The following is a 144,179-nucleotide window of genomic DNA, read 5'->3' as shown; positions in this document are numbered from 1 at the left end:
TGGCAGAAATTCCTTCAAGGAGGCATAATTTAATCACACAACCTCTGCCATTAGAGTTGACCTGTTAACTGATCTTTCCAAAGCTTGTATACACTGTGCTCTGTATGCCCTTCATGTAATTTATGTGCCCCGTCATGTGAAAGGTCCCACAAGAGAGCCTATACAAAGGCAAATCATATGAAGTCAGCCTTCAGCAGTACTCAGAGTCAACTGGTGAGGAGAGGTTTAACTGGATTAAATTCTACATGTGCTAAGTTTAACCCAGGGAAACTCACATCTTTTACTGAAATTCTCTTCTCCCCTGGCCCTCCTCCAGCCTCCAGCAGCACCCTTCTCTGTCTCCTTCCTTGTTTCTTATACCTCTGCCTGCTTTTATAGTAGACTTTGGTCTATTCCAGAACGCCACCCTTGCACCTTCTCTTTTTTTTACCACCATACTAGCTCTGAGTGGGGGAAAATATCTTAGGATATTATGCCACCCAGCTTGTATTAAGACAGGTGCAGCATCCAAATTCACTTTAGAGACATGGTTCAAGAATATCAACCTGAAAAATTAATATCAAAACTTATCATTGAAACATGAAACTTCTGGGTCCCATAGGAAAAAAATCTAAACCTGTTCTATAAGAGGTATTCCCACAGCTCAAATACATAAGACTACCACAGGAGAAAAAACCCCACCAAAGACAAGCTCACAATTGAAACTTGAAAATCACAGGAGAAAAACAAAATCATGGACATATACCATCCTAAGGAGAATCAGTGGCTGCAGCAAATAGTAGAACTAGCATTCCAAGAACCAGAAATGCCTGCAATATCTAAATGCTAAAGTCTGGTATTCTTAAAATCATTAAAGAGAACAAAAGAATAGAAACATTAATGATAGAATAAGACACCAGTTTAAAAAATGGATTTTTAAAAAATCAAGTAAGACTGAGAAAAATGAATGCACAGAGACTGACATACAAGATGCAATGGGCAAATTAAACAACAGATCAATGAATGAGAAAGAATAGCTAAGGAAACCATCCAGAATACACACAGTCATATAAAGAGATAAACAATGTCAACAAGAGGTTCAGATATGTAGTGAATAGAATGAAACCATCTATGTCTATCTAATAGGATAGACAGTATAAGAAAATAAAGACAAGAGAAAGACAACATTTGAATTTCCTGGGATTGAAGAAAAATTTAAGTTCCCAGATTGAAAAATCAAAGTGAAGTCTAATCTTGATCAATAGAAACAATTAGAGAAAATTATTCTTTTTAAGCCAACATCGATCTAATAATAAAAAATGTCATTCTGTACAAGCCCACAAAAAGGGATCTTGACAAATTCCAAAGACCAAGTATCATACAGACCAAATTCTTCGTATGTTCTTTGATGATGGTGTTTAAAAAGAAAGCAATAATTGGCACTTCATCAAGATAAAAAGCTTCTGCACGGTAAGGAAACAATCAACAAAACTAAAAGGCAACCCACGGAGTGGGAGAAGATATTTGCAAATGACATATTTGATAAAGGGCTAGTATCCAAAATCTATAAAGAACTTATCAAACTCAACACCCCAAAAATAAAAAATCCAGTTAAGAAATGGACAGAAGACATGAACAGACATCTCTCCAAAGAAGACATTTAAATGGCTAATAGACACATGAAAAAATGCCCCACATCACTTGTCATCGGGGAAATACAAATCAAAACCACAATGAATACCACCTTGCACTGGTCAGAATGGCTAAAATTAACAACACAGGAAACAACAGCTGTTGGGGATCATGTGGAGAAGGCAACCCTCTTACACTGTTGGTGGGAATGCAAACTGGTGCAACCACTCTGGAAAGCAGTATGGAGTTTTCTCAAAAAGTTGAAAATAGAAATGCCCTATGACCCAACAATTGCACTACTAGGTATTTATTCAAAGGATACAAAAAACTGTGATTCACAGGGGTACACACATCCCAATATTTATAGCAGCAATGTCCACGATAGCCAAAATATGGAAAGAGCCCAGATGTCCTTCAACAGATGACTGTATAAAGCAAATGTGGTATATATATACAATGAAATATTACTCAGCCATCAAAAAGAATGAAATCTTGCCATTTGCAATGACGTGGATGGAGCTAGAGTGCATTATACTAAGTGAAAGAAGTCAGACAGAGAAAGACAAACACCACATGATTTCACTCATATGTGGAATATAAGAAACAGTGCAGAGAATCATAGGGGAAGGGAGGGATAGTTGGGTGATGGGAATTTGGAATTCATACCAAAAGTTTTGGATGGCCATTGGAGGTATGAACAGGAAGAGTGACATAACCAGGTATTTTGATTTAGGAAATTCTCTCCAGGTGTAGCATGGAAGATGCTCTTAGAACAGGGCCTGATTGGAAGTAGAGAGGGATCCAGATAACAATAAATAACAGGACCAAGACAGGCACTCTCTCCAGGAACAGAGAGAATGGGATGCATTTGAGAGGCATTTAAAGTAATGATATGTTGATTGGATATAGGATGGGCAAACAAAAGGGTCTACAACTGAGACTTCTGGTTGGGTGAATGGATTTGGGGGCCTTTCACGGAGTGGCAACCAAAGAAACCAGTGAGAACCACATGTCCCCCCAGTTTAGGACACCACAAGATCCCATGCTTCATGTAAGTGGTAACTAAAGCCCTGAGAACAGATGAAGTTACCCAGGAAAGCATATGGAGTAAGAGGAGCAGAGGACCCAAGAGCACTCTGAGAAATACCAGCATTTAGGGTCTCAGCACTCTTGAAAGAGATCCAGAAGGAATAGCCACAGATACATGAGGAAAACCAAGATTTCCAAGAGAAGAGAAAGCCCAAGTGTAAAGCATCAGGGCCTATTCTCAAGAGAAGTCACACAAATCAAGGAAAGAGAGTGTCATTGGATTTCCAGCTGTGGGAGTCTTGCTGAACTTAGAGAGAAGAGTTTCAGCAAAATGTCAGGAATGGACATGGAAAGGGTATAAAGAGAAGTGAATGTGAGGTGAGGAAATGTAAATGATCATTGAGGTTCCTCTTCCCTGAGGCTTGGCTGGGCAGGCAAGGAGACAAGATGGTAGCCTGAGAGTTACCTGACTCAAAGGAACACTAAACCTCTCAAATAAGTAAAACTGAATATAGCAATTTGTAGGAAGGAAGGAAGGAAGGAAGGAAGGAAGGAAGGAAGGAAGGAAGGAAGGAAGGAAGGAAGGATGGGAGGGAGGGAGGGAGGGAGGGAGGGAGGGAGGGAGGGAGGGAGGAAGGAATTTTACCAAGATTTAATTCCTGATAGAATTTTGTTTCTGCAGATACATTTGAATCTTTTAAGCTAACAGAAAACTTAAAGTAGACAGCTTCTCTCATTCTTCTTCTTATCTTGGTTTTCAAAGTATGTAAAAGTCATCCTATTCCAATGTAGTCAAACATTTTCAACATGGATGCCTACAAGCGTTTACTACTTAAGCTTCATTCAGATCTTCTAACCCTTGCTTTGGTCTTTGTGTTTCCAACAGAGCATCTGTAAAGCACTTACGAAGTACGAAGCAGAATTCAAGCCAGAGAAAGGACGGTGGCACTTCTCTGTCTCTCATCACTCCAATCAAGAAATAACTTCTCAGTAAATGAAATGAATTCCTCTAAAGCCCACCTCTCCTGATCCCTGAGTTGTCAGGCTATGGTATAAATTGGCCTGCCTGACAACTCAGTCACAGATTCCTTTGACAGGTAAATGTAGAGGCTCCATTCTTTACCTAAAGTTCTGTCCATCAAGAGCAATTTAAATTCAATAAATGGCCACTCCTTAAAGTTCAGAGAATAGTTTCTGTTGTGTTATGGTTTTGCTGGTTTGTGTGGTATTGGAGTGCTAGAACAAAGAGTTCACCCACAGGATTATGGCTGAGTGATATTTTTTCATGAATATGATAGGGGTTTGGGGTAGAGATTTTAATGGGAAAAGCAGAAAAATACAGTATTAACAACCCCATTTAGAGTCATGATTTATTTCACTGATTTGGATTTTCTGCCCTTTTCTGGAAAAAAATTATAAATATAGCTGAAAACGTTTATCACCTGAGATGCACCATTTGGAAAAGAAAACAGGAGAACATATTTTTAAACCATAAATTTTTACCGTGTTCACCCCTCACATAAATAAGCAGCCCCAGCCTTTGCAAGAAATATTAAAGTTCATTTAAATTGCAAATCTGACCTTATTAAAATGGCTTTCTCAAAGAGCCATAAACAAATAGAGTGCGTTAGTAATACTGCCAAACAACAGAATACATTCTCATCCAGTTCTGTAATTAAAGTGGAAAAATAGAATTTTCACAGTTCTGAATGACTCAGAGATGGAAGAAGAAACATGTGATGACAATCTTGAGGTAGGGAGAAGCATCCGTCTGGAGGGTCCTTTCAAAAACATCTCTGCACAATGATTCTGAAAGTCAATATAAGCTCTTATGAGCAGCTTGGAAACATTATTATATTGTTGCTAATCTAATGCTCTTTTGAATACTTTTCTCCACAGCTACCACATTCCGCCTTAACGTTGGAAGCATAGCTATTAAGATTTACTGTGTTTGGGGTAAGAATAAAAATGAACAATTAAGAATGAGCTTGTATCTACAAAAGGCAAGGAAGAGCCAATAAATTTCAGAATTAAAAGCCAAAAAGGCTGGGCTGGTTACCAGGTTTATGGAAAATCCATACCTGAAAGTATATTTAAATTAGTGGATTGTCAGCAAGCAAATGGTTTCCTTTTACTTAGAAAAATAATCCAAGGTGCCATAGGCCACACAAATCAGATGGGGTTGAAGAAGAGCTTGACTTGGTTCTAGCTGAGTTTAGCAACTGTGAATTTATGGTTAAGAAAGTGCTTCTATACAGTCCAGAGCAAAGTAATGAGAGTAATGAGTTTTTAAAAAAAAAAAAATGAAAATGCGGGACAGACCACAAACAGAGGTTTTCATTGACTTAAAATGAGATCATCACCCAAAATATGCTAGCTTCTTTAAATTTCGTTATGCTCTATCTAGATGTGTTTTTTTTTTAATTTATTCATTGATTCATTCAACACCTGTTTCTAGAATACCTACTCTGTGCTAGACACAGAACTCGGTGCTGAGGATGTAACATGAACAAAATACACACAAGTCCTGCCATCGTGAAGTTTAGGACTTAATTTCATATAATCTGTTTAAGAATGCAGGATAAATTTCACCTCATTTTATAAACATTTCTATCAAAAATGATTAAAATAAGCTTTGATGCTTAAGTTGTTTGCTTTCTGTTGTGCCTTTAAGAGGTGATGTGTGTGTGTGTGTGTGTGTGTGTGTGTGTGTGTGTGTTTCAAAGGCAATTTCATTTGTGGATATTCTCTGAAATTTTATTAATATAAAGCCCCTTTCACAGAGAGCAGTTTGTAACTCAGACAAGCTGACATATATCTCTTCATCACGTTTATGCAGGAGCCCTTGGTAAATAGACCTGCCCTCTAAAACTTGCCATTCACCAACTTCCTATATTATCCCAGAATAAAGAGTAAACTAACTAGTATGTGAGGCCAAAATAGCACCATCAGGTTCAAATTTACAGCATGGTGTCCTGGGTGGTCTCAGATATGTCCTTTAGCCTCTCTGAGCCTCAATTTCCTTTTGTGAAGTTAGGAAATAATGTCTACTTCCTCTTCCTCTTCAGGAGATACATGAGATCACACAGAATAAAGCCCATGTAAGCGCTGGTGTCCAGATGCAATAGCTGTGTTTACCACTTCTACAAACTGCTACAGTTACAGTTGGGGCTCTGTGATAACAGAGAGCTTCTCAGGAGAAAAATAGACAAGTGTTTTGACATATGCATTGCACATGTAACACATGAGAAGACTCAGAGATGAATAACTCAAAGAAGTGGCTTAGAATTCAGGCTTATATAGCAGTTCCAAAAAAGAACAATACATTTATAGAAAAATGATAGGACAGAGGGAAATGATTTTAGGCTTCCAAGGGTGGTAAACCATGCGAAGGTAAATAGAATGGAAACTGATGATAGGTAAAAGCTAGTCAGCACAGTTCTGTGATGTAGATTCCTCTGGTGCTATCTCTAGGCTGATATGGAACTAAAATTGTCTCTTATGATTAACTTTTGTCCTCCTTGGTAGAGAAAGGAGGGACACCCTTGAAAAGTTATGTCCTGCTTTCAGGCAAATAGGGGGAAGGTGGGGAACTTCCTTGTATCTGCTTCTTCTCAAATGCCTTCACCTCAAAATGACCCTTATGCCAAAGTGACATATTTTGGGGTGACATATTCTGGTTTCCTTCAAGGACAATGGCTATCTGCAGACCACCCAACTGTTAGTACTTGGCTGCTAGGAGTAGCCTCAAATTGAGCTGAGGTTGCAACCAGGTCACCTGGCAGAATGAATTCTAAGCATGTGTCTGACGCTGATACACCCAAAGATAAATCAACACTGAAATTCTCCAGGATTTTCAGAATATCTGCCTCCACTCATGTGGAGTTGAGGTTTTATTCTTTGAGACCACTCAGTTTAATAATCAAATGTTAATTGAGCACCTTCCTTGAATCATGGTAGGGAGTTAGATTTCATAGGTGCCACGGGGATCCACTGAAGAGTTAATATATACTCATACATACCCAGCACAGTATGCATTCAATTATTTTTGTTCCCACATAATAAAAGATCTGGATACAACAGGCAGCTAAAACAGAAATAGAAAAAAAAGAAAGAGGCAAACCACCAGACTAATGGAGTTACTGAACTTAAGCATTTCATTTTGTTCTATATAAGCAATTCAGAGCAAGGAACGTGTTTTAGTTCTTGTCATTTTTTTTCTCTCTGTAACACCAGGAGAGAAAGTTTCAAATGACTAATGACTAAAATGGCCCCAGATTTCTCATTCAGAAAGGACCATTTTCTATGTTTGAAATGTAATGAGAAAAATATCCATCAATGCTAAGCGCTTGAGTGTGGCTATTCCCAAGTAATAAATCACAAACCTTGGTCAATCTGTTGATCCCAAAGCCTGACCTGAGAGATTGCCATGTTCCTCCCTTTTTCTGCTCTGAATCCACTTCTCCACAGAGTCCCATGCCTCACATGGGACTGCCACTGTCAGGGAGGTGTGGGTGTGAGCGGCCTCCATGCCCCATGCTCTCTACTCTCTCTCCCTATGTGACTCATGCTGCCGCTACTACATCAAATAGCTACAAATTATAACCACCATCCCGATTCCACTGTCTTTTATTATTGCTCACAACACCACCCTCTCAACCCAACCCGGTGATGTCAAGACTCAAAGGCATGGAAAGGTAACTCACTATTAGAGAAGGTCAGGGAAGCTACTGGAACAGAATCCCGAGTAATCTGGGTGTTAGCATTAAAGTTAAAGGCAGTTGCCTCCGCCTCCACTGCTGTAGCCTGCCCAATGGCTGTGGAAGAGTACAATGGGGTGGGAAAGAGCGTGGGGAGGAGGGCAAGCCCTCCTTGGTTATCAGTAACCCCAGGGTAAACAGCACATTGTCTCCACTCAGCCAATGCATGCATCCTTCCTCCTACGCATTCCAGCTCTGGAAATAAAATCGAGACTGGAACTGAGAGACAACAAGAGGCAAAGTGGATTTAAGCTTTGATTTTCCATGTAACACGGCTTGAAGATAGCAAACCGTATGACTCTTTGAGGGAATAATAAAGAACGTGATGTATTTCTCTGAAGGCTTAGGAGAAGAATCCCCCAGCACCGTATGTGGTTTTATTTTCTGGAAATCGGAAGAAAGCACACCTTCCTTCCACACTGCTATTTTTCTATAGAATTGGCAACACCCTAGAAATGCCCAGTAGGCAATAGCTAGAGGTCTGGCCTGAAAGTTGGCTGAGCCAGCAGGTATTTATCACCTGCTGTATACATCATCAGGCACCCTGCAAAGTTGAATTTACAGAAGAAACTCAAACATTCTTCTCTTTAGAGAAGTCAAGTCAGGGTGGAGAAGCAGCATCTCCGTATACAAAATCAGAGACCAAAAGAGATGAGCACAGAATTGGGTACAAGGTGTACGTATCGTAGAAATAAAGGTGGTCAGAACAAAAGGAAAGCAACAGGAAAGACATGAGATGGGAAATTCTGGACAAGTTTAGAAGAATGCATAGTTCTGTTGGTGGGGTTCCAGGCAGTCTTTGGGGGCTTCCAAACTCCACACTGTAGAGTCCTGTCCTACCCACCATCACGTGGTGCTAGATTCAGACTTCTAGATTCCAGACGTCTGCTAGCTGTCTTTCTGAAAGCCTGTCCAGGACCACAAAATTTCTACCTACTCAAACATCTCAGGGTGAGCAGAAGTGGGCACACCCTGACTCATGGAGAATGTATACACTGGCACAACTTATCCGGGGGATGGGGGAATCATTTGGCAGGAAGTTTTCAAGGCCTCACAACTATGCCTTCTTTGGCTCCAATAATTCTACTTGGAAGAATTTATGCTAAGGAAAAAATAAGACTGTGCATAAAGATTTGAGCCATGTCCATTTATACATATATCATAAAAAGTTCGAAGCGACCTAAACAACCAAGAACAGCAAATCAGTTAAGGAAACTATGCTACATTGGTACGATGAGGTACTGTTCAGCTATTAAAACTGAACCAGATAAATATGCATTGGCCCAAAAAGATGTTCATGACATGCGAAGCATACTATAAAATGTTATGTATGATATGATTCTAATTTTGTCCAAAAAAAAAAAAGTGTGCATTACACATACACATAGACACACACACCAGCCTATTATGCATCCTTGTGTGTATGTCTATAATTACAGATATGATAAAATACCGAGGTGATTATCTCTGGATGGTGGGATTCAGGGGTGCATTTTATTCACTTTTTAATTATCTGCATTTTATAGCTTTTATGTGACACACACGTAGGGCTTTGGATATTGGAAAAAAGTTTAAATTTTTTATTTTTAAAAAATGTTAAAAAGCAAACTCTCAGGGGCGCCTGGGTGGCACAGCGGTTAAGCGTCTGCCTTTGGCTCAGGGCGTGATCCCGGCGTTGTCGGATCGAGCCCCATGTCAGGCTCTTCCGCCATGAGCCTGCTTCTTCCTCTCCCGCTCCCCCTGCTTGTGTTTCCTCTCTCGCTGGCTGTCTCTATCTCTGTTGAATAAATAAATAAAATCTTTAAAAAAAAAAAAAAAAGCAAACTCTCAGGGGAAATTAATCCATGAAACAAGATGAAGAGCCACAACGGTGGGCCCGCCAGAGGGTCTATGGGGGCCACAGGCTGATGTATGGCTGTAATTCAACTCCAGGCAAAAGTGTGGCAGGAAAAAAAAAAATGCATGCTGATTCTCAATTGGTTGGCTTGGCCATTTTATCCCCGGCACCCCCAAGGTGGCCAGAAAAATAAAGTGCATAGCCACTCGAGCCCAGCAGACTGGATGGGCTTCAGGCGATTCCTTGTGACTCAGATAGAGAAGAGAACGGCACACGCAGCGGGCTTCTGTCAGGCATGAAGGCAGCAAGGGAAGACGTGTGTTCCTTGGTCTTTGCGAGCTCGAACTACACCACTTACTCTCTGTGTGAACAAATAGGGAGATGATAACGGGGGGGCCCCTGGAACCCAGCCGGAGCCTTCTCAGTGGGATGAAGCACATGACACAGTTACCACACAACTTAATAACAGTTTTTAGGCAAATGACAGAAAGCTCATTGAAGCCACATTACCCACTGAATGGGTAAAAAAATAAATAACAGTTTATTAACTGGTAGAGAAAATGATTGTAGGGTAAATAAAGTGACTCCAGAAAATGGAGATGAGGACGTATTAAGGAAGAAAGAAAGAAATTCAGCCAAAGAGGGTCTGCGGAATGAGGTGGGGAAGGGGCAGGCCGCCACCGTGAAGCAGGGAAGCAAGGCTGGCCGGAAACACCAAGTGAGAACTCATTCGTGCCTTTCTTAACACAATGGGGGGCAAGATGGGAAATAAAATGGGGCTCCCTTGTGCACACATTGTCCTGAAATGCAGAAATCACAGTCCTGGAGTGGCCCAGACGGGGCACACGAAGGGATGGATGCCTTTAGGAGGAAGAATGTACCCGACTGCTGGAAGAGAGCATGAAGCGGACTGCTCAGAGAAACCCAACCGCTTCTTCGAGCAATTTCTTACGTCCCTCCTGCTGTGCAACCAGGGAAGGTCACCCACAACTGGTGGAGAAATAAACGCCATAGAGCCCATCTGTCCGTCCGTGGCTGTGAGAGCCAGATGGTAGCTTCTTATGTCGACACTCATCCATCCTGACTCCAGTCTGGAGGAGATCCTCTGGAGACAGACTGTGTCTAAGTCAGTCAGAGACACGGGCTCCACTCTGCCAAGCGCTTACTGCTATGGGCTATGGGTGTCCCAACTCATACTCCACACGACACATCCCCACGCAAAGCACTTCACCTAAGATTTTGTTGGTGAAAGAAGTAATAATCGTGTCCGAGCTGCTGTTCCCGCGACACCTATCTCCTTCACATGGGAGACAGGTTACTTTCTGTACTTTTGCTGTTGTTCAACTTATGAAAAATTCCCCGATGCCCTCACAACCAGGTCTTTCACAATGTTGAGCCTTCAGGGTGACGCTCCCTACTTAGACAGCGGGTTTTCACCTCGCTAACTCACAGACTAAACTCCAGGGCATCGCCTCTCAGGAGGCTTCCACGCCAGCCCTTCCGTACTTCCGGTAAGTTTCCATGGCAACCTGCCATAGCATCCTTCCAGGAGTGGACTGATAGCTCTCTGAAGACGTGGCTTGAGTCTTTTTCCACTTTCACTTCCGGTCACCAAGCCCAGAGGCTGGCACTTTGATGAGCCTCAAAACGGCTTGCTAAGTGGGTGAGAAATTGAGCATGCAAATGGCTTCCTGTCAAAGCCATACCTCCCTCCTTTTGTTCATGTTTTGGGAAGAAGAACACGGATTCGAGGAGAGAATGGCTAAGATAGAGTCTTGCACTGTGGTCTTCGACCCTTCCTGAGTTTCCAGGTAGATTTCATCTCAATCTCCTTGCTGTCTATGCATCCGTTCAGTACACGGATGAAGTGCTTATCAGCGACAAGGCCTATCCTTGGCACAGTGGAGCCCAATTGCCTTGTCCTTTGGAAGTCTGTACTTCTAAATTTATGGCTCATAGTACTCGTGCAAGTTTAAATATTAGCTCCTATTTATTTAACACCTGCTACTAACTCCCTGCAGGTCAAGCCCCCTTGGCTGCTGCTGGGGCCTTGCCAGTAGCCATCATGATGATTTTGGCCTCCTGGTTTCCAGGGGTTAAGCCCTGCTCCCTCACCTTTATTATTTGGGTGTTCCTTCGTAAATGGAGCTTCTATATAAATTATTTTCCCCAACGCTTGTGGCATTATCATTCCTTTTTCCAGATGTGAATATGAAGGTACATAGGCGTTTCAAAACTAACCAAGATCAAGCAGAGAAAGACAATTATCATATGGTTTCACTCATTCGTGGAACATAAGGAATAGCAAGGAGATAGGTAGAAGGAAGGGAAAAGTGAAGGGGGTTAAACAGAGGGGGTAATGAACCATGAGAGACTACGGACTCCGGGAAACAATCTGAGGTTTTAGAGGGGAGGGCAGTGAGGGATGGGCTAGCCGGTGATGGGTAGTAAGGAGGGCACGTATTGCATGGAGCACTGGGTGTTATATGCAAATAATGAATCATGGAACATTGCATCAAAAACTAAGGATGTACTGCATGGTCACTAACATATCACAATAAATTTAAAAAATAAAAAAATAAAAAACTCACCACAGGGCACATGGTCAGTGGATGTCTGAGCTGGGATCAGAACCTGTGTCTTCCCAAAATACCAGAATGCCACTCCAACTCTATAGACCCTCCCTCTCTTAACCCTTGGCTCTCTTAACTCTTTTTGTGTGTACGTGTGTGTTTCCTTTTAAGCATTTTCTTTAAACTAGGGAAACAGTACAATAGCTGTCGCAAAACACAGCAGTCGGTAAAAGGCAAGCTCGCGGCCTAGGTAATAACCGCTCTGTACCTTGAAGTTGGAGAAATCACTTTGAGCAGGGGATGGAGCAGGTCTCTTTATAAACTAGTTTATGAACTTAGCACTTGGAGCTATGTTGTCAGGAGGAGAGAGAAGGATCACAAATTGCTTCAGAAGGAAACCGATCAATGTGGAGTCCCTGGGAAAGGTGTTTGATTGTTGCGTCTTGACAAAAAGAAATGTCCCAATGAGAAGTTGTTCCCAGATACTGAGAGACGTTCTTTGGCAAAACCCACATTACTAAAGAGCAGGCATAACCCCTTTGAGCAAGCTGTTGTGGCGCAAATATGTCAGAGGACAATGTGGCACGTTATCACCTGCGGGGGTAACCACAGCCCTGCCAGCTTCTGCATACATTTCCCTCGGCTGCTTTGTATTAATTAAGGAGCAAGTGATGTGACCCACCTGTTACTAAGGCAAGACTCCAGCCGCACGGCATGTTCAGCCACGTGCATAAACAAGGCCTTGCCTACAAATCCTATCGTGTTTGGATCCTCCCAGAAGCAGATGCTACGCTGAGATTAGATGTGTAAGATATTTATTGGGGAAAGGGCCGGTAAGGGAAAATGGAAAGGCAGCAAGTAGAGCTGGAAGAGCCATCAGAGCTCAGTGCAGATCTGACCTGTCTGAAGGGGACAGGGAAGAAGGCAGGTGTGAGTGAGCGGTCCTCATCTGTCATGCGGTCTGACCAAAGTTCCAACAGGCTGTCTGGGAATCCTGAAGCCGAGGTTGCCTATTAGAGGAGCCTTAACGTCTTGCAGAAGTGGGACTGCTTCCGTGTGGCCCCTGTGCTTAGCCATTGGCTGGAACGGCCCAGGGAAAGCCTATGGACATGACCACTGAGGGAGCCCATGGAGCCCGCGGGCCACTGTGAGCCAGACTTTATCCAGGACATTACTCAGTACTTGCCGCCTTAGGTCTTCACTGTAACAGAGAGCCATGATGATGCTTTTGGTCTCTCAGTAGCTATGTCAACTCAGACCCCATGTCTAACTGTCCTCAAAATGTCCCCTTTCCCCAGTGTACAGTCTGTTCTCAGTGAAGAAAGCTCTTTTCACAGGAAATATTGGAGAGCCTCAGGCTGAATGTAAGTCAGTTACTGGGAAAAAAGAATCTGTCTCTCATTTTCTTTTTATAAAGCCACCATTCCTTTCTGATTAGGATCCCACCCTTTTCATCATTTAGCTGTGATTACCTCCTAAGGGCCCCATCTTCAAATACAGTCACCCTGGGGGCTAGGGATTCAACAGATGAGTTTAGAGGGAATACAGTTCAGTCTGTAGCAGTGCACCTTGTGCCAGGGACTATCTGTGCCCCACAGCCCAGTCAGAGCAATATCCCGTTTGCTATCAGGCCACAAGGGAGCCTGTCCCAGAACCCCATCTTACTACCTGTTTCCTGGGACATCTCCAGCATCACCTGCATTGATTCAGGGTTTCCAACAAGTGGATGCCAAGACAGGATTAGATATGCAAGAGATGTATTGGGGGAAAATGCCTGTGAGGAAAACAGCATGGTCCAGAGGAGGTGGGGAAAGCCATCAGACCACAGTGTGGGTCTGGGCCCTGTGAGGGACAGAGGGAAGAAGAGGGTTTCAAATGAAAATCCCAGACTGCAGTGTAGTTCTAGAAAGTTTCAACCAGGCTGAAGGGGAGTCCTCAAAGGATGAGCCAAAACAGATTTCTGCTGAGCAGTCATTGGCTGGAGCAGTCCATGGAAAACGAAGCTTTGTAGGAGGCCGGGGAAGGATTCCAAGCTAAAGCCATCAGTCAGGGACCTTCTCTGCAGCCACGACTCTAAGCCATATATGGGCATGGTCACCGAACCTATCTACTCCAGAGATTTTATTAGAAAACATACAAAGTTTTCAGGGTCCACCAGGAAACCAGGAGACAATTAGAACTGAAAACCAAGCAAAAATGTACTTGCCGTTGTTAGCAGAACTGCTGAAAATATCTATCCCCTTATGGCAGACAGAATCCTATGACCCCCAGGGTCCTTGTCTGTGATATGGTGAGATCCTTCCTGTGACTCTGTGACATTAGATGGCAAAAAGAATTCTTTTTTTTATTAAAGATTTTATTTTTATTTATTCGACAGAGATAGAGACAGCCAGCGAGAGAAGGAACACAAGCAGGGGGAATGGGAGAGGAAGAAGCAGGGTCATAGCGGAGGAGCCTGATGTGGGGCTCGATCCCATAACACCGGGATCATGTCCTGAGCCGAAGGCAGACGCTTAACCGCTGTGCCACCCACGCGCCCCAGCAAAAAGAATTCTTGTAGATGTAATTAAGATTACCAACCAGTTGATAATCTTTGGTTGCCTTTGGTTAATTAAAAAGTACATTATCCGAGCAGGCCTAACCTAAGCATTAACTGGCGGGCCAGAGAGTTTTCTCCAGCTGGTAGCAGAGGGAGTCATTCACAGAGTGAAGAGGATTCAGCTTGAGGCGTCTCACTGCCAGCTGAGATGAGGTGGGAGGGTATGTGAGGTTCCCAACAAGGAACCACAAATGGACCTCATGACAGAGCAACCCTGCTGACAGCCAGGCAGAGGGGCCCTCAGTGCTACAGCTCAAGGAACAGAATTCTACCACTGACCTCAATGTGCTTGGAAGCGTATTCTTCCTCAGAGCCTCAGATGAGATTGCCGCCACCTGAGACACCTTTAGAATGGGACCCCAAGCAGACAACCAGTAGAGCCATGCTGGGCTTCTGACCTAAGAAACTGTGGGATAATGATTGGGTATTGCTTTAAGCCACTGTGCATTTGGTGAATTGTTACATAGTGAAAGGAAACCAATATGCCCTTCCCCAAAATATACAAATTAACTATGTATGTATGATGGATGGATGGATGGATGGATGGATGGATGGACAGCTGGATGGATGGATGGACTGTTGGATGGATGGACTGCTGGATGGATGGATGCATAGATAGATAATACTCATCACATGCTCTCAAAACTTGTGTCTTAAAAAAAGTTGCTTAAGTTCTACCATAACCCAGTTTCCTTATGTGCAAAAAGGAAGGATGAACAAAAACAAAAGATGGTTCATCTTGCTAATTAATCTCTATGCTCCTTCCTGATTCTAAGACTACAAAAACTCTGTTATAATAACTTGCATAGCTCTGCAGATCTCATTTTATTATTTTATTATTTACTAATTTCTCTTTACTGATGTTTCTTCATAATCATTTTAATAAAAAAGACTAACCTTTCCTAAGCCGTTACTTTGTAGCAAGTGCATGTGTCATTTCATTTACTGCTCACCAAAATCCTATAAAGTAGAAGTCCTGTGATGTAGAATGAAGAAATCATCTCACGGATTTGTTTGTTCACAGTATTCATTGAGCATCTACTAGGTGTTGAACACCAGTCTAGGCACTCAGGATACAGTGGCAAATAAAGTTAAAAAAAAAATCTTGCTGCATTCATAAAACTTCTAATAGGAGGGAACTAGACCATAATGAGTAAGCAAGTAAATGTATACAATGGTTTCAGATTTGATAAACGCTATGAGGGAAATAAAGCAAGGTAACAGGATAGGGGGTGACTGAGGTGGAAGGTGGCCACTTCTGGCTAAGGTCTGATTAATGAAAGGAGGTCCCATAACCCAAAAGTCTGAAGGAAGAGCAGGCCCCACAGAAAACACCACACGGGCGAAGCACAGAGGCCTGAAGTAGGGAAGAGTTTGGCATAGTCACAAAAATAAAGGCCAATATAGAAACTGAGGGTCAAAGAAGCTGAGTTAAGTGGCCAGCTAGTAACTTATGGAAGTGGGAGTTGAATGCAGGTCTAGCTTCTGAGTCTGGGATATTATCCACAATGCTTTTCAGCGGGTGTTGGCAAACTGCAGCCCAGGACAAAGACAGTAAGGTCCATAAAACCTAAGATATTTACTCTCTGGCCCTTTACAAAAAAAGTTTGCAGAGCCTTTCTCTATGGCCTATTATTGTGCATGCTAACGCCACTTAATTGCACGGGAAAGACTTGCCACAGGGAAGCGCTATGGCTGCTACCATAAAGCCTGAAGGAAGAAGACCCAGGAGCCATGCTTTCTCACTGAGAGAGCTTCCTGGAAGGCAAGAGTAGCTGAAGACCTGTGAACACTGGTCACATTCGCTTTCTTTTATTGTTCGGGTTATTTATGCTGCTTCATTTGTAATTACCATGCTTCCAGCCCTCGAGAGGAGGTTAGAAGGGAGAGAAGGAGGAGCAGAGAGCTACGGAGGAAAACACACAGGACAAGAAGAGACATGGTCACACTTCAGCAATGGGGGCTGTCGAGGCAAACTACTTAACAAGCTTCAGGAAGAGAGTTAGGAAACACAGCATTTTAAATGGATTCCTTAGAGACCCCCTGAAAGATGATGTACTCAAGGGAAGCCTTGAAGGGGTCACAGAGGCATAGGGAACCCAGCCTCATTACTTGCCTGCACAGCTATTCTAAAAACCCTCAGCTCCAGTGCCCTTAGTTGCAAACCCCATCAGGGGAGGGACACCTGCTGTTTCTTCTCACACCGCCCTCTAGCTCAGCAGCACCGCAGAAACCCCCGTGGCTATCCTGCTCACTAGTTCACCTCGTAAACCCAGCACCCTACCTAGGATCTGCTCCTTTGGTAGGCACTCAATAAATATTAGCTGAATTACTAAATGAACGCTGTGACAATTAAATTGGATGTGTGAAAGTCGATGTAAATTTAGATGTATGTTACAACCCCTAGCTGGACCCACTACATTCAAAAGACTCAATAGATGTTAGTTTTGTTTTGCCCTTCTCTTTCATCTAGGAAAGAAGCCAGATCAAATTGCCCCCCTCCTTGCTAGTGGTTGCAATTTCACAAGCTTGTCATGCTAAACACCAAAATGCCACCTGCTGTGGTTTCATAAACCCCAGGGAAAAGAATAGAGTCAAAAGCAGTTTCCTTGATAAATTACCCTGGGTGTTTCTTTCACAAGCTGTTTGCACATGACATAATCATGCATAGGAACAGACTCGAATTCTCTGCTACCATTCTCAGATACAATGACTTATTTTCTAGAGAAAATTGAAGAAGGAAAATGTGCCTCCCTTTTCTGTAATTCCTCCTGGAAAACAGACATTCTCTTTTTTGGTTGTTTCATATTTTTAATGATAAACATTTTGAACACAGTGATCAAAAATCTGTAACTCACATGGTCTAGAGTCTGAGTAGTGGGGCTGAAAGAATGAGTGTAGCCCCTGAAAGAGATTCCAGAATCACTCCCGTTCTTTATGTGAATTCTCCGAACTTGTGACAAACTTCTTTAAAATCCCCTCTTTCTTTTCCCTTTCACTTACTTCTCCAATTGCAGCTGCCCCCCCGCCAACTGCACAGGTGAGACTAGGGCTACCTGGGCTTTCCTTGTTTTAAAGGCCACAGGGAAGTTGAAACAATTAGTGGCCTGTCTTCCCACTGACCAGCTGTTAGATTTTGGCAAAGCTAAGTAACTTGCGAAGCCTCAGATGCCTCATCTGCAGAATGGGAATGGCCATGCCTATCTCCTGAACCGTTGTAATGAATGGTTGTATTAATGACATATGTATGTAATGCATTTGTTACCTTGCACTCGCTAACTTATGTCTTTGCAAATTATATTAATGATGTAATTAGAAGCAGTCTCCTGTCATCTAATAACAAGCGATCATCGTTTGGGAGCTTTCTATGTTCTAAGCACTATTTAAAGTGTTTTCCCCATATTCTCATGTTCTCCTTGCAATTGTTATGAGAGAAGTTTTCTAACCCCCACTTTACCCATGAGGAAACTGTTCTAGAACTGGGACACTTGACCACTAGCCTGGACTGCTCCCCTTTGGTCTTATAGTCCCAAGAAATGAGCAGAGATGCTAACGACCAACCAGGAAAGAACGTTCTCACAGTAAAAACAGATTCTCTTTTTAAATTCTTACAGTCTTTTGACCTGATTTCCAAGGAGGTTAACTCTTCTCCTTGGATAATGTAGCCACACTTCCATAAATTTTCAATAAATATTTATTTTACATAAACAGAAAAACAGAAGAACACAAATTATTTTATGTATTACAACATAACACAACTATGTAAAATCAAAACACTAAGAAAAGTCCTAGAAAAGAAAGAAAATGCCCCAAAATATTGACAATAATCATCTTTTAAAAGTGATTACCACCCTACTTTCTATCTTTCTGTATTTGCCAAACTGTCTTTACTTTCTAATGCATCGCCTTTATGAAGGAAAGAATACCATTTCATGAAATGAACATTACACATTCCACCAGTTGATGGCACAGAAACCAGCATCTCTCTGATTATCTGAACTCTCCATTGGAGGCCAGTTGTGCTTATATAAATACTCCGAAGTTCCCTTAAACATGTAAAAAATTAACATCTTCTATTTAAATTCAACAACCTCTACTCTTCCATTTCTCACATGTGCTAGTTTAAGCCTGACATTGAGAAACTGCCCAAAACCATTTCTGTGAGTGGAATCCTGCCACAAAATAAAAGTTTATTTTCTCTCTGGTTTTGTGCCCTTGGATTGCTTTGCCCTCTCCCATCCAGGTGTTCTCCAAAATTCTTGCATATGTTTACTAAGCATGACCATTGTGCTAAATACTATACAATCATCAAACAGAAAATAGAGACAAATAAACTTTATTAAAAGTCATTCTTCATCACACTGAAAGCTGGCCAACTCACCACACATAGAAAGCTTTAAACAATCATTTTCTAAAATGTGCCAAGCATGGTGCTAGGTGCTTTCTCAGACAGTTAATATTCTGAGAAGCCTCTTGTATCAGGGTTCTCTAGAGAACAAACAAGATCTAAATCTAAATCTGTAGACATATGTATATTTGGGGGGGATGAGATCTATGTTAGAGAATTAGCCCATATAATTGTGGAGGTGCATGTCCAAAATCTACAGGGTAGGCCAGCAAGCTAGAAACTCAGGAAGAATTGCAGCTCAGTTCAAAGTCCAATTGCTGGCAGAATTCTTTCTTGCTCGGGGGAGACCAGGCTTTTTTCTCCTAGGGTCTGCAAGTGATTGGACGAGACCCATTACATCATGAAGGATAACCTGCTTTACTCAAAGTCTACCAGTTTAAATATTAATCTCATCCAAAAAATACCTTCCTAGAAGCATCTAGAGTAATGTTTTACCAGCTCTCTAGGCACCATGGCCCAGCCAAGTTGACTCATAAAATCAACCATCATGAACCTATGATACTAACCAAGATTAAGAAACGAGCTTCAAAGCATCTACGACTTTCCTTACTAAACACTACATAGTTGGCGTTTGTTAATATTTTCAAAACCCCCATGTAATCTGTTTCTATGTCTAGGAATAAAAATTCTTGAATATAATTTAAATACATGAAAAGGAAACTGTCAACAGTGAAATATAGAAGAATCTCCGTAATTAGATGGACTCTGCCCAAGACTGGTCAGAGACAAAGTCCTGAATTACTGGATAGTCAAAGAAATGCAAGCTTATTAAGTACAACTATATATTTTAGCCAAAAATGGGATCACTACAAATTAGCAAGTCAAGAAGGAATTCTGGATTTGTTTTAATAATCAGATTTAAATGATGAGTAAACAGCACATCAATTATTGATATGGAAAGAGGTGTCAGATGGACTTTCAAAACTGTGTTCTCAGGGGAAGTCAAGCATGTGCATGTAGCCTGGTTTTTAATATTAATGAACATAACGTTTCAAACATATGTCTGATTGGAAAACACCTTACATAGGCGAGGCCCAAATTACTAAGATTCTTCTAAGTCTAACAATTTCACCAGGCACCTGGACTTTCTTTTCTAAGACACAAAAATTTCCATTAGCGCAACGCCAGAGAAAAAGCCAGAAAATGTTCCTTGTCTTCCACAGTGAGGAATGCTCCTTTTAGTGTGGTCAATAGAATTCTTGAGGGGAGGAATATTTCAGAAGGACGTATAAGCAAATGTCTAGCGCAGGAATAAATGCCTGCTGGGAAAGAGACCAAGTCCTCTTCGAGGAGGCCACACTGAGGAACAATGCGCAGGCTGATTCAAGTGCAAAACCGTTTCGTGATAGACAAGAGAGAAACAGACGAAAGAGGCAGTTTATCAAAGCGGAAGGGAAGGGTGATTAACAATAAAACGCGATTGATGGAGTCTCCTTTCAAAAGTTTTCTTTTCAAAATTCCAGAGTTCTTCTAGAAACATGACTTTGTCCATACATAGTTTCAGCCCCCCCCCCCTTTATTATCAGAGACACAGTCAAAAAAAAAAAAAAATGCTTTGAAATCTTTAAGTGCGTCTTACACGAAGGACACGCCCAGCCTTAACTTCTCGGTAGCACCGTGCTTAATGCTTTGCCTGGATAACCGATCATCTTTCCGTTCAAGACTCTGTTTTTTAAAAAGTCTTCAAATAGGTAACATATAACAGAATCACTACAGTTAGCCACACTCTTCTCAATTTCATTTATTCCATTCTGCATCCTTTTTGCTTTCAACTGCACTGAGTGACGATTGACCTTGCATCTTCTCCATAATGTGTTGGCAAGGAGACTGGGATTCCATTTTCTATTTTAAAAAACAAAAAACAAAAAAAACTGCTGGGCAAACAGGGGGTGTGGTTTGAAGCCCTCTGCAAAGATTCTGCATCTGGATGGACCTCAGAACTGAACAGCTTTGAATATATTGCCCAGATGTTTATTTTTGCTCAGAAAGGCCCCCAAAATTCAGGAGCAGGCATTTTCTGGGCATTCCCCTGAGGTGATGGGCCCAAAATGGAGTGGGGGGGGGAGTTCAAACCTGGGTTCAAACTCTTGCTTTGGCACTGAGCTGGTTAGGTTACGTAGTCTCACTAGTCAAGTGGGGATAACTCCTCATGCTTTTCAGGCCCAGCTAGAGACAAGGTCAAGTGTGAATGTGAACACGGTGCCAGATATCCCAGCTGGCTGCCTGCGAATTCAGCTCAGTCCTTGAAAGCCATGCTGCCTCAGAAAGTTGCAGAGACAAGGAGCACATGTCCTTCTAGGTAGGGGCCAGAGTGGTCTTAGAAAGCCCTGTTGATACCGGCCGCTGATGCCAGTGATCTTCCCATTTTTCTTCCATGGTGCCCACCTCCCTGCTCACCTTCCTTCACCTACCAGACAGTTGCTAAAAATCCTGGCCACTTACTTCCAAAGGAGCATTACAAGGTTTCTACCAAAAGGGGAAGGAACATCAAAGACATCCAGACTTGAGCCTTTACTGATTGTGGGGACACGACTGCCCACCTCCTTTTGATTTCAGAGCTCAAAGACTCATGTGGCCCAGCAAACCCCCAAGAGAGGTGTTGGGCACGCCCCAGCATGGGCCGCCCCCCGAGCGGAAGTGGATGCTGAAATCCGAGTGATGTATGTATGGAACCTGCTCCGTGTGGTACCTTCAAAGCATGTGATGACCAAATGCCACAAAGCTTCCTCAGAAATGCACTGTGGGCCCAATAGCTATACACATAATTTGACATTTCTTTGACATTTATTGGGTTCCCAGAGGCTCACGGTATATGGAAGACAGGCCACTTGAATGTTAAACAGTATCCTACCGACGTGGCTTGCGTTACTGTTTAAAGCAGTTTGACCGAGGCACCCCCACTCCGATATAAGTTACATAAAAGAAATGGGGATTGAAGGACTGCGACCGTGGATATTGGCAGCTGCTTGATGGTAGATGGAGACAACACCCACCTCTTCCCGGAGAGACGGAGAGCAGGGCTGCAGAATGTGCTCCCCCCCCTTCCCGCAGGAGTCTGACCTCCCGTCCGGTAGGAAAGAGGCCGTTACTGGAAAGGTTTGATGGCCTCCAGTTCGTTTGGGGTGAACTTCACATGCCGCATCAGCCAGAACATAAAGGCTCTCCTCTGATACAGGTGATGATTGTGCTGTGAATGACTAACATCACTCCGGGGCTCAGAATTGAGTCGCGGGTTTCCATTGAAACCACCTGCCCCAAGAGTGAACATAAAATCCCCAAGGAGAAGCACCAGGCAGAGGCACTGACGTGCTCCCTTCTGACATCTTGCTCCAATATGCTCCGACCCATCGAGGAAGCCGTATCTCATCCTCAAATGGCTGAGCTTTCCACTGCAGCTCTTAAAAAATGCTATTTGTAATTGTAACCAGATTGTTCCCCCCCAACACACCATAGAATTTGGTAATAAAGGTAATGCTCTTCTATAAAACAACGGTTTCATAAAATGATCAGAGCCTGGCCCAGTGTCCTAAACACTTACCTACTCCCTTAAAGTTTGGGATTAGATTAAAGTGCCATGGGGACATGACTGATGTAATGTTTCAAAAATCATAAATGCAGGGGGAGGGATTTTAAAGCTGGATAATGGAGAGAACGGAATAATGCAATAAAAGCTGGCGCAAATGCTGAGTCTGTGATACTTGATTTATTGTTTTAATATAATGCCGTAAAGGCCAGGCTTGAATATACAGCAGTATTTTATTTATCTGATGGTCGTGATCCTAACAATGGGTGTTTAACAACTCCAGGCTTTCCTGGAGTCGGTGGCACACACAGACGAGGCTGGTTTCGGGACACTCCCCGAGAAAGGTAATAGAACAGCAGGGCGAGGTTGATAGGCCGTGTTTCAGGGGTACCTGAGAGCCCCGCCGAAAAACAATTCCTCATCTCTCCCGCACGGCTCTGCAGTTTTAGGAACTGCCCCCAGCCCTGCAAAGCTCGGCCAATTGGACACAAGGTGAAGAGCGTTGGTGAAGAGTCAGGGCCCACAGGACTGGCCCTGAACTTTCAGGTTCTGAAGGTGGCAGCGGTGAGCACACACCAGCCTCGGGAAGAGGGTCCTGGGGAGGTGGGAAGAAAGTAACACCTCCATGTTCCTCGTCTCCGTGAAGACCCAGCTCTGCCCTCTTGGAATGTGCCAGAGAAAATACCATAAGCGGTGGGGCCCAGGTCCCACTTTAAGTTCTCAACTGAGAGATGGAAAATTCAGCTTGATGTATTGGCCAAAATCCTTCTTTCTTTAAAAAAAAAAAAATGAAATCAAACCCCACCACCTGTGAGCGATTTCCAGCAGTTCATTGTCAGACTGCCCATGGCAGGGCCCTGCACTGCTTCCCCAGCAGCATGGCGCAGTGACTCAGAGAAGCTCTGGGTTCAAGCCCTGTTTTGTGGCCTTGTGCTGATCAGTGGAAACTCTCCAAGCCTTAACTTCTTCACCTTTTCAATGGGAATAAAAAGATTACCCACCTCAGAGAAAGTTCAATAAAATACCATCTATAACCAGTAATGATGGAACAAGAGTGGTTCAGAGGTTAGAAGCAGAACTCAACACTTCCCTTTATGATGTCTTCAGTGGGGGATGTTGTTTCTCTGCCCGTGGTGGAAGACTGTCTGAAGCATGGCCCACAACACATACACCTTAGGTCATACAATGTCCTCAAATTCATCTCAAATACGGTCTCATTTCAGAAATTGGAAGGTCCAGTTCTAGACAATAATTACATTTGACTTGCCTTCGAAACTTCTGCTCTCCCAAGTCAGTGTCCACCCCAGGAAGAACTCAATCCCTCCACATGGTTCTCTTGGGCAGTCTCCTTCCAAATTATCCTAGACCCAACATTTTAAATGACCTAGACCCTGACCAGTCTGCACCTCTGGCCCACCATTCATATACCTTTGACCTACTTCCCTACTTCCTTCTCTCTCACCTCTCCTCTCCTCCATCCTGCCCACTCTCCCATATCAGACCCAGGCTCAGCATGCCCCCAAATGCCAACCAGACAACGCCTTCTCCAAGTAGTCTCACTGAAGGCCCTCATCGTGGCGGGGGGGGGGGGGGGGGGAGAGGGTGGAGGAGGGAGGGACCTGGCACCAGCTATCTCCAAAGAAATCCTCCTAGGGGTGCCTGGGTGGCTCAGTCGGTTAAGCGGCCAACTCTTGATTTTGTCTCAGGTCATGATCTCAGGGTCCTGGGAACAAGCCCCACGTCAGGCTCTGCTCTCAGCAGGGAGCCTGCTCGAGCATTCTCTCTCTCTCCCTCTCCCTCCACCCTTCCCACCACTCTCACTCTCTCTTTCAAACAAATAAATAAATAAATCTGAAAGAAAGAAAGAAAGAAAGAAAGAAAGAAAGAAAGAAAGAGAGAAAGAGAGAGAGAGAGAAAGAAAAGAATCCTCCCCACAAACCCACTCTCTCTACCCTTTTATATCCTGCAGGGGGTTTTCACACCATTTAATGCCTACACCTTTGAACGTCTGCATACAGTCTGGCATCCCACCTTGGTATTTCATATCTATAGTGTCCTGGTGCTTCTGTTGACATTTCCAGTTTCCCTCCTATCACATGTGTGCAGAGTGGTCAGCACCTGCCTGGCATACAGTAAGTACTTAAGTGTGTCTATCCAAAGTAATAACGTGAGTCATAAACTACAGCTTTTGGCACAATAACATCAAGTTTGAAACACAGATCAGGGCATGTCTCCACTTGGCTAAAATCCTCCAGTGCTTCCCACTGCACTGAGAATAAACCCCCTCCCTGCACTCACCTGCCAGCTCTTGCCCATTGCCCAGACATCACCTCCAACCACACACTGCTCTGTGCTTTTCCTCCAGCCACACTGGCTGTCTTCTGCTGCTGTTTCCCCAACACCCAAGCTCTTTCCTGTCTCAGGGCCTTTGCCCTCCTACTGCTGTGGCCTGAATACTCCTGCCAGACCTCTGCCCTCAGATCCCAGCCAAAAAAGCCCACCTGACCAGCCAACTGGAGTAGGCTTCTCCATCCTACCCCCATCCCAGGCACAAATGAGCCCATTCTTAGGAAACTTTACTTCATGGCAATTTCCACAATCTGAAACCATCTTCTTAGTTTTTCCATGTGCTAATATCATGGACTGCATGTTAGTGTGGTCCTAAAATGTGTAAAGCCCTAACCCCCAGTGTTATGGTATTTGGGTGAGACATTTGGGAGGGAAGCGGGTTTAGATGAGGTCATGAGGTTGGGGCTCTATGATGGGATCACTGCCCTTATCAGAAGAGGAAGAGAGACCAAGTCCTCCTTCTCTCCGCCATGTGAGAAGATGGTCATCTGCAGGCCAGAAGGAAGGCTCTCACCAGGAAGCAGCCATGGTGGCCCCCTTCTCTCAGACCTCTAGCCTCCAGACTATGAGAAATACATGTCTGTTGGGTAAGCCACCTATTACGGTAAGCTAAGCTAAGCGGCCCAAGCTAAGACAGTTTATTATCTCTTCTCTCCCTCAGACAATGAGTAATTCCCTCCCTTATGATTTCCATCTAAAGAAAAACATTTCCAGGGCGCCCGGGTGGCTCAGCTGTTAAGAGTCTGCCTTCGGCTCAGGTCATGATCCCAGGGTCCTGGGATCAAGCCCCGCATCAGGCTGCCTGCTCAGCGGGAAGCCTGCTTCTCCCTCTCCCACTCTCCTTGCTTGTGTTCCCTCTCTTGCTGTCTCTCTCCATCAAATAAATAAATAAAATCTTTAAAAAAAAGAAAAAGAGAAAAAGAAAAACATTGCCCTCTTCCCAAATGTATGGCATTCTCCTAAGACTACAACCTATGATGAGGGAACAATAATAACTATTACACATATAGACAATTTACATGGGAGGCAAATGGTCTTGAGTATTAGCATACTTAACAAACTCTAGAAGGTAGGTACTTACTATGCTCATTTTCTACTGAGGAAATGAAGGCACAGAAAAGTTCAATAACCACTGTAAGGGTTACAGAGCTAATAAGGGGTGGGGTCAGAATTTGAACACAGACTGTCTGGTCCAGAACCTGGATTGTCGCCCGTCATGCGGTCTGCCATCTTGTTCTTCCATCACCTCCATGCGCGGAGTGGAGGTCTGCCAAAGGGGGTTGGGCACCCTCTCCCCTCCCCACTCCACCCACTCTCTGTCTTTCCAAATCCTCAGCATGGCTATAGATTTAAGACTGAATTTTTACACAAATGCACAGAGTAGTCATAAATTTATAGATTTAAGACTCTAAGTTTTTACCATTCAAATTCTTTTTAGCTTAATCATTATTTTATGATGTTTCTCTGAAATCTTTCTATCAACATCTGCTTGGCACTAGCTTCACTGCTAGATGACGAAACATGTTAACTGCTTGCACGTGGTGTCACCCACATGCCTGTTGCACACCCATGGGATGGGGTGACTTCGAGATCAAATCAGTGAGAATGTCTCTCTCACTCTCTCTCTATTTTGTTTTGTTTTGTTTTGTTTTTTATATTTTGGGGGGTTTGTTTCTGAGACAAAGCAGAGCAGAACTACGGGAGCAAACTCCAAAATATTTTTTTGTGGGCTCGATGAAAACATTAGTAGTGACCATTTGGTGAGGACTTCTCACAGAGAGACAGTGGAATACAGTGGTTTAAAGTGTGGGTTTTGTAGGCAGACATGCTCTGAACACTCACTTGAGATTCTGAGCAAGTTCCATCTCTCAGTGCCTCAGTTTCCTAATCTGAAAGATGAGGATATATTTATCATAGAATATTCTGACTATTAAATGAGTTAATATATATAAAGTGTTTAGAACAGTGCTGATATAAACGTGATGAGCCTGTCCATTTGGAGCAAGCAAGGGCAAAAAAAGGATGTGTCAGAAGAGGGGGGAACCCCCCCCAAAAAAAGTAGGAGAAGAGCTCAACCAGCCTGTGAATTAGTATAAATTCAATGAAACATAACCCCAAGACAATGCATTTACAAAGAAAAGGTTTGCTGAGGTGAGCGGAAACATGACAGCACAGGGCAGAGAGGAAAAGAGAAATGTTTTCATGTTAGCCCAGTACAGTTTTCCCTCTTGTCGCCCATTTACAATCACAGATTCTAAGTCCCCACATGTCCCTCCTAAAGAAACTTCCAGCCAGCACAGGAATCACCCTCTGCCCTGTCCCCCACGGTATCCACATCCTAATCCTCAGAACCTACGAGCATTACTTCAAATGGCTAAAAGGACTTTGCAGGGATGACTAAGTTAGGGATTTTGAGAGGGGGAGATTATCTTGGGTTATGCATAAATAATGAATAAATCCACCACAGAAAAAAAAATATTAATAACAGTTACCAGTTTTTAAAAACATACCATTGTCTTAGTCCATTTGGGCAGCTATAACAAAATACCATAGACTGGGTCACTTAAAAAAAAACACCCAGAAATTTATTTCTCATAGATCTGGAGGCACGAAGATTGAGTGCCAACATGGCCGCCTATGGCTGAGGACCCTTTCTGGTTCATAACTGGCTCCTTTTCACTGCGTCCTCACAGGGTGGAAGGGGACCATATTCTCTCTGGAGCCTCATTTAGAAGGCACTAATCCCATTCATAAGGGCTTCCCCCTCACGACTTAAGCACCCCCCAAAAGCTTCCCTGACTAATAACCATCACCTTTGGGGATGAGGATTTCAACATACGGATTTTGAGAATACCCGTTCAGACCATCGCAACCATTAAGCTTTTCTCTGTATATTTTCATTATATTTAACCCTTACCTAATTCCCTTTCTACAGGTGAGCAAACAAGTTTAAAGTGCTTAAGTCATCTGTCCAAAGTCATGAAGCTAATGAAATAGCCAGATGGGAATTCAAACCCAGTTTGAGTCCCTAAATAATAACATTGAATTGAACAAATATATAAAAAATATAAAAATGTATAAAATTTAAGTTTTCTCTCACTTTTCTTATACTTATGAGGTCTACTATCACTTATCGGTCGGCATATGCTAGCAGAGGTCCACACAAAAGAACTAGAAAAAAATAATAATATTAACAGCAAAACTCAGAATCATCCATGCCTGATAGCAAATCACTGCTTTAAAAACACTAGGTACTTGACTTGTAATGTTACTTTCTTTAATACAATGTACCATTTAGTTATATTCAGTGTTTCTAAGCATCATAAACTGGAAACAAGTACTTAGCGCCCTTTGAGACCTGCCATTTTTCTGTAAGTGCCTGCTTTTGTCAGGTGCCAGGCCGTGATAAGCATTGAATTCACACCACTACACTAGGATGCCAGTGATTGTTTATTCTTCCCATTTTACACATGGGGAAACTGAGGCCCGGGAGGTTAAGTAACTGGACTGAAGTCACCCACGTTATGAACAGCAGAGCCACTGTCGAAAACAACAGCCATCTGATTCCAAAATCCGTGCTCTTTTCTGTAACCCCTCTGAGAGGGGAGAAAACTAGCAAACTCTACCCACTGCCCCTCCCACACACACACAAAAGATGTCACTGAGAAGGACATTCCCACCCTCAGGCCCTTAGAGGGACTGGCAGATAGCAGATCAAGGAGCTCTGAGGAGAGACTTAGAGAAGCAGCCAGAGGCAAGACAGAACAGCTTAGTCTGTTGTCTTGTGGGGTTCCACAAAAACACAGTGACTTCTAGGTCTGAGGCGCCCCAAGCTAGCAATCATCCGTTTTGTCGAGCCTGCGTCTGCTTGCCTGTGACCTCAACCCCCATCCCTGGATCCTACCTCTGAGGTCACGGGCAACAAACCTACTTCCTCTCCCACCAACGGACCTGCTGTGCCTCCCTGAGTTTTTGTTTCTGAGCTAACCATACTCCTCTTCTTCAGATGCCCTCGACAGAATCATAGAAGGTTGATAGTAGAAGGTTTCTGTGTCAGAAGCTGTCACCATTGGAGGTGAGACCCTACCTGGCTGCTTTCTAGACTTGAGTCCTGCCAATTCACAGCATCTCAGCAAGATGGGTGCCGCAGGACATGGAGGGAGAGACCGGTCAGAGGTTTTGTGTTTGTTTTTGTTTGCCTTTAGTTACTATTCGAGAGAGTGTGATATGCGGTTCTTCCGGTTGCTGCTTCCAGCTCCTGGCCAAGGGAGTGGTGAGTTGAATGAAGGGCAGCCGGGCCCCCGAGCTGGCACTGCTCACCTGCGCACAGGGGTGACACATAGTAGTGGCCTGCACCTGACGGCCTACCCCGTGGGCGTGAGCAGGCCTCCCTGGGTAGGGGGAGGGTCCTTTATATCTCCTCCTCTGGGCAAGAACGTTCCTACCTCCTCTAAAGCGTTAAGGAGTGGTCCCTCTCCATCTCCAGAGACGGGAGCAAGCATAATTTCTGGGCAAGGAGCTTCCTGTCACAATGCCATAACATCCCCAGGGAAAGGGCCCCGAGCACAGGTAAAATGCCCACACTCAGTTAAGCCAATTTGTTCTCGCAATAAAAGGGAAAAGTTATTCCTTTCAGGGTGAACCTCACTGGGTTCTTCAGGTTCCTGAAAAGAATTTGACCTGTGATCTCCTATAGCCGTTTCCATTTGTAACCTTTTGGTTCTCCTCTAGCTAATTCCATTTCAGATGGCCTCATTCACACAGTGGTAAAGTAGAGGTATTGCAGAAAATAAATGACTTATGGCACATTCTTCTCTAAGAAAGATGACAAGGCATTAAGACCTTGCCACAAATGCCAACCAAAATACCCTGAAAGATATGGTCCTAAAAGAAAAGAGCATAGACTTGATCTGGATTTCATTTAAACACATATTGACCCAGGATGAAGGATACCATGTTGCAAACCAGATGCAAAGCTTCTGACAAGAAATCTCTGACTCTATGCCAGTATGCTTTGGGTTCCAGGGTCCCCAAGGACTTTGGTTCTGCTGCCATTTCTGACCAGGATGTGGGAGCTCTGTGGTGAGGTGGGACACGAAGAACCATGAACTCAGGGTCCAAGGCCTGCCTCCGCTTACTTTCCATCTGGGATTTTGCACCCACCCCTGACCCTTCTGAGCGTTGATCACTTCATCCTCGGAAACATTGTCTCTTCTCACAGTAAGACTTACCCCCCTGGGGTTCTTGTGAGAAATAATGACAGAATCGCTACATTGCACAAGAGTAACTGGTGGGACCCAATCAAGAAGCAGCTCTTGGTTCTTTCAGTTCATTCCATGGGACTGGCTTTTTCTGGCCCCTGTATCAGATTTAGGGTAAGTGTCAGAATCCCTCAGACACTTTAAAGTACAGTTGGCCCTTCAACAAAGCAGGGGTTAGGGGCACTGACCCCGCCCAGTGGAAAAACCACATATAACTTTTGACACCCCAAAACTTAACCACTAATAGCCTACCGTCCGCTGGAAGCCTTATTGATAACATAAACACTCGATTAACAGATATTTTGTATGTTATATATATTACATATCCTGTATTTTTACAATAATGAAAGCTAAAGAAAAGAAAATGTGATTAAGAAAATCATGAGGAAAATATACTTACTATACTATACTATACTATAAAAACATCCTTGTATAAGTAGACTCAGTTCAAACCTGTGCTGTTGATGGGTCAACTGTAATGAAAGCAGTTGTGGTTGGGTAATTCATATTTTTGGGTCCAAAGGAATAAATAAAACTTTCCACTTTTATGTTCTCACTCACGACCTCTCCGTGTTCACAGCTGGCTGGGCAGGCTGGCCGCCTGCCTGGGAAGAGATGATGTTTGACTTCTTCCCCATCTTGCACATTCATCCCTTCTCCTCAAATGTGTTAATTATGGTTTCTGACGCTTTCTGGATCGGAGAGAAGAAAAGGTGTCTCATCTTGGGATGACCTAGCGTAAGGCCCTCAGCTTCTCTCCAGGGAATTTTCCCCTGAGTCTCACCGCACAGGTGAGCATTTCTCTCCTGTAGCTCTGTTGACTTGGGCAGATGCTTCCCTTCCAGCAAAACTTAGAGATTCAGACCTCTGCTTCCTCCTGGGGTGGGACCGGCCTCACCCCTGCTGGTGGCCATCTTGGTCAGGATCTGAGATAGCCCCACCACTCACAAGCACGGTCCCCATCTGCTCCACAACACATACTGCCTTTGTCTAGAAAAATGCAGGAAGTGCAACTAGCCCCAAGGCAGTGCAATTGCTCCTTCACTCCTTTCTGTCAGCAACTAGCCAGCCAGTCTCATGCACTGAGTTCTAGAGACGAGTCACGCACCAGTCCATCTTGTCCACCAAACTGCCAGAGACACATATTACATTTTCTGGGTGAATTCCTTGCAGCCCCTCTCTCTGGACCTGATGAGAATCACCCCACCCTTCTTCCTATGGGAGCGACTCACCCCACCAACAACTCTGTGCACCATCCCCCTTCTCATACATTCATCTTTCCAGCCTCTTCTAGGCTGGTGGTCAGGAGTGAGTCAGAACCGATGTCTTGCTCATCTCCATTTTTAAGTCTTTCTTGTGGTTTTGCATCTCCCTTTGGACAGTAGCCTTTATTAACTTGAATGCACAACTGCAATTGGAAATGGTAGAGCTTGGTGTTAATACCTTATTACAAGAAGAGTTATAATGGCAGCCAATGATCATCTCTGCAACGCACCGAGCCCTCTACCAAGTGCTTTATGGGTATTCTCTTATTGACTCCTCCCTGTCCCCTATGAGGGAACTGCGATGTTTGTTTCACCCGACACAGATGACGAAAGCTGAGGTCCAGAGAGGGTCTGTGACTTGGCTGGGATCACAGAGTTTGTAAGGGGTGATGGCGGGAGTGGAAAGCAGGTCAGTCTGATTCTGAGGCCAGGGCTCCAACCTCTGTCCTCACACTGGAATGCAGGTGGGGCCATCAAATCAGTCATTTATTTGATAGTCTATGAGAAAGCCTTTTGTAAAACCATAAAGTATTCCTCAATTATTTATACTGTTATTGTAGTTATAAAAAAACAATAATTTTTATTACTCCATTCTATCGGTATGGCTTTAGGCTGCTTGTATAAGATACATTAAACACTCCAGAATGATTTAAATGGGGGCTGGGGACTGGGAGGTGATAGAGTAAGTGTTACACTGGCCATTAAAATGTCTTAGACACTAAGGTGCCTAAAAAAGGAATATTTAACTGTATTAAGATCACCAAATTAAATTGGCTGTCTTCCCAAGCACGATCTGTAGCAATTGCCACTTGACTGAAAAGTGAACCAACAGAATGAAATGTGGGCAACACAAATGAGGTTCAAGGCCCCTGCTGTGCAGCCCACGAAGCTTTACTGATTGCTCAGAAAACAGAACACCTATGCTTTGCTTTGCATTCACACAAACATCAGAAACATTTGCACAAGTTTCCCTAACCCCTCAAAAGGACTTAAAAAGATAGCTTTCCATTAAAACACGACATGGATACCGTACCCACAGCTCGCGGGTCACAAGTTGCTGCTGTGTGCAGAGCACTGGCCTGAGCTCTTCCCGAGAATGACTCCTTTAACCTTCTCAACAGCATACATGAAACCGTGAGGATTCCTGAGTTACAGAGGGAGCTTAGGATAGGCACGTGGGAGGCAGAGTAATTCCCGGAGAGTGATTCTTGATGTGGGGAGAGGCTACTAGATTATCCAGGTGGTAATCACAAGGCTTCTTAGAATCACAATAGGATCACAAGGATCCTTGAAAGAAGGGAGAGAGAGGCAGAAGGTCAAGGTCAAATTCAAAGAGAGATTTGAAGATAGTACATTCCTGTCTTTGAAGGAGAGCCCTGAGCTAAGGAATACAAGCAGCTCCTAGAGGCTGAAAAAAGCAGGCAACCAGTTCTCCCCTGGGAACTCCGCTAGGCACACAGGCCTGCTGACACCTCGATTTTAGCTCAGGAGCACTCATTTGGACGGACCTCTAGAACTCGAAGAGTGTGAGTATGTATCGTTCTAAGCCATTAAATGTACTTTGTCTCAGCCACATAGAACACGAATACATCACCTGCATTAATCAGCCATGCAGGCTGGATTTGGACTCCGGTGTGCCTGACTCCAAAGTTCATCCCTGGGCTTTCTCACCGCTGTGGGTTAAAAGGTGTCCCCACCAACCCCCTCAGAAAAATAATAGTACTAACATTACAGTCCTAATCCCCAGTATCTGTAAATGTAACCTTAACTGGAAACAAGATCTTTACAGATGGTGAAGTTAAGATGAGGTCGTTAGGCGGGCCCTCAGCCAATATGACCGGTGTCCTTATAAAGGGCGAAATTTGCACCCAGACATGCACAGAGAGAAGACAAGGATGTGGAGGCCCAGGGAGAAGATGGTCACCTACAAGCCAAGGAATGTCTGAGGCTTCCAGAAGCTGGGGGAGAGCCTTGGAACATCCTCACGCCTTGAGAGGGAGCACGGCCCTGCCGAAACCTTGATTTTGAACCTCTGGCCTCCGAACTGTGGGACAATAAAAGTGGATTGCTCTAAGCCACCTGGTTTCTGGTACTTGGTATTGGAAACCCTAGCAAATGCGTGCTCCCACAGTGCAAAGCAGCCTCATCGCCCTGGAGTCTGGCCTTAGACACGCTCACCACATCTAACACTAGGGAGCCTATCGATAATACATTGAAAACAATGCCACCTGACACTGGTGTGAGTTTTTACTCTATAGAACACTTTGCACGGGTGTTAACTTACTGGAACACATCACGATATGTATGTGAGGCCAGGATTTCTCCGGGGCGTCTCTATGGGAGCAGCACGTACCCAGTGCTTTCCGACACTGGCCTTAAACAGTCTGTGTCCAAATCCTATCACAGACTCAGGAAATTTTCAACCACCGATGTGCCCCAGTTTTCTTATCTGTATACAGAACAATCGCTCCTGGCTCATAAGTTTCTCACGAGAGTTAAATTAGATAGCACATGTGATGTTCTTTGCCCAGTCCATAATAAGCCCCCCCAAAACCCCACCTCACAGACAGGAAACCAAAGCTCAGAGAATTTAAGTGATTTACTCAAGGACATATGGCTTCTGAGTCACGAAACCAGGATGAAAATCCCAGTCTCCTAAATACTAGGGCAGAACTATTTGCACTATAAAATGCTGTCTCTTATTTTTCATTTTCATTATTCTTTGGGTTTAAATTAATCTGAAACTTTCTGTCCTTTAAGCAATTCTAATTTTAATTCTGCTTTCCATGCCCACCCCAGTCCGTCAATATAGATTATAGTTTCCCCAAACCACTAATTCTTCTTGTCCAAATTCTTTTATGAGACCCTTTATCCCAAGGAGTAAGTCACCTTATTGCCCATCAGCAAAGCGTTTTCTCAAGATAATGCTTTCGCTAGATAAAACACCAAAGACACAAAGAGGAGAAAGTCACAGCAGCTCCCACCATGCCCACCAAGCCACTCGAGCCCCCCAAGCCTGCCATGTTCTCTTCCTGGGTCCGCTTTGCTGAGTGAGGCCGCCCCTGATAATTTACGAGCTCTTTCAGTGTTTGTAAATATATTCAGTGTCCCACAGATCCTAAAGCTGCCTTGAGACCTCCCTTCCACCCGTTATATTTTCTGCATTTATCCAACCATTTTAGAAACTGGTTCTCCTTAAAATTACGGGAAGCAGAATGAAAAACCCATCAGGATTTAATGACCATATTTCAGCATCTTACCGCTTAAAGAACTTGGCTTTTTTGGCGCTTTTGCAATCCTGCAAACTGGAAGCAGATCAAAAAGGTAGAGTGAGAGTTTGATTTTTTTAAAAAAACTGTCACAAACCATCCATCAAAGTGAAACTACTGATAGGGAGCAGGGAGAAGGAATGAAGAGTCACGAGTGAGGAGATTGGACAATATTAAAAAAGACACCTCTCAGTCTAATAAAATACAATTAACTGAATTTCATCAAGGCTTCTATAAAAAATACACAAAGAATCAATATTAGGCATAAAACCCAAAAGTGGGTTGTTATCTCTAAACCAGAGAAAACATTTCATTAGGCTGAAGGATTTTATACTCCCATTGGGAAAATTGCTTTTCCCTGGTACCCCTCCTTCGCTTACTTACAGAAACCCAATTGAAAAGTCAATCATCAAAATCACTTAGCAAATGTCAAAAGGTGCTGCCACTTTCTAAATATATTTGTTCCTTTATGGGAAATGCAGGCCCTGGAAACCCTGGCGCCTCGCCCCATACCAACCCACACGTTTCCAGCATTTTGCTGTTCCGACGTTTTCACAGTTTTCTTTTTCTGTTTGTCTGCTTGTTTTTGTTGTTGTTGGAAACAGAAAGCCTGTTTTATAAGGTTATGGGCAACAGCCTTTCCTTTTAACATGTCAGTGTTCTTTAATGGCCATGCACCGTGAGACCTCCTGTTGCCCAGGTTATAAATGAGCGCCACTCCCAGGCGCAGCTCACCCAAGCCTTTTCCAGGCTAATCGGACAAAGTACGGTCATCTCACATCTCATCTTAGGAAGAGGCTGCTGCTTAATTTACACTCTGCCCAGGAACAAAGCAGGTTCGGTGTATGGTCCTGCGACCACAGATCAACGAGGCACACCTTCTCCTTCCCCCATTTACTAAAACACAGGTGCAGAAGATGCACAAAGACCCCAGGAGCAGAATTTGAAGATCAGGTGCACAGTCGTTCACGTGTGTGTGTGGGCACACACGAGTCAAAACTGGAACTTCGAGGATCATCTGAAGATCTTGAGTCATAAACTGCCGAACCAGAAACAGCATGATCTAAGATTGCCATGCCTGGGTACCAAGGGCCAGGCTTCTCGGAAATAGTAGCCATAGTATATTAGTAACCTACTGGGTACCCCTGACGTGCACCTGACACGTTTTACCATTCTACTTCTGAATTCTGTCTTCACTGGCTTGCTAAGGCAGCTGGGGCAGATGGCTGCCTTTTCCGGGCCTAGGGTTGTTAAACTCACATGTGCTATGTCTGAACACTCTTTGTCAACCATCAAGTGCTTTAAATAGCCTCCCACAATGACTCGTTCTATTTGTGGACCAGTCTGTGTGTGTATTCACTTATTTAGCTAACTAAATTAACCAGACTGTCTGCATATTTCTAACCTACTTTGTCTCGGCCGTGTGGATGTGTCCTAAAGATGACAGATGGTGACAATTGGGGAGAGCTACAGCTGGCCCTGGTCCCCAACGAACATGTCTGCCATCGGTCTCCTAATAATCCCTAAATTTGTAAAGCTGCCTCTGATAGTCTCAGGTCCAAACCCTTTTCCTGATCACCCAGCTATTTCCGAAGGAACTTGCCATGATCCACAGAATAAGGGTCTAAATCTTAAAGGGACTTGTAAAAAAAAGAAAAGAAGAGAAAGTTTACTTTGTACTAAAGTATGTACCTTACATATGTGTCATGATATCTTCCACCAACACGTCACCTCCATAAAAGTCTCATACTGTATCGCCAACAGCTCACATGTGGCCTGGTGCTCAGCAAAAACATAATGCTTTAACATATTGCATCCATGAAATATCAAAAATCAAGTTGTAGTTGATATGAAATCACGGGAGAAAAAGAAGAAACGGACTCTATCGTACCACTCAGTGGAAGTCACAACAGAGCCGTAAGGAGCAGTACCACAGCTGTGTGGCTAATGCTATAGACTAAAGCCATTTGGTAAATAAACATTCACTGCCCTTTAAAGAGTGTAGTTTTAGCCAAGCAAAAGTTGGGATTAGCCAAGCAACGGTGGTGGTAGCCAAAGGACGTTTAGCCATAACATTCAACCTGCTTAAATTACACATGGTACAATTAGTGACAGTAGGAATTACAGTGAGAACGCCAATATACCTTGCACAATAATAGTAAGAATTACATATTAGATATATATACTATAACTTAGAATATTTTAACAGCATATTCATATCCATAAAACCACCGAGTTCCCACCTCTGTGCAGTATAAAAAGATCCCTTTTTTACGCCACAGCAAGACAGCGTGTTCTTTACCATGGTCATGCTGCCATCTAGTGGACAGACCTCAGAACAGAGGTTTTTCTGTTGCCTGGAAATGTCAGGAAAGGATACCCAGGTCCTAAGGTTCATGTCAGACATGCATTTTTCTTTGGGGGACCAATTTTTGGAATTCCTCCATAGATTTCCCTGTGTATTTGTTGGTGTATTCTTACATTATCCCTTTCCTCTATCTTAGTAGAAAGATATTTTCAAATGTGTCCGTCATACTCAATGGGCCGGAATAGAACTTGTTTATCTGCTTTGGTTTAAAAATGAGAAGATTCCCACAAGAGGAAATGTGTCCCCCTGGAAAGAAGCACCATCAGTCTGGCAACAGCCTCTCTTTAGTTCAGCAACATGGTGCATCCTTGAGAAACTTAGACCTCAAACTAGTGACAACTTCCCTGAGTTTTTTTTTCCTTTTTGTTATCGTCCCCAGACATTGATGAACGCTGTTGTGTGACAGACGTGCTACTATTCGGAAAGGGATGTTTCACTTTAGTCCCTTCCCATGCATCACAGCACTACTGAGGTCGTACCAAGGAGGAAAGAGCCTCAGTTTCTCCCCCTGGCAAATGAGCAGTGGCATTAGAGGATGATTAAAGTACCTCTTCCCTCGGGGCACGTGGGTAGCTCAGTCCACTAGGCCTCTGCTTTTGGCTCCGGTCGTGGTCCCCGGGGTCCTGGGATCGAGACCCACATCACGCTCTCCGCTCAGCCGGGAGTCTGCTTCTCCCTCTCCCCCAGCTCCTCCACCCTCCTTATGCTCTCTCTCTCTCACTCTGTCTCAAAAATCTTAAAAAAATAAATAAAGTGCTTCTTCCCTCAAAAGCTCATTCAGATCTATCTACATGTGTAGTTTAACCACCCTAGGAGCAGGGCCAAGACTTTGCCTGGAGGGCAAAATATAAGACAATGGCAGGATTTCTCCAGATTCACCCTCCTGAGTTGCTGTCAGGCCCTCGCTGTTATCTGGAAAGTCTGGGAGAGAAGCGTTGCTTTTTTCCACTCAGTGGATAGAATTGACACGCGGGATTCACACTTGCTTCTGGTCCTCCATTCACGTGCGTCTTCACTTTGGGTGCCCATTGGAACCATCTGGGGAGCTTTGACACTACTGACACCTGGGCTCTACCCAGATTTCACTGGTGCGAGGTGCTTCTGGGGCCGTGGGATGGCCCGAAAGCTCTCCACGTGATGGGCATTTGCAATAAAGCTTGAGAACCGCTGCTCCAGAGAAAACGAAACACAGAGCCCTTGGACATGCATCTTTGTGAGGACGGGCAGGAGACCAAGGCAGCTGCACCCGGCCGCCCCGTTCCTCGTCATCCATCACGTTAAGAACTCCAGCCCACTCCGGCTTCCTTTATGCCCCTCTGCTCGCGCCGCTGAATTCCACACCCTGCTAGTTGGCTCCTGATGTATGAGCACGCACGGCCGTAACTCTCTCTTTGCCAAAGGAGGATGAATAAAAGTTAAGGGAATATTAAATTCTCCTTGCCTAAGGCTTTTTAAGCACCATAGATGTTTTAAAGAGAAAGGGTAATTTAGAGATGATCTATTCTAATTCCTTGATTTGAGAGGCAAACATGCAGACCAGGGAGGATCGCGAGCTGAACGTCGGTTTTACGCCCTTGGTACAGGCGGGACTCCTCGCTCCTGCTTCTACGTACAGTATGTCATTAACGCTTCACGACAGACCAATAAGCTGCTCAGTTTGCAGTTATGTTGAGATTTCATGAGATTAAGTCACGTAGGCACCTTTGGACATGGACTCGAACCTAGACCCGTCCAGCTCCTCTACCAGGCAAAGTCCTGGGCCCAGAGCTCGGGGTAGCCAGGTCGGACCTGAAGCCTCAGGGCCCTCCCTCCACCACACCCCGACTGCCCTCCACCGCCCCCTGGCCTGACCTGAGCTCTTACTTTACACAGCGGCTCATCTGCCAGCTCTCGTTAGGAACCCACATCGGAAAAACCTTGACTTCCCTCGTCCCCAAATCCCTACAGCATCTTATTTCCCAGCCGGAATGAAATTTCCTATCTGACAACAGGGCAAAATTTGGAAACTGGGATAAACTGGGAAAATCTACATGGTGTGGTTTTTCTCTAGTGGCTTCATACACACAAATGTTTTGTGTGCGTGCTTGTCATGTTGGTTGAAGAAACTGTAAACTTTGTAGTAAAGTATAAAAAAGACAATAAGTGCCCCCCTGTGTTGACCCCTGAGAAATAATCACCATTTTCACTTCGATATTTGATGCATTTATTTCTTGTTGTTTTTTATAAATACTTTTTTATTGTCTTCGCAAAACTGGAAACATAATGTGTAAATTCTACTTTATATACCGCCTTTAAAAACTTTATATCATAAGCAGTGTCCCCTGTCATTAAACATTTTTTGCAAGCGTGTTTTTTTAAGACTTTGATTCCTTAGCACAGGTATACACAACTTCTTTACCAAAGCTTCTATCACTGGACATTTAAGTAATTTCTCATTTTTCTCTCTTACAAGAACACTGTAACAAATGTCCTTACACACACATATTTGTACCTAGAATTGTATTTTAAACATATATAAACCTACATAATCTTTATAAATACAGAAAATACACAATAGGTTGTTTTACACATTACCTATTATATATAAAATGGTATTTATAAGAAATATTTATGTACGTATTTGCCAATGTAATAGGTGAAAAAAAGGCCGTCTTGTTATTTAATTAAGCTCCCCGTTTTCATCACATCTCGCATGAACTACAGCAAGGCAAGTCCCACACAGTCATCATCAGAACAACTGACTCGGGGGTTGAGAACGGCAGCTAGGATGGGTTCCTTACCACAAACTGTCCCGAAGCCCAGTGTCCAGGAGCCTCAAGGTAGAGCCGTTTTGCAGGCAGACATGAGGGGTTGCTATGTTCTTAGAGGCGCCACACTCAAGGGAAACACTCCTGAGAAAACGATCAGCTCCCGCTGAGCCACTGGCAGCCACTTTCTCTGAGTTTGCTCTGCAGTGCCCCAATTTACCCAGCAGGAAAGGCAAGCTTTGGGTTTTAGATTGTAGGGCAGAACTGACCCTTCCCTGGTCTAAGGCTCTTAACACGACTCCCAGAGGACACTCCCTGGGTTCTGCCGCTCTCAGCTCAGGGAAGCCCTGCCGTGTGGGGCATGCCAAGGAGGTGCCAGCTGTTGACCTGGGTGACTTACACCCCCTCTCTATGCCTCAGTTTCCCCATCTATGTAACTGGGATATTAACTGACTTATAGGGTCCATAACATTTTCTAAGATTAAATGAGCTCACAGGAAGTAGCAGAAGCAGAGTATAATTCTGGTACCAATTGCAACGTGCATGTGGTGGTGGTGGGGGGGGGGTGTTCCCTCCACCCCCAAGCAATTCTCAGACACCAGCCGGGTGTCCTACAAGTCAATTCCGACACTAGCTACCTGGACAGGGCCTCAGATCCCACAGGTGAAGGGCTCAGTCCCACAAGACTGTTCTCCACTTTAGATGCCAGTTGTAAGGTTGTCACCTGTTAGGACCAACTGGCTGGAGATGAGCGTTCCCACAACCCTTTCCTTGGGTTTGATTAACTTGCTAGAGCAGCGCACAGAACTCGGGAAGCCAGTTCACTCACGAGATTATCGGCTTATTGCAAAAGCTTTACAGGATGTGAATCAGCAGCCAGATGTAAAGATGCACAGGAACGGCGTGAAAGGACGCAGAGCTTCCACACTCGCTCGGGGCACATCTTCCCCGTATTTCCACGTGTCCGCCAACCCAGAACTCCCCCAACCCTGTCCTTTTGGGATTCTATGGAGGCTTTGTTACATAGGCATGATCAATTAGATCGTTGGCCATTGGCAATCTATTCAACCTCCAGCCCCTCTCCGGATCCTGGAGGCCAGGGGTGTGGGACTGAAAGTTCCAATCTTTGGTTCTTCTGGTAATCAGCCCCCTTCCTTGGGTGACCGAGGGACTTTCCGAAAGTCACCTCATTAACATAGCAAAGAGACCTTCATCACTCTCATGCCTTCAAAAATTCCAAGGGTTTTAGGAGTTCTATGCCAGAAAGGGAACAAAGACCAAATATGTATTTCTTATTATAAATCACAACATCACACAGAGGTTGCCTTCATACTGACTCCCCTCTGCCTGCTAGAAGGAACTTGTGACCTTGCCTCGTCCTTCCCTTGGCTGTTGAGCTGAGCTGACCAGTCCAGGAGGCAACCTCAAGGTCCCCCTGCCTCTCTCCATACAGACTGGGTCAGCCTGGCGCGTCGCCAGCCCACTTCACCCCCACTGCGGCTGGTTCTCCGGATGCATGAGCGCCGACCATCTGTCCCACACACCTTAGCTATGAAGCCCCTCCCCAAGCAAAAGGACTCACCTCTTCCCAGTCTCCACATCTAGAATTCCTGGGCTCCTTTTACAAAAGATACTCATCTATCAAAGTGACTTAAAAAGGGGCTGTGAAATTAGGGTCCACAAACTCAACTGAATGCTATCTGGCTACCAAAAATCACAATTATGGAGACCATACGAAAAATAGATACAGAACTTTTTATGAAAATGCAGACTGTAGAACAGGGCTGTGAACACTGATTATAATAAGGTCAAAATGTGCCTATACACAGGCAAGGGGATCCAAAAATAGGAAAAGCAATGTTTTGTTAGGATATGAGGACAATGAGTAAATTATTTTATTTTTTAAATTTCCATTGCTATAATGTATTCTTTTCCACTATTATAATGTGTTCTGACAACAATAAAATTCGGTCTAACAGGCAGGAAGCACATTTATTTAACATCTCCATTTTAATAGCTAAAATAAATAGAACTTGGGATTCTAAAGATAATAGCATTGAGTCAAATCCTACAAGCTTATAATAAAAATAGCGATCGTTTCTGGAGTACCAGGTATATGCATTCTTGAGCTAAGTTCTTTGTATGTATTATCTCATTTAACCTGAATAACGATACCCCGAGGGTTAATTAACCTAGTCTGTTTACACCTAAGGGACCTGCAGCCCAGAGAAGGGGAGTGGTTGTCCAGGAACAGAGAACTAACAAGAGACAGGGGTGAGGGAGGTCTGTTTGGCCTCCAAACTCTGTGGAAGGATTTTCACTTACATTGCATGGTTCATTCCTAACAGAGCCAAACACATAAGAGGTCTTAGTAACAGCAAGTTTGGTAAAGTCCTCGGCCTCATTTAGCAGGGCAAGCATGCCCAAATACTTCATTTGGGTAATTTCTATGAGTGGAAAATGCTTACAAGCAAATTACACTTTTCACTTCGCCTATCTCTGAAATGCACTTAATAGGTAAACTGCGATACTTCTTAAAATGGACTTTTACTGAATCCTAAACAGCTGTGGCAGTTCACAGTGAATTTAAAATTTGCACTTTTTTTTTCCACTCTGAAAATACAATTTCTATGATTCCTCACTAATACATTTCTTATCTGATTAGTGTTTGATGACTCAAACATGGCAGCTGACACACAGGAATGATGCTGTCCACTACGGAGGACCAGGGAAGGGCTTAGTGCCGACCCACGCCAAAGACAGCACCCTGTGACAGTACAGATCGATTCACGTCTGCAAAGCCATTTAAGGCTTCAGGAAAACACTTGGCCATTCAGAACTTGCATGAAAATAATCATCCGTCTAATGCAGTCAGTGTCCTAGAAATTCTCTGCAAACCAAGAAGCCTTCACTGAATTATTCCTTTAAGCCGCTAAATAAAAATCCTATTGGAAGGGCCCTCCATCCCAAGCCACTGCAAAAAATTATACCCCCCTTTGCAGTTTTGTCTGCTAAAATGCAACTGAAATGCCTTTGATAAAGGATATAGAAAGCTATCAATGGGCTGTCACCAGCTAGACCCCAGGACCTGACCTTTACTGCCCACCTGCTTGTACCCACTGACCTTGGTCCCGCATTTTTTCTTAAGCTCTTCTTTCCCACTTTTTCTCTTAACTCAGGCAAAAGACCCATGGGGCATAGCATCCCATGCTGGAAGCACACCACCTGTGCCCCAAGCCCCCTATCCTCCAGACTGGGGTGGCCCTGCTCCCATTTCATTTCCATCATCCAAGAGTTTCCTGGCTCTTCACGCCTTTCTACTGCCTCTAATCTAGGGTCTTGCTTCTGCTGAATTCAGTAATCTCTGGATTCTCTCCTCACCCAACCCTGCTCTGCAGGGCAGCAACCACCCCTGAAACCTTGGGTCCTTCCACTACACAAATGACTCTGTCTCTGTCTCACATATGCACACACAGCTTACATACATACTACACACACATACACAAGCACACCACTTAGAAAAGACATGCACTTTGCACGGCATACGGACTATGGATTTCAGCAAACTGGGAGGTCGGCATTGCTAGAATGCAGCCCCTTCAATGTGAGCGTTCATCATCTCTGTGCAGAAAATTCTGTGAGCTCCTTACCAACAGGGGCACTGGAATGATTAATCTTGTCTGTCCACCTAATTGGGCCAGGAGATGTTCAGATTTCTAGTTACACCTTACTCTTGGCTGTGTCTGTGAAGGGGTTTTGAATCAGTGGACTGAGTACGGAAATTGGGAGGGCCATTGGGAGGGCCTCAATGCCACAGAGAGTGGAAGAAAGTTGAATTAATTCAGCTTGACTGTTTGAGCTGAGACATTGGTCTTCCCCTGCGTTTGGTGCTCCTGGTTTTTAACTTTCAGACTTGGAATCTCTACCATTAGCTCTCTGGCTCTCAGGCCTTTGAACTATATCAATATCTGCTTTCCTGGGTCTCCAGCCTGCAGAGAGCAGATCGTGGGGCCGCTCAGCCTCCATAATTGCATGAACCAGCTCTTTATAATAAATCTCTTCGTAGATAGGTAAGGAAGTCAGTAGGCAGATAGATGATAGATAGATAGATAGATAGATAGATGATAGATAGATAGATACATAGATAGATAGATAGATAGATAGATGATAGATAGATAGATACATAGATAGATAGATAGATACATAGATAGATAGATAGATAGATAGATACATAGATAGATAGATAGATAGATAGATAGATAGATAGATAGATAGACAGACTGACAGACACATACATTTATGTATATGTCCATCTCCTCTTGGTTCGGCATCTCTGGAGAACCCTGACTGATACAAGAAAGGCATTCACACTCCACAGGCCTCTGGCCCCCTCTCCCACTATTTCCTCTCTTCTCCTTCTCCCCACGTCTTAATATCATGTGCAAAGCACTTTGAAAATTTCTTTGGTTGTCTTGACTCCTCAAAGCCCTCAGGGCTCCCCTTCCTTCCCCAAATGACTTGTCAAGATCCTTTCCTAACATAACTCCCTTCCTCAGAGTACTTCTGGAAGCAGATGTCAGAATGCCTTCTTCTACCACCTACATGTGTACTTCTGTCTCCTCTGCCTGCTTTTTTCATGACTTGCTCCCTGGTAGCCAGGACAATACACAAAGTCGGTATTCTGGATTTGATAAAGTCTGGTAACAAAAAGAAGCATTAAATAACTTTAAAATACCCCATTGTTATGGATATCCCGCTAATTGAAAGGACTTTCCTGGCCAGAGATGCATTAAACACGGGGCACACCTGTATATTTCTCGGCTTGGGATCCAAACCATGCCATGGCCCCATCGGTTCCGTGGCTCTCAGCTCTATTCAGGGACCGCTGGTTGTCCATCAACCATGAGAGTTGAAGCCTTAGAAGACAGATGTTCAGTAATCCGGCAAGACAGTTGGGGGGAGGGCCAAGTGCATGATTCCATGTCAAAACAGAGGCTTGCCCAAGACTCTGCTTAGTGGGGACTAAAGAAAGCCATGCCAAGCAGGAGGGATTTCAAGATAATTCAGTAGGAGTGGGCATGGAGGGGACACCTGGAGTGTTGCTTTCAAACCTCCAGTAATCATGCCAAACACCCAAACTGAACAGAGTAGGAAAAAATAGAACAAAGGCATGAGCAGATGCAAGCCCAGAGTGCCAGGTGTCATCTTTGCCATGACAAAAAAGGAGAGAAGAAGGAGGGACCAATCTCCTGGATCCATGACCTTACACATGGGCCAGTTCTAGGTCAAAGACACTCAAGATGATGAGGCACAAAAGCCTGCCCCCTCCATTCCCACAGGTTCTGCACTGGGCTTTCTCCTTCCAGGACATTCTCTCACCTCTATGCTCATCCTCTTTCTCCCCTGTATTTGCCCTGAAACCCACACCCTGGCACACGCATGAAAGACCATTCCTGGGGCTTTTGCCTTCGTGGAAAAAAGCAGAACGCTGCCCACATCCCTCCAGGGCTGTTGTGTTTTCACCCTGTAGAGAGGATAACGCTACCTTGGCACAGAGGTTCCATCCTGCCCCAGGGCACGAGGCCAGGGGGCAGGGGCCCGATATGATGTGCCTGTATTTTGCTCAAAATTTTTTTCCTCTTCATTCCAGAAATGATTCTCTGCCTCTGCTGGCTTCTTTTTTCAGTACAAAGAGAGCAGCTTAGCCAAGGATTATGGGCAATTTGGGAGGTGCAATTTGCCTGCCAAGTTGCCAAGTCACTAAGAAAATGCAACTTGCCTGGCAATAAAGGGACCAGGAAAGAGGGATGGCCTGGGAGTGCTCCCCCAGCAGCGGCAGGGATCCGCCGAGGGAGAGGCAAGCACGGTAGGGTAGAGCTCTCCTTCTGAGCCCCGGCATCCAATCAAGGGCAGCTCTCAGCCCGCACCCCTGTCGCCCCACCAGTAGTATCCTGCTGGCCCATGACACTCTCCACCTGAGCCCACTCTCCCTGCCTCTCTCTGGCCACGCTGCCCACTGCTGCCGTCTCCTGGGCTGCTCTCTCCTCCTCCTGACCTCCAAGCACCAGAACATGCTAGGGCTCAACCCGCTGACCTGTCTCCCATATCATTTCTCATTCCCTCACTGATCCCGCAAGGACCCCCCATATGCTGGTGACTCTCAAATTTGTAACCAGTTCCCTCCCCTCATCCCAGACACGGATATCCAACTGCCTACCCCACAATTTCACTTGGGGGTCAGACAGATACCTCAAATACAACATGTCCCAAACAGGACTCTTCGTCTTCTGACCTAAATCTGTCCCTCCTACTCTCTTATTCAGTCAATGGAAAGGCCATTCTTCCAACTACTCAGCCTAAAGTCTTAGCCTTGCCCTTGACCTTCTTTTTTCCCAGACCTTCTAAATCTATCTAGAATGATAGATTCTATCATTCTGACCCCCTCATCACTCTTGTCCTGGTACCAACTGCTATCCCTTTGCATCTGGACCATTGCAATATCCTCCCAGCCAGTCCCCACGTGCCCATCCTTTCTTCAACGCACTCCACTTGAGGCTGGGAGTCAGATAGGACCATTTCTCTGCTCAAACCTTCCAAGGATTTCTATTCTCACTCAGCATAAATTCCTGTACGATCTGTCCCCTGCTGTTCACCAAATGTCTTATTTTTATTTTTAGCACTTAGTCATACCTACCACAGTATATATCTGTTTTATTGCTTAGAATAAGAGTCAGCAAACTATAGCACCCAGGCCAGCCACCTGCTTTGTAAATAAAGTTCTATCAGAGAGAGCCATGTCTACTCACTTATTATCTTGTCTATGGCTGCTTTAGTGCTGAAATGGCTCACAAAGCCTAAAATATTTATTATCTGACCATTTACAGAAAAAATATGCTGATCCCTGCTCTAAGAACATAAAATCCACGGAAGCAGGGATTTTGTCAATATTTGTTAGGTAAATAATACACGAATAGAAAGAAGTGCAAGGTAGAAGTGCTCGGGGTTCCCACAAAGGATCAGAATGTGACGTCCAAATGCGTGCCGTCCTGCAGAAACAATAATTGTAATAATAAGGTAATGGGGGTAGACCTCACTGAACATAAATCCAGGGGCGCCTGGGCGGCACAACGGTTAAGCGTCTGCCTTCGGCTCAGGGCGTGATCCCGGCGTTATGGGATCGAGCCCCACATCAGGCTCCTCTGCTATGATCTGCTCCACCTGCTTCTTCCTCTCCCACTCCCCCTGCTTGTGTTCCCTCTCTCGCTGGCTGTCTCTATCTCTGTCAAATAAATAAATAAAATCTTTAAAAAAAAAAAAAGAAAGAAAATAAATCCAAAATTTTTGGATGCTACAAAAGTTTTCTGCCCCCTAAAAGAGGAGTCTTGAATTTACTTTCAAGAAAGACTATATTTTGGTTTAGAAAAATATGTATTAGCGGGTTCCCACCTGTTCCCCCTGAGAAAGATGTGTGTACAGCGGGGTAAAGTAAATGATGTTTAAGACCGCTGCGTTTAGTAACGCAGATAGGGTGTGTCTTTCGACAGAGATATTATATGAGAGGAGGCAAACAACCATACGATTCCTTTTCTGCTTAGATGCCAAGAAAGTTTGTCCTGGACCCTGAGGAAGGGAGATGCCTGGGGCTTTCCCGGTGTTGCCCGAGGAGCCGCCCCTGCTGCTTGGAGGCTGGGCAGGAGGTAAGGAGGGAAGGCTCCCGGGGGAGGCATCTGAGGCCAGGTCTGGGCCAGGCAGTTTGTGCATACAGATACCAGTGGTGGTTTTAAGTTATTCTCTGAGGTTGCTGGGCCTCTCGTGAGCTCCTGGGAATTAGAGGAAGAGCTTGGCCCAGGCAAACATGGAAAAGCAGAGGAGAGAGGGCAGTCCATGCTCCCCTGAGCCAGAATGGGGGTGCTAGAGAGGGACACCAACCCAGGGAGCTGTGCCCACTGGAGAAGCTCACCAAGGACAGGAGAACGCGGGGGCCAGCTGTCCTGAGCACGAGTGACGGAGAGCCCCTCAGACAGCTCCCAGAATTCCGCTGGGGAGGGGACTCCCATGGTCAAGGCAGTGCAGAACATGACAATGTGGATACTTCAAAAGGAATTGTGATCTCATGTTGGCTCACAGCCTAGGAAGACCAGGACATTTAGCTTACAATACAATCAGCGATTTAAAGAACATTACTTTAATGACCACCAATGAATGTTCACGTACTCATTCAGTTAGTAAATATTGATCGAGTGCCTGCCATGTGCCCCTCATTGGGCTGGTACTGGAGACGGAATGCTGAGCATAAGAGACATGGCTGCATTCTCTGATTCCCGGGGACCAGTGGGAGAGGCAGACAATAAACAGAAATGAAACATTTGTGCACTTGTTATCAATTCTACAAGGAGAAGCACAGGGAGGGAAATAGAGAGAGAGAGGAAGAGAGGAAGAGATGAAGAAAAAAGGGAGGGAGGAAGGAAGAATGGGCGTTCCACTTCCCATACTCCTAAATTCATCCAATCCGTTCCGATCTTCTGGTCTAAGAGACACGCGTCACTCAGAGCTGGCTGGGTAATTGGATCTTACGGAAGAATATCCTTCCTTGGGTCGGGAAATGGACCCCGCTCGTGCAAGCCCTCACGCACAGTCGCTGTGTCACGCACCTCCAGTGAGGAGACCGCTGTCTCTTCACAACCTCGTGCACCAGGCCAGGTGACTTCTTGGTGACTTCCTAAAAATGGGAAGGTGACCCAAGCCCCCAGCAGCCTCGTGGTGGCGCAGTAAACACCAGCTGTCTACACCACACCCGAAAGCCCGTTGAGTCACTGGCGGTCTCACTCGCTGGTGGTTTCAACGTGGAATATACTCCTTTTGGCCAGCACCCGCCCTGCCGGCAGGGTCTGCTCTGCGAGCTCCTCCTGCTGGAGACCAGAGGATTTGAGTAAGAGCTCAGCCCAGTTCCCGCCCTTTTTGATCACTTGCAGTTATTAGAACAACGTTAATTCCAGGTCTTGAAGACAGGCTCTTCATTTTGACCCTTCAAACTCCGACCTGCGGCCGGCAGCCAGCACGCCCTCCCCTCGCCTCTCGTTCCGCGTCCTTCGCCGTGGGGTCAGGGCAGGAAGACCTCGGCGAGGCCCCGGGGACCACCGGCCGCCTGTGAGCAAGTGGCAGCTCCCTCCTCTCGGTAGCCTCTGCTCCTCTGTGTAACCCTGTTGGGCATCAGGCCCCTTCACGGGCTAAGGCTCCGGAACGGACTCTCAGGAGTGCGCTCGTGCAGGCTCGTGAGGGAGAGCGGTCCTTGGGGTCCCATCCCCTGGGGAGTCCCGCCGGGTGTATCCTGTACCCCCCTCCCTCAGCACCCCCAGAGGAGACCGCACGGGCCCCTCTCCCAGGAGGCAACTCTCTTGCAGGGAGACCCAGAAGGCAGCCAGCCACCCCTCCTGGGCATGTTCTAGAACCACGGAGGTGTGTTTGTCCTTCCCACGCCCACGGGGAAGTGCAGGCGGCTTCACTGGGCTGCATCTGGGCCCTGTCTCCTCCCTCCGGGCCCTGTCTCCACACTCCGACAGCCCTGGGGCTTGGGGGGAGCAGACACAGGGACCGCCAGCTCCCACGCCAGAGGGAAGAGGGATGGTTCAGACTCTCCCAGGCGGTGGGAGTCTCCCATCCCTTATTTTGAAAAGGAGAGGAAAAGGAAGTCTCTCTCAGCACACACACACACACACACACACACACACACACACACACACACACACGAGGCTACTTCTGTCCCTGGCCGCAGCCCTCCTCCAGGAGGATGGGCCCGTTCTCTGACTGGGGTCTCTCAGGAAGCCCTGCAGGGAGGGGCTGGGGCCCACCTGCTAGCAGTCCTCCGAGCTCGGGACATGGGGTCTTAGCATCTCTGGGTCTCAGCTGTGGGGCTTTGCAGGCAATTCTAGGGAAAGATGATCCACTCCACACCTGACCCCAACCTGTTACACCATTTTAACCAGTCAAGACCAAACTGGGTGAGAGCATGAAAATTCAAAACTGTCTCACTGAAAGGATGGGCGAGGCCCAATGGAGGGCCCTGGTCTCCCCCGGCTGGAGCTCTCAAATCTCCAGGACACCTCCGCTGATGGAAGAGGCAACTTGTCTGCCAGCAGCTGAACCACACGCTCACTAAGAACTAACAGAGCAGGAGGGGAATGCCATCGTAGGCTGCACCAGAAGGGGTGCCCAATGCAGGGGGCTTGGTCTCCCTGTCCTCTGCGCCAGCCACACCATAATTTCATCCCAGAGTAGGACGAGCACTTGGGAGCCAGAGATGGTCTCAAGCGGCTGTCGGTCTAACATAGGAGACAGATCTGAAAGCAAACCCGCTGCCCATGGGGCAAGGAGCAGCGGCAGAGGCTGGCAACTCCCCCAGAGAACCGGGAAACCTTCTCAAACGTATACCATCTGTCCTGAGTTTTGCAGCAAAGCTAGATCAAAAGGAGCCTGTTAGGGGCCATGAGGAGTAACTACATCAGCTTTTCAAACAAGACGGTAAAGAGATGTGTGTCTGCTTTACCATCACACCCCTAGAACCGACGAGCTTCTGAAGTACCCTACAGAGACAATAATACGGCTTTCCAAAGCACTCCGCGACGGTGACGTCTATGTACTCGAAGAGCTTTGGAGGGGGACAAGAATTAGACTTTCGGGGAGTTAATTCTGACCTAGAATTAGAATCAGTTGGTGGAAGTTTGAGAAAGGCAGGTTTGGGGCTCAAAACAACTCATTTCTGGTGATTATAACTCTCCCACAATAAAGACATGTCTCTGGACACGTAGGGACACCTGCCAGCAGAGGGCCAGGCTGACGCTCAGTCACCAGGGTCAGAGCTGCAGAAGCGGCGTTCCCCTCCCATCCAGGCTCCAAAGCACCTTCCGAATAACTCAAAGATTTGCTAATTCTGTCTTAAAGAGAGTACCATTCATTTAGAGGCCTCCCTTCCAGCATGTTTATTAAACAATAATCTCCAGAGTCCACAGGTCATCATAAGAGGCAACATCTTCCAAAGAGGACCGCTAGTGAGAAGAGCCCAGCTGCCAGATCGTTCCCTCGTTGTCGGAGCCTATGTCAAAGGACTGGAATTCTTGCTCTGGGCCTTTGGTGATGGAGGAAAGAAGGCTGCTGTCAAAAATATAAAAATTAAAAGCTTCTTATTTTTATGCCCTTAATGATAAAGAAAGGTGCTTTCTTCCCTCCAAAGTACTGTTTCAACTTTCCATTGTGGTTGCCATGGTGATGTGAGCAGGGTGCCAGACTCCTGCTAGGAGACCCCAGCTCCCTGCTGTGGTCCAGTGTGTCTCCAAGCATGGCGGACACGCCCCGCTTCTCTTCGGGGACCTCGGCACCCTGTCTGCCAGGAGTGGGCTGTGTCTTATTTTCGGCAAAATAATACAAGGAGGGAATTTAAACCCTGGCCCTCAGGGTTTTTTAAATAACTTTTTGAAAACTGCTGTGTGGTACATTATAAACACGCACACATATACACACTCAAAGAAGACCATGCACATAAAATAAAATCACCGAAATCCCATTCAAAGAGGACTTCTGTTAATATCTCGAACGTGCTGGAAAATGCTGTGGTTGCTTCTATCCTTTATGCGTGTGTGCTCACACGTAGGCTGCTTTTTATGTAAAATAGATCGTCATGTACTTGATCTTTCCCAGCCTTAATTTGTCACTTAAAATGTCACGCCATGGTCATTGATCTCGAGCAACAAACCTAACATCTAATATTCACTGAGAGCTAAAAAGGAGGCATCATATTAACTCATTTAATTCTCATAAAACCCCAGTCATGAAGGTTATTATGTGTTATGCCTGCTTGGCTATTATTAGCTGTTTCACAAATGGTAAACTGACTAGGCTCCGAGATCACACAGCTAGTTCGGACCCACGTACTCTAGCTTTGGAGCCTGTGGACTTACTCAGCACATGCTACTGACTCTGAGCAGGGCCCCTTTGCTCAAAGGTCATATGGTATTTCATGGTGCAAATGTGCCATCATCTGTCCTTAGTCCCTGTCTGATGGGCATTCACATTGTTTGCAACATTTTGCAATTAAGAGCCATACCTTGATAGCAGTACTCTGATGCTTGGCTATGCCTCTTGCTAACTTCATGAGATCATCTCCTTCCTTGACTGATACTTCTTGAAGTAAGTTTGCTAACTCAGGGAACTGACTCTGACCTTTATAAAGGTTGTCTGACTTTTTTTGGTGGCATAAGAGTACCCTTCCCACATCAAGAAAAGAAAAACGATCTTTTCTTTTCATTCAGTACAATTATTACTTACTATGTGGGGGGCAGGGCACAAGAAATAAGACAATGGCCATAATCAAAGAGTCCCACTGATTTTTAAATGCCTTCCATGGACACTTGAATGTGGGCTTTCTTCCATGTCAAGGGGTGGTAAACTTTTTCTGGAAAGGAACAGACAGTAACTATTTTGGGCTCTTTTGGCCCTCAGGTCTCTGTGGCAACTAATCAGCTCTGCCACTGAACCATGAAAGCAACTGTAGATAAGATGTAAGGGGACAGGCATGGCTGTATTCGGCCTGCTAGCCTCAGCTTGCCAGCCTCCGGTTCCACATCCCCCATTCATCTGTTCCCGGGCCATTACCATGCTCACTGTCTTTGTACAACTTTAACTCTGTTCTCATTATACTTCTTTACGGACTGATTTTTTTCTTGCTATCCTTGAATACCTATTCCTCCAGAGGACTTTGGAATTGTTTTCTCAGTTAAGAAAAGCGCATTGGAATTATAATTGGAATACAGTTTCATTAACTAACAAATTTAAAGGGAATGCCATCCTCACAAAATTATCTTCTAATCTCCATGTAGGCAAGTCTCCTGTGATCAAGAACTTCCTTCCTGGAAGGGCACAGATTTGAATCCTGGTTCTGTTACTTCTGGGCAGGGTGACTTTGGGCAAGTTCCTTCTCTGTACTTCTATCTTCTCATCTGGAAAATGGGAAGAATAGCATCTTTCCTGCAGGGTTTTGGGAGGATGAGATGACTTGCCTGGAACACAGCCAACGCTGCTCCCTCGGTGTTCTAAGCCTCCTGTTTCTCTGCTCTATCAGGGTGGCTGTGGCTGCGGGCGTCCCAACCATTGCTAACTTTAGAAACTGGCTGTGAACGTATTTTACCACTAAACATAATGAAAATAACTCATGGAAATTTCCCTAATCTGATCTACTACTATTTTACTGTCTTGTGTATCCAGAACTTTACGAACTTCTATCAAATGCCCTTGCCACTTCTACTGAAATCAACATCCTTTTCCCCTCCTTTACCCATCGAAAGAGAGAGTTATACTAGCAGATTTTCATGACTGATCCATCTTTGATTTGTTAAAATGAACCTCACTTGGCCATAGTCTTATCCTTTCCTGCCTTGCTGGATTCTATGTGCCTAAGCTTTAGTTGGAATTTTCTCATCAATGTTCTTCAGGAAGATTAGATTCTTAGCTGTTTTCAAGTACCTTCCCAACCCATTATTTTATACCAATGTTGTGCTTGCTTCCTAAGATAATTCAGAAGCTTTACTGCTTTTTTCTCTGCTCTAGAATACTTTAAACAAGCCTAAGTACCATCAGATCCTCAATAATTTAAAATTATCAACTGGAAACTGTTTGCACCTGATGTTTCATGGCAAATGGCTCAATTTCCTTCATGATAATTGGTCATTCTCTGCTTTTCAGTTCCTCTTGAGTCAGTTTTATGAAAGTCTTTTCTTAGAAAAGCATTCATTGGGCTTAATTTTTCCATGTGTTAGGAGATAACTTTCACTCAGATTTACTGGTTACAGAAAAACTATTTTAAAAAAACACAACAACAACTACAAAACTCCTAGTTCACACTTTTTATTTTTTCCTCCCTGAGGTTCATTCATTAATTTCTAATTAAAAAGAAAAACCGTCCCTTGTTACATACACCTCACTCTGGGCTTTTTGTAGAAGGCATCCTTCCCCACCGTCCCCTATCCCCATCAAACACAGTCTTTGACAGTCTTGGAAATGCCATCCAACATAATCGGCAGTCCTCATGTTAGGGGAGTCAGAACACAGGAAGGGGGAAAGGAAAGGAAGAACAATGGTTGCTAGGGCCAGGGCCTTGGGAAGCCACAAGAATGACCCAGCCCCCACCACACATTCAGCATCACCTGCACGCTTCTAGAATAAGTACCAGCGCTGGACCACTCCCCCAAACCAATTAAATCCAGTCCTTTTGGTGGAACCTGGGCATCAGTAGCTCCGGCCTCTTCAGATGATTCCCCTGTGCACCCATGGACGGAACAACTAGGCTCCAGAAGTATGGAGGGAGAGAAAAACCAAATCTTTGAAGGCATGCAGCCACATGGCCTCCAACCCACCTCGACCACGCCAAGACCTGACCCTGAGACCAAGTCAGTCCCACGGGTCTGCCTGAGCCATTCCACTCCAGACACAATGGCTTAAGCCTCTCCGTGCGGGTCTGAGACACAGGATCATGTATTTACTACCTAACACAGGTTTCTGGCACTGGAAATGCCTCGAGCCAAACAAAAAGGAAAATAAAAGACCTCATACACAAAAATACAAAAATTCGGTCCCAATGAGGTGGAGAAGCAGTGCCTGAGATATAGACACCCCGAGACACAGTGCCTGCAGCTCACGGCTCTCCTCCCGCAAAAATGCCTCATTCCCTTTGCAAAAGAGCCTCATGGAAATGAATCCTGGGAGTAAGATCTCTGTGCCTCTCCTCTGTGTTCTAGACGTGCTTACACCACAGGATGGCATTTTCAGATTGAACGTACGGCTCAGAAGAAAGTCTCGTGACATCTCCAACAAGACATAACTATTCCCCACCCCCGCACCCCCAGAAATATACCCGATTATCTTCGGCTGTCCCATAGGTCGGCCTTTTCCTGTTTTATTCTTCCATTTTTTGTAAGGTTACAATAACCTATCTTTAGTGCTGGATACCATGTCAGCTACGCAGCCTTTTAAAATTCTTTAACCTAACAGTTTTATACATCTCTGCGATAATCAGCAGCGACCCCAAAACCTCCAACTTCCCCAGTGATTCAGGATGGAGTCAGACCGACCCGTGTGGGCCCTGACGCTTACTGTGTTTGTATCCTTTCCAAATTGTAGTTTCAAGTATCGCCTACCTCGCGGGATTGCGACGGCGATGCGGTGAGATACCCGGTGCAAAGCGCTTCACGCGGTGTCTGCCGCCTCGTAAACACGACCTCCACCTACGCAGCCGCTGTTGATGTTTGTAGTAAATTCTGGAGCAAGGACTATGCCAGGCACTCCGGACACAGCGGTGCGTGAAGTCAAACCTGATCCCTGCTTCCATGGAGCTTACAAACTAATTCTCAGTAGATGCCAGCTGTTATTATTTCAAGATGCTGAGAATGGGGATGATCCTTGCACTGCTAAAAAAATAAATAAATAAATAGTGTGAGTGGTACAGCACGAGTCTGCAGCCTTTTACTGGGGCTTGTGATTCCCAAATGGCAGGTATTTGTGTTGGGTTCCATGGAAAGAAACAATGCAGCATCCAAGGGCCGGACAACTTCCTGACTTCGATTAAACTTGCAATGACAGGGATCATGGACATGTAGACACAGCCTGAGATGGCCCACTGCCTCCTCCAGGACACTCATGTTCCCTTTTATTCTTAGTAACTGAACCCCAATTTTATTTGAAGGTTCAAGTTTCCCAGCGAAAAGACCTGCTTCCTAGCCTCTCTTGTGACTCCAGCTAGAATTTTACCAAATTCTGGTCAATGGCATGTAAATAGCTCTTTCTAGCACATCTTCTGAAAAAAAGGAAGGGTTGGGCGCTTTTTTCCTCTCCTGAGCAGCAATAAAGCAAAAGGAATATGTGGGAGTAAAATGCTACTGAAACATGCAAAAGAGGAATTTTCAAAAGTCAATCTTTTAACAAATGTTTTACTTAAGTATCACCATAACCCAGCAAGCAATCTATATGCATTCTTTTTAGAGGATCAAGTTAATGGCTCTTACATCCTTTACACCTGCCAGAGGGGAAAATGTCATCACAGTTACACTAATTGTCAGCTTTCAATTCAACATTCATTTACAAATGTTTGTGGTTATTGAAGGTTTCTCATGTTCTCCTCGATCCCTTATGAAGAACAGACCAAAATCCTCATGTTCTAAGTGACATTTTTATTAGCGAATGTAATGCAGTACCCCAAATAGAAAATTTTATCTACTTTCATTTAAGAATTCCAAGACGCACTTCCAGTATAAGACCATCTGCATTAATCTGGCCTCTCCAGAGATGCGGAACCAGTAGGATATATGCAGATAAAGAGATTTATTTTAAGGAATTGGCTCACACCATGATAGAGGCTTGGCAAGTCCAAAATCTGCCAAGTAGGCTGGCAGGATAGAGACCCAGGAAAGAGTTTCAGTTTGAGTCCAAAGGCAGTCTGCTAGCAGAATTCCCTCTTCTTCCCGGGAGGTCAGTCTTTTTTTTAAAAGTTGAGGCCTTCAACTGATTGGATATGGCCCACCCACATTACAGAGGGTAATCCTCTTTACTCAGTTTACGGACTTAGATGTTAATCTCATCTATGAAAATACCTTCACAGAAACATCTAGAATAATGTTTGACCAAATAGCTGAGTACATGGCCCATCCAAGTTGACACATAAAATTAATTTTCATAGCATCTTAGGTAGTTTTATTTGCAAAAATAATCATAGTCTATATAAATCTGTCACAGTGGGTGTGTGGAACCTCTGGAGGTTCTGTGACCCAGACAGATGGGAGGAGTCTATACCTGAGAAACTTAAACTCGCCTAGTCCTGCAGTGAATTCTCAAATTGTTCTGGGAGTGTTACCAGTTACACCTAGGGAATAACCACACACATAACTGGCAGAACAATTGGGAAGAGGCAGGTGGGTAGAGACATCCTGAATCCTCCCATTTGCAAACAACCTAATTCCCATCCCATCAGGTGAAAAATCTTGTGAGCATTCAAGGTCAGAAATTATACGCCCTCACCTGGCAGGATGCCCCTGTGTGCCCCACGCTGAGCCACCCATACACGGTTAAGACTTAGTGCCATTTGCCTACATTCAAGGAACTTGTATCCTCTGCCTGTGTCTAGTAGGGTCTTCCAACTGAGTGGTCGACAGCCTGTTTGTTATCAAACAGAGCAGTAAATTCACCACAGCGATCTCACAGTTTCCAAAGTCCATGCTGATTCCCAAAGCACGTGGTACCACCTTGCACATAAAATCCTTAATATGGGCTTAAACACACTTCCCACGTTGTGTTAAATACATACCACACAATTCAAAAACATTAATCAGTGCAATCTGTTAAACAGATGCAGAGAGTAATAAACTGCCTTTTCAGTATAATCTTCAAATCACTTACTTCTGTAATGTTTTCCGCCCCCAGGAATGTGAAAACTATAAATATCTTGTTGGAACAAAATCATTTCAAATTTCTTGTCCAACAACCCCCTACAATCTCTCAAAATGTTTGCATTTTTTCCTAGTTCAGTAACAATGATCGATTCTCTGGAGAAACCAGTTCTACTTTATTGGTGAAGGAGGGGGCAATGGAGAAAAGAAGGTGGTGAAGAAGAAGGGCGGGGGAGGAGGGAAGAAAGATGGGGAAAAGAACGAGGGAGTGAAGAAGGAGAACACATTTTAGAACTGTTTCAAATCAGCCATGGGCTTGAATTAAGCAAAAAAAAAAAAAAGGCTATTTTTAGAATAATATGATCAAATTATAATACTTCTGACATACAAAGAAAAGCAAGCTTTCTTTCAAGTGAAAGTAAAATATTAACAAGATGAAAGAAAAATCAAGTGTTAGGAAGAATCCACCTATAAGCAAAAACCAGAACACTGTGGTTTCTAAATTATCCCTCTTGATTACCTCTTGTTTGGACACCATGATAGCTTAAGAATATTATGAACAGTTCTGCAAGAGTCATAAAGACAGTCCTTATTATGCAGACCACATACCTTTAAGGATGGAATCTGCAAGACGGCGTATCCATATTACTTTAAAATGAAGTAAAACACTATATGCACAATGATTTCACTTGATGAAGCCATTTGGACAGAATGGATACGTACAGAGCATTGTATGATCATCTTCCAGGCCAGGAAGCAATGAGCGGCAAACATTATTGACTTGGGAAAGAAAAAAAAAAAGAAGTTACTCTTCAGGTAAGCAAGATTTGAATGCAACAAAGAAATGCAGCTTTACAAGTTACAGAATTAGAGAGTAAGGGGGCAGGTGTCTTAGTGACCAGCCTAGATCTTTTCCTTACACACAGCAGCTTGCATCCAGCCCACGTTAAATTAGTAGCAGAGCTGGCATTGAACGCCAACCTTAGGACTCAAATTCCATACTCGTACCAAGGCGTTCCCCAGGTGGTCCTTTGAGGTGTGTGCTGTGCTCTGAATGTTATGTCCAAACTCTAGGTTGAAATGCTAATGCTCGTTGTGATGGAATGGGGAGGTATGTGGGGCCTTTGGAGGTGCTTTGGTTATGAGGGTAGAGCCCTCAGGACTAGGGTGAGTGCTCTTGGGGGATTCAGAGAGCTCCCCAGCCCCCTCCACCGCGTGAGGACAGGGGACACAGTGAGAAGTTTCTGTTGCTCATAAGCTACACTGTGGTATTTTGTTACAACAGCCTGAAAGGACTAAGACAGTCCGCGAAGTCAGTCTGGCAACTTACAAAGCGCTTTCATCTCGAGGCGCTGCTGCGTCTGCTCAAGTAAATACAATTCATGGTTAGCTGTCACCACATATCAATCCAAGGTCTCACATCAACCTGATCAGAAGTCAGGTCCTCACGGAGCCCCAAAACAGGGAATGTAGAGACATGAGCTGCATTCTTTATACCCAAAGAGCTACAAGCTACTTGCGAAGAACAAGATACCACATGAAACATCATCAAAGTCACAACGGGATAGGGCTCAAAGTACTAGCGTTAAAGCATTTGGGAAAAGGTCCGTGAAGACTAAATATTAAATGGACTGGGTTGAGTTCCATCTCCTGCCACAACGGTCTTTCCTCTCTAAGAAACTATTTCAGGGAGTTAGACAACAGGCACCCCAGGGCTGTGAGCCTTGAAAGAAGGGAAACAAAAGAGGTGAACCCCATGACCCCCGATTTCTGTCTGGAGGCATTTACTAGATTCCAGGACACAGGGGTGAATACAGAATACTATAGATGTGGCTAAAGGTATGAAAAGCCTAGAAATGTGGAAGTAAAACATGTTTATGGATTGAAGGGTCGATTCTAGTAAGATATTCTCTCCAAATTGAACTGTAATTTTAATGGAACCCCAACAAAAATTCTAGCAGCTCTTTGCAGAAATATATAAGGTGGGTTTAACATTTATATGGAAACTTGACGTTTACCTATATTAGCCAAAACAATTTTGAAGAACAAGTTGAGAGAATTTAGACTGAGTTCAACATTAACTATAAACCTACAGAAATAAAGACAGTGTGGTATTTGCCTAAGGACAGACACACAGCGTTCACTTCTGGATGTACATATAGTCAGTCAGTTGATTTTTGACAAAGGATGGTCTTTTCAACAAGCAATACTCAAAAAACTGAATATCCATTTAAGACAAAAAAATGAACCTCAAACCTCACCTCTCTGCATATACAGAAAGTAACGCAAAATGGTTCACAGACCTGAATATAAAAGCTAAAAATATAACACTTCTAGAAGAAAACAAAGAATAAGATCCTTGTGAATTTAGGATAGACAAAGATTTCTTAGAACACCAAAAAAACACCTACCATAAAAGGAAAATAAATTATAAACTGCACTTCCAAATTAAAATTTTGCATTCTTGAAAGGATACAGACTTGGAGAAAACTATTTATAAAACATCTATCTGATTTTAAAAATTTCATCTGGGGGCACCCAGATAAGTCAGGTAAGCCTCCAAATCTTGGTTTTGGCTCGGGTCATGGTTTCAGGGTCATGACATTGAGCCCACATGGGACTCCACGCTCAGCACGGAGTATGCCTGGGATTCTTTACCTCTTCCTCTCCCTCCGCTTTACTCATGCGCTCTCTCTTTCAAATAAATAAATAAAATCTTTTTAAAAAATGCATCTGAAATATATAAAGAGCTCTTACAACTCAATAAGACAGAAAAGCCATTTTTTTAAATGAGCAAAAGAGCCAGACATTTCACAAAAGAAAATATGTGAGTAATAAATAAGTCCATGAAAAAATGTTCCACCTCTCACGTGCCTACTACACACCCACACCCCTAAAATTAGGGGTGAACAACATGAAGCATTGACAAGAATGTGGAGCAATGGGAACTCTCCAACACTGTAAACAGGAGTGTAAAATCATATAATCATTTTGGAAAACAGTTTGGCAGTTTCTTGTAAGGTTATACATACACTTCCCTAAAGAGCCAGCAGTATCGCTCTTTGATACTTATTAAGAAATGAAAACAGGGACACATGGGTGGGGTGGTTGATTAAGTGTCCAGCTCTTGATTTCAGCTCAGGTCATTATCTCAGGGTCGTGATATCAAGCCAAGTGAGGCTCTGTGCTCAGCAGGGAGTCTGCTTTAGATTCTCTCTCTCCCTCCCTCTGCTCCTCCCCCTGCTCTCTCTCCCTCTAAAATAAGTCTTTAAAAAAAAAAGAAATGAGGGGCACCTGGGTGGCACAGCGGTTGAGCGTCTGCCTTCGGCTCGGGGCGTGATCCCGGCAATCTGGGATCGAGTCCCACATCAGGCTCTTCCGCTGTGAGCCTGCTTCTTCCTCTCCCACTCCCCCTGCTTGTGTTCCCTCTCGCTGGCTGTCTCTATCTCTGTCGAATAAATAAATAAAATCTTAAATAAATAAATAAATAAATAAATAAATAAATAAAATGATAACAAATGTCCACACAAAGACTATGTTCATAATAGATTTATTCGTAATCCAAAAAGTGAGGGAGGAGGACAACAAATTGTGGTATAACCATACAATAAGAAGCAAACCATTAATTTACATAGCGACATAGATAAATCTCAAAAGCATTATGCTGAATGAAAGAAACCATTCCCAAGAGTACACAGTGTATGATACCACTTCTATAATGTTCCATCAGTAGCAACAGAAATCCTATCAATGGTTGCCTGAGCTGGGGACAGGTGAGAGGATATTATTACACAGGTGCACCGAGAACTTTCTGGGGTAATGGAAATGTTCCATATCTTCGTTGGGTTGTTGGTTTTGTGGGCGTATCCAGTTATCAAGACTCACTGAACTCTATACTCAAAATGGGAACATTTTATTGTATGTAAATTATACCACAATAAAGTTAACTTAAAAAAATCTGGAGAGACCTTAAGTGGAAATCACTTAGACTTGGTTTAATTTAAAATTTTTCTCTATGATCTGATGTATTCTAATATTTAGCTTCTTGTCTTTAATAGAAATACAAGACTTCGGGTCAGTTTAGCCGATGTTAAACCATTACAAATTCCAAAATTCTAGAATTAGTCCAGTGAAGTTTTCAACTTTCATGTTAGAGAATTCCAGAATTTACTTTATCGACATGACAACTGAGTCGTTTCTAGGAGAACCACTAATGCTTAGATATAAATTATATGGCATGAGAACTGTGCTCCCCACACTTAAATATAAACACATTTGCACTTTCAGGAAACAAACGCATCTAATCACACAGAATATTAGAGGATGATCCAATTCTAGGAACTAGCAGAAGCTTCGTGTTCCCCTTCCTCCACGCACACAGATAAAAGAATGCATTCGCTGCGTTAGTCCGTCACCAGCGGCACACGAGGACAGGTCGCGAAAGGCACCAGGAAATGAGACACAAGAAAACCGCCACAGCTTCATCTTGAGACCCACGTACAGCACTGGCTACGTGGGATTCTCTTCCTCCTTCCAGCCACCTGGGAAAATGTTCACAGAGAGTTTTAAGGGTTACGAGGCTGAAGGTTGGATTTAAAAGAATTAAAAATTGCAGATAGCCCAGTTAATCTGCTCATAGGGATCACTGCAGGACTCGCTTTAGAGGTAGTTTATTAGGGAGGCATTTTTCAAATCATCCACTCATCGTATCTAGAATTCAAAAGCATCGTCGTGAAAAGGAAAAGAAAAAATACGCTTGAGAGTGTAAAGATTAACGCGGGGAAGCGGCTGCCACGAAGCCGCCCTTGCAGTGTTCCTCAGCTCCCCGTGGCGGGCCGTCGCCCCGACACACGGTCCGTCTCTGCGACGCCCGAGGTGCGTGTCCGCCACGACGCCTGCGCGCGCCACGGAGAGCGGCTGCGAGGCGAGACCCAAACCGCGCCTCCCAGCGGGGCCGCCGCACAGCTGCAATTGCAGGGGACGTATCGGGTCACGCGCAGGAGTCATCGGTTTCCCCTGGGCACTGGTTCTAGAAATACCTTCCGGCAGATCAAGCAAACATGGATTTCTCTCCCCATTTTCCCTTCACTACGGTTAGCCTCCAAGAGGCTCATGTATTGATCCATCGGAAGAACTGGCTCTCAACCAAAACCAAAACAAAAGAAAGAAAATCCAAACAGTGGCTCTGTGCTGCTCCGTGAGCGTCAGCTGGCGGCTTCCACACGAAAGTTGTCGAACTGCGCAAACTCAAAGGCGTGCGTCCCAATGGCGGCCCAGCCGTTCTTCGGGAAACTCACGGGGACGTTCGTCCAGACGTAGGTGCCGTTGAGCATGCCCGAGCAGAGCCGGCCCTGCAGGAAAGACAAAGGCACCGTGAAGACGCGCGAGAAGGTTCTCTGAGGTTCGTTTCGTACTGCGTACGGCCAATCTGTGCAGTGGGGCCAACACGCTTCTCCCGTCAGACCGCGGCAGAACACGGTTCCACGGTCTGAGCAGAAGTTTGACACACGGGAAAAATTCTCGCAGAGGAAATTCTCGTCTACGTATGTCAAGAGTTTCCAAGGCACAAGGAAGACCTCAGGATTTCCTTGTTCCCCACCAAGACGCTGTAAAACCATCAGAAATGTAAAACTTTCCATAGCATCAAAAAGTCTTAGACAAAAGCCCACTAAAATAAACAAACGTTCGTAATTCCCAAGTACTTGCATGCACACACGTTGGCTAACAGCCACCAGCTCTTCAGACGAGGCTACTGGAGCCAAAGCATCCATTTATTTAAGTCCTTTTTGTCCCCGTGTACAGAATATCACTTCAAAGTCACATGAAGAGCCCACCCTCAGGTTAGAAAAATAGTAACCACCAGTTAAACTGATGACTGGGGGGAAAGGGATCGGGGAAGAAGGGAAATATCCACAGAAATGATTTACTGGCCACTGGCAGAGAAAGATAAAAATAATTTCCTCAGACAGCTGCCAATCCTCCAGAGCCAAGCGCCTGGCACCCAGCGGGTACAAACGCTAGCTAGCCCTTATTATCATTGTTACAGCACGTTTCTGAGCACATATTCACAGCATATCAATTGCAGCTAAACATTTAAATAAGCTAATTTCAAAGGGTGAAGAGCTAAAGATCCAAAGCGCCAGGCTAAGGACCAAAATAAAATCTGTTTTTAAGTCACAGAATGACAATGCGATGGGCATTAATCTCGTTCTTTCATCTTACGGACAGAGATACGGAGACGTGAGACCGTAAGTCAAAATCACACACGCACCAGCAGAGCGAGAGCTGAATCTTAGCTGTCCAACTCCACGCTCAGGGGACCCACACTCGCCCTGCCACACACGCCCCGCTCTCTGCAGCCCTCCCAGGGGCCGACAGGGACTATGACGCTGAGCCAGGGCACGGTCGTACCGCCCAGCTGCCCTTCCTCCCCGCCCCACGCCGCCCGCTGGCCTCCGGGCGCTCCTCGCCCCAGGCGAGGCACCAGCGGGCCCTCTGCGCAGCGTGCTCTCCCCACCAGGCACGTCCGGCTCAAAGAGCACCAACTCCAGGAGCCCTTCCCCTCTCCCTACCTACAGCATCCAGACGGGGGAGCTACTTTATCTCCTCGCCCATTTTTTTCTTCACAATTTAACTGACTGATTCTTTTTTTTTTTTTTTTTTTACTGTCTTAGAACAGAAGGCAGCCATCTATGGCCCACAGGCCAGCCACCTATTTTTATAAATAAAATGTTACTGGAATCACAGCCACGTGCATTCATTTATCTACTGTCCGTGGCTGCTTTCTCACGACACAAGCAGAGTTGAGCAAGGTTGCACAGACCAGATGGCTCACAAAGCCTACAATATCTACTGTCTGGCCCTTCGCAGACAGACTTTGCCAGCCCGTGTCCTCTAGCAGAGCAGGAGCCGTGTGTGCCTCGTTCGCTGCTGCATCCCTAGCACCTAGGGAAGTACACATAAAAGGTGCTTAATAGACACGTATTAATGAAAACATAAAAAACCTTTAACCCTAAAACAACTTTACAGACATTATCCCCCTTTTATAGATAAGGAAACAGAAGCCCAAAGAGGTAAATAACTTGCAGGGAGTCAGCAGGTGTCAGCAAGGAAGTAGACACGCAGGTCGGCCTGGCTCCAACATGCCTACTGCTAACAACGCTCACTCGAGGGGCGCCTGCGTGGCTCAGTCGGTTAACTGGTTAACCATCTGCCTTCAGCTCGAGTCATGATCTCAGGGTCCTGGGATCGAGCCCCGCTTCGGGCTTCCTGCTCAGTGGGGAGTCTGCTTCTCCCTCTCCCTCTGCCTCTCCCCTCTACTCATTCTCTCTCGTAAATAAATAATAAAAAAATTTAAAAAAATAAAGAACGCTCATTTCATTCACTAAGGGAGGAGGGACAGAAAGGAAAACGGGTGCTGTTTTATAGAACGTGGTCAGGAAAGAACCTGAAGGAAGTAAGGGAGTAAACTATGTAATCAAAGATTCTGGAAAGTCAACACACTTTAAAGAGTGATACCAGATAATGAAACACAAAGCAATATAAAGAACAAAGTTCAGAAATAACCTATGCACACGTGATGATTTGTTACACCAAAAAGGTGGCCTTTAAATCATAGGCAAAAGGACAGTCTATGTAATAAATGGTGATGGCTATCCATTTGTTTTAAAAAAAATTATACTGGGCCAGTCCTCCCTATGATTGATAAGTAAATTCCAGATGTATTAAAGACTTCAACATGGGGGCGCCTAGATGGCTCAATCAGTTAAGCATCCAACTTTTGATTTCAGCTCAGGTCATGATCTCAGGGTCCTGGGATCGAGCCCCATGTGGGGCTCCGTGCCCAGTGGGGAGTCTTCTTGGGATTCTCTCTCTCCCTCTGCCTCTGCCCCTCCCTCCCCCTCTCTGAAATAAATAAAATCTTAAAAAAAAAAAAAAAGACTTCAACATAAAAAAATCCTAAACTTTGTTTAGAGAAAAAAAAAATGTTCCTCACCTTGAGAAAGGTGAAGGTCTTCTTAAAAAAAAACATAAAAGCAATGAAAAAAAAGAGAAATATTTGACAGAACCAAAATGTAAAACTTCTATTCATGAAACATACCATAAACAAAATTAAAATACATATGACAGGGCAGAAGAAAATATCTGTGACATATGTAACAGATAATGCGTCACCACTCAGAATATATAATAAATTCATATGAATCCATCAGAAAAAGAAAACACAATAAGAAAATGAGGAAAGAATGTGAACAGGTAACTTCAGAAAAGAGAGAAAAATACAAATAGCCAATAAACATAAGAAGGGGTGCAAGCTCCCTCATTATCAAGAAAATATAAAATCATGTGAATTAGTCTGAAAAGCAATCCTTAGAAATAGGTAATATCAAATATTATTATAACTGCTATAAAAATGGATACGGCTAGGCTGGCAATAGGGCAGTATCTGCCAAAATTCAAAATGCAATTCCATTTCTAAATATCTGCCTAATCAAATACCCGCACATGTGCCCCAAGAGCCACGCAACAGACCCTCCCTCCACCTGCAGGTAAAGCCCACCCGGACCGCCTTGGTTCGTCGCCGAAGGGAAGAACTGGGAACAAAGCCGCGCCCACTGAGTGTGGCAGAGTTAAACAATGCCACACCCAACCCAGATGCTCAAAACGTATTGTTACCACCCGAAAAATGAGTACTGTCATTTTGGGTGGTTGGGTAAGAGACGAGAACAATTTGAAAAAGTTATGTGATTTCCATATTTACCTGCTGTTCTAACCTAAGCCAACTTATGACAGAACCATGCTGTCACAGAACAGCAGTGTATTCCACAGAAGTTTCTACACAGCATCCCTTGGACTCACATCCATCAATAACTCATGATCACCCAGTGATTTGGACAAATATTTTTAGATGCCACGATCCTACAATTAATCTGGTATCTTCTTTACGAAAGTACTCATGGAAACCAACTTCCAAAAATTTGTACTCATCGCGAAAATTACTCTCAGCCACCAAAAATAAATGTATAGGCTCCAATTTATAATCTTGGTTCAGCCAACTGGGAAAAAATAATTCAATTACTGACTATCTACCAATTACCCCTGAGTTTAAAAAACAGAACCAAAATTTGAAAAAACTGAGGAGTGATAAAGTCAACAGCTGGTCGTTCTCATGCGGCTTTACCCTGACACACACTACCCCCTCGGATCTGCTGGTTTGCCGGTGTCCTGGCAGATTCGCTGCCTATTTCCATTACTGTATTTATCACACGTTTCCCCTCTCATCTGATGACAGAAAGTGCCAGAAAGGCACAAGAAAAGAATATTTTACCTCCAGGCATTCCGATCAGCAATACTTACCTTAATAATTAATGTGAGCGTATACCATTTCTTTGCTGTAACATCAACATGTCCTAAAGCATATATGATCCAACCAGCTGCAACACAAAAAGATTATCCTGACTGACATATTTTTAAAATCGAAATCACAGACTCACATAGCTCAGTTGGGGTTCTCAGGCAGCATTTGTACATAACAAAGAAGCCTTACTAAAGATCTACATTTCCAGATCTACCACTGATTTAGAACAGAACATTCTTCATTCAGGCATGCATTCCACACGCGTGTACTGGGATCCTTCTGTGAGCCACGCATTATCGGTGAGCTCACAGGAGGACCAGTGAAATAAACTCACAAACCAACCACAGTTTAACGTGGGAGCTTCTACAGTTCAGGCACAGATTTATACTCGGCTGGACTGGATATAAAGAATAAGGAGTAGTGGTCAAAGGTCACCATAAGATTTCCAGCTGGGGTAACTGGTTACATGGAATAGCATGAACTGAGAATGAGAGAACACAATGAGTTAGTTTGGGGGTAGATTATATTTGGATGCCTGACAGAAACCAGACGAAGATGCTGAGTGAGCAGTTTAAAACACAAGAACAGTGGGGACTAAGGCCTGGATGTAAATAGCTAGTTCCAGCTCTGCTACTAACTCATTCTGAGACTTTGGGCAAATCAATTAACCTCTCTGGTTTGGACTGGACAATCAGCGAGGAACGTTCTAGATGGGTCATGCCATGATTTTGCAATCCTACCCTAGTGTCCTTATAACCACTCTTTTTTACTTGTGCAGCCCTTTCCACCTTAGGAAAAGAGTAGCAAACTATAGGAGAGAAGATTTTTTACAAATGCAGGGGGAAGTTGAGACAAGGAAATCAGGAAAACGCAGCATAATACGGTCTGTTTCAACAGAGCGGGGTGCACCAACACCAAAGTGAGTTAGACAGAATTCAACCCGGACATACCCTAAGCACCTACCCTGGATAAAATACTGTTCTACGTAAGACAAGGGCTGTTTAACATGAATGAAAAAAAAAGTCAAGCTCTTTTCGAATTATTAACTAAATTTGGAAACAGAATTTCTCTATTTTAAGCAGACCAAGCCCTCTCCTTGTATCTCCATAAGCACCCTAGCACGTTCTTGTAGTCCTGCTTTTTATTTACGGGGTTTCCTGGGCATTCTCTCCCTACTACGTCCACCTCACCCCAGTCTATGCAAATCCTACCCTGACGGCCTAGCTCAGCTCCACCTGAAAAAGCTCTGCACCATTTCCTTTCACACAGCTGCCTCTCTAACTCTCAAATTTTGAATTATTTGGTATCTGCTTACATGTGTTGAATCTCTTCCCAGTTAGACGTCCAAGCCCCTTGAGGTAAAGCTCGCTCATTACACAGTAAGTGACAAGCTCGCCGTGGCGTATTTCGTAACAAGCCATGTGCTACGGAGGAAGTCACTTACCTAGATCACCTGTAACTCTGTAGGTTCCATTTGCGAAAATCCAGAAGAAAACTCCTCTGGCGCTTCTAATCAAGATGCCACCTTTGTTTACTCTTCCAGCAATGAACACACCTCCCTTCTCAGGAGTCTCTATGTAAACATCGCACGTTACAGTCAGATTGGACCTGCAGAAAGAAACTGTCGGTTAGCGCTCTTAATTATGCCTCTACGGGTGCAGCACGTGTCACTTCCCAGCCACGCGCTCCCAGACTTCTAACTGAGGTATGTGATTTGTGAAGTCTGCGCTTGTAGCAGGGATGGGCTTTAAGAATCTTTATTGATGAAAAAAAAGTATCTTCATCGATGACAGTTTTAAGTTTTACGCGCCTAAAGTTAAGTCATTTCATTGCCTCTTTTAATGTTACAGGAAAATAATATTTATTGTTTTTAAATTTTTAAGTCTCTTAACACATTTCTTGTCTCTCTATAATAAAACTACTTCTCATCCTAAGAATATGTTAAAAGGAGGCTTTTTTTTCCCCTTAGGAATATATAAAAGATCCATACAATTCTGAACAAAAAGGTTTATTAAATTTCCATCAGTGAAGGCAAAGCTGGGGGCCCCTAGGAGAACATAAGCTACTTTGGGGCTGGGGCGCCTGGGCGGCTCAGTCAGTTAAACATCTACTTCAACTCAGGTCATGATCCTGGAATCCCAGGACCAAGCCCCACACCGGGTTCCCTGCTCAGTGGAGGAATCGGCTTCTCCCTCTGCCCTTCACCCCGTCTGCTTGCTCTCTCTTGCTCACCCTCTCTCAAATAAATAAATAAAATATTTTTAAAAAATAAAAGAAGCTACTTTGGGGCTAATTTTTACCTTTAACCCTACCAAGACGTAATAACTCCAGAAGAAAGATCTCAAATTATTTCTCTGCAGAGTCAACTCCGTGTTGACTCTACAGCAGGGATTTTCGAATTTGAACAGCACTGAAATCACCTGGAGGGCTTGTTAAATTCAGTCTGTTGGCCCCGCCCCACAGTGTCCAATTCAGTAGGTTTGGGATGGGGCTCTTGAATCTGCCTAACAAATTCCCGGGTGCCACTGGTCCAGGAATCCTACTCTGAGAGCCGTTTTCCCCTACAGAGCGTCTCTGTCCATACAGGGACAGTAAATCCCTGCCTGCCATTACTCATCGACAGGGGTATCAAAGGAGGGGGAAACTCCAGTCAGGAACTACGAGACCTTTAATAGTGAGCTCCGCTCCAGGAGTCTTTTATAAATGCTACTAGATGCCTTCTGCAATGATACAACCACCCCAAACCTACATGATCTCTGAAAATAACTTACCTCCTACTCAAATTCTAACTGCAAACAGGAAAGAAAGCCTGAACAAAGCCAAGTAATAAGGCAAGCAATTTGCCTAAAATAAAACTAAGAACACCAAGAAATATATTTTGGAAATGGGGGGAAATTAGATCTAGAATTATGTGGCTTTTATATTTCTCAGTTTCTTATCAGTGAACTTTGCACAATGAAATTTTACTTTGTAAAGAAAAATAGAAAAAAAGAAGTAGCTACAACGGGCACGCAACAATCCAGAAAATCCACAGTGAATCATCTAATCAAAGCTGGGCTACTTTACAGGAAAATCAGATGCAAACTTAACTAAAGCCCAATTTGTCTTGTACATCCTCCCAAGTAGAGGGAGGTTTTCCCTCCGCAGATTGTCCCCAGTAGGAAACCACGAAGGATCAGCATTGCTCCACAAATCCCCTCCCTCTGTTCTGGTTCATCAGAAGTATAAAAAGTGTCAGCACCAGAAACTTACTCTATTTAATAGAGTCAGAGTGGGAGAAGATCTAACCTCCTTTTTAGACACCACATTCCAGAAAAAAGATTCCCACATCAGAACTTGCAGGCAATTTTACAGACAATGAATGAAACAGAATAAAAGTGTGGTCTCGCCTTCCAGAGCCGTAATCTCTTGGTACTGTGAACGGCACAAAAACTGGCCAATACAGTAAGCAAATTTAACCAAAGGGAGGCAGAGTTTGGATGTGTGCAGTGAAGGTAATTTTGTGATTGCTCTCAGGTCTCAACCAAAGCTTACTAACAAGACGGAAGTCTGGAGTAGCTCTGGGAACGCCTACGCTCTGTAGTCCAATTACTGTGCTGGTACTTAACTAAATCTAAGGATGACAGAGGAAGCCCCCTTGCAAACACACCCTAAGAACTGACGACAGTATGTGCACACCGAGAGCTGACTCTAAAATAGCACTATAGGGAAACCATACTCATCCTCCCTCTCCTACTCTTAGGAAGAAGACGATGATAAAACAAGGGTGTGAGGTGGTCGTCCAAAGAACATGGGCTACGGCAACAGATAGTCCTGGCCTCTCGCCCTAGTTCTAGAACTTATAAGTATGGGAACTTGGGTAAATCTTACCCAGAAGCCTTGGTTTCCCAATCCATAAGGTGGAGAGGATGACACCTCTCCAATGGGTAGTTGTGGGCCCCTCATACCCGTGTGTAGTATGACCGGGTTTTCACTCCCTCCTTTCCCTATAGGAAGGGGGCACTGCAGCCAACAAACAGAAATGAGCCTGGCACGCGTGGGGCTCCCTGAACAGATCTGGCTACCTCAAATCCAGGAGGAAATACTGGGAAATAGCACATAATAAATAGGATGAGCCCAAATTTGAAAGGGTCTTGGAAGTGAGGCGCAGACATGTAGAGCTGAGCGGGCTGCTGGAGAGAGTGACTCATAATCCTGAGCATACTCCTGTTGTACAATGGAAGCAGGGCTAAGAAGGATGAAAATAGTTTTTTTGAAGGGTGTCACTGCCCTTTCCTCATCCTTTCCCATTCAAACTACGTGACTCTTTCCCTCTCCCAGCTTTCCCCCCTCAACTCCCTTACCCACTGCAGCAGTAAGGATGAGTATTGCTATTTCAATACTGCAAACTCTTCAAGGTTATGAAGACATTTGGTTACTCTCTGGATGGTGCTCTAACCCATCTCTCTACTACAATTAAAGAGTTTCTCAATTTTTCTAGAGTCCCAACCAGAAATAAGAGTTTGGGTTCAGGGAGAGCCACTCTTCCGTAGAGGAGGGTAACAGCTGTCGCAAAAAATTAAAGGTTTTCTACACTGGCTGCCTTCCAAACTGGTAACCAAAATAATGGGGCCCCTCCCTTAGAAAAGTAACCCAGCCACCTGTCTCATAAGACCATAGGTAGCAAATGAAAAAATTACACACCTCACTAGCACGATCAGAAAATCCAGGTAAACTGTCTACTACAGAGATGTGGGATAAATGGCATTCTTGTTGTATAGAAAGACAAGCCACCGAAGTTATCCAAAATTAGGCAAGCATTCTTCATTGTACCCCAATAACTCCCCATGGCACTGTATGGGTTCTGGAAACCAGGTAACCAGAAGTTTCTCAAGACTTACAGCAGAGCTTGGAACTAGAATTTGGGATTTCTAATAGGGAGTAGGCAATAGAGAAGGGATAAAGACTTTCTGCAGCATTCCACAGATAAACAAGTCAAGGCTCTTTTCAGGTTTATCTTCCCTGCCGGGTCCAATTTCCAAGGAATAGATATGGCTGCCTGGTGACTTGGCATTAACAGTTACTATCACTAAACCTGGAACGCCTGAGTTTTGTTTCACAGAATTATACTAGTTAAAAGAAAAAGTACAAAAGAAACACCTAAAACAGGTATACATAAGTCAGTACTTTACAATCCCACAACTGATTTAACAGAGAAGGTGAAGTTTTGGTTTGGTCGTTACGTTTTACGTGTAGGATAAATACAAATCCTAAAGGAAAGGGATGAATTCACTCACCAAGTAAAAGCTGATTTGCTTTTCACTATTGCCACCTACCGTCACCCTGTAAACAGGTTTTCTACGAAGGCTAAAACAGTGTAGTCTAGACTGGATCCAGCAGGTGGCAACACCAGATCAACAAATCAACGCTCCAGCAAAGCCAAAAACCACACACAGATCACAAAGTCTGTTTGTAAACAAATATGAAATTATAACTGGATCCGAAAGTCCTCAGTTTTTATATTAAAAGCAATCTGTTCCTGCAACAATCACTATTAAACCGGACAAATCGGACGGGAGGACACTGAGGCTGCATTGCACGTGCTGACTTGTGGCCCTGATATTCAACAATGACCACACACCCATTAGGCTCCTGTACAAGGAAGACCGTTGGAAAGTCTTCACTTCAGAATGTACCTGACACTATTACGAGGTTATTTCAGCTAGATACACATTAAGGACACCAATGTTATATACCATTTGTAATCTCCTATAATACTGATGGTGTTGGATGCATCAGCAGCCCAAGTAATGGGCCGCTGATTGAGAACTTGGCGAAGTGTGAAGCGATGCTCTCCAGGGTCTTCAATATTCGTAAAGTATTCAAAGACGCCAGTCTGATCAGCGAAATTTGGAGCTTCACTAAAAAACGGGTAATCTGTTCAGAACACAATTAAATTCTCTGGTTAGTATAAAATCCTTACAGAATTTCTCCTCTCTGGTATTTTATGGCACATTTTGAAACACTTTTGTAAAGTCCTAAATAAGTAAATGATACTTATAACAAGCGGAAGTTTAGGGGCGCCTGGGTGGCTCAGTCTTTAAGCGTCTGCCTTCGGCTCAGGGCATGATCCCGGCGTTATGGGATCGAGCCCTGCATCAGGCTCCTCCGCTATGAGCCTGCTTCTTCCTCTCCCACTCCCCCTGCTTGTGTTCCCTCTCTCACTGGCTGTCTCTATCTCTGTCGAATAAATAAATAAAATCTTAAAAAAAAAAAAACAAGCGGAAGTTTAGGGGTTAGGTTAATAAAGAGACTAATTTTATATCATCATTATTACTCAATACCAATATAATCAGTTTAATACACAGACTTTACATATTTAATCCATGCAACGGCATAAGAGGAGAGATCACGAGTTTTACAGAAAGGCAGACCCAAGGTTTAAATTCCAGCTCAGTCCGTCCCCCTGGCCAAGTTGTTTAACTGCCCTGTGTCTCAAGCATGCTCCTTTCTTAGTGGACATGAGGGCAAGAGAATTAAATGAAAGAATTCATGTAAAGTGCGTACATAAACCAGCACCCAGCAAGGGCTCAGTAAGAGATAATTTTGTTATTTCTAGTATTTGCCAAATGAGGTTCTAAGTTCCTGGTCACAGTCATCAGCTGACAGATTAGAAAAGGCTCACTGTATCAACTACAGCATTTACAAATTACAAATTCTCTTCTATTTCTAATATGGAGCAAAAGCAGTTGGGCTATTTATCAATTTTTTTTCAGTTTTATTTAATTAAATTACAGTCTTACAATGACAAAGGCTACAGAAGAGCAATTTTAGTCATAATCTTACAGCTAATTTCATACTTCATGCTTTTCTAAGTGTTTTCATATTCATCATTTGAGAAATTAAGAACCACATAAAGGAGTGCTACAGCCTGACTTACAATTTTTAGTTTATTTTGTAGTCAATAAAGCATTACACTTTAGATTTGTAGGTTTAGAATTGCCTTTCGGTTTTCAGGTCATAGAATAAAAAATTCTGGTGTCGGGGGAACTTCCCTCGTGTTAACTGGGCCGTACCCCACACAGACTCCTTTACTGAAGACAAGACGAGTTACCTCTGCCAACGCAGGAGAGAGCAACACAGTGCAAAGACGTTCCGGGTGGCGTGTTCATGGATTCATCTAAGAGGCCACTTCAGAGAATTGGAAGAAAACAAAGCACAGAGCCCCCCCGAGGGTCCCTGTTGTCTGTGTTATGCGAATAACCGAGAGGACTCCAGTACACAGTCCAAAGGGCCTTGTGCTGCAATTAACCAGGGTATCCCTTCCGGGGAAAGGCAGCTGAGACCCTGCGGCCCTGACTGTGACGGGAGGGGGTAGCAGGAGTCTCCAAGCAGCCAGGCTGGAAAGAGCAGCCCTGCAGACAGGAGGTTCAAGATGCACTCTCAATGGCAGTCCCCCTCCCTGCTTCTCTCCTACAGCTCCAGATTTTAGGAGCAAAGAAGAGCGCCACCTGACCCTGTCTGTGAGATCCAGAAGCTGTACATCTCCTGGTCGACAAGTTCTGTCACTTACTGAGTGATCTGGGGCTATACTCACAATGACTCTGCCTTCTAACTTTTCAAGCAGTTTTCCTGAATTACCTAAAATCAAAAGCTTTTCTAACAGCTTTAGAACAGATCTTCCTAGAAAACCAGGAGAGTGCAAGTATAAAATTCCCAGGTAGATAATGAGGTGAAGCCCCCAAGGGGAGCATAACGGCCCTTAGCACACAGTCCACTAGCCCCGCGGAAAGTGAAGGACCTTGACCACACACTCAGGGAGGAAACCAGGAATGGCTTTCATGAGATGTGGATGCCAGGGCAGTGGCAGGGTCACAAACCGTAAGCTTCATTGAAACCAACTTACGATTATAGCTTTCATTCTGTTTTTTCTGGCACCGAAAAATACAGGGCTCTCAAGCTGAGAGTCACCTTGAGGTAACACAGAAATGAGGTCTCAGTTACCACGTGGACATTCAGAGCCACTCTGCACAGGCCTTCTCGCACACCCGTCTGACAGGTAGAAATCTACCCACTACTGCTGGAAATGGAAACCACGGTAAGGTTTAGTAAAAACAAACAAAACTTACCAACATCGAAATCGTCTTTATAAATCCGTGGGAAGGGCTGGGACTTCGGAGGCAGCGGGTAGCTGCCCTTGCCCCCGGTGGTGAGAGTGGTGAGCGTGAAGAGCTCGTCCTCCCGCAGCTCCAGGGTGAAAGTGCCCCCGCTGTCGAGGAGCTGGAAACCGAAAACGCGGGGGTCAAGGCCGGGTGCTTTGGCTCATCTCATCTGGGCAAAATCAACTTTTTGGAAAATCAACTTAATGAAAAGCCAGACTCACTTCTGCTGAAACCTCAGAACCACTCGTGAAGGCCACACCCAGGATCAAGGCCTTGGGGATCTTTTTCCTTAAGTTATTTAGAAGGCTTTCTAAAATTATACTTTGTAGATAGGATTTTAAAAGAATTTCCCTCCATGGAGGGAAGGAGGACTAGATGACACCAAAATTTCTATTTGTCTATTCTTTGCCATTACACTGTAAGCTCCTCAAAGCCCATGTACATTCAATACACATAAGCAAGAGATCTGCTTATTTACTTTTTAGGACTTTACTAAGGGAGAAAAATCCACAAAATCTCACTGATGACTCAGCTGTTAATCACAGAAAACCTTTTACTATTAAGAAAAAAAGGTCCTACTTCTGACATGTTCAATATATATTTCAATTAGCAAGTTAGGTTTGTGTCACTTTTACGCTTCTGGCAGCTTACTCTTTTTAAGCCACTTCACCACAAAATGAGGGGAAAAAATACAGACCTCCTAGGGCTGCTGCAAGAATCAAATAACATACTGTTTTAGAAAGTACTTCGCTCAGTGCACGACCTTCCCTATAGAAACACTCCCTATATCGCAGCTATTCTATGCTACATGTAGACCTCTGAAGACACTAGAAACCTTTACATAATTAACGTAGGCATTAGATGTATGCCCATTTTAGGAAATTTCAGCAGTTGTTTTTTTTTTCTACTTTCAATTCTGGGGGCTTATACCATATCTTTGCTTTAATAATAAATTATTGGTCAGATCTATGAAATATGTAACACCATATTCTGGCTCAGGTAATACCCCAAATGATATTATTTTTCTTATGGGGAAAATTGATTTTAATATGCATTTCTTGCAATTTGTTGTGCAAAAAGCAGACTGCTCTTTTTTTTTTTTAGAATTTTATACAGAAATGGTGTTCAATCACTGATAGCGACTAGTTGATTCACAGAACATTTATAATTTTCAGGAAAAGTAGATTTGTGTCAATTAGGTGAAGTAATGTGTTCACTTGGACCAAATCACATTCTTTGAAACATTTCCTGAGGAACAACCATGTGCTAAGTAAGCATGATAGCAGGGGCCTGGGGTAAAAAGCTAAATAATGCAGGGCCCCAATCCTCAAGGTGCCCAGTGTAGTGGGGAAAGTGCTTAACCAGGTAAGCACCTGCTCCTAGGTGGCTCTGAGCTAGGACTGGTGGGGAAAGCTTCAGAGGAAGCCGCACCTGAGCTGAGTCTTGAAGGACAACAAAGACATGAGGAGAAGGCCTTCAGGAGGGGGAAGAAGCAAGTGCAAAGTCACAGACGTGAGTAAAGTGGCAGAGAAGTCTGGTCTGTAAGTACAGGCCACGTTAGCAGAACAAGCATCGAGAAATGAAAGCAGTCTTTTACCTCGTGAGGTGGTAACAAGGGTCGTGTGCTATGCTAAGGGATGTGAACTCACAGGAAAAATCACTGAAGGACTTTGAGCAATGGACTGACAAAACTCAGATCTGCATTTTAGACACATTATTCTGGTAGCAGTGTGATGGGTGGCTGGACAGAGTCAGATTGGAGGCTGGGAAAAGAGGAAGTCGTTTCCAAAACCCAGGAGAGAGATAATAAGGTACTGAAATAAGCAGTAGCAGTGGGAAAGGAGAATAAGGAATGTGTAAGAAAAACACGTCAGAGATAGAATGCTCTGAACTAGACCAATGGTGGTATACAAAGATAGGGTCGGTGGGAAAGACAGTCTCAGGTGAGACTCAATTTTCTTACTTGGGCAGCCAGGGGATGGTGGCACCATTCATCACAGCAAACAAACACACCTATAAACACACACACTTCTATTATGTCTTGAGGAGGATTTCTATTAAAAAAAAAAAAAAAAAAAAAAAACAGCTGGGGACTTTAGCTCTATTATACTTCAGTCATAAAATCAATTATAAAATTAAAAATTCTTCATTAATCAAATGTCTGTCCTCCTTTACTATTCGCAATGCTCAAAATACAGGAATTTATTTTAAAACTACCCATAGAGAATCCAGTTGTTTAAAAAGAAATCTCGTAGATGGTTTTCCAAGCTTCGTATACCACACCTGTAGCTCTGGTATTTCACTCTGAGGAGAAAACACACATAAAAAGGCATAGTTAAGTGGCTCATCATATCCTCTGAGGATTTCCAAAATTAGTACCAGCAAGAATGAACCATTGATAATGTGCACTCTATTCCTATTTGCCAAAAGACCCACTTCAAATCTTAAGTAGTAACATTCTGAAAGTAGGAAGGTATTGTTCAAGCAAATACTTTATTTCCTGTAAATACCACAGACTCTGGCAAATGTTCAAGAAGATTTTAGTGCCTTTGCTTCAAAAATATTCACTACTGTACCTGTGTAAAACACTTTATAGGAATTTTCTAGTATTAAAAAACAATTTTTATGCAATTAGTAGTCAGAAAAGGCACTGTAGTCAAAACTTAGTAGAAATTAGTAGTCAGAAAAGGCACTGTATTTTCTGTGTTCAAAACTAACAATAGGTAGAAATAGCAAGAATCTGGTCTTTTTTATGTTGTTGGGTTTTTTGTAGAGTACTGAAAGGTGAACACTTGAAAATTCCCTAGACTACATAACTGATGCTTCTACCAACAGGAACAACTTTGTTACAACTGACTTTTGTTAAGTGTTCTTCAAAGCCACAGAGAGTTTTAGCCACACAGAGTTTTGCCTCCTCGTGGCTTCTGTACTGTTTGACTAAGACCAGTCAGTAGAGAGAAGACACCAGTGCCTGTATCCATTTATATGGATATATAAGTACTTAACAGCTCCTAATAGAAGACTGCACTTATAAACTGACAGCCTGTGATACAATATATAAATTCTCAAATCAAACCAAAATAAAAGTCCCACATATTTACTTACAAAAGAACCTTTAAGAACAAAGGTAGCAAACTGATGTGACACATTGTAGTAAGGCAGAAACGGCCGTATACATGTAGAATATTTATGGCTCTAAGAGAAAAAAAAAAAATCACGGAAGTTATCCAAATGATACACAAGCCACCTTAGGAAAAGAAAATTAAATATTTAATGTCCCAAGATTAACAGAAATGGCACATATTAGGTAACCAAAAATTTATTCCAAATTTTTAAAGACTTTTTTTCTAATATAACCTGTATTGAAAGTCTACTGAGGATGCCTAGTCAAGCATGTCCAAGTAAAGCTCTATGGCATTTTGACTGAATTAAACTGAATCCATGCCTACACTACAGGGTCATTTTGTGGCACACAGATTAATTTTTATATTATAACCCTTTTACATGTAAAACACATCAAATAAAATGCAAATGCTTATATGTTTTCACTGAAAAGGCAGCTCATCTAAATATAACCTTCATATACAACTAAAGTCAGTAAGTACATATAACAAATAGTTCTCACGCTGACAACATCATTTTTTACTAAGTAGTCACTCCTAAGGACTGGGATCAAAAGAATTATGAGACATAATCCCTACTTCAGGGGATTCAAAGATCCCAGAGCACTTAAGCATAAGGTTGTGCGCCAGGCTTTGTGGACACTAAAAAAATTACAATTGTAGTTAGATATTCCAATACCTCATCCTCAGTAAATGATGCATAACTAGACGGTAAATCGACAAGGACAGAGACAATTTGCACAATGCTACCACAAAGCTTGCCTGGATTGACATCTATAGATCACCTCACCCAGCAACAGCAGATGCACATTCTTTCCAAGTACACAAGCAACATTCACCAAGGAACACTATATTCTTAGCCATAAAAGAACTTTCAATGCATTCAAAAAGATTCGAATCACACAATGTATGTCCCCTGACCACAAGATAATTGAGAGAGATAAATAATAGAAAAACCTCTAGAAAATTCCAAAATATTTAGAAACTAAATAACAAATTTCTAAATAATCCATGGCTCAAAGAAAAAATGGAAATAAAAAGGAAAATGAGAAAGAATTCTGAGTTGTATCAAAATAAAAATGACAATACGATTTGTAGGATGCCATGAAAGCAGTACTTAGGAGCAAATTTATAGCAATGAACACCGATTAGAGGAGAAGGATGTGAGACCTCAGCTTCCACCTAGAGCTACTAGGACAAGAAGAGCAAATTTAAAACCAAAGTAAGCAGAAGGAAAACACTAAAGATCAAAGGAGAAATCAATTAAACAAAACCCAGAAAAATGAGAATAATAAAGAATAAATAAACCACAAGCTGATTGAATGGATCAATAAAATTGATAAACTTCTAGCTAGACTAATCAGGAAATCAGGATAAAAAGAAAGAAAATACAACTTGCCATTGTCACAGTAAGAATGGTGACATCAGTACAAATTATATAGATATTAGAGGAATAATAGGGAATAACACCAGTAACTTTATGTCCAGAAATTGAACAACTTGAATGAAACAGAAAAAACTCTTGAAAGACACAAAAACTAGGGGCACCTGGGTGGCTCAGTCAGTTATGCTTCTGACTCTTGATTTCAGCTCAGGTCATGATCTCACGGTTGTGAGATTGAGCCCTGCATCAGGCTCTACACTGAGTATGGCACCTGCTTGGGATTATCCCTCTCCCTCTGTCCCACTCACCCCACCCTCACCCTTCCACTCTAAAAAGAAAAAAAAAAGAAAAGATACAAAAACCCAAAGCTCAATGAAGAAGATAATGGATAACCCAAATAGTCCTGATGGCTGTACTGGGAAATTCAGGTTGACCTTGAAGCTTTGCTCAAAAATGAAGTAAAACTACTATAAAAATTGTACACTGCCTGCTTGAGCACTGACACATACTCCAACATGCACACATAGCCCATCAGCTAAGGCCAGGAGACTTGGCAGTTCCAAATATAAGGAAACCATTGTACAGTCATGAGCTGACCACTAAGGTAACTAAGCAGAGGCTTCAGTAGGTCAGATATAATAAAGCTGACAAAGTACGGAATTTGTTCAAGAAAGTCACTAAGCAAATAAACAACAACAATAAAGAGTAAATTGTTACTAGAGGTAAAGAGAGACATTTTATAATTATATAAGGATCAATCCATCAGAAAAATTCTTAAGAATTATAAACACATATGCACCTAATAAGAAAGACTCAAAATACATAAAACAACAGAATAAGAGAAAGGAGGACAGATGATTCAACAAAAGTAGTTGAAGACTTCAATTAGCCACTATCAACAACAGAGAGAACAACAAGGAAATAGAAGACCTGAACACTATAAACCAACAAGATCTAACAAACATCTACAAAATAGCACTCTACCCAACAATAACAGAACATACATTCTTCTCAAGTACATATGCAATATTCAAGAGAGATCATGTGCAAGGTAAATAAAATAAAACTCCATAAATTTAAAAGGATTAAAATCAAAGTATATTCTCCAATCTTAATAGAATGAGATTAAAAATCAGTAACAAAAAATTGGAAAACTCACAAAAATATACAAATTAAATAATGCACTCCTAAATAAGCAATGGGTCAAAGAAGAAATCACAAAAGAAATTAGAAAATAAGATGAATAAAAATGAAAATATAACATAACAAAACCTAAAGAGATACAGATACAGTACTACTTATAGAGTAATTCATAACTGTAAATACCCATATTAAAAAAAGAAATATCTCTATGCTAAGCAAAATAAGTCAGTCAGAGAAAGACAAATACCATATGATTTCACTCATATGTGGAATTTAAGAAACAAAACAGATGGAACATAGGGGAAGGGAAGGAAAAATAAAATAAGATAAAAACAGAGAGGGAGGCAAACCATAAGAGACTCTTAACTATAGGAAACAATCTGAGGGATGCTAGAGGGGAGGTGGGGGGGGGGGGTGGGGTAACTGCATGATGGGGTAACTGCATTAAGGAGAACACGTAATGTGATAAGTCCTGGGTGCTATATGCAACAGATGAATCACTAAATTTTACCCCTGAAACTAATAATATGCTACATGTTAACTAAATTAAAATAAAAAATTTAAAGAAAGAAATATCTCAAAAAATAACCTAATCTTCTACGTTAAGAAAATATAAAAAACAATCTTTAAAGAGCAAACTAAACTCAAAGGTAACGGAAGGGAAAAAAGATTATAGTGGAAATTACTGAAATAAAGAAGAAAACAGAGAAAAATCAACAAAAGTTGTTTATTTGAAAAGATGAACAAAACTGACAAACCTTTAGGTTTTCTTTTTTTTTTTTTTTTAAAGATTTTATTTATTTATGTGACAGAGATAGAGACAGCCAGCGAGAGAGGGAACACAAGCAGGGGGAGTGGGAGAGGAAGAAGCAGGCTCATAGCGGAAGAGCCTGACTGGGGCCCGATCCCAGAACGCCGGGATCACGCCCTGAGCCGAAGGCAGGCGCCCAACCGCTGTGCCGCCCAGGCGCCCCAAACCTTTAGGTTTTCTAACCGAGAAAAAAAGGGAAGACAAATTACTAAAATCAGGAATGAAAGAGGAACATTTCTACAAACCTTACAGAAGTTAAAAGGCAATATGTAAGGAAATACTATACACAAACATATGCACACAAATTAGGTAACACAAATAAAAGAGACAAATTCCCTTTTACAAACTACCAAAACTGACTCAAAAGGTAATGTAAAATCTGAGGAGACCTATACGGAAGAGATTGAGTCCGTAAACCAAAACTTTCTTGTAGGAAAATCACAAAATCAGATAGCTTCATTGATGAATTCTACCACACTTATAAAATTAATACCAATCCTTCACAGATTATCTTAAACAACGTTAAGAGGAAGGAACATTTCCGAACTCGGTGTATGAGGGCAGTATTGAGTGAAATAAGTCAATCATGAAAGACAATTATCAAACGGTTTCTCTCATATGTGGAATATAAGTAATAGTGCAGAGGACAGTAAGGGAAGGGAGGGAAAGCTGAATGGGAAGCAATCAGACAGGGAGAAAAACGATGAGAGACTCTTGACTCCAGAAACAAACTGAGGGTTGTGGAAAGAGAGGTGGGTGGGGGGATGGGGTAACTGGGTGATGGGCATTAAGGAGGGTGTGTAATGTGATGAGCACTGGGTGTTATATGCAATTAATGAATCATTGAACATTATATCAAAACGAATAATGTACTATATGTTGGCTAATTGCATTTAAATAAAAAAATAAAACAAAATAAAATAAAATATTAAAAAAACAGGGGCGCCTGGGTAGCTCAGTCGTTAAGCGTCTGCCTTCGGCTCAGGGCGTGATCCCGGTGTTCGGGGATCGAGTCCCACATCGGGCTCCTCCGCTGGGAGCCTGCTTCTTCCTCTCCCACTCCCCTGCTGTGTTCCCTCTCTCGCTGGCTGTGTCTCTGTCACATAAATAAATAAAATCTTAAAAAAAAAAAAAAAAAAAGATACTACAAGAAAACTACATACCAGTATTCTTACGAATTTGGACACAAAAATCCTCAACAAAATACTAGCAAATCAAATCCAGCAATAAATAAGAATTATACATGATGATGAAATGGAATTTATCCCAGAAATGCAAAGCTAGTTTAGCAGACAAAAATCAGTCCACGTAATACACCATATCAATAAAATAAAAAACAAAAACCACATGATCATCTCAATATATACAGAACGTATCCGATAAAATCCAATACCCTTTCATAATAAAAGCACTCTACATATTGGGAATATAAGGGAAGGTCTTCAATCTTATAAAAAATATTAACCAAAAAACCACAGCTAACATTACACTTAAGACTGAAACTGTTTCCCCTAAGATCAGGTACAGGATAAGAATGTACATTCTCACCATTTCTATTCAATATTAAAGGACAATTAATCAAGGGAAAAAAATGAAAGGTATCTAGATTGAAAAGAAAGAAGCAAAACTATCTCTATTTGCAGATGACATAATCTTATATATAGAAAATCCTCTAAGAATCAATTAAAAAACTATGAGAACTAAGAAATAAGTACAGAAAGCTTGTGGGATACAAGATCAATATGTAAAAATTAACTGTATTTCTATACACTAGGAATGAAAAATCTGAAAATGATATTAAGAACACAATTCATTTAACATTATACCAAAATAATACTCAGAAATAATAACTGCAACGAAAAGAAGCACAAGACTTATACCCTGAAAACTATAAACATCTTTAAAAGAAGTAAAAATGTAAATATACGAAAAGGTATCCGTGCTCATGCACTGGAAGATTTGATACTGTTATAATGGCAATACTACCCAACTGATCTACAGATTAAATGTAACCTCTATCAAAATCCAAACTAGCCTCATTGCAGAAGTTGACAAACTGATCCCAAAATTTCTATGGAAATGCAAGGGACCCCTAATAGCCATACAGTGTTGAAAAATAACAGAGCTGGAGGACTCATGCTTCCTAACTTCAAAACATATTATAGAGCTATGGTAACTAAGACAGCATAATGCTCCCATAAGGATAGAACTGAGAGTCCAGGAAAAAACCCTCGCATTTTTTGCCAGTCGATTTTCAACAAGGAAGCCAAGACAATTCAATAAGGAATGAACCAACAAATGAGGCAGGAACAATTAGATGATATCCACCTGTAAATGATGAAGTTCGATACATATCTAACCCTGTATTGAAAAAATAAAATGGATCAAAGACCTAAATGTGAGAACTGAAACTATAAAACTCTTAGAAGGAAGCACAGGGATAAATTTCATGACCTTGGATTAAGCAGTAATTTCTTAAATCTGACACAAAAACACACACAAAAAGAAATACATATATATATATATATATATATATATATATATATATATATTGTCTTTCTCTGACTGACTTATTTTGCTTAGCATAGAGATATTTCTTTTTTTAATATGGGTATTTACAGTTATGAATTACTCTATAAGTAATAAGCAGTAATTTCTTAAATCTGACACAAAAACACACACAAAAAGAAATACATATATATATATGTGTATATATATATGTGTATATATATATATATATATATCCCTTTTTAATGATGCCCTTTCAAGTACAAAAGTTATAAATTTTGATGAAGTCATATATGACTTGAAAGGGCATCATTAAAAAGGGGAAAACAACAAATATAATATTGAATGTCAACTATACTGTAATTTTTAAAAAATTAAGTTTAAATTTTAAAAAAGGAAGTGAAAAACAACCCACAGAATGGGAGAAAATGTCTGCAAGTCGTATATCTGATACGGGACTTTTATCTAGAATATGTGAAGAACTCTTATATTTCAATAATAAGAAGACGAACATCCCAATTTAAAAATGGGCAAAGGGTCTATATGGGCGTTTCTCCAAAGAAGAAATGCAGATGGCCAACACACACATGAAATGATGCCCAACATCATTAGTCACTAGTAAAATACAAATCAAAACTAAAGATCCTTCACGCCTCCAAAATGGCTACAACAAAGAGACAGGCAATAAGAATCGTTGGTCAGAAAGATGTAAAATTGTTTCTATTTGGGATTATTTACAAAGAAAATCCAACAGAACCCACTAAAAAGCTACTGGAACTACAGGTGAGTTGAGCGATGTTGCAGAAAACAAGATCTTTGTACAAAGATCTACTGTATTACAACATACCAGGTACTAATTGAATTAAAAATTTAAAAACTATTTACAATCAAATTGAAAATGTGAAATGCTTAGCCAAAATTTGACAAAAGATATGAAATACCTGTACACTGAAAACTATAAAATACTATTCAGAGAAATTTTTAAAAACCTAAGTAAATTCGAGGCTATGTCTTGTTAAAGGGCTGGAAGACTTGATGTTGCTCAAATATTAGTTCTCCTTAAATTGATCTATAGATGCAAGGCAATCCCAATCAAAATCTGAGCAGGCTTTTTTTTTTTTTTTTTTTGGTTGAAACTGACAAGCTGATTCTAAGATTCACATGGAAGTACAAGTGACCTAGAAGAACCAAAACAACTTTGAAAAAGAACAAATTTGAAGGGCTAACGCTACCTGTTCCTAGGAATTGTTTTATACACACATGCACACAGTAATCATAGTTAATGGTGTAAAGATACATAAATAGGTCAAAGAAACAGAATAGAGTCCAGAAATAATCCTACATACACATGGATAATTGATTTTCTACAAAGGGGTAAAGGCAATGCAATGGGAAAAATAGACTTTCCAGCAAATGGTGCTAGAACAGATGGATATCCATATTCAAAAACTTCTTAGATACCATAGCAAGAGCATGTTCCATGAAAGTACAAATGAATAAACTGGACTTCAGAAAAATTAAAAAACTCCTGCTCCTCAAAAGACACTGTTAACAAAATGGAAAAAAAAGCTACAGACTGGGAAATTATCTTTACAAAGCACGTATCTGTAAAGGACTTGGACCCGGAATATGTAATATGTAAAGAACTCTCAAAAACCAACAATAAGAAAAAGCCAACAAAAAATAGGCAAAAGACTTAAACACACACTTCACCAAAAAAGATACACGAAGGGGCGCCTGGGTGGCTCAGCCGTTAAGCGTCTGCCTTCGGCTCAGGTCATGATCCCAGGGTCCTGGGATCGAGCCCCGCATTGGGCTCCCTGCTCAGCGGGAAGCCTGCTTCTCCCTCTCACACTCCCCTTGCTTGTGTTCCCTCTCTCGCTGTCTCTGTCAAATAAATAAATAAATTCTTTTAAAAAATTCTTTTAAAAAGATACATGAAGCCCAAGCACATGAAAAGCTCAACATCATCAGTTATTAGGGAAATGCAAGCTAAAACCAAAATGAAGTACTATATCATACAGACTAAGTGCTAAAATTTTTGTAACTGATCACAGCAGGTGTTCACAATGATAAAGAAAAACTGGAACTCCAATTATGCTGCTGATGGAAACTGAAAACAACACAAGAACAGTTTGGCAGCTTCCTAAAAAGTTAAACAGAAGCATATCGTATTATCCAGCCATTCCATTCCTATGTATTTACACGGGAGAAAAGAAATGCATGCCCATATAAAGCCTGTGCACAAATGTTCACAGCTTTATGTGTAATCGCCGGAAAGTAGAAACAAGCCAAACACCCCCCACCAAGTGCATAGAGAAACAAACTATGGTCCTTACAGTGGAATATGACTTAGCAACAGGTGTTCACAACAGGGATGAAGCTCAAAATAATTACCCTGACTGAAAGCAGCACGACAAAAACAGTACACACTGTACTGACTCCATACTGATTCCATGGATACAAAACTCTAGAAAATGCAAACTAATCTACAGTGACCAAAAGTAATGATCAGAGAACTCCCAGGATATGAGGAGGAGCAGAACAGAGGGAATATTTAACAAGGGACATGAGGATTCTTTGGGGGGCTCATAGATACATTCACTATCTTTATTGTGACAATGGTTTATTGAGCATTTACCTACGAAAAGTTATAAAACTGTGCACTTTAAGTATGTGTTTGAAGGGGATCAGAATATGCTCCTAAAAAACAGGCCACTCTGGTATAAAGATTATGTAAAGTTGAAGGTATTTGAGATTCAAAAGATGCCAGGAAAAAGTCTTCTCTGAGCTTCCCTTAGCTTCCTCAGAGCACCAACTTCTGCGAAATAAGACTGCCACAAATCGATCTACTCTTTAGGATGGATTTACTCCCAGAAAGAAGAAATGGGACTAAAACCTCCCCCAAATCCCTTCTACAGAGGGCTTTTATAGCCCTGAAGGTGAGGGAAAGACCACTCTCCAGTACAGACACACAGTGTCATAATCATTCCTGTTTGTTCTCCGGAAAACCCATTTATCTTCCCAAAAAGTCATTTATTTTCCATTAAGTGCCCTTTCTCCCCTTCTCCATTACTTACTCCTCTAGGTATATAAACCCAGATTCTAATCACCCTTCAGAGTTACTCATCACTGAGCGTCTCCCACGTGTATGCATACTGCTTGCACAAATAAAACTTTTCTTTTCTCCTGTGAATCTGGGATTTTTTTTGTCAGTTTAATTTGTGGGGCCTCAGCTTCTGACCCTAAGAGGGTATAGGAAGAAGTTTCTTCCTCCCCTACATATTGTTTATCACATGTCAATTATACTTTGGTAAAGCTAGGGTTTTTTTAAAAAGAAGTGTTTAGTTGCGTTTTCTACTGTTTTTCCAATACTAAGAGAGTGAGTTAATTCCATTAAAACAACAAAGAATTACCATAGTTTCAACGATGATGGTGAGGTTACCTAGGCCATCAGTCAGGGCCACGTAGCTTCCTCCTTTCTCTAAGTGACCAACTGTCTTCAGGTAATACCAACCTGGTTGAGTAAACTGAGTGGTATGAGCTATAGAAAAGCAGAGAAAGATCCAATAAAATAGCGATGGAAAGGTTTCTTTAAAAAATTAAAAAATAAAGCTGTCTACTGGCTTTGAGTCTGACTGAGTCTAACAAGCAATTTTCTATTTTAGAGGAAAACACTTGCCAACCTCGTGTTTCAACTTTTGAAATAATTAGTACAGTTAAATGGTACAATTGTAGTAAGAATTAACTATAGTTAGAATTACCACTAAAAATAAATGAACCACACTGTTAAGAGTATTAAGTCTTTCTTTCCCAAGAATAAGAGAATAAGATAAAGTTCTCTCTTACGAACTTTTGTTCCTCTCTATTTAACTCATTCTAATATAACTACAAAAAAATAAGACTAAAAAAAAGGTAATATTGCATTTCAAAAACTAAGCTTTATGGTTTCGAACAAGTTTTATTTGCAGAATATATGTTAACTGGGTACCTCCAAAGCTGACTCTGAAAATGTACTGAGCAATATTTCATGTCCCCATCCCACCCCCAAACACAGCGACAATACTAGAAGAGCACGTTAGTTTACCTAGATAATATGGGACCAACAATTACAACATTTAGGGGGTTAACTAATGAGGACATACAAGTGTATTTTTGAAAGTACAACTCAGAGTTTAGAATAATGTCATGATTTCATGGCTAACATCATAACTACAAATCTGAGGAAAACACATCAAATAAAAAACAAAATCCCCAAAATAAAGGTTTAAAATGAAAACAACTTCACTTCGAATTCAGAATTTTCCTATGAAAGCATCCTGTCTTTGAAGAAATGGATTTTTTTAAAAGAAGTTTTAAAGTAGTTACGATGTTAAAACAAAATGGTCATAAATGTTTAATTTTTTTTTACCAAAAAAAACTATAGAAAGAACTTGAATATTATTCGACAACAGGATTTTTATTCTCTTTAAATTATATTCATTTTTAGTATGGTTACATCATTCATGAAAAAGTGGCACAGTGCCATCCACTTCTGCGTGATCTCAACGTCCCTCGTAACTAATAACTGATACTGCAACAAAAATTCTGTTCCTACAGCCCTGTTGACTGTCTTCAAACTATTTCGAAACTTACCTAATTGTAGGTAACGGATGGATGTGTAAATTATCTCCTGCCTGCCAAGGACTCAATGGATTTCCTCCCCTCCCTGCTACAAAAAACCCAACCTGTCTCCATTTGCAATTTATCTCAAATTCCTTCACTCTAAATAAATTTGTACTGTTTTGACTTTTCCTTTGAATCGACTGATTTATCTGCCTGGTTCCTAGTATCGTGAGTAGTATAAAATCTTTAACATGTGTTCGTTTTTATGTGCAGGAGTCATGATTTTACTTTTTTCTTAAAATTATCTGTAACAATACTCATCAGTATAAAGCCACAATATCTCACATAGCCTTTACATTTACTTATTCATTTAAGAATTCACTTGATTTTGTTAGCACACTATTCTCATCAAAATAACTATATTAATATAAAACAATAAAATGTCTCCAAGACTAATTTTAAGACTTTTAGATACTCTTGAGTTGTAATAAATCTTTACAAATACATCATTTTATTAGCAATTATCCTAATTTATAATTATACATTTATCAACTATTTCAGGTATTTGTCTCCATCACCAGATGATAAACCTTCTTCCTCCTCTCTTCCCCCTTTCCTTTTCTTTTCTAAGAGCCTGGTCTTAGGATAACCAAGAATGGAATACAAACAGTAGTCTAGTTACCCTAAGGCTCTTACAGAACACTATGGCAGATCTTGCTTACAACAGACACCAACTGAGAACTTACACACAACACGCACATACATGCACGCACACACAGGCACGCACAATCAGTGTAACCCCCTCTGTTTTCTTCCTTTACTCCCAGAGAGAAAGCTGAGGAGTGAGCGAGGGACTCTGAGCCATACCTGATACCCAGATAGGAGACTCTACTACATAGTGCCCGCTCCATGGCTCCTGAGCAGTCATCAATCCACACCGTCCATAGGGCAACTGTTCATAGTAACTGGCCACCAAGTTCCAAGCAATTGTGCTAAAAGGTTTGTTGGGTAAAAGAGAAATGCCAAAACAGCTTGTGATCAAAATGTAAATGTCTAGAAGACTATAGTAAAAAAAAAAAAAGAAACCTTATTAGAATTTAAATACACGTGAAGGACCGAAAAATGACCACCCAAAACAAGAAAGTATCAGTCACCTAAGTTCAATCACATTTTGAAAACTCCAGAGCTGGATCCATCTAGGTATTGTTAATGGTGAATTGCATAATTAAAAAACACAAATGTATATTGGGTATATAATTTTGCTGAACAGTGGTGTAGCCAGAAGATGAATCATGCCCTACCAGTACCAGACATATCACAGATTTGAGTCAAATACAAATAAAGGCTTTAGCCATACCTGCCTTCCCTTCAACAGTCAGCCTTCTTAATGCTCCAGTTTCAAGACATAAGTTTATAAACCTGACTCTGAGCTGCTGCAAAGTTTTACAACTGAGAACTCTTACAGTCAGACTGCCTGGGTTCAAATCATGGTTCCACCACTTAACCTCTCTGGACCTCAGTTTCCTCATCTGTAAAATGAGGATAATAACTGTACCTAGCTCATGTGATTGCTCAGTGAGGAGTCCCTGTCCTAATGCCTGTAAAGTGTCTAGAACAAGGTCTGGGGTCTAAAACTGCGATGATTCTGTCTCATCTGCAAGTACTAATAGGTCAGCTTGCTGGTCTGCATTTTGGCCTATTCTTTCAGAATTCGATAGCTGGTACTGAATCCTGAAATAGTGACTCTGTGGTTTTCAGGAAAATCCAAGGGGAAAAGGGAGGCTGTGGCCCCTGGTACTGCTGGGTTTCTCACAGCTCAAAAAAAATAAATAACAAAACAACAACAAAAAAAACAATAACAACAATAAAAAACCCACAGCTTACCCACAGAATTTCATTTTTCTTACCAAATCCTCACCCATCATAAAATGACTTTCTAAGGAAATCAAAGCTTTCTAATTCTGTCAACACAAAGTAGAAATGATAGCTCCAATTTTCAAAAATACTTACTACAAGTGAAAACTTTAAGGGTTCCCATGATTTTACCCCTGGATTGCAAGATGCATAGTATCTTGTCTGGCTACTAATAAAAGTGTAAACCAAAAACTACCCCACGAGCATTTTGTTACATACACAAAAGTCTTTAAAATCTATGTACCTCTGACCCAGATATTTATTCCCTTTCTAGGAATATACCCTAAGGAAATAATAACTATAGATGTGAACAAAGATATCTGTATACAATTGATCATTTCAATGTGTACAAAGCTGTTAAAATAGAAACAACTTCCATTTCTGGAAGGGAAGAACATTCAATGGGGTATAATACATTTTCTACATCAGTGCTTCCCAAACTTGTGGGGCATCAGAATCAGCTGGGGCACTGATGACACCAACAGAGTCTCCGAAGACTTCCGGAGGCATTATGATTCAGCAGATCTGGAATCAATGTAACAAGGGTCTCAGGTGCTTCTTGAGACAAGGCAAGTTTGGGAAGCCATGTACTATGTAACAGAATATACATAAGCATTAAAAATGATGAAACAGAAGTACACTTAAATATGAAAAGAAGTTCATAATGCTTTGTTAAGTGAAAAGCAGCTTATTTACTAAACATTATATAGTATGATCTTAACTCTATATTAAAATTTTATACATACAAATATAAATATAAATGGGAGGACATACACCAACATTTTTAAGGATGGTTACCTCTAGATGGCAAAAATACGGGTGATTTTGTTTCCTTCTTTATACTTATGTGAAGTTACTAAATTCTCTGTCATGAGCGTGCATTACTCTTAATACCAAATTAAGTTATCAGAACCAAAATCTCCATGATAAGCACCTTTTCTTTTAAAAAGGGAAAAAAAAGAACAAAGGCTGTAAAAATAATATATCAGCTCACATTAACATCACAAAAATATGTATTGGCTTACTTTTGTTCTATTTATTATTGTGTTAGAAAGCAAATTTGAATCTAATTACAGTGAAAGCTTCTCAAAGCATTGAAGAAATGCTTCCCTGAAAAATAAAAAGAGTTGTGTTCTGGGGCGCGTGGTGGCTCAGCGGGTTGAGCGTCAGACTCTTGATTTTGACTCAGGTCATGATCTCAGGGTTGCGAGATCAAGCCCCACTTTGGGCTCCATGCTGGGCATGGAGCCTGCTTAAAATTCTCTCTCTACCCTCTCTCTCTGCCTACCCCCACGCATTCACGTATGCATGCTCTCGCTTAAAAAAAAAAAAAAAAAAAGCTGTGTTCTTTCTTAAGAACCTCTGTTTTGTAAATAGTTATACAAATTAAGTGATGCTATGAGGAATCAAACAGGCAGACTGGGAAGTGGATAGTCTATAAAACTATTGGCCTGGTCTTTTTAAAAGGCTTCAGTCACAAAAAACAGGAACAGAAAGAGGGGCGCCTGGGTGGCTCAGTCAGTTAAGCATCTGCCTTTGGCTCAGGTCAGGATTCCAGGGTCCTGAGACTGAGCATGTCAGTCAGGCTCCCTGCTCAGCAGGGGGTCTGCTTCTTCCTCTCCCTCTGTGCCCCCCCCAACTCATGCTCTCTCTCTCTCTCTCCCTCTCAAATAAATAAATTCTTAAAAAAAATAGGGAAGGAAGGAAACTATTCTAGATTAAAAGAGATTGTAGGGGCATGACATCTAAATGCAATGCATGCTTGATTGGCTCTTAGTGTTTTTTTTTTAAAAAGGTTATAAATGACACTTTGAGGAATAATTAGGAAAATTTTAATATAGACTAAGTATCAGATATTTTTTAAAGTGCTCTTATGCTCTTATGTATCAAAATGATATAGTGATCATGTAGGAGAATATCCTTTATGTTTTGGGGCCACATGCTAAAATACTTAGGGGTAAAGTGTTATGACATCTATAATTTATAATTGTTCATTATAAGGTATAGATAAGTTATCAAAAATCATAGAACTGCATAAATTTTAATATAAACTATATCTCAATAAGCCTGACTTTATTCAATACAGATGATATTCAAATACAAAAAATAGATAAGCTTAGGTGTAGATGTAGGTACAGAGGAAGCTAATAAGGCAAAATGTTTACAATCATTGAATCTAGGTTGTGAGAATATGGAAGCCCGCTGTATTGTACTTTTTTCTACTTATTTTGTTTTTGAAATTTTTCAAAATAAAAACCTTTAGAAGTTTTCAATAACTTACGCAGTCATGTAGCCATTGATATAATTCTGATTCAATATGCGGCCCAAGCAGCCTGCACCCACATCACTGTTTAAAGTGCTAAAATCTTCAGAAGACCAAAGCTTCTTGTTAGTCAACTTCGCATCCTTTACTGTATGGGTCCCAGGATAATGAGCTCTAGAAAAGAAAGGGTGGAAATTGGAAAAGGCAGAACACGTCACTTATATCTATTTGTTGAATGAATAAAAACATCTTCACCAGTGTTTTCTATTTTAAAACAATGGGCAGCTTGTGGGTAGAAGTCACACCAACTAGAAGCTTCTGCGTCCCGTTCTTGAGTCCAAGATGCCCTTAAAATGGGATAAGCCGATACCAACACACAGAACAGGAAGGAAGATTACCAGTGGATGAGAGATTTCTGTTTCTAGAAACCATAAAATGGATGGAAGCACGTGGACAGACAGAAATAGCAGAGGAGGCCACAGCCTAGAACACTCCAGGAGATGAATGAGATGGAGAGAGTATTCAGACTTCCCAGGGGAAGCAGAGAGCTCAGGACAGTAGAAAGGAAGGGGCATGAAGGAGGCCAGACAAGATTAATGAGTCTATTATATTGCCGCACCTCCTCCCCCACTCCCACCTACCCCTGAGTAGAGCGAGAAAGACAGCTGGTATTTACTGCCAGGCAGAAACAAAAAGTCAAAAACAACAAAAACCCACAGGGTTATTCCTTGAATAAAAAGAAGAAACTACCTTGAGTAAACTACAAATTATCATCCCAAAGCAGTGGTGGTTCTTAACCCGGGTGATTTTGCCTGGTGGAGAAGGCATGGCCAAGCAGGATTTGCTGCTGGCATCCAGTGGGTAGAAGCCAGAGGGGTTTCCGAACATCGTACAGTGCACAGGGCACGTCCTCACGACAAACAACTATCCAGTGAAAACCTCAAAAGTACAGAGGTTGAGAACCTCTCCCTTATTTCTATTTAAGAAAAGTCAAAGTATAAATGCGTATCTATTATTCTAAGAGTAAAAAACTACCTTGATGATTTTGGAAGTTACTGATCAGTGAATAAAAACAATTAAGAAATTTCAAATGTAAAACAGAAAACAGAGAGTTAGCACAAGAATGAGAGCGCACATGAGCTAAGTAACTTTAGGGACATGAGTGTACACTTTCTAGGACAACAATTATTTACAGAAAATTTAATAACGATGCAAGCAGAATAATGGGGACTGGATTATATCATAATTCTAACCTTTGCAGCTTGGTGTCGCAGTATGCATTACATTAAAAAAAAGATTATGAAGACCTGTTTGGTTTTTAGTTATTTAATCCCATTTAGGTCATGAATCTCTCAAGAAAAAGTCCTACTTAGGAATTCATTCTACCTCATGAAGATGAATTAGGGCACAGCATCAATGTGGCATTTTAGGATTTCATGAGGAAGAAAAGAACATGAAACAGAGAATGAGGACCTAAAAAGAAGTATTTGAGAACGATGAGGTACCAGCAGGATGCTGTGGCATCGCTGAACTCCGCTGCAAACAGGTATCTGACTCAGTAGTGTCAACGTACAGTACAGAGACCTTGCGAGCGAGCCAGCCCCTAACAGGGTTAAGAAATTATGCTGGCACGATGATGCCCAACACGTGAAGTCTGTTACTAATCTCTGTAATAATTTTAACAAATTGTTAAAATCATTCTATGATCATGATGTTCAGCCACATATTAATACTAGGGCTCATCCCGTTGTTACTCAGCCACATGTATGCTTGGTGCATCTCTGGTCAAAATATCCTTGTAGAAAAAAAGGAAAAGCCTGGGGCCACCTGGGTGGCAGAGTCAGATAAGCATCCAACTCTTGGTTTCAGCTCAGGTCATGATCTCAGATCTCAGGTCACGGTATCGAGCCCGGCAATGGGCTCCACGCTCAGCTCAGCTTGGAGTCTGCTTGAGACTCTCTCCCTCTCCTTCTGCTCCTCCCCGCTGTGTTCTCTCTCGCATACTCTCTCTTTCTCTCTCTCAAATAAATAAATAAATCTTAAAAAATAAAAATAAAAAAGTAAAAGCCTGGAAAGTAATATGCTATTGTGTTACTAATGATCTCTAGATGTTAGATTCTGAGTAAGTTCGAAGTCTATCTTTACAGGTTTCTAGGTTTTCCAAATTTTCTATGATCATGAATTATTTTTATAATCTGAAAAAGTATCTCTGTTAAAGTTATAGAAATAGGTATTATATCCCTCATTCAGAAAACAACATAAACTGTTATGTTAAAACTGAGTGATTTATTAAATGATCTGAGCAAAGAAGGGCAGAACTGGTAGTAAAATCTGGGTCTCTTCCAACATCCAGTCCCACCATTAATTTAACAAAATGGAAAGGTCCTGTGAGAATATAATTTTTAAATGTATATAACTAGGCAAAACCTCTCTATCATTTCACAGCATGATTTTCCGAAATTCAAACGACAAATAAAACTAAGATTACTGAAAGTAAACCAAAGTTATCCTAACAGAGGAACATATTTGTATTAAAAGAAAATTATAACTTAAGGACAAGGTGGATCATGGTAGCTCCCCAGTGCCCAGTACTCCTCCTGAAACCAAACACATCAATCAGAAATGAGAAAGGGAAAACCCACAGACAATGTCCTCATCAAAACTAGGTGACGGGAATGCCCAGGAGTCTTGCAGCATCAGGACTGGCCCAGAATCAGCAGATACAACATGGAAACTGGGAGGAGAGGGGACCAGCAGGCATCACTCCCCAAGGAGCAGGCCCTACCCTCAGTGGGAGCATCAGAGAACAAGTTGGTAAAACTGGGAATGTCTTCAAAGGCTGGAGTCATTCTGTTGGGGGTGAATGGAAAACAGTGAATTCACTAAGAGATCCAAACACGACACTGTTGACAGTTTAAACCAAGAGATATACGAAGTAAGCAATACATGTATAATTTTAAATTTTGTAGCAGCTGCATTTAAACAAAGCAAAAGGGAAAAGTTCCTAATATACTTTGTTTAACCCCATGTATCCAAAATATTATCATTCAACATAGTCAATGTAAAAAATTAATAACATTTTACATTTTTGAAAATATCAAATCTTTAAAATCCAGTGTCTTCTTTACACTTAAAACACACCTAAATTCAGACTAGCCACGCTTCAAGTGCCCCCTAGCTAACTGTGGCTAGTGGCTACCTTATTGGACAACACAGGTTCAAACCCTTCACAATTTCAGGAATAGGTAGCCAACAATCTTAACTGGAATGGGAGAGCCTCACTATGAGGATAAGCTGCTTGACGAGAATCCACAGTAAGGCAGGAACACTCACGGTGAGGGAGAGACAACATTCAGGCAGTAGGGAGAATGGGGCCCGGGAGCAGCAGACCCCAGAAGGCACTATGGCTGCAAAACAAGAGCTTCCACAGTGCCCGCCAAGTACAACGTGACGGGGGCAGGGAGATCTACACTTCCTATGGAGGGGGCAGCCAGAGAATGAAGAACTCCTGAACAAAACCTCATTATACCACAATAACCTGAATTTGGAAAGAATCCAAATGGCCATTAACAAAGAATTAAGATGGGTAAATCGTGACATATTACTCCAGCTGAATGCAAAATAGCAATTAAAATGAACCACGTCTATACCTGGCAATATGAGTTAATCTCAAAAATATAATGTTGACCAAAATAATAGATACTCTTAAGATGCCATTTAAATAAAGTTTTTTCTTTAAAATCAATTAGCCAACATATAGTACATCATGAGTTTCAGATGTAAAGTTCAGTATTTCATCAGCTGCATACAACACCCAGTGCTCATGACATCACGCGCCCTCTAAATAAAGTTTTAAACAGGCAAAATTAGTTAATGGTGTTAGGGCTAATATTAGTAATTGCCTCTGGGAGCAAAGGAGAGGCTAATGACTGGAAAGATTTCCAAGGGAAGAGCTGCGTAGATACCGATAATCTTCTATTTCTTGACCCGGGTGGTGATGACGCAGGTATGTTCACTTTGTGACAATTCACTATGCCATATTCTTATGATTTATGTACTTTTATGTATGGACGTCGGTATGTGTGTGTATGTATGTTATACTTTGTTAAAAAAATTTTAAGGAGGATGAGATTATTAGACAACAAATGTATAGGAAACTAAAATGAGAGAATTATAGATTACAAAAAACACATTTTAGAAATGAAGACTAGAAAAAGAAACACAAGACAGAATAGACGCTGTGGAAAACACAGTAAGGAAAATAGAAGATAGCAAGGATAAAATTATAGAGAATCAAACAGAAATGAACAGACAGCAATGGTTGGAGAGAAACAGAGAACAAAGGCAACGTACAAACTAGATCCAAAACGCATAACTGAGTCTTCTAAAAAGAAAACCAAAGCAATGGAGTAGGAAAATTTAAGTAAATCTTATTGAAATAAAAAAATACTTAAATACAGATACTGAAAAGCCATATATACTATAGACCTGGAAATGGTAAATCATGTACAACCACTAGACTTTAAAGTTAAGGAAAAATATTCTTTGGATATATGGGAATTGTGCCAAGTTATTTATAAGGAAGAAAAAAGTAAGTCTAAATAAGGATAATACAGACACCTCAGACCACAAAGAATGTAGTGGCTTAAAAAGTTTATTTTATTTCCATATAATCATCCCAAATTGAGAGTCAAGGTTGGTGGAAGCAGCTCTTAGACCTTCTCCTTGGTCAAATGGCTGCCTCACATTCCAGCCAGTAGGAAGGAAAAGGGGTAGAATAGAATGTATCCAATATCCTAGAGTATAGACCCTCAGGTCTTACTTATCAACTGTGCTCTCCTTTCATCACCAGAAACTCAACCATATTGTCATTTCTTAACTGCAAAGAATGCTGGGAGTCTTGCCTTGGGCCCAGGAAGAATAGGATAGGTTTTGGTAGACCAGCAGCTTCTTCTGCATTAGGGTAAGTAAAACGTCCAAGAGAGGGGGGCAACAACAACAAAAAAAAGAAGAAATAAAAGAAGCCTAGCATCAGAATTCTAAACAGCAACATTTTATGTAAGTAACCAACAGAGTAAATTTTATGACGTTCAAGGATTACGAAAATGTGAGTCAGGGAATTAATATCTAGCCAAACTGTCCTTCAGGTAGAAAGGCCACAGATAAAGAGTTAATAAACATGTAAGAGATCAAGAAATATTGTTTCCATTAGAACTTCCCAAAAAACATGACAAATATTAAGCTCCTGACACCCAAGAATCTAAGGAAGAAACTTCAGCAAAAAGACTTGAAAGTGAACACTGCATATGCTTAATGGCAGAACCAGATTAAAAGAAAGGGTAATTTAGTACATAAATGTTACATGTTCTGATAATGTATAACATAGCAGATGCAAAACAGGAGGAGGAAAGAAAATGAAATGTAAACAAAGTTTGCCCATTGGCTGGGAGTTAAAGGTGCCGGCTTGCAGCTGACAAATCAAGACAGAAGAAGCTTAAGCTCAGGTAAGAGTACAAAGATTAAGAAATTCTGGTAATTAAAATTCCATTGTAGGAGTGAGAAGGGGAGAAAGAGGAACTTATGAAATAAGTTTCCAATTGCTTATAGTAAACCGATACATAATAACTATATAGAAAAGGAACTAAGAGTTAATTAAACGTTTTCTCAACTTCAGCACTATTGACATTTTGGCCGGATAATTCTTTGCTGTGGGGAAGTTACCCTGTGCTTGGGAGGATATTTAGAAATATCTATGGCCTCTGCCCATCATGCCAGTACCAATCACAAATATTTCCAGGCGTTTCCAGGCGTCTCCCTGGGAGACACATTACCCCTGGCTGAGAACCACTGGTATAAATGTATCAGCATAAATGGAATCCATAGAACCAAAAATCAAACGTTGCTAAATAACAAAAAAGATACCTCCTTCAAAAAGAGCAAAGAAAGCAAATCACATAGCAAGATTTTGTATTAGTATATACATAGTATAAACAATTAACAAGACAATATAGACTAGAGTACATCACTATATCATTAAGTACATATGGTTTCAATTATATCATGAAGTATAAACGAGTTTAAACCAAGCATTAAAATCTGAAGATTTTTAGAGCAGCGAAAAAAGCAAAATCTAAATCTATGCTTTATGTGAGCAACATACACGAAACAAAATGACCTCAAGAGTTAAAGAATGAAAGTATGGGCAAGACATTTCAGGCAAATATAAAGAAAACAGTGATCTCTTCCTTAATCACAGACAAAGCAAAATTCATACCAAGAAGCATAATGAGGCAAAGAATGACATTTTCTTTCTTTTTTTCAGGGTTTTTTTTTGTCATCTCTACAACCAATGTGGGGCTCAAACTCATGACCCTAAGATCAAGAGTCACATGTTCTTCCTCCTGAGCCAGCACCCCAAAGAATGACATTTTCTAATGTCAACAGTTACAAAGAAAAGAATATAAGATAAGACATTAATACCTGTGACATAACACAGAGGAACTTTCGAAAGCATAAACTGCATGAAACTGAAACCCACCAGTGAGAGGAAACTAACGCTCTGGGAAACCCTGGACAGGGCAAGTGAACAAAATAATCAGGATACAGAATACCTAAACAATGCAATCGCTAAGGTAGATAATACACACTCAACCCTTATATCCCGATAAAAAATATATTCTAATATAATAAGACAAAAAGAAGGTCCTGGGAACGTTTTTGAAAAAAAAATGTTTAAATACGTTCATCATTAAATAACCACAGTGTGATGAAATGAGGAAATAAAAGAGCTAAAGCAGTGCTCAAAGGAGTATTTGCTGCATTAGATGCCCGTATCAATAAGATAAATGTATTAAACATCCAACAACTTCATGAAGACACAACAAAACCCAGACCTTCATTCATTTTTTCCTAGCCAAATAGATTCAATATCAATACAACTTTGTTTTCCCCCTCAAGACTTGAGTTACTTAGAAAGTTTTAACAATAAAGGCAAAAATTATATTCTAATTTCAATGCATGAAATGTTTACATACATCTTACTTTTCTTGCCATAAATAAAGAAATAAATAAATACATAAACAAATAAATAAATAAGCCTAAAGCTAACCTAATCATGCCTCATGTCAATTTCCAGCAAGAAACAAGGGCAGACGGGCAGGTTAAACAAACTGCAAGGATGGAACTATTAAGTCCCAGACTGTGAGACACTTCAAAGGACAAATGATCCAGTTTCTTTGACAAATGAAAGGGAATAAAAAGAGGGGGCAGCTGAGCGCCCGGGTGGCTCAGTAGGTTCAGCGCCTGCCTTTGGCTCAGGTCATAATCTCACAGTCCTGGGATCAAGCCCCACATCAGGCTCTCTGCCCAGCGGGAGCCTGCTTCTCCCTCTCTCTGCCACTCCCCCTGCTTGTACTCTCTCTCTCTGTGTCAAATAAATAGTTAAAATCTTCAAAACAAAACAAAACAAAGATGGGGCAGGAACCAAAATAATCAGAAGAGACTTAAATACCAACCAATCACAATGTATGAATCTAAATTGGGTCCAGATTCAATTAAAACTATAAAATAACAGTAACAAATATTTGTTATCAAAAAACTGTTACATTTTTAGATGTAATAATGGTATTGTTTATAGTAAAAAGAAAAAGAATTCTTATCTCAAAGATGCATGGTAAAATTCTTATGGAAGAAATAACATAATGTGTGGGATTTGCTTCAGAATAATGTGCGAGGAAGAAGAGAAACTGTAAGCAGAAAGAGCTAGGAGTCCCCGGAAAAAGAAACAAGACAAGCTTTCTCGCAGGAGAAAAGTCATCCTAGGCCCCCAGCCATCTTGTCATCTATGCCTGATTGGCACTACTTGCCCAAAGCACATTTTTTGCAGAACTTCCTGAGGTATGTTGAAACTGCAGAACAATAGATCCCAGTAGATAACAATTTTAAGGGAACCAAAAAACGTAAGCACAAACAGCCACTATCAGGCCAGGAGATAACCTAATCATATCAGGGACAATACATCAGTGGTAAATCTTCCAGTGCTGGTTCAAAAATAAAGACTGACCTGACGCACATTCTTGAGCTATCTTTGTAGGATCTGAACCATTTTGAGCACTCAAATACCAGGAACTGATGATGCTGACCCTTGTGACTTGGACTCTGTCACTTTAAGATGACTTCTGTCCCCATCCCATGCTGAATACCCCATTGTGAAAGCCCCTTCGCCTAAAACTTCCCCAGTTTTGTTTTTTGAGGAGACACTGCTTTGGGAAACATTCCCGCTGCTCTCCTTTACTTGTTGCAAGTAAAACCCTTATTTTTTTACTCTTTGGCCTGGCTGTGAATTTTGGCCCCACACGCGCCAAGAGGCAAACCCAGTTTCAGTTAACAGAATGGACAAGATGTGGATGGAGAACTAGGCATGGGGCATAGTTATGGAGGCTGAGTGACAGGCACATGGAGAGTCATGATATTATTCTGCCTAGTTCGTGTACATTCAAGATACTTCATTAAAAAAAAAAAAGACACATGTAGATCAAGCAGTCTTCACACTGAATAAAGAACACATTCCACATACATGTGTATTCTATTTTTCAAACGCTTATGTATGTTATCACTTGAATTCAAATACACTTAAAAAAATACTGCTAGGTGAGGGGTAGAAGAAGGGAGATTTGGAGGAAGGTGGTCAAAAGGCACAAAATTCCAGTTATAAGATAAATAAGTACTAGGGATATAATGTACAGCATGAGGACTATAATTAATTGTAACTATAATTAACACTGCTATGTGATACATAGTAAAGTCATTAAGAAAGCAGATCCTTGGGGCGCCTGGGTGGCTCAGCCATTAAGCGTCTGCCTTCGGCTCAGGTCATGATCCGAGAGTCCTGGGATCGAGCCCCACATCCGGCTCCCTGCTCAGGCTTCTTCTCCCTCTCACACTCCCCTTGCTTGTGTTCCCTCTAGCTATTTCTCTCTGTCAAATAAATAAATAAATAAAATCTTAAAAAAAAAAAAAAAGTAGATCCTAAGAGCTCTCATCATAAGGAGAGATTATTTTTCCTTATCTTTTGACTGTATGTATATGAGATGATGGATGTTAACTAAACCTATCATGGTAATTATCTCACATAGATGTAAATCAAATCATCATGCTCTACACCTTAAACTTATACAGTGATGTATATCAATTATTTCTCAATAAAACTGGAAAAAAATAAGAAAAAAAATTACTAGAACTCAGGGAGGCCAAGGCCAAGTCAGAGGACTGACTGGCAGAGCTGGACTAAAGAGCAGGGTCAAAGCCAGCCTGCTAAGGAAACATGACAAGAGCCATGGTCAGTGATCAGCAGTGTCATTTACATAAGTGTTCATTCATGGAAGAACTCCCAACCACGGGAAGTTTGCCTCTTGTAATTTCTAAAATTTAAATACTACTCTGTCCCTTAATCAAAACAAAGCCATGTTTCATTACTCCAAATGTTAACACAATTTCTGAAAAGTACCAATACATTTGTCACAGAAAGATCCCAAAGTACAGCTGACCCTTGAACAACATGCCAACCCCCTCAACCATGGACATCTGGAAATCCAAATATAATCTTGGTCTCCCCCAAAACTTAACTACTAATAGCCTGTTGACCAGAAAACCAATAACATAAACAATTAACACATATTTTATATGTTCTATGTATTATATACTGTATTCTTATAATAAAGGAAGCTAGAGAAAAGAAAATGCTATTAAGAAAATCACAAGGAAGAGAAAATACATTTACAGTATCATAAAAATTCCACACAAAGTGGACTGGCACAGTTCCTACCTGTGCTGTTCAAGGGTCAACTGTACGTACATTTCAAAGAGAAAGGAATGAAACATCACTCACATATCGTTAGTCAAGTAAATACAAGAAAGCTCCCTCTGAAAATGAAACCAAGTGGGAAGGAAAAGCAAAAATAAAGGTACAGTCAAGTATCGAAAGCAAGCAATTAGAAACTGTTAAGCTTTCAGAGCAACACCTTCCTTACCCTATAACATCAATCACCTCCATGAGCTCAGAGTCAAGCAACATAGAAGCAGAAATCGGCTCCCAGAGATTGTCACTCGCTATGATTTTCACTCGATCGAGACCTTGATAGTTCAACATTCTTCTTAACACCTTTTGGAGAGAGAAACAGAATGCAGGAAAGTTTACAAATGAGTTTTCAGCTGTTGAATTACAACCACAATAGCTGAAGTATCTTCGAAAATCAGCATCCTGGCTAATAGTATCAATATTATTTCTAGAGGGGCGCCTGGGTGGCACAGCGGTTAAGCGTCTGCCTTCGGCTCAGGGCGTGATCCCGGCGTTATGGGATAGAGCCCCACGTCAGGCTCCTCCGCTATGAGCCTGCTTCTTCCTCTCCCACTCCCCCTGCTTGTGTTCCCTCTCTCACTGGCTGTCTCTATCTCTGTCTAATAAATAAATAAAATCTAAAAATATATATATATATTATTTCTCGATAGAAATGTGCCTCCTATGGAAAATATAAAGCATTATCGTTAAGATAACCTACTTCATGGGAACGTAAAAAGAAAAAAAACCAAGAGGTAAAAATGCTTTAGAGGGATTCTGCCTCTGACTTTAATGGAATCAACAACAGACTCGTAATAGTAAAAAAAAATAAAATAAACTGCCACCATAGCTGGAGATCATTAGTTTAAAAGAAAAAGGAAACCAGATTCTAATGTTTCCAAAGCTTCCCTCAAATAAAATGAACACAACTAGAGAGGCACATGTATAATCACAAGGAAAAACATAAGCTGTGAAATGTCAAATCTGGGTAGATAAAAAAGTTCCTCACCTTCACTACTGGAACCCTGCCATGAAGCCGCCCCCAACTGCAGGGTCACGCAGAATACATGCATGAGTGTGACTTCCGCTCTGGGCTCCTGCTGCTCTCATCAGCCCTGTGCTCACAGAAGCCACAACTTTCCACGAACAACCCTGTGCTTCCATCTTATACTAGCTCCACTGCCCCACCTCCCACAGCCCCACAACACCCCCTCCACCACATTCTCACCACTTCATTGATAATGCCTGCAGCCTGGAGGTGACCCTGACTTACACGGCCCTGGCTGCAAGCCACCCCATCAAACCCCAGAGCTACAGATTAAAGTTTGCCGTTCCCCCGGCGATCACAGAAGACTACTCGAGGCTCAGAGTCCCCACTTGTCTACTCCATCTTTTACCCTTGCTCTTCCCCCAAATCCTTTTACTCTCAATCATCATTTCTTGGCAGTGTCCTGCCCCTGCCCTAGCAACCAGGGGAGTTCCTATCTATCCCACCTTGAAGAGTCCAACCACACGTCACCTTCTCTAACAGCATTCCCTAATCCACCCAGGGAGAAGTATCATCTCTGCTTTGTACCTTCTGACAACCCTGCATGGGCATTATTCTGCTACAGAAATTATAACGGATATTTTAGTTGTCCATCCGGGACTCTATAGGCCTCAAATGTGAACTCCTTCTAGGCAGCAAGAGTATTTTGTGTCCTTGTCTTCTAAGCATGTATGGAATGCCTGACAAACCCAGTGTTGAGTCAATGCTTGCTGATGGAATAAATGAATAAATAAATGAAAGAAATTTAGTGGATATTACCTGCTGAAAAACATAAGACACGTAAAGAAATTTTTTTAAAAACCGAAAACAAAATACAACCACAAAACTAGGTTTTTTGGAGGAAACACAGGACAGTTTACTGGAAAGTAAACCAGACACTACCTCCACCTGAAAAGTTAAACTGCCATTAGTTTCCCAGTGACAGAGGAGTTATTATTCTCAGTTTTTCCTTTCCTAAAAAACAGCAATAATAGTAATTACCTAATAAGGGAGCTAGTGAGAATGAAATGGAGATAAATAACTAGGAAAAGCGGCCCCAAAACACACACTTGGCAAAGGTTAGTTGCTACCCATTTGCTAATCACAGATAGAAACACCTAGAACATTCCAAAATAGCAGGCATTCCAAAGAAAATAACAATGAGACTATATATGAGAAATTTTGATATAAGATGTGGAACTGTATAAAATTTCTGGCCAGAAGAGACTCCATTTTCAAGCTCCATTTTCCTTTCCAGTGGGTGAACTCTTGACCTGGGCCCAAAGTGGCAACAGTTTTACAGGTAATTACTCACAACATTTCAACAGAACAACAGGCAGTCAGGATAGTAAAGTTAATTGATACCTTCCAGGGACAGTTTTGTTTGTGATAGCACCAACAGAATAATCAATGACAGAGTTATCAGAAATGGCTCAATTGGTCAGCCCCAAATTAGCAGTGTTCTCTTTTCTCTTCTTTATCTACCTTATGAATTAGCCCTTCCTTCTTGGTCATAAAAACCCCTTGCCCTCCCCACCGAGCAGGACACTTTTTTGGTTACTCCAGAATCTGTGCTCCCCAAGTGGCAATTCTGACACCCCAAATAAAAGTCTTTGTTCTTTTTTAGGTTTGCCTCCTTTTCTCAGTTGACAACGGGAAAAAAAAAAAAAAAGCTACATTTCTTTAAGTCCTAAAAGCCTAACATGATGCAGTTGTTTTTATAATGATTATCATAATTCCACAAATAATGAATTTTAAAATAGGAAAATTCGACACAAGTCTTCAGACAAAGGAAATTTGGCGTTCACAAGGACTTCCCTGTGCTTTAATCAGGAATTTAAATAGGATTAAGCTTTTGCTTGAATTTTATGTCACAACTAGCAAAACAAGTATCTGTGCTGTAAAAACAGTGTTCCTACCACTAATTTCCATGGAACCATAAGGGGATCATTTACTAATAACTTTAAGACAAAAAGATTTTAAAGTTGTACAGACCTTGATATAATTGATGTCAAATGACCTCTCGTTCCAAATCTGCAAAACAGAAAGTCAAACAGTCTGAATTGAAAGTTAAAGGTCAGAAAGTAGACATTTCCGTTAATGAGAGAGCCACTGCTCTCTTCATCTTTCATATCATCTAAAAAGCAATGTTTCTTCCTTTATGGAATGTCCCGTTCTTGAATTTATAGATATTTAGAAAACAACATAACTTTTTCTTTTAAAACCTTGAATATTTAGTGGGTGTTTTTAAATAGTCACTTATTCCAGTGATTTATTTTTCTTTTTTATTTTTATTTATTTTAGATAAAGAGAGAGAGGGCAAGCAGAGGGAGAAGGGGAGGGAGAGAAATCCTCAAGCAGACTCCCCGCTGAGCATGGAGCCTGACATGGGGCTCAATCCCATGACCGAGATCACGACGTGAGCTAAAATCAAGAGTCTGACGCTTAACTGACTGAGCCACCCAGGCGCCCCCTTCCAAGGATTTCCAAAACTGGAATATCCCTTCAATCATTTAACCACCACTGACAATGTAATGTGTGCCAGGGATTCTATTAGACCCCGGAGACCCAGCAGACATGGGGAGAGAGTTATAATAAATCTTACAAGATCTTACCAGCACACCTAAAGCCAAGTATTAATAAGTATACTGTAGAAGTAATTTTTTTAGCCCACATGACGTGCTACATCACAAAGGCAAATTCTTAATGAGGACAGATAAAAGGAAGATGCACAGCTCTCGTTGGTTTAGCATTGGAGGGATGAGGTTTTAGAACTAAAAGAGAATTTCCATGACATTCATTTTGCAGCTGAGAAAAATATTAACAACAGAGAAGGCCTACAGTCTAGGCACTATAACTCATTTTACTCCAGTGATACAGGAAAGTACTCTTATCAAAGCGGCTCCTCACCACAGCCTATGAGTCTAAAAGAGATGTGAACTACCCATTCTTTACCAGAAACATTTTCTAAGTGTGACTTCACCAAAATAAAATGCTATTTAGATCAAAACCTATATTTAGTTTCACTACAGGTTAAAAATACCCTGACATCTGAAAGTTCTCAAATACAAACTAATTTTCGATTATAATTTGCAGAAAGATAACAAAAAACAAATATATTCTTGCTTCTGGCTCCCTACAGCCCTTGGCCCATCCTCATGTCCTCTCTCCTCCTGTCCAGTTTCTGGGTCTCTCACTAACACTCCTTAAGGGCTTATTCATCTTGGTATCCCTAGAACGTAATAGTCACAGTGCCTGCAACATAGCAGGAGCTCAATAATTGCTTGCCAATTGCATGAATGCTTTTAAAATCAGTTCTGACAGGTGGCATATTAATAAGCAAACACATACAGAGACCACTGTGTGTATGTGTGAGGCTCTGTGAGGTACATGCCCAGCCTGCCACCAGACCAGTTGGAAAGACATTATTTTTACATTTTTTCAATCATTAAAAGGTGTTAAATAACAGTTTAAGATAAGGGTAGGCAGATTATAGCCAGCCTGCCAAATCCAGCCCACCCACCATTTGTATTTTTTACAACCTGAGAGCTAAAAATGGTTTTTACAGTTTTAAATGGCTACATTTTAAATGGCTATATAATTACCTACATAATATCCTTAATACTGCCTTTTGACTCACAAAACCTAAAATATTTACTCTCTGACACACTAAGAAAAAGTTTGCCACCCCCTGGTTTAGGACAATAGAAGACTCATAGAGCAAAATGAGATTAATCATTAAACTGTATGGTAAATATAGTATTCTTGTATGACTAGAGAAACTAGGGAAAGCTTTTAAGAAGGAAAACGTGAGCTGGGGTGATACCAAAATCAAAATTAAAAAAAAGAAAAAGGTAGTTCAGAGAAGGTATTATACACTTAGTAGTTTTGAAAAGGGGTTAGAATTTGGATGGGCAAAGAGGAGGAATAAAAGGTCACATGTAGTTAATTTGTTATCAGATGCCAATAGAACAAATTAGTCTCGTGACACAAAATGGTTAGTCAACAAAATGCCACAGAATCAAATTACTTTAAGAAATTACAAATAAATGTTCTAAGTTAATCAAGTTTTAAATATATCACTAACCCCAACATAATCAATATCCAAATCATGATAATGCTTGGCGCCCACAATCCAGGTCATGACATAGTAGGCAGTCAGCTGAAGATTCACATAAGGCCAGTTGAAATGTTTTCCCAGCCATCCAGGGAACGACCACGGCAACCCTGCAGCAAGGAAAAGGTCAAGGTGGAGTGAGTATACCAGTGCTGGCACCATCAGAAACAAGGCAAAAGAAACCAGGAACACAGGCTAAGCAAAGAGCCAATCCCAATCTTACTAAAGATTATATACCATGCACAAATTCTCAAAATCCCTTCCAGTTTATGAAGCAACTTCTTACTGATCCCTAGAATCAGCTTCCATAATTCCAAATGCTCTTTCAAGAAAAAGAAATAAAAGCAAACACCTCTCAAAGATACTTACCAACAGAAAGAAATGTAACATGCAATTTAACTTAACCTGCCCCACTGCCTGCTATAGGGATATTTAATATTCAATTTCTTTCCTCTGAAGTCAAATCAAAGAATTCTGAAAGGCTTATATCTAACCATTCCTACAGGTTAAGTATAATACAAATTCCTCATTCACTAGTACAACTTCTTAAAACTTAAGGCTCCTTAAAATACTAATTAGTCAGAAACTCAAATTCAACAAAACTAGTTTGTCATCATATCAGTATAAATGCCAATGACTCAACGGGAAAATATGCCTTTGTGGTATGATTTACATCAAATAACCCACCTTCTCCCAGCACCCTAATTATTTTTTTTAAGTAAGAAAATGAGAGGGGGCGCCTGGGTGGCGCAGTCCTTAAGCGTCTGCCTTCGGCTCAGGGCGTGATCCCAGCGTTCTGGGATCGAGCCCCACATCAGGCTCCTCCACTAGGAGCCTGCTTCTTCCTCTCCCACTCCCCCTGCTTGTGTTCCCTCTCTTGCTGGCTGTCTCTCTCTGCCAAATAAATAAATAAAATCTTTAAAAAAAAAGAAAAGAAAAGAAAAGAAAAGAAAATGAGAATCCTAGAGAGGCACTAATTACAATTCTAAATCCTAAGTCTGTTACTAATATATCAAAATAAGCTCACCAGTTAAGTTCCTCAACTGTTAGTAAATACCACCAATCTAGTTCACCACTGAAAAAAATCAAAATGAACAAAAGAACAAAATGCTTATTTTTCTAAACTCAGGAGAAATACCTAAGTGTGTACCCCATAAGAAATGTGACATTAAAATACTGGAACATTTTAGAACAATGAAATGCCAAAACATTCTAAAGGCCCAGCATGTGTAAGTCTTTGTTAATGTGCCAGATTTTCTACATTTAAATGAGAACTAACCTTGAAAGCAGCCCAATGGCTGAAGTCAATGATGCTTTTTTTTTTTTACTGCTCCAAACATTTCTGGAATCTCTTACAAAAGACTATTTCGAAAGAACACACCAACTCCTCATTTTTTAATTTAGAAAAACTTATGCTTGTCCTTTAATTTGATTGTTGAAAATGATCTTTAAAATAATCTGAAATCAAGCCTATAAAATGGATCTCACTGATCTCACATAGACTGGATGTGGAAGCCTGTTTCAAAAAATCAAATTCATTTCCAATGATGACTGTATGCCATCACTGGGTATGTTTGCAGTATCTTACAGGTCTGTGCACTGCTACATGGGAACGGTGGAATGGAACACAGTAGTCCTACTTGAGAAATCCAATGATCCTGCCACTAGAACTTAAGATCCACAAGGACGGGAATTAGGGGCTGGATTGTTCCACATCGCCAATGCCTAGAACAGTGACCACCACATGGCTGAGGTTCAAAATAAACACTTTTATCTGTACCTCTTCTAGAAATGGGGTCTACTACTGCATGTAATACATAATTTTACAAATAATTGGTATATACGACTGCACCTAATATACAATTTCCTAGATAGTATTGCCCTTTAATAAATTTTGATAAGAAATTTTGTTGAGGATAATAGTTTAGCAATCACAAAAACAACCAGAGTGGAATTAGGTTCTATATCTGATTTTGCCATTTACTAAATATCTGAACTTAAGTCAGTGGCGTAACCTAAGCCTCTACTGCTTCTATAAAATGGGAAGAGGTCTTACATATAAAAAGCAGACATAATACATAAGGGCAAAGAAAGGATCAAGCCTGGCACATGCTTTGCTGCTGGTAAGATAACTGTAGTATTAACAACATTATTAGTACTTCAGTATTAACAGTGACTCCACACACAGAATTCAGAATTCGAACGTTAAACAGACTGCAAAAGCACGGCAAACTTCACTTCTTACCCATGAGTGTAATATTAGGGTTCCGCCTCTTAGCTTCCTTCATTAACCACCACTCATATCCTCGGAAATAATTCTCATCTAATGCATAGTGCATGTGGGAGGGTTCAGTACCATCTGCATGGGAGAGAGCAGAAGAGAAAGGAAACTGCCCCATTAATGGTGTTTCATAGGGCCACTCTCCCTTATACATGCGCACATTTTGGAGAAGACATATTCTGGTTCCAATCCCGACGTGGGGCAAATAAGAATGATCTTATATAATTTGAAGATGGATGATCAAAGCGTACTATTTCATGTTTTTTCATTATTCTAAGTATCAAAAAGGTCTTGAAAAACAAAACCACAACTTTCTATTATAAGCAGCGTTGAGAGAAGTGTTATCAATTCACGTAACTGAAAAGTCCTTGGACTACATTCTCTTGGGCTTTGGTCTGGTCTTTCTGGGGTTTTCAAATCCCCATGTTTGACACTGGGTTCAGATCACCTCAACTTCCGGCTTTTCAATGCTAGATGTGAATCGCCGGGCTCCCATTCTCAGACCCCAGGCCTTGAGCCTATAACATGCCCTGTTATACCAAGACAACAGAGCTTTAAGAGAAAAAAGGAAAGAGTGTACATCTGCATATCCCCTCTATAAGAAAATTCTATCCTAACCTCCATGGCATGTCGAGGTAGATGGCTGATATCAGTCCTCATGTGTTACTACATTTCACAAACATCTGCCCTTGTTAGGAAGGGCCTCACAAGGAGACCGGTCTTGCCCTTTTCTTCTTAAAGATAAACATCAGATTCACAAGAACTACCGGCTTCTGCATCTCGACCTCTAATTTTGCTTCAGCAAATGTAGATGGCCGGCCATTACCAATTCTGCATAAAAGGAGTGGACAATAAAATACATGTCCTCTTATGGTAGCTTGGGGGAAGTTTGTGTTACAGAGGTTTCTTTTGTTTTTGATTTGCATTTTTTTCTTTCAGTATTAATTAAACACTAATGCCACCACACAGACATATCTCCTTAACAAAAATTACCCCCAAGTCACCAATAGGAACACGCAAATACAGACAATACTGTAAAGTTCACTATAATGGAATCTGGCCAGTAAATAAAAAGCTGCATTATCACCGAGAGACTTTTCTTCTTCCTGTACATTAATTGACTACATGGACCACACAAAGCCAATCAAAAGGATGACAGTGAAGATAGAAAATTTAATGGTTAAAAATAATTTTATTTTTAAAAGAGAAAAAAGCTGTACCTCTGAAATACTGATGACTTATATGTTTGCCACGTCATTTTATTTAAAGCTAATAACATAATAACATTTTACATGTTTTCTACATTGAGGTTTCTTTTTTGAACTTCTCAATAAAAATTTCGAACCGTCTATATGCTCTATCTAGTGAATATAGTTTTTTTTTTAAACTCTGGGTTTGTTTACTACTGATAAATTCAACTAAATAAACAATCTAAAGTCCAAATGCTATTTTTATGAGAAAAAAGTTAGTATTTTGATATATTTTTAATAGACTAAAAAAGGAACTATAAGAAACAATCTATAAGCAAAATCAACATCAAAAATGTTAGTATCATTTATATTCTGACTCACAGTCCTTAAGTTTAAGTATAGATTAAAACGTTGAAGGGAAACAATCCCATTTCCCAAAGCTCCTACCTGTTGTCTGCCCATCACCACCTATTTCGACTTTCAGAATATGCAAAGAGGCACCGAAGTTTGGCTGGGGAAAGAAGTAGGAGTATTAACACTGCGATTCACTGCATGAAGGACAAAGCACATTAAGACAATTACAGATGAGAAAACCAATTTCAAAAAATAGCAACTTATTCCAAAAGCAATTTGCCGTTTGTTTTTTTTTTAAAGCTAGAATTGTGAAGGCAATCAATTCTACCACTAAAATTCACCATAGTTTCAAAAATACCACAGATGCCATTAAGTAATTATTTTCTCATTACCTTAAAGAGATAATCCAATATTTGAGAACGATAGGGCTCTGGATAATTTACTAGAAGTCGGGAGGTTGCCTAAAAAAAAAGTTCGAAAGTATGAAAAAAACAAATCCAGTCATGACCATGTTTTCATAGTGCTGAGGCACGCCACCCGGCAGGCCCATGTTTAGCCAACTCTTGGGCAAAGCTGAGTGGCGGAAAGTCATTTCCCAGGTTATTTGTTTACCTGCCTATGTTTTGCCCATCTTTGGGCAAACAGGCCTGTTGTTTGTCCGATAGCTAAAACACAGGTTTCAAGCCACAGCAGTTTTCTCTTCTACTGAGATGAAGGTTGGCTGGGAGGTAAGCTAACCAAGTCTACTGATGAACGTCATGATTACAGACTTGTCTTGAGGACCTTAACTCAGAGAGTGGTTATTAGAAGAAATGAAACTTATGTTCTCTATCTTAAGACCATTTGTCAACCACAACACCTGGGGGCAAGGATGGAAAGGATGAATATCAGGTCATTTTCCCCTTCAACATCTTGCAAGAAATTATTACAAGCAGCAATGCTGAAAGGAATCACTATTCCCCTATTCTTTCCTAGAGATTTATAAGTGCTGTTACTATTAGGAATGACCATACAATGATCCCAGGCCAAACTGTACTGAAGAAACCTCACCCAAGGCTGGCATCAGAATGGGTGAAAAGAGAGGTGGAGGGTGCAGAGAACACCACCTGGTCACACCTAACCCATGGCCAATGACTACTTCAACAAAGAAATCACAAACCAACAGTGGACCAATAAGCTATCTTCTGGGGAGCAATATATACAAGGGGAATAAAACAAATAGGTTTTAACATGAAACAGTGGCATGTCCCTAGACTTGGAAGCCAGACAGGCCCTAGGTTCAAAGCACTGACACCAAGTGCAAGATACCTGACTTTTGCGGGGCTCAATGTTCTGTTCTGGACTCTCACATATGCTACCACTGATGTTCCAGTGGCACCCTTACCTATCTCCCTCACACACATACAGTCTTCCCAGCCCCTGCCACTGCCACGCAGACCCATGGAGCTCCCCTCTCATCCCTTCAAGTTCAACATATCCCCATCAAACGTGGCACTTTTTCCTAAGTCTGTTCCTTCTCCTGCATGTGTTATCTTAGTAAAGAACACCATCCGCCTAAACCATAAACTTTCACCAAGTCCTATCCATCTTCAGTCACCAAGACCTCCTTAGTATCTCTCAAATCCATCCCCTCACTTCAACCCTACTTCCTTCATCCAGGCCCCCTCAATCATTAGAATAGCCTAAATGGTCTCCGGGCCTCCCGTTCGCCTCCTTGTGTTCTAGTGCTGTTACTACCACACTCCTTGCCACATTAATCTTCCCAACACACAAACACAACCATGAAAGTACTTTGTTTAAACCCCGCCAAGACCTGCTCTCTGCCAAGAGCTTTCAGGATAAAGTTCAAATTGCTCAGTTTTATACCCAAAGCTCTTAACTATTTGGATCCTAACTCTGACACTTTACCCAGTACCACTCTCACACCTTCTATCTAGATATATCAAACTACTTTTTCTCTTTCTTCTGTCTGGAATGCATTCCACACCCTCATTTGGCCAACTCCAATTCATCCTCTTCAGGAAGGACCCCTCCTGCTCTCTCCCCACTGGTCTGATGTAGGCGGTCTCCTGTGGACTCCTCTGGCTTTGGGTCTACATCTCTACTGTAACTCTTCTAATCCTGCACCTTCCTCATTGCCGTACTTCTCTGTCTCACCTCTGAGTTCCTCGAGGGCAAGGACCATGTCTTACTCCAGTTCCTATTCTCCATTTATTCTCTTATTCAGTAAACATTTAGTATCTTTTATGGTATTGTTTGTTGCACTGGCACAGGCAACATAATATAGGAGGATCTGAGTCAAAAGGAGCTTGCATCCTGATTGCATCATTTACAAGCTATGTGACCGATGGCAATCTGTTGGCTACCTTACTCCTTCGAACTCCTTCAGCCGTTCTAAGGCTAAAATAAGATGTATGTGAAGGACATAGCACAGTAGATGGCACACAGTAAGCTCTAAATAAATGACAGGCATTGTACAAATCATTTTTAAAAATACAGTCACTGTTCTCAAAGACCTTACAGACTGGCGGAGGCTCAAATATTAAAGCAGGCACTCTTTAAATGAATGAACAGCGTATATACACACAATAACCCATCCTTGCTCAAAGGGAAACAATGCTTCCGACCCTGAATTATGTCATTGGAACAGTGTGTTTGGCTGTTTGGCAGTTATTTTGCCTCTATGCAATCCTATCCTTAACACAGAAAGTGCCGACTTTAAGCAAACACACCACATCCTTATGCTATTGCAAGCCGAGGTCATTCTCAATGCAAAAGCATTAGTCAATGGCAATAGTCAGTTCAGAGTAGTATAGCCAAATGTTGAAATGCACCATCAAGGAATAACAAATTACCAGTCACACTCCCTGAAAAAGGTCTGGGCTGTTTCTAACCAGCCCACAAAGAAGCCTTAGCACAAGAGCTGACACACAGTAAGTTCTCAATAAATGGCAGACATTTGATACCCAAGTTAAGTTTTTCAGGTAACTTCCTCCTTCCTAATCAATGAAACAGGATGATATTAACCAAAATAATCATGTGCCAGATGCCATCCTAGGCACTCTACATCTATCCTCACGATGCTCCCACCAGGTTTCAAGGTCTCCCCAGAAAAGAAACTGAGACACTGGGAGGTTAATTAACCTGACCGTGGCCGTACAGTGAACGGCAGGGCCCAGAATGGACCCATTACAATCTGTTCCTAAACCCACATTCTTAACTACTGCCCCATACTGCCTTCCCTATCAGATTGGAAGATCAAGTGAGAACATTCCAAACTACTACCACAAACTGTGCTACGTACCAGGGACTCTGCACAGAAATCTAAAGTTATGTGCAAATGTACTGTTGTAACCATTTTCCTTCAATCAATATTCATTAAGCTTCTAAGATGAGGAACACACTATATACACAGGGACACTATCGAATAGATAAGAGTATCCTACTCTGAGTTATGCAACATTCTTCTCATTTTAATAATCTTAAACTGAGTTAATAAATCTAAAATAACAAAGACTTCCATTTTTCAGCAAGTTCAAATATTGGATTTAATGTCACAAGTAAAGATACTAGAACAGATGAGTCTACTGTAGGTTTAAACCACAAAAATGAAAAGAAGAATGACTGTAGTGAAACACACACATTGACCCATTAGTCCAGGTTACCCCGAAATATGATCTAGCACCTATGAGGAAGGTTGCAACATCAGAAAATAAAAGCATAAAAATCAAGACGAGTAAGTTGGGTTAAGGAAAAGGTTTGTCTCTCCCCACTTGAACAGCCCCTACGCCCCCACCCCCACACACAAAGCAGGTCAGATCAGCTACAGACCGGGTCATCCATTCTCATGTAAGCCACAACAGTTGGCTTTTTCTTTTTGTAATGCAAATATGACTTCAACTTTGATTGCCAAGGCATCCACTTTTCAACAAGAATTATGTTTTACGGTATGTGTACTTAAAACATTACCCAAATCTCTTTGGTAACTTGAAACCTTAGAGTTTTGCCAAGTTCAACTGATGGAAATTCATTACATATATAGATCATTGCCAAGTATACAATATTGAAACATTAATTACTGAACACAGGTTTGTCTACTTTTGGTTTCTTGTAACAGAGAAGCTAAAGACATCTGGATCTGTTAGTAAACATGTCCTGTGCTATACTGAAAAACTTACTACTTTTTTTAAAAGAGGCATATGCCTGTAGAAATTATGAAATGTATTCATAAATTTGCCAATATACAGAATGCTAATAAACAGCTCACAACTGCTTACTCACTAGTTTTCACTAGAAATTAAGGTTTCTAAGAGTTAAGAATGCTAATATATGTAATTAAAAGTACAAGAAATAAGAGAACTCCAGGCAAGGACAGTAGGACGTATTTTAGCTAAGGTATGAGGTATGAAGATGCATTTTTTGTTAAGGCAAATGAAAGTAATATTCTAAAGTAGACAAACTGAATGGATACAGAAAGTAGGAGAAAGAAAGAAAAAAAGAGAGGGAGTGAGATTTTATCTTGTGTAGACAAGCTGGCTAAAAATGAAATAATTTATTATAAAGGTTTTTTAAAAAGCTCTAATAGTGTATTTATGAAAACTGAAGCTTAATTTTCTTTCATCTACTAAAAGGACAGTTTTCCTGGACTACTGGTCTATTCTTGGTGACTGTGCAAGGTTTTCCTTTACCTTTTAAGTAATCTGCCTAGGAAATAAAGATTCTGTATTTTACAAAATAATTTCCTGTGTTTCAAGTTGTCTTTATCATGCCCTTGATACTTAAAAAACAAGTCTTCTCTATTTAAAGAGCTAAAGTTCTTTTTTTTTTTTTTTAATAAACTATGTAGCTTTCTGAATTTGCCTATGAAGTCTTTAACTGTAATTCTGGTAAAAGTTTAAATGGATTACTCATATTTCACAGGAATCTATGATCCAATGTAATCAAGTGTTTTAAAACCTTTTGACATTCCTGACACATTTCCCAGAATCAAATTCTAAATGAAGTCTTTTTAAACCTTGAACTAACTGTGGGATTTTCCCAGGGGTCCTGGAACATCTCAAATGATGTGTTCTTTCTCCTTATAAAAAGAGAGATGTTAAACTACATGGAAAGCATTGTCAAATAAATAATGAGAAACCTTCTTTAGGTTAAATTTGTATGGGTATGTGAGATTGATGTAAGTGTTCCAGAAATCATATGAAATTCCTAGACATCTGCTATGTCCTGGTATGATGCGGTCACTTAAAATTCTAGTTATTATCTGAGAATGTTATATGCCACAGAAATAACCAAAGTTTCTTGCCAACTGCATTATAATCAACTCCCATCAGGTATTTAACAGGGCTATCTTTAAGCCTTTAAGTGTTCCTGGCAGCCTCACCAGGTAAGTAAGGAGGCCACTTCTTGGGAAGCCCAAAAACATCAGGATATTTGGGGGACTTTGCGAAGAGAAGAATTCACCCAAATCTACAGGTATTGTAGATGAAGTCTGAAGGCAAGTCCTTGACTTGACTGCCCAGCACTGAGAGACTTTTAGAGTCCAATCTGAGATTCCTTGTGAAAAAAAATCCAGCAAAGCACACTTAGAAAAGCCTATTTGATCAGACCTACTTACATGAGATAGTCAAAGATGTTCAAATATTTCACAAAGTTACCCAAATCTTTGAACACATTCCTGAGCCCCAGGATCACTGACCTGGTTTCATGGCAGGACTCTTAAAGCTTGGGACAGTGACAACAGACTGGATTTCAGACTACTGTCTGTATAATCATTATCGAAGTGCTATATAATCCTACTTAGATGTGTACTTTCTGGATTACAACATACCCTACCCCTGGCTTTTAACCTATCAGCTATCCACGGTCACCACTGACTAATGCCTCAGCATCAAGGTGGACTGTAGTGTAAACCCAGTTCTTTTTTCTTTTTTGCAAAGCAAGAGCCTGAGGGCAGACTCTTCAAAGAAGCATCCACTTCAAAGATAGCTATTTCAAGGAAACACATTTCCAGCCACACACCTAGATAACCAGCCAGGCTGCCCAGAGGGAAGACCCCAGCCTTCTCTATTTTAAAGATCTTGGTTGATTTCGGATACTGACCATTTAGGCTGCTTGATTTTTCTCTTCCAGCACTTTAAATTCCCCCTAAATTTTAAATCCAAACAATGAGTGAGCCTGCTATAAAGCAGGACCCCAGGGGCTCCCACACTGCTCTCTCTAGTGCTCTCTCCCCCCACCTCCCCGCCCCAACCCACAACAGTGCTCTGTGGCCCCAGGTGTGCCATGTGCTTGCCAAGATCAGTGAGTAGTAAGTCTCTCTTTTTTTTTTTTTAAAGTTTCCTGATGGTTATTGCTGAGGACATCTTATCACAATAAGAGCCACTAGGGCCAGTCCAGCCACAACACTAGCTATCAGTAGACTGCGATCAGCACAAAACATCCATTCAGCAAGCAAGCAGTCAAGCTAGTTCTGAAATGCATCTGAATATACAAGCTCCATCTGACTCAACCCAACAAACCACCCATTCAAGAGTTAGGCCTCAAGATCAAATAAAATCAGCTCTAGTTGTAATTTGGGGTACAACGGAAGGGGATAACAAAGACAGGAAGAATGTTACAGAGGACATGTGATAGAAGCAAGTAAATTTTGTTACAGCCAAGAAGAATTATGCTACTAAAGAAAGCTCCCAGGCCTAAAGGCCTCCTGTCAGCATGACCAGGAAACTCAGACAATTACCAGCTGTGCCCACACAATTTTACACAAAGCTGGAATGGCCCTCTTGTCTCCCATCACGTAAATTTTATGGAATGCCCACGTAACATGAACTCATTCATCGCAACTGCCACAGCCAAGAGAGGACTAAGGCACGCCAGTTAAATGCAGTTTGTATTCTAGATGGGATCCTGGAACAGAAAATGGGCATTAGATAACTACTAAGGAAATAAGAAGTGTGGATTTTCATATGTTATCAATACTGGTTGTGACAAATGTACCATAACAATGTGGGATGCTGATAACAGAAAAATGGCTGCATAGTCTATAAGAAATCTGTATTACCTTGGAAACTTTTCTGAAATCTAAAACTATTCTGAAATTAAGTATACTTAAAAGAATAAGGCTCTCACTACTTAGTATACTGAGAATCAACTGGTGTATTTGTTAAAATGCAGATTCTCAGGCCCCAATCCAGAACTATAGTCAGAATGGGGAGTGCGTTTTAACAAGCATACCAGGTGATTCTTATACACCCAAAAGGCGGTGAGCCCCCTTGGCTGTTGACCCAATGTGCCCCCCTCCCTGCACACAAAAACAGCCATCAATGAGAAACGAAGGCACTAACCTTTCCGGTGGGCAATTCACCCCACCTTAGGCCTTGATGACTCCCAAGAAACAGCCCCCCAACAGTAAACAATCTAGACTACCAGTTGATAGTAGCATAGCCTGCCATTAAAACAAACAAACAAACAAACAATTAAAAAAATAAAACAGTCCCAGACTGGCCTCTTACCTTCCTAAAGAGGCTTTGAGGCACCTGTCGCACCTCCAAACAAAAACGTATTGGCCCCTCTGAAGTTAGCCAATCGCACCCTACACTAGTGGTCCCGGGCTTCCGACTTTCCGACCCGCAGTGGGGCATCTTTTTGGGAAGAGAAATGCTCCGCAGGCTCCCTGGCCATTTCTGGAGCGACCCTCAGGAATGCCCTCTCTGCGGCAAAGAGAGCCCAGGCTCCATTGCCAGGGGTGAGAGTACGAGCCCCTGCCTTGTCACTATCTACACCTGTCACTTATTCGGTGGACCTCCGCATCCTCCTCTACTAAAACGAATTGCCTCTATAGGTTCATCTAAAATGAGCAAGTGCCGCTTCCAACACTACAGATGCCCCGACCTCCGGCCGAGGGGCGCCAGCCAGGAGCGAGACCGCGACTGGAGCGCATCGAAACGCGGGGCTGCGCCGCGGGGGCTTGTGGGACGCCCCCTAGCAACGCCCGCGCATCCCACTGCCCGCCGCTCACCCCGCCGCCGCTGACCGCGCCGATGCCATCGAACTCCCGGCCCAGCCCGTCGGAGTCGTCCAGCACGTACGCGCCGCCGGGCACCAGCAGCGCGCACAGTAGTAGGGGCACCGCGGCGCGGCCCGCCGAACCCGCGGCGGCCGTCATGGCTTTCCCTCGGCGTTGCCGGGAAGCCTGGAGTAGGCGCTCAGCCATTGTGTGGGTCACATGACTTCGGCGCTCAGGGAGGTGGGTCCGGCCGTCGCCATGATGGGGAAGGGCAATAGGGCGCTGACGCCGAAGCCGCCATCTTGAGTGCGGGCGACAGTAGTGTTGTGGAGTAGCAGAGCCAGCTTTTTCTGGTCCTGACTTTTTCGGGGTGGGGCCTTCAAGTGTACTCACTTCCCTGCTTCTCTTCCCGCCCCATCTGTTAACGAAGGGGAGGTGGATGTCCAAGGCCGCCTTAGGGAACTGAACCTCCCTCAGCATCTCAGAGAGCATTTACCACGTGCCGTTCTGTGGCAGAGCAAGTAAGAAGACCCAGCTTGCAGCCCTTAACTAGGTCCCAGTTCAGGTGTGGCCCTGGTTGAGTCTTTTCAGCTTTCTGAGCCTGAGTTTCCTTGTGTGGAAGATGAAACAAGAGCAGCCAGAGGGGAACATGTGATTAAACGAAATACAGGGTAATAGGCCTTCAGTAAATCTGCGCTGAAAGCATTACACACTTGGCAAACGTTAGCGGCCAAGGTTCTCCATTCTGGTAGCCACCATGTTTATTTAGCTTTCAGCTTCATCAGCTACCCTCCGTTGCCGGTTGACATGGTTCCAGGCAGATAACCCTACACTGGTAGGAAAGTTGTGTTCATGGGATTTTGCCACATTCAGCGTCAGAGATTTCTGATTTTCTTCTTATCAGAGCAAACTGAAGAGACTGAGTGGCTGCAGAGAAAGCATTTCTCATCCCAAAATCTCCCTTTGTAGATCCATGGAATTGGTTTACAGTGTCTGCACAAGCCCTGGAGACCCAAAATGGCAAAGAGAAGACCCAAAAGCTATTGGACACACAAGTCTTTATCTTCAGGGTCCTATTCGGAGTCAGGTTGTTTTGCCCCTTAACTACAAACCTAAATTCAAGTTTCAGAATCACAGTTATACTAGGAAGAAAAGTTATCTGTGCAGTCCCAAGAAGGAAGTTGTCAGGTCCTTCTGCTATCCCTGCATTCTGAACAGAATTGCTTTTTCTCCTCTTAAATTACTGTAGATCTATTTTGGTTTGCCAGGAACAGTCCCAGCTTATGTCTATTGTTCTAGTATAATTATTAATAGTGCCCCTTTTGCCCTCAAAAGTGTTCTAGCTTGAATGATAAGTTATATAGCTCCCTACATATGGGTCATTTTTTCTTCCATTTCTTCTTTTCCCAGTAGGTACAGCACATGTCTGAACTGTATCTTCTCTACCACCACCACCATTCTATGATACAAGTCAGGAACTATGCGGGTTCCATAGATTTACCTTCCCAGAACTCATGCTGATCCATCCCTTCTAATATAATCTTTTAAGCCAGAATTTGAGCATCAGTGGATGCAAGCCACAGATGATAAAGAAAATGAATGTTAAGCTCCCTACCAATTCTGAGATTTTGTATCTGTGATGTGTATATAACATACACGTAATAATGCAACTAGAAAGGAAGTACCAGGGTGAAAATAGAAGAAAATACCATACACAAGAAACTGAGAAGCTGAAACCAGTACCCACCATACATGATCCCGTAACACACCATTGCACCTGTATTTGAAAGGCACATCACAAGTATTTGTATACTTTGTGATTTCTATAGAAGAGGAAACACAGAATATTTGACAGAAAAAAAGTTCTCATCCCCAGTTTACATCACTAGTTCTTATTAGTTCCTATATCAAAGTAATTCCTTACACAGAAAAATATCTCTTGTTTCAAATTTCTAATCTATGTTCAGGAAACCATTAGAAAAGAAAGCTTCTAGTAAAAAGGCAATTAAATATAAACGGAGGAAGAGAGATCCATGGACAGCTGGACGCAGGAGTCAGATCTGCTCAAGAGGTGAGATAAAAGAAAATAGCAGTTATGAGACAAGTAATCATGTGTTCAGCTTCCCTTGCTCCTGCGGTCTAGGGCTTGAGATAAACAAGAAAAGAAGTGCCTCTCAGTTCTCAAATTTCAGATGAGTTTTGAAAGTAAAGACTGTCTTTGTCTTCAAGGAGCAGCGTTTCTGGGTATCTCATCTGCACATCACCCACAGCAAATTTCTCATTTTTCCAACGTGAAAAGTGTGATTAAAATCATATGGTCTCTTGAGAAAGATGAGAGATCTTGCCTTTTAATGCAAAGTTACTGATAAAGTCTGATAGTAGTCTGTTGTCTCTAGAAAATGGCTCTACTTTTAGAAATCTGAAGTCAGCCCTCAAATTCAAGGGCAGAAGCCAAGTCTTTTTCCTCTTTGTACTTCCCAAGGGCAATATCCAAACTGCAGTAGGTACTCAATATGTATTAGTGAAATTGAACTTAAAAAAAAAAATCACTGTAAAAATGATGCCTCAAATTACTGGGGTAAGTATGGAACTTTTGAAACATGTGGAGACATCTGGATAACTATTTGGAATTTTTAGATTTATGCTTCACACCACACATAAACTACAAATGGACAGAGCTCTAAATGTAAAATATGAAAACTTACTTCTAATACAAACACGGGTAAAGTTTTAGATTTATGCTTCACACCACACATAAACTACAAATGGACAGAGCTCTAAATGTAAAATATGAAAACTTACTTCTAATACAAACACGGGTAAATTCCTGAATAACTTGGGGGTCTAAATATGATTTAATATTTCAATATAAAAAAATAAAAGTTTAATTGAAAAAAAATCACTGAATATGGGGCGCCAGGGTGACTCAGTCAGTTAAGCACCCACCTCCAGCTCAGGTCACGATCTCAGGGTCCTGGGATCAATGGGATGGAGCCAATGGAGCCCAGGTGGGGTTGGACTCCCCCACTCAGTGTGGAGTCTGCTTCTCCCTCTCCCTCTGCCCCTCCCCACTTGTGCACTCGAGCACGTGCTCTCTCCAATAAATAAATAAAATCTTGTTTAAATTTTTAAAAAATACTAATAAATTCACCGAATAATCATATTAGGGGATAAGGAAGAAGGATTATTTACAAAAGAAAGTGGAAACATTTCTTAAAGTAGAATCTCCTGGGGCATGAAAGAGCACAAAGTATATTTCCTTCATGAACTATCCTGTAACATCTGCTGTTTATCTGATTTTTTCGACTTTGACGTACGTTGCTTGATTGCACTTGCTAATAATGTCCCTCTGTTCAGTGACTTCTAAAATATGTGTAGGAATTCTGTTAATTCAGGACTTTATATAAAGACAATAACAATAGTTCAGAGGACAGAACCCACATAATGGAATAAATTATATATTGCTTACTAAACATTTTCTTAAGCAGAATTCAGATAAAAACTGCTAGAGCAGAGAACAAGGTGGTGTAGTCATTAGAATCAGCCCTGGAGTCCCAGCCTACTTCACGGCTCGCCACAAAACTAAGACAATTCCTGTCTTCATACTAATCTGAATATTTCCCCCCTCCCCCGTTAGTGTAATCTACAGTCATTGAAACCCTTGCCCCCTCTGGCTGATTCCCCAGGGGAGTCTTGGTAGGAGGCAGGTTCCACTCTTTCAGGAGGGAAGGAGCCAGATCATCCTTCTTCCTGCCCCCAGCAGCAGAGGCTCTGGCAGCGACCAGCCTCCCTCAGCCAGTTCCTTGAACCTGCGACTTCGATCCTGTAAGGGAAACTAGCTAGATGTAAGTCAGGGCTGCCAAGAAAGCACCCTGGAGCCATGTCAGAGTCCAGAGGAGGCACCGGCAGGAGGCTCCATCAGAGGAGCCCTGAGTGCCTAGAACAGCAGGGTCAGAAGTGCCATCCTAATCTATGGCTCAGGCACGGTGACCTGGGCTGTCTTTCTGGTCCTCTGGCTCCGGCCCGTTTCACAAGGCTGGTTCGGCAGCTTTTCTGCACCCCATCCTGATTTCGAAGTCATTCATTTTCTGCTCAAGTTAGCCACAGATGGTGCTGTTGCCCTCAGCAGAGAACCAGGCTGCGATCCAGAGCGGAGGCAGTCATCCAAAAGAATTCTCAACCTCTATCTGCATTCCCCACCCACACCCCCCACCCCCACCCTCACTCCCCGACTTTAAAACACTCTCTTTGCCACCACTCGTTCTTCCCCCGGTCATTGGGGCTGTGTGGATTTGCTCAACTAAGAGAACTCCAGGAAGTTTTGCACTCCTCCTACGTTTCACCCTTGATGTGTCTGTTCTTTGGATTGTCAATACCGTTTTCTGCACTCCTGCCAAGGGAAGAATTTTAGAATCCACCTAATCCCAAATCCTAAGCATGAAGAAAATGACAGTGCAAGAGGTTTCCACCACCCAAAAGATTTTTTTTTAAACATCTGGTGCAATGCTGTCCAACACATGTAATTTGAAATTTTCTAGTACACGTTTTTTTTTTTAAAGCAGATGAGATCAATTTTAATGATATATTCTATTTAATCCCAAATATCTATGTATGATCAAATATGTAATCAATATAAAATGTATTAATAAAATTCTTTGTGTTCTTTTTATCATACTGCCTTCAAAAACCTAGAGTGTATTTTACACATACGGCACATCTCAGTTTGTATTAGCTACATTTCAAGTGCGCAATAGCCACGGGTGGTCAGCAGCTCCTGTATTGGACAGACCAGATCTGGTGGATGGTGGGCCCTGGGCTGGGCGCACTCAGTAAATGTCTACCTCTGTGGCTAAGGATGAGGCTGAAGAATTTCCACTCTTTGCTAGAGCCACCCTAACAAAATACAACAAAACTGTGGTTTAAACAACACAAATCTACTTTCTCCCAGTTCTGAAGTTCAAGATCAAGGTGACAGGAGATTTGGTTTCTTCTGAGACTTCTCTCCTTGGGTTGCAGGTGGCTACATCTCTCTGTGTCCTCACATGATCTTTCCTCCGTGCTTGCAAGTCAACGGTGTCTCTTTGTGGGTCCAAATCTTTTCTTATAAGAACATCAGTCAGATGGGAGGAGGGCCCATGCTAACAGCTTCATTATAACTTAATCACCTCTTTAAAGGCCCTGTCTGCAAATACAGTCACATTCTGAAGCACTGGGTGTTGGGGCTTCAATACACAAATTTGAGGGGGACACAATTCAGCCCGTACAATCTCTCACCGTGGATAAGTATCACCCCATTGCTCAACCATAACACACTCATATTGAGTATATGGTTGATCTCTGATCAATAAACTTCCAGCCAAAGTCAACAGAACTCAGAATTTTCTCAGAAAACTTAAATGTACACTTTGGTGTCCGAGGGAAAATCTGTTGCATAAACAACATACTTCTGTTTGTTTTGAGAATTCACAACTGTGCACACATAAGTCGGGAACTATATTTTCCTTCCAAGGAGGAAATCCTAGTTCCCGATTTCTTCTTACAGACTGTGTTAAAGGTAATCACTTGCTCTTCCCAGGACACAGCTGACAGGTGCTCTTCTGTATGACTTACCTCATGCTGTTGTGCTTTGGAAATATCCTTTCTTCCGTATCTAAATGTCTAAAGTCTTCTCATTTTTAAAGATACATCTGAATGCTGCCTCCTTCTTATGTTTCCCTTGATGTATGTTTAAAGCAAACTTCCCTCCCTCTAACGTCTCATGCATCTTCTGTATAAGACTCTAAAGTTGGACAAAGGTTAAGTCCTATGTATGATTCATTATAATTTCTATTACAGCATCACAGTGTTATGCTATGGCACAGACAGTGTTCATTTATAATAGACACCTAGTAAGTGTTGATAAATATTTGTGGAAAGATTTGCTGAAATAATATTTAATCTGAAGGCTCAAAATAATACCTCTTTTACCTGCTGCCAAAACTCCACCCTGGGGGAGTCAGCCCACGTGTTCAAGATGTTGCTAAAATACATCAGCCACAGAATCTTTCAAGAGATCACATTTGGGGCACAGGAGGAAGGAATAAAACGAGCAGGTCGAGAGCATCTGAGAGAAGCAGGGAAGGAGTGGAAGACAGAACAGAACTGAGAGGCTTAACCAATTTTATCACTGGACTCAGAGCGGACCCTGGTCAGAACAAAGACCCTATGGAAAAATGAACTATTGGAAATGACTCTAGCCTAATTCTACTGGGTTGGCCTCGGCCTGGGTTTCTGTCTCTTTTTTATTTGTAATTCTGGGAGCCAGGATTAGAGTTTAGCCCAACCTCAGGGCATTCACCTGGACCTGACATGTTCCCTAGTTGTTGCCTACTCCCCAGGAACCAGGCCAGAAACTTCTTTCTCTGCCTGCCACCTAGAGTCCTGCTCTCAATGGTTTGACTACCTGGAACCCGCAACTGTCCACCTCATCTCTATCCCATTTAATGTGGTTGGGGTATTGTGATATAGTAAGAGATATATATTTGGCCCCCAGTTCTGGTACAGAGTTCCTAAAACCCTCATCATTTCATGAGTGAGCTAGGTGGTAGAAGCATCTTTGGTTATAACATTTGGCCTTAGTCCCTGGTTCCTGATAGAGCTTAAAGACTCTTGGAATCAGCAGAGTGATGAGAATCCCTTTTTTATCCTAATGAGATGACTGGTGGCTTATCGCCCCTGGAGAGCTTCAGGATGAGGGGTGATCACTAGAAAGACAAAGGCATGCCAAGAGGATTAGAACTTTTAGTCCAACTTCCTGACCTCCTAGGAGAGGAGAGGGGATGGAGATTGAGTTAATCACCAAGTTCCCAATGACTTACTTAATCATTATACCTATGTAATGAAATCTCCATGAAAAAAAAAGTAAACTATTGGGTTTGGAGAACTTCTGGGTTAGTAAATACAACCACATACTGGGAAAGTAGAGTGCCCCAATTCCACAGGACAGAAGCTCCCGAGCTCAGGACACTTGTAGACTTCTCCTATATACCTTTTCATCTGACCATTCATCTGTATCCATTCAAAATATCCTTACATAATCTTTTATATAACTATCCCTCATAATAAACTGATAAATGTGAGTAAAATGCTTTCTTGAGTTCAGGGAGCCATTCCAGGTAATTATCGAATCTGAGGAAGTGGTTGTAGGACCCCTTTATTGCTGGTTGGTCAGAAGTAGTGGAGGCCCAGGACTTTTGACTGGCATCTGAAGGGAGGGTAGTCTTGTGGGACTGAGCCCTTAACTTGTGGGATCTAATTCTCACTCCAGGTAATTAGTAACAAAATTGAATTAAATTGTAGGACATGTAGCTGGCGTCTGAGTGTTGGACAATTATTTGTTGTTGTAATGGGAAATCCCACATATGTGGTATCAGAAGTGTTCAACGTGGGTAGAAACAGACCATAATAGTAGCCGGTCCTCCCACGCACCAGCCTGCAGCAAACACAAGCCCAGCATTTGTACTTATGCCTGTTTGCAAGAACTACCTGCCGCATTCGTTTCGTCTTCCTGCTCTCTGATCTTGCTCTCTAGATTTTCGATCCCTGACTCCATACTCCTGTTGTCAATATTGTTTTTTGGCTTTCCACCTCCACTTAGAGGCTACTTCAGCAGCCCTGGTTCCCTATTTCACTTAGTTGATTTTGACACCAACAGTTTTGGATAATGGAAGCCAAATAGAAGCCTCAAACACTGTTTGGGTTCCTATTACCCCTTACTGCCCCACTCCCCAACATCAGGAAAGGAGAATTTGGACAACAACATGCTTTCCCAGTCCCATCTCAGACTTTATTGCCTAATACTATGGACTGAATTGTTTCCCCCAAAATTCATATGTTGAAGCCCTAGCCCCCCATGGTCACTGTATTTAGAGACAGGACCTATCAGGAGGTAATTAAGGTTAAATGTGATCATAAGGGTAGGGCCCTGATACAATCAGATTAGTGCCCTGGTAAGAAGAGACCAGAGTGCTTATGCTAGCACACTTGTGTGCACACAAGCCTTCTCTCTCTCTCTCTCTCTCTCTCCCCACCCTTCTATTCCCCACCCCGAACACATAAAGACAGAGCTGTCTACAAGACAGAAAAAGAGCCCCTACCAGAAACGGAATAACAGACACCTTGCTCTTGGACTCCCAGCTGCCCCTGCTATGAGAAAATCAGTTTAAGCCTCCTAGTCTATGGTATGTTGTCACAGCAGCCTGAGATGACTAAAACACCTACCATCTATGCTTCTTGCATGCCCAAACCATGGAATCGAAATTTCTTCTTTTTTAACATATAATTTTTTAAAATCAACAATAAGTAACCATGATTATTAGAAACTTCAGTTTCAAATGACTTAAAATATGCCATAAACCCAGAGCATTAACAGAATATTTAGGTTATAAAAAGAGAACGTTTCTTGAATATTGACACTTGCCTGAATTAACCCTGATTTCATAATTTCCTCCTACATCGGACTACTGGCACCCATTCTCCATGTCACAATGTTCAGAGGGACTCAACAATATATATACTGAATTAATTATCTGTTGTTGTGTAACAGATTATCTGAAAATCCTAGCTTAAAACAACAAATATTTAGTGTCTCTCAGTTTCCGTGAGTCAGGAATTTAGGAGCCCCTTAGCTGGGTGGTTCCAGCTCAGGGTTTGTCATGGTGTCACAGTAATTTTGTTAGGAGGAACTGTAATCATCTGAAGGCTTGACAATCCACTTCCAAGATGGCACACTCAGAGACTCAGCATGTGGACCTTTTCTCATGGCACGGCAGCTGGCATCCCTCAGACCAAAGACAGAGAGCGAGGAGGAAGTCACGGGATCTTTCTGACCTCATCTCCAAAATAGCACACCATCACTTCTGCTTTATTCTATTCACTAGGAGTGAGTTCCCAATTCTAGCCCACACTCAAGGGGTGGGGAAATAGGCTTTACGTCTCGAAAGGAAGAGTGTCAAAGAATGTGTGAACATATTTTAAAATCGCTACACACACTCATGACGGATTTCAGCAAACACTCGTACAATACAGTATTAAATACTGCAGTAACTAATATTTGGTGAATTAATTTAAAGAAATGAGTATTATAAAACACCATAAGAAATGTGCTCAATTACTGCGCATTTGCAAAGATATTTTAGCAACCTCTAAAAAAGTGCCAGGGAGAATAAAGACTAGCATTATTTTCCATAAAATTGCAGCTATTTCTTCTTTTTTTTTTAAAGATTTGTATTTTTATTTATTTTAGAGAGAGATGTACACTTACTATCCTGACATCAAAAATTAAGTTAATCATCAGTCTGTACACCTACAATACATCAGAGGAAACGAATTTGGAGTTAATATCCTTCTTAACATTTGTGCATATAATAAAGGCCATTAAAGTTATTTATGTAATTTATAGACATCAAGAAATACATATTAGGTCTCCTAAAAAGGTATTTAGTGTATTAAAGCCTCTAGTCTTTAGTTTGATAACATATCTCCCTTTTGACTATTACTCTACTTAAGGTGATCTGACTTGACTTTGAGTCAACGGTATTTACAAGTCTGAAATGACAGGCTGTATTAGCTCAAGATTTTGAAAAATGCTGGAGTCAAATAAACTAATGGTACAACGGTGCAAAATGGAATTTAATCACTGAGGAAGGGACAGTGGGAAAAGCAACCAAGGGCAAGAATTCAAAAAGAAGGTGTTTCCTCACTCCTCTCTTTTCAGGGGTTCTGTTTTCCTCGTCACAGTCTCTTAGCCAGGCACCCATCCCAGACACCGTTGTTCTCAAACTTGGGAACATCAGAACTTCTCGGAGGGCTTGTTAGAACACACACATCGCCAGACTCCCACCTGAGCTTCTGACACCCTACGCTTGGAGACGGATGGGTAATTGTAGCTCTCGAACATGACATCAGTCACGTGACATCGATGCTGCTAATTCGAGACCCACACCTGGAGAACCATGGATGTAGGTGATTCCAATCTCAGGCCAGAACCACAGATGCAAGAAATAGAACATTCTTTATCTTTCTGTAACTCAGCTAAAATCGTGTTTCAATCTCTCATTCTGCCATGGTGGTGGAAACTTAATCCCAGTTCATTTGGGGTCCAAACTCACCTTCCCCTGGGTTCTGCCTGCATTCGTATGCTAGGGCTGCCACAACAAAGTGCCCAGACTGGTGGCTTGAACAACAGAAATTAAATTTCTCACAGTTCTGGAGACTGTGTAGTCTAAGACCAAAGTGTTGGCAGGCTTAGCTTCTTCTGAGGCTTCTCTCTGTGGGTCACACGTGGCCAGCTTCTCCCTAGGTCCTCATGTGGTCTTTCCCGGGTGTGCGTGCTTCCCTGGTATCCCTATGTGTCCAAATATCCTCTCCTGATAAGGACGCCAGTCATACTGGATTAAGGCCCTTCATTTTAACTTAATTGCCTCTTTAAGGGCCCCATCTCCAAATACAATCACATCCTGAGGTACTGGGGGTTAGGACTTCAACCTACGAGCTTTGGCGGAGGAGTGAAGGGACACAATTCAGCTCACAATACCAGCTAAGATCCAGGGAGTTTTCAAAGATACAAATGTAGTGATCTGAAGGGGCACCTGCACCCCAATGTTCATAGCAGCAACGTCCACAATAGCCAAGCTATGGAAAGCGCCCAGATCGCCATCAACAGATGAATGGATAAAGAAGATGTGGTTTATATATACAATGGGATATTCCTCAGCCATCAGAAAGGATGGATACTTACCGTTTACATCAACGTGGCTAGAACTGGAGAATATTATGCTGAGTGAAACAAGTCAATCAGAGAAAGACAGTTATCATATGGTTTCACTCATGTGTGGAATATAAGAAACAGCGCAGAGGATCATAGGGTAACGGAGGGAAAGCTGAATGGGACGTCAGCAGAGAGGGAGACAAACCATGAGAGGCTCTTACCTCTAGGAAAGAAACCGAGGGTTGCTGGAGGGGAGGTGGGTGAGGTAACTGGGTGATGGACATGAGGGAGGGCACTTGTAGGATGAGCACTGGGTGTTATATCCAACTGAGGAACTATTGAACTCTACGTCTGAAACAAATGATGTACTATATGTAGGCGAATTGAATTTAAATTTTAAAAAAAGAAAGAAAAGAAAAACAAATAAAAGAAAATGAAAACAGCCAGATACCTGTCTGGCTCAGTTGGAAGAGCATGTGACTCTTCATCTCAGGTTTGTGGATTCAAGACCCACGTTGGGTGTAGAGATTACTAACAAATAAAATAAACTTGAAATGTAAATGTATAATCTAGGGGCAAAAAGTAAAAATATTTAAAATTAAATAAATAAATAAATAAATAAATAAATAAATAAATAAAATGGAAAAAAAAGATTCAGGGCAAAAGGTAAAAATATTTATAAATAAATAAATAAATAAATAAATAAATAAATAAATAAAATGGAAAAAAAAAGATCCAGGGAGTTTTCATGTTGTCAATGCTGGAGGGTAATAGCTCAACCCTTGGATCTCAACCACTTCTGTGTGCCCTCTGTGGCCTTCCAGAAATGATTCTACTCCCCCTGTGCTGTGCTAGGCACAGGGGAGCTTGCTGAGGCTGTCTCTGGCCTCTCCCACACACACCCTTGGGTCTTACCACCTAGCCTTCACCCTGGACCCGAACCACGGGTCCACCCTCCTCCCCAGATCTGACACCTCATCTGGAGTAACTGCCGCCCCACCTCACCGCAGGCCTCGCTGGGGAGGGGGGTGCAAGCAGTCAGGATGCCAAGTCCCTGTCTCAGATGCCACATCTGAGCTCTCATAACTTCCTCTCTCACAATCCTGCGCGTCCCACCCCCACCAGGCAGAAAAACCCTTTCTCTGCTCTTGCGGGCGGAGAGCTCCGCTTCGTCCCCACAGGGACTCTCCCTAGTAGACTGTCTGTGCTTCAGTAATTTCCACTCTCCCACGCGGCAGACATTTTTTGAAACTCAAACCCTAGGATTGTCTTCTCCCTCCCATCTGCGGGTCTACTTCTCTGCCAAGAATTCCTCTTCTGATGCAAGACATGCAAAATAGCTCATTGCATTGGGTGGGAGTGAGAAAAGGAAATAGGTCCGTATTTCAGAACATCCCCTGCCTTGTGTGCTTGCTGCTTTAGCTGCTGGAATTGCTCCCAAAAGGCCACGTGGCATCGCGGAGGCCCGTTCACCGGCGGCTTAGGCTCTTGCACTGCCTGCCCCGTGGAGAAGTGGGAACGGAGCAGAACCACATTCTCTTCCCCTTTTCCCCACGGGTGGTGCAGGCGCATGGGCCGCAAATAGCTGGCACATTAGCAACCTCAGCCCCTCAGGCAGTGTTCTGAATTAACTGCTAAGTGGTCTTTTCTCACCGTGGAGCTGTTAAAATGTCACAGAGACTCAATGCCCTGAAATTTCCAACTGTTTGGTAGGTAGCCCCATGGTTGAAAATATGGTATGGCCATATATTCTGGACTACATGAGAAGCAAATTTACTGGGGCGCCTGGGTGGCTCAGTGGGTTAAGCGTCTGCCTTGGGCTTGGGTCATGATCTTGGGCTCCTGGGATTTGGGAGGGAAGGGGGGGGGCCCTGCTCAGCGGGGAGTCTGCTTCTCTGTCTCTCTCTGCCCCTCCCCCCTCACGCTCTTTCTCTCTCTTTCTCAAATAAATAAATAAAATCTTTCCAAAAAAATTTACTATAGGTTGTTAATGTCTTATTGCATGGAATTGGCCAAGTTTTAACATAGGATGACCGCACAGGTTTTCTCCTATTTAATCAGAAGTAAAAGTTTGATTGTGTTTCTTGGGTCTTGTAACTATATTCTTTTTTTTTTTTTCCTGAAGAGCAAAATACACAAATATTTTGATATGGATATGAATATACCTTTCCCCTAAAAGCAGAAGTCTAGTCTATTTAGGCAAAATAAGGGACTGTGAGAGTCATGAAAGAGCAATGCACAGAAGCCACAGATAATTGGATGTACAAAATCAAGCAAAAATGGGAATTTTGGATTAGAGTCACAAGGAAAATGAAATCATTACTTTTGGTTTTGTAAAGTCTTAAGGGTTTTATTATTAATTTTCCACATTATACTTAAATTTTTCATTATTTCAATAAAAATATGAAGTATTCTGAATTTTGAAGTTACTGTATGCTAAATTACTTTGCAAATTCTCATGTACCTTATAAATGTGAGTTCTTACTTTTATTATTCTCCATGAGAAATCCACAAAGGAAGTAACGCAAAATCCCTTACATTCGTGTTTCTGTCCTGAGTAACTCCAAGATTGAAAGTCTTGGTTCTATCACAAGGTCATCTTTTCTACTTCTGTGTGGAACTTAAAAAAACAAAAACCCCTACCAACAACATCTTCTGATATCCTTTTACAAAAACAGACTCAGATGGTCCTGAAGACAGTTTTTAAGTGTAAGTCAAATTTATCCACCCCACATTAATTCTGTCCTTATAATGTTTCCCCTTCCTTTGTAATAAAAGTTTACGAGGGCCAAGTTCAAACATGACGTCTCTGACTTTTTTATATCTCAAAAGTTCTGGGAGTTAATTTCACCTCATATTAAACCATTCATAGATTTGGCAGCACCTGTCAGCATGTTAAAGTACTACATGAGTTTTCATTAAAACAATTCTGTCTTTCTCAAATAAATGTTCAAGTTTCAAAGAATTATTGATTTGCCGAAGCCAGTTAGGTCAACTGGTTATAGCATGGTTTTTAGCAATCTCTGCTCTCTATTCTGAGAGGGGAATCAAAGGAGAAAATGGTCTACAAAACAATACTATATAGCTAATCCCATTGGTCAAGAAAGAAAGAAAAAGGAAGGAAGGAAGAAAGGAAGGAAGAAGGGAGGGAGGGAAGGAGGAAGGGAGGGAGGGAGGAGGAAGGGAGGGAGGAAGGAAGGAAGGAAGAGAGGGAGGGAGGAAAGGAGGAAGGGAGGGAGGAAAGGAGGAAGGGAGGAAGAAAGGAAGGAAAAGACTTCACAAAGTTGCCACCATGAAGCAAGGAAACATGCTCATTACACACCCACCATCCATCTTCCCCAGCTGCTTTTGTCCCAGGAAGTTCATCCCTCTGAATCCATGTTGACCATCCTTTCCTATATCACATCCAGTGATTCATCCTTTCATTTCTTCTTTTCTTTCTTTCTTTCTTTCTTTCTTTCTTTCTTTCTTTGGACATCTCTTGGAGTACTTACCCGTTTTTGCCCCTACATTATGGTTGTTACTGAACATGCCTTTCTCTCTCACTGGCTGATGAGGTCCTCGTGCACCATAGCCAGATCCTACATCACTCCCAGCACAACGCCCTGAGAGTATAATGGATATATGTGCAGACAGAATAAATGAATGAGTGAGTGATTACATGAAATTCTAGTACATATTCTATTAAATAAACACGTATAATATCAGTATACATTGTGATTAAGATGCAAAGAGGAAAGTGAATCATAAAAAGTATACTACAGTAACTAATAAAGAAAAACATCTTAAAATATTTAGGAGACTTCTTTTGTTAAAGCTTGGATAATGTTAAGTCCTCACTAAGAGGCTGCTTCCTCATTGTTTTGTGATGAAATATGAGTACAATTTCCTGTCCCCTCACTTGGGTTGGTTTCTCAGCTCAGTGCAAGCAGATTAAGCCAGCTCCTCGGTGGACAAGATCGTCACCCCCAAGAAACATGGGTAAGTGTAAGATTAAACAATAAAATAAGATTTTTCTGTAGATAATATACTTTGGGATGATTGTCAGCAACGTTCACAACCTTTTATCGAGTTTAGGTTATACGAATGTGATGAAGCAGAACTTTATGAGAGAGAGAGAAATGGGGAGATTGACACATGGTTTCCTCTTCTCTGAGCAGTGGTAAAAGGATGTCAAAATTAACATTTAGAAATAGTTAGGTAAAACTACCGATATACAAAAGAGGAATATTTATGCTCCATTCACTTTTCAGGAAACATCATATCAGCAAATTGAATTAAGAGTTTGTGAAGAAATCTACCAGCTCCCAGCTGTAGAGCCATCCTGTACCATTTCCTGGTTGGTACGATGATCTCGTGATACCTTTTATGTCATCAGAAATACTGTCAAATTTGGAAATAGGACTTCCAGTATTAATAAATATTAAGTCGTAATTCTTAACAAGTGGCTGTCAGTGTCTAGCACCTAGTAGTCTTAATAAGCCGCTATTAAACCCATCGATGAAGGGAAGGAAGGGTTTCCTATAGCCTGTAGGAAAACATTGTCATCAGTGATTTGTACTAACCAGGAGCTGGTAATAATGGATATATTTTAATACACTGGGGATTATCTTGTTTTGACTTTTGGTAAAAATTCAAGTCAAAATTAGAAACTTACCCAAATTTCTTGGCACTGGTTCTAAAAACAATTTGTCCAAATTTTATTAAAGTAGTGAAAATGTTATCTGAAAAGAGATATGAATAATAAGAACTATATATTCCATTAAAATCTCACAAGCAAAAAAAAAAAAATCTCAGATTCACACAAATTAATTCAGCAAGTATTATCTGCAGAGCTTGGTATCATATGTGAAATGTTGCTGTACAAATTACATTCTGAGTGCCTCTGGCATCTCTGCTGTGCTCTGGGGAGATGGTCAAAGATGACCTCCTCTCAGGACATATAGGGGACAGCATAAGGACACCTGCAGACTAGCAGTGTGTCATTAAAACAGTACTATCATCTAATACGTAATGAATGCCTCCCACGTGCCAGGAACATCATGTGCGTTCTCATTTTATTGTCACCATAACTCTATAAAGTGGGTGTTAATATGACCTGTGAAGACTGAAACTTAGAGAAGCAGCATCATGGTCACAAAACCCTCAAGGGTTGTAAGAGCCTTTGGGAAAGTCTCCAGAGCCACACGCAGAACGACAGCCTCATAACCACTGCTTCATAACCACCAACAGAGAAGACGCTCTGCTTCATCAAACTATTTGATCTTGTGGTGGTTTTAGTCAAGGCAGGAAACGTTTTTACAGAGAAAGAAATTCATTCCATTGAGAACTTTATAAATCCTCCTAAAATCATGTTTCCCTTTTATCCATCTTTTTTGCTTCCTGAAGAGAAAAGCTGCATACTTATTAAGATGAATAGAGGAGGAAGGGGCACCCACTGCCGATCCCCCCCACCCCACCCCTGCCCTGACCTCTCAGTCCTGGTCCCAAGGAAGGATGTTTTCAGGGTTGAGGTGTTCTCCCCAGACACGTGAGCCTAGTGATAGAGGGGACCCTGTGCAGCCATCAGAGCACAGTTCCATCCTCCATAGCTTATTCAACCCTTTGTGCATTCCAGACTTTTTTCTAGTGTCGTTTTCCTTCTTCACTTTTATCCCTTAGAGGTCCCTTTAATGAGGATTTTGGGGTAAATTTTCTCAGTGGTAGTTTATCTTAATTCGTCCTTAATTTTGCTCTGGTTTTGACATTTAGTTCTGTTGGGTATATAATTATAGGCTGACATAAATGTTCATGGCCACTCGGGAGTATCAACCCACTGTCTCCTGGTTTGTCTTATTACTTGTGTGAAGTCCTTCGTCACTCTAAAGTTCATTCTTTGTAGGTACTCCATTTTTTCTCTCTGGCCCTTTTTTTCTTAGTCTTGGATCGGCAGCATCATTGCAGTGTGGCTAAGTGGATGTAGATTTCCATCTTTGTTTTTAATCCTATTTGGGATTTGCTGGGTTTCATAAATATGAGGATTCCATGTCCTTCATCAGTCCTGGACAGCTGTCGGTCATTATTTTTTCAAACATTCCCTATTTTCTCTCTTCTGTCCCTTATGGAACTCCAATTAAAATACACGCTGACCTTTTTGCTTTATCCTCCATGGCTTTTCGGGTTTTTTCCCATCTCTTTAACACTCTGATAATTTCATATTATTTCCTTAGATCTATCTTGCAGTATATTAATTTCCTCTTCAGCTAAAGCTCATCAGTGGATTAGCCCCTGTGTTGGTTTTTTAAATTTAAATTATTACATTTTTTATTTTTGGAAAGCTTTTTTCAATCTTATTAAAAATACGTCAATTTCTTTTTTGTAGTCTCTTGTCCTTGCTCCTGCGTTTCAATTCCTTCCTTTGTTTCTTATTTTTTTAAAAATTTTATGTATTTATTTGGGAGAGAGGGAGTATGAGGGGGGTGGGGAGGATCAGAGGCAGAGGGAGAAGCAGGATCCCCGCTGAGCAGGGCTCCACCGCGGGACCCTGGGATGATGACCTGAGCCAAAGGCAGACGCTTGGCCAAACTGAGCCACCAGGCGCCCCTCCTTTATTTCTTATTAAACATTCTTGTTTTGTGTTGTATATCAATTTTTTCCTAAAGTTTTTGTGGATCTGCTACTCATCTTCCTCATTTTTGATGAATCTCAAACGTAGTGGTTAGTGTGTGTGTGTGTGTGTGTGTGTGTGTGTGTGTGTGTGTTGTAATGCGCTCATATTTGTTAGAACTCTATCTGTGAGGATTCTTTTTTATTTATATTTTCTGTTGAAATATAGTTGACACACAATATTACATTAGTTTCAGGTGGACAACATAGTGATTCGATGACTCTCTACCTCATTCTATGCTCACGGCAAGTGGAGCTACCCTCTGTCACCGCCACACAACACGATTACACGATTACAGTAACACTAACTTGATTCCCTCTGCTGTACCTTTCATCCCTGTGACTTATTCCATAACTGAAAGTCTGTATCTCCGCCTCGCCTTAGCCCAGCTTGCTCACCCTCATGACCCCGGCCTTCCGGCAACCATCCGTTCTTTATGAGAGAATTCTTTGAAGCCTGGGTTGAGAGAACTTTCCTCAAGGGATGATTTGTATCTACTTCTTCCAGGTGCCTAGGATATTTGCTTTTCCATATAGCAAACTTTCATTCTTGGGGAATTCATTTTCATATTGTTTAAATTATTTATTGCTCGCTTTGGTTTCTATGGATTACTTTTCACATGTGAGAAAAGAAGTAAAATCCTATCAGTTCTTAAGAAGCTCTCTATGCTCCATCGGCAGGCCACACAGATGCTGGTGAGCTGTCACGATTCTCTGTAACTCATTCCACAGAGCCTTTGATTCTACTTTCTAACTCTTTAATTGCAGTCTAACACGATGCAGAAACCCGCACGTGTACAGCTTGGTGAATGCCTACAAAGAACACGTTCATGGACTCAACACTCACAGCAAAACCAGAACATGGCAAATTCTCAGAAGTCCCCCTCGTGCCCTCTTCCAGTCATTACCCGGCCCCTCCTCCAGGGTAACCACTACCTGACTTCTTTTTTTTTCCCTGACATTTAAATGTTACATGTGGGGGCACCTGGGTGGCACAGCGGTTAAGCGTCTGCCTTCGGCTCAGGGCGTGATCCCGGCGTTGTGGGATCGAGCCCCACATCAGGCTCCTCTGCTATGAGCCTGCTTCTTCCTCTCCCACTCCCCCTGCTTGTGTTCCCTCTCTCACTGGCTGTCTCTATCTCTGTCAAATAAATAAATAAAAAATCTTTAAAAAAAATAAAAAATAAAAAATAAATGTTACATGTGATACCCTATAACCAAAGCAAACAAGGCTTTGTCCACCTAACATGCAGCAAGCCAATGAAAACTGTCGCTCTTGCAGTGAAGAAAGGTAGGCTGTTTATTAGTGAGGTCCCACCCAGGAGAACGGGGAGCTAATACTCTAGAGTCCTGAGCTCCCCAATGGCTTGCAGGTGAAGGCTTTGAAGGGCAAAATTTGGGGGAGGGGTCTCCCGAGGAAGTGGACGTCATTGAGTGGAGGCCCATGACGTCCTGCTAACAGGTGCTCTGATCCAGTTTCATCCGGCCCCCAAAGGTCTTTTCCATCTCAGGGGACTTAGATTCTGAAAATATCTTTATTCCTCTGTTAGAGATTTCATTTGGTACATTTAGTAATTATACCTTTAAGGTAGTGCTGATTAACTACTTGTAAGCTCATGGGATTGCATTCCTACAGGTTCCCTGGCCCGTCCAGCCATGCCTGCAGGTGGTATAACCTCTAGGGCTCATTCTTTTTTTTAAGAGATTTTATTTATTTATTTGAGAGAGAGAGAGAGAACGAGCAGGGGAGGAGTACAGGGAGAAGAAGAAGCAAACTCCTCACTGAGCAGGGAACCCAATGCGGGACTCAATCCCAGGACCCTGGGATCATGACCTGAGCCCAAGGCAGACGCTTCACTGACTAAGCCACCCAGGCGTCCCTCTAGGGTTCGTTCTTGCATCTGAACTGAGAAGACAGATGCGGGCTTCAACTCCACATGATTTTTGCAACAATGCAGACATATCATGCTACGTATATAGCAATCTCACAATAGGTCTTATCTACATTTTCTTCCTTACCACATTATGAGTGGTGAAAGATAATTAATTCCAACTTTGAAATAATTCACAGCGGATTCTGAACTCAACAATAGACTCTTTGAAGCTCAGTCTCATGACGCTTAAGAACTGGGAGATTGTTTTGAGTGTGGTAGCAGGATATATGCTTCTTTTAGCCATCTATTTCTTAAATCAAGTGCAGGGAAAATTAGAGCCTGTCTAAGTAAATCCGATACTTTATCCATTGTAGAAAAGAAATCCATGGGCACATAACAACACATTGTTACTAAGTGTGAGGACATGATGCAAGATGATGATTTTTGCAAGTTTATTTGAAGCCTGTGTAGTCTAACAGACAATATGGAAGTGATGCTTTCCAGAAAACATGTGATCACTTTTGTCCACTTTACAGAAATGATCATTCACAAATTATTTTCTTTAATTAGATCTGTTATTATGGCTAGAAGACTTGTACTAATCTATTGGTGCTACTATTTCAGTAGAAAATAGAAAATAATTCTCTTCTTTCTCAACAAAGCTGGCCTGCATTGCTTCAAAAATACCTCAGCTTTATAAGGCATTTTTATGTAAAAAGCAGAAAGCAAAATAATTAAGAGTCAAGAGGCTTTATCTGGCATTCCAACCTAGGATTGCGGCCAAGTTCTACCAATGATTACATAGGTATTTCTGGCTAATGGCTTACTATGTGGCTTAATGCTTTATTTGTAATATAAGGTTATAATAAATAGCATGGAATTGTAGTAACACATAAATTATAACAAAATATGCCATTTTAAATGGTGCCTAGCACATAGAAAGCCTTTAATAAATGGATCACTGTTCTGATTTCTGACAGTGTAGATTAACTTTACCTACTTTTATTTTTTTTATTTTTTATTTTTTTAAAGATTTTTATTTATTTATTTGACAGAGATAGAGACAGCCAGTGAGAGAGGGAACACAAGTAGGGGGAGTGGGAGAGGAAGAAGCAGGCTCATAGAGGAGGAGCCTGACGTGGGGCTCAATCCCGGAACACCGGGATCACGCCCTGAGCCGAAGGCAGACGCTTAACCGCTGTGCCACCCAGGCGCCCCAACTTTACCTACTTTTAAATCAGATAGTATATATTCTTTTGTGCCTGCCTTTTTCTATCACTCTGCATTATGCTTCTGAGCTTCAACTGTGTTGCGGTCGGCAGCAATCATTTGTTTATTTTCATCGATGTATAGATTTCGATTGTGTCAATATTTACTTATCCCTTTACTTCTCTGCTCTATTGCAAGCGCTCATGCCACTTGAGGGCTACGACAAATAACACTACTGTGAATACTCAGTTCTGCCCCACATCCTTCAGTAAACACACGTATGTGTTTCTGTTGACCATACACCTCGAAGTGGAATTGCTGAACCACATGATATACTCTAAGTGTCAAAACAATTTTCCAACCCACAGTACATGAGTCCCAGGTGCTCCACATCCTCACCACAACTTGGTAATTTCTGTCTTTCTCATTTCATTTATTCGGGTGCGTGCGTAGTTGTATCTCCCTGTGGTTTGGTTTTAGCTTGTATTTCCTTGATGACTGACAACGTTGAGCACGGAGATCCAGCACTGATTCATGGCTGGTGGGCCGTTCACAGGACTACACTACGAGTGTAGACGCAGGCCCCATTCCCCCGTGAGGGCCCGCCAGAAGCCTTGAATACTCAGGGATTTTCCAACATGGCTCCTCACGGAAACACAGCGGAGACAAGGAACTTGGCAACCTTCCCTGCTGTCCGCAAGCGGCTGTCCAGTTAGTTGTTTTCTTACGTTTATTTTCTAGTTCACCTCTTGCGTGAGGGCCGACGCTCCAGGATCCCCACACGCGTGGGACGGCGAGCCCCGCTTCCCGCCTGCTGGGTGCGCTCCGTCCGCTCGGTCTCTAGCTTTTCGGCCTTAGAGGCTCTCGTTACTCTTGCCATGCACTCTGCTTCCGGGACGTCCAGAGTCTTCTCAGGTACCTTCCGGACCTCAGCTCCCACTTCCTTTTTTCCATCACCATTTTTTTTTTTTCCACTCTGGAAGTTTCACCTATTGATAGAAAAGGTTGGTTTGTTTTCACATTCTGTTCATATTTCTAGGTGTGGTAAAACAAGAGGATTTGGGGAGTTTTAGTGCTGCACTTTAAGAGTGACATATAAACAGGTGCTCTAAATATGGTTTCTTCTGCTCGCGGAACCCTTGTGACTTGTGGTAGCAAGGCCTCTGCTGTGCTCAGGGCTCACTCAGACCTGGAAAGGAGTGGTTTTGGTGACCTCAGGCACACAACAAGAAGTCAAATCTTTCTTTCCTCCCTGCAGAGTGACTCTACCGAGTGTTCTGTGAAGTTCCCCATCACATAAGTCATCCAAAGCGCTAATAGGCCTCACTAGCAAGGGAATATAGACAGAAGTATTTCTTTACTCCACTAGGAAAAGAAGGATAGGGTCTCTGTTCCTAAGTGAATCTATAACAACAAGACTAAGCTAACAAGCAATCAGATACAAAGGTAGACACTGATGACAAGATTTTGCCCAGAATTGAGAACATTCTGCCCTCTCTTTCACCAAAGTACAGGAAAGATAAAGTGCCCCCAAAGGAAGCAAAGGGAAAACAAAACATTCAGCGCTGTCTAATGATTTATGAAGTTTCAGCAAGCCGCGGTATTTTAAAATAGTTCACTCCATTATATTTCTTGTGACAATATTTTCTTGGCTAATAAGCTGATGTTGAAAGTGCCTCCTGCCTAGATTGCATATGAAATTAAACATTTGAAGTCATATAACTATACAGTTTATCATACAACTCAAAAGCATTTACTGATTACAAACAAATCATTACATTTGCCATTTTTATTAGCTCCGAAAATGACATTGTAACTTTAGTTCTGGGATCATGTCCAGTGAGAAATGGAATTCTCAGCATATTCTCTATAATAGAATAGAATTTAATCTATCACCTTGTGGATGATTCTTATTTGAAATAGAGAAAAATTCTCAGCTTGATTTCATTCACTGAAGTCACTTAAATAATTTGCCTTTTTGAACACCTTCGTTGTAATTTAATACATTTTTGATATCTTCAAGAAATGAAATAAAAGAAGATTGTTTCAAAAGCATGATACATCTGCTAAACATCTAAACTATTCTAGTTCATCTTTCTCTACAGAAACAAAGGCATTTTAAAAAGAGATGTCAATCTCTGTGAAAACAAAGCCTTCTATATTCATGTGTGCGCCAATTTCCTACGTTTTGTGAAGAAAAACAAAATGGGGACAACACTCTGCGGACGCTAAGGGATGACCCAGGTGGTCCCTGGGGATTCTTCACCAGCATTCTGTGATAATAAGAACGTGGACTTCTGCTCGTTAAAATCCACTGGCCTTTGTGGCTCACTGCCAGGAGGCCGGATCCTGACTTCCGACCATCGATATCTTTGTGGAAATTGGTCTACATCCACCCTTTAAAAGCACCGATGAATGAATCAGAACTTCTGCAAGCAAAGAAAAATGGACACGTTTTAGTAAAAAAGAATGAGATGTTAAAAACAAACCGGAAGGAGGCAAGACTTACCTTGCTATTTACCTTCTAAGAACAAATGTCGTTGCCACCTTCATAGGAGAAGATGAACAGCACCTGTATTGCAGAACAGCACGACCTGGATCACTATTTGTTTCCGGTTGTTTACATCTTTGTGGTCATAGCCAGTGTCCCAGCCAACATCGGATCTCTATGTGTGTCTTTTCTGCAAGCAAAGAAGGAGAATGAGCTAGGAATTTACCTCTTCAGTTTATCACTCTCCGATCTGCTCTACACATTAACTCTCCCTCTCTGGATTGATTACACTTGGAATAACGACAACTGGACTTTCTCCCCTGCCTTGTGCAAGGGGAGCGCTTTCTTCATGTACATGAACTTTTACAGCAGCACGGCCTTCCTCACCTGCATCGCCGTCGATCGGTACTTAGCAGTGGTCCACCCTTTGAAGTTTTCTTTTCTAAGGACGAGAAGATTTGCCTTCATGGTCAGCCTATCCATCTGGGTATTGGAAACCATGTTCAATGGTGTCATCCTGTGGGAAGATGAAACGACCATAGAATATTGTGACCCGCAAAAGTCGAATTTTACTTTATGCTACGACAAGTACCCCCTGGAGAAGTGGCAAATCCGTTTCAACTTCTTTAGGACGTGTACAGGCTACGCAATACCGTTGGTCATTATCATGATTTGCAACCAGAAGGTCTACCAAGCTGTGCAGCATAATCAAGCCACGGAAAACAGTGAGAAGAAGAGAATCATAAAACTCCTTGCTAGTATCACATTGACTTTCGTCTTGTGTTTTACTCCCTTTCATGTGATGTTGCTGATTCGCAGCATCTTAGAGCATGACGTGAACTTCAGTGAACCTCTCTTTAACCACCACAGATCTGCGAGGCAGACGTATAAAATGTATAGAATCACGGTGGCATTAACCAGCTTAAACTGTGTCGCAGATCCAATTCTGTACTGTTTTGTAACTGAGACGGGAAGATCTGATATGTGGAATATATTAAAATTCTGTATGGGGAAGCTTAATAACTCAAAAGGACAAAGGAAAAGCATACTTTCTATGTCTACCAGAGACACTGTGGAATTAGAAATCCTGGAATAGAAGCAAAGACTTTTTTTAAGGTACACGGTATCGTATCATCAAGATTATATTTTGAAGAGGAAGTCAAGCATGGGTGGGGACGAAGTGTTCCAATTGACTATTTTAATCCTCTTCAATGGAAATCTTTTAGAAGTGTACGGTATGGTTCCCTGGCTGTCATTAAATTGAATATTTAATAAAATGTAATATTCTCCTGATGACTCAGGACCATTATTATCAACGACAATTGTTGTTCTTGCTGTGTTTAATCTGTGCTATAGCCTTTCAGAGGTTAGTAGATACATGGAACTCTGTGTCCTTAAATCAGTGAGCTTTGTGTCTGCTTTTCATGATTTTTGTCACTCTTTCTGTGGATTTCAGGCCATCAACAATCAGTTTTCCCCACTGTATGCATCTGTCTCCAACAACCCCAACTACTAAATACTGCTTCTAATTTCATTAGGTAACAAATATTTATCGGGCCCCCTCTGTGTACTAGACTTTGTGTTAAGAGGTTACAGAAGAAATGGTCTTATGAAGCCTTATTAAGCGTACCTCAGTTTGGAAACTGGTAAGACTTTTTATAAAGAGAAAGTAAATAGTCTGAAGGCCTCTTCTAAGATATAAAGCTATGGGCTACATGAATGCTTTCTCGGCTGCTCACAGACCTTCTTTATTTTCTTTGAAATCATAATTTTTAAAAAAATTACAGTTGAGTACAACATAGCTGAAATTACCAGAAGTTTAGTGTCTAGACAAAAAGACATATTATAAACAACATAGGCACTTAGGCCATTAAATCTTACAGTCAGGGACTTCTATTTGGAATTAGACTATTTAGACAATCTTGATATAATATATTCTTTTATGTTTATATTTTTTCACTGTGGAAATTACTCTGCCTAATTTTCAGTAGGCACTCATTAAGTAAACATCTTTATGAGCCAAAATATTTTTTCAGATTTTTAAGGATTTTTTTTTATCATACATTACTCCTTCTCTCCTTTCTCTTTTCTGTTTCCTATCTGTTCCTTCTACTCCCCCCTCCTTGCAAAATGATC

General features: G+C 41.9%; 2 protein-coding genes across 4 annotated transcripts; one reads left to right on the top strand and one right to left on the bottom strand.

Moving 5' to 3' along the window:
- Window positions 1–60,556: 60,556 nt before the first annotated feature.
- Window positions 60,557–119,301, bottom strand: GALC (galactosylceramidase). Of its 3 annotated transcripts, none has more exons than XM_026515502.4 (17): window positions 119,090–119,301; window positions 111,468–111,536; window positions 111,169–111,232; window positions 109,496–109,609; window positions 107,221–107,360; window positions 105,129–105,167; window positions 102,300–102,430; window positions 92,290–92,445; window positions 88,962–89,086; window positions 86,906–87,033; window positions 77,627–77,716; window positions 76,739–76,825; window positions 74,489–74,639; window positions 72,116–72,296; window positions 67,825–67,988; window positions 66,380–66,456; window positions 60,557–62,373 (listed from the first exon to the last, which is right to left on the bottom strand). In XM_026515502.4, the coding sequence occupies exons 1-17, from the start codon at window positions 119,282–119,284 to the stop codon at window positions 62,227–62,229; spliced, it is 2,058 nt and encodes a 685-aa protein (XP_026371287.2). In that variant the 5' UTR covers window positions 119,285–119,301; the 3' UTR covers window positions 60,557–62,226. The 3 variants fall into 3 exon arrangements, with proteins under 3 accessions (XP_026371287.2, XP_057174666.1, XP_048076010.1); XM_057318683.1 differs by lacking the exon at window positions 119,090–119,301 and adding an exon at window positions 118,584–119,030; XM_048220053.2 differs by lacking the exon at window positions 105,129–105,167 and having other exon boundaries at window positions 119,090–119,291.
- Window positions 119,302–133,723: 14,422 nt separating this feature from the next.
- On the top strand, window positions 133,724–143,332 carry GPR65 (G protein-coupled receptor 65). The gene is made up of 2 exons (XM_026515499.4): window positions 133,724–133,805; window positions 141,658–143,332. Exon 2 carries the CDS (start codon window positions 142,114–142,116, stop codon window positions 143,137–143,139), a length of 1,026 nt encoding a protein of 341 aa, XP_026371284.1. The 5' UTR covers window positions 133,724–133,805; window positions 141,658–142,113; the 3' UTR covers window positions 143,140–143,332.
- Window positions 143,333–144,179: the final 847 nt, after the last annotated feature.

This window comes from Ursus arctos, unplaced genomic scaffold (genome assembly GCF_023065955.2).
Source record: "Ursus arctos isolate Adak ecotype North America unplaced genomic scaffold, UrsArc2.0 scaffold_25, whole genome shotgun sequence".
Taxonomy (NCBI): Eukaryota; Metazoa; Chordata; class Mammalia; order Carnivora; family Ursidae; genus Ursus; species Ursus arctos.
This window is presented reverse-complemented; position numbering and strand designations above follow the sequence as displayed.

Coding starts and splice junctions, on each gene's coding strand:
- GALC (XM_026515502.4), bottom strand. CDS start 119,284: ATGGCTGAGCGCCTACTCCAGGCTTCCCGGCAACGCCGAGGGAAAGCC. Junction 77,717..86,905: donor CCATCATCGTTGAAACTATG/GTAATTCTTTGT, acceptor TTTTTCTCTTAG/AGCCATAAATATTCTACATG. Junction 72,297..74,488: donor TAAAGACGATTTCGATGTTG/GTAAGTTTTGTT, acceptor TGTTCTGAACAG/ATTACCCGTTTTTTAGTGAA.
- GPR65 (XM_026515499.4), top strand. CDS start 142,114: ATGAACAGCACCTGTATTGCAGAACAGCACGACCTGGATCACTATTTG.